This window comes from Tauraco erythrolophus, chromosome 19 (assembly GCF_009769465.1).
Source record: "Tauraco erythrolophus isolate bTauEry1 chromosome 19, bTauEry1.pri, whole genome shotgun sequence".
NCBI lineage: Eukaryota > Metazoa > Chordata > Aves > Musophagiformes > Musophagidae > Tauraco > Tauraco erythrolophus.
In genome coordinates, this window is record NC_141483.1 from 14,232,603 (window position 1) to 14,339,351 (window position 106,749).

General features: G+C 47.7%; 7 protein-coding genes across 17 annotated transcripts in view; 4 read left to right on the plus strand and 3 right to left on the minus strand.

Annotated features, from left to right (window-relative positions):
* The window catches only part of ACAD10 (acyl-CoA dehydrogenase family member 10), a 14,426-nt gene extending 12,526 nt beyond the window's left edge, over positions 1–1,900 (plus strand). Inside the window, exons 13-14 of the mRNA XM_086623301.1 lie at positions 781–849; positions 1,137–1,900. Of these exons, the coding sequence (XP_086479427.1) occupies positions 781–849; positions 1,137–1,214 (147 nt within the window). The 3' untranslated portion in view covers positions 1,215–1,900. The remainder of the gene's footprint in view (positions 1–780; positions 850–1,136) is intronic.
* A 2,406-nt stretch (positions 1,901–4,306) lies between these two features.
* Positions 4,307–13,980, plus strand: ALDH2 (aldehyde dehydrogenase 2 family member). The gene is made up of 13 exons (XM_086623237.1): positions 4,307–4,435; positions 5,578–5,682; positions 7,036–7,176; positions 7,456–7,535; positions 8,068–8,179; positions 8,785–8,913; positions 9,407–9,520; positions 9,899–10,001; positions 10,654–10,838; positions 11,185–11,349; positions 11,677–11,834; positions 12,621–12,735; positions 13,737–13,980. The coding sequence occupies exons 1-13, from the start codon at positions 4,307–4,309 to the stop codon at positions 13,767–13,769; spliced, it is 1,569 nt and encodes a 522-aa protein (XP_086479363.1). The 3' UTR covers positions 13,770–13,980.
* A 1,012-nt stretch (positions 13,981–14,992) lies between these two features.
* Positions 14,993–41,187, plus strand: MAPKAPK5 (MAPK activated protein kinase 5). 10 transcript variants are annotated; one of them, XM_086623784.1, is made up of 14 exons: positions 14,993–15,080; positions 20,078–20,151; positions 21,440–21,515; positions 22,699–22,796; positions 24,290–24,402; positions 27,038–27,123; positions 27,742–27,837; positions 29,107–29,187; positions 32,953–33,140; positions 35,498–35,618; positions 35,951–36,081; positions 36,709–36,830; positions 37,181–37,285; positions 38,014–41,187. In XM_086623784.1, the coding sequence occupies exons 1-14, from the start codon at positions 15,045–15,047 to the stop codon at positions 38,106–38,108; spliced, it is 1,422 nt and encodes a 473-aa protein (XP_086479910.1). In that variant the 5' UTR covers positions 14,993–15,044; the 3' UTR covers positions 38,109–41,187. The 10 variants fall into 10 exon arrangements, with proteins under 10 accessions (XP_086479910.1, XP_086479911.1, XP_086479912.1 ...); XM_086623785.1 differs by having other exon boundaries at positions 36,709–36,824; XM_086623786.1 differs by having other exon boundaries at positions 24,290–24,398; positions 27,034–27,123.
* Positions 41,188–43,598: 2,411 nt separating this feature from the next.
* On the minus strand, positions 43,599–56,537 carry TMEM116 (transmembrane protein 116). The gene is made up of 11 exons (XM_086623596.1): positions 56,490–56,537; positions 56,208–56,254; positions 55,996–56,059; positions 51,944–52,075; positions 47,877–47,981; positions 46,287–46,336; positions 45,550–45,633; positions 45,330–45,468; positions 44,673–44,817; positions 44,485–44,558; positions 43,599–43,807 (listed from the first exon to the last, which is right to left on the minus strand). Exons 1-11 carry the CDS (start codon positions 56,535–56,537, stop codon positions 43,607–43,609), a joined length of 1,089 nt encoding a protein of 362 aa, XP_086479722.1. The 3' UTR covers positions 43,599–43,606.
* An 802-nt stretch (positions 56,538–57,339) lies between these two features.
* ERP29 (endoplasmic reticulum protein 29) lies at positions 57,340–62,377 on the minus strand. 2 transcript variants are annotated; one of them, XM_086623476.1, is made up of 3 exons: positions 62,258–62,377; positions 60,332–60,470; positions 57,340–59,164 (listed from the first exon to the last, which is right to left on the minus strand). In XM_086623476.1, the coding sequence occupies exons 1-3, from the start codon at positions 62,375–62,377 to the stop codon at positions 58,662–58,664; spliced, it is 762 nt and encodes a 253-aa protein (XP_086479602.1). In that variant the 3' UTR covers positions 57,340–58,661. The 2 variants fall into 2 exon arrangements, with proteins under 2 accessions (XP_086479602.1, XP_086479601.1); XM_086623475.1 differs by lacking the exon at positions 62,258–62,377 and adding an exon at positions 60,638–60,785.
* Positions 62,378–63,156: 779 nt separating this feature from the next.
* On the minus strand, positions 63,157–93,840 carry NAA25 (N-alpha-acetyltransferase 25, NatB auxiliary subunit). Its single transcript, XM_086623291.1, has 24 exons — positions 93,779–93,840; positions 90,309–90,394; positions 89,241–89,379; positions 87,649–87,767; positions 85,638–85,712; positions 84,662–84,769; positions 84,131–84,209; positions 83,491–83,602; positions 82,519–82,608; positions 81,788–81,957; positions 80,922–81,034; positions 78,058–78,265; positions 77,345–77,431; positions 76,137–76,317; positions 75,467–75,566; positions 71,048–71,199; positions 70,631–70,756; positions 70,083–70,326; positions 69,741–69,864; positions 69,330–69,395; positions 68,764–68,861; positions 68,437–68,547; positions 67,843–67,989; positions 63,157–66,448 (listed from the first exon to the last, which is right to left on the minus strand). Exons 1-24 carry the CDS (start codon positions 93,834–93,836, stop codon positions 66,326–66,328), a joined length of 2,916 nt encoding a protein of 971 aa, XP_086479417.1. The 5' UTR covers positions 93,837–93,840; the 3' UTR covers positions 63,157–66,325.
* Positions 93,841–94,126: 286 nt separating this feature from the next.
* Positions 94,127–104,196, plus strand: TRAFD1 (TRAF-type zinc finger domain containing 1). Its single transcript, XM_086623224.1, has 11 exons — positions 94,127–94,210; positions 95,673–95,808; positions 95,882–95,935; positions 97,101–97,374; positions 98,838–99,104; positions 99,843–99,916; positions 100,113–100,328; positions 102,135–102,261; positions 102,983–103,289; positions 103,852–103,927; positions 104,119–104,196. Exons 1-11 carry the CDS (start codon positions 94,161–94,163, stop codon positions 104,161–104,163), a joined length of 1,626 nt encoding a protein of 541 aa, XP_086479350.1. The 5' UTR covers positions 94,127–94,160; the 3' UTR covers positions 104,164–104,196.
* Positions 104,197–106,749: the final 2,553 nt, after the last annotated feature.

Genomic DNA, 106,749 nt, shown 5'->3' on the forward strand with positions numbered 1-106,749 from the left:
TGAAAAAGGAGGGGAAGCAGCAGCTCTGGGGAATCTGGAAGTTCTGAGATGAGCAGATCTCCTCACCTTTCTTCCAAACACTCATCTTCAGAGCTGGGAGAGAGTAACCAAGTCTCCAAACATCAGAACTGCCACACTCTCTCTACTCCATGCCTTGGGCTTGTGGTGGAGACACCACTCCTTGCCAGGGGGAGCAGAGAGCCCCTTCATCCCTGCCATCTCCCTGCCTTTTCCCTTGGCATTGTCCCTGCACTGCCAGCCTGGCTGTGGAACTGCGTTGTGAAAGCCAGGGGAGGAGTCTTGCTGCCCGCAGCAGAAAGATAATGCAGTGGAGTGTTAAAGAGCCACACAGTCCTGGCCTGGGACTGGCGCGGCGCTCGTGAGCTGGGCCAAGGGAAAGGGCCAGCCTGCCTCTTCCCAGCTGGCACTGCAGGCATGGAGGTTTGTCCCAGTGAGTCTGGCAGTGAGGTGCCCTTGGCCAAACAGGGCAGCATCTCGGCCGATCCTGCCACATCCCGCACGGGGAGCCAGCAGACTTGGCACACTGGTCCCGAAGGCTGCCCGTCCCCACGGTTCTCCAGGGAGATCCTCTGCAGAGGAGCAGAGCAAAGCTCAGTTTCTCTTTCGGAGTGAGCATAAGGGCATCCGGCCAAAGCACTGGGCACACAGCTGCACTCCCAGCGTTGTGCCTGGGAGGGAGCCAGGACTGGCTATTGGAGGGGCCAGCACCAGGGTAGGGGGATGCAGGAGGATATCATGTGTCTCATCCTCTTCCATCAGGCAGAGAGTGGCAGGACCAAAGCAGAGGCTCTGATGATGACTTTACAGGCCGTGGATCAGGAGAGCCAGGTGAGCAGACACACGCACCTAACGTTTGACCCTTCTCTGACCCAAATAAAGCAAGACAGGGACACCTCCCTCCTGGGGCCTCCTCCATGCCAGGAAGGAGGGATTGCAGTCTGGGGCAATCACAAGGGGTGATTTGTCCTGCCTGTTGTGAGATCCCAGGGGAGGACCTTTCCCCAGCACTGAGTTCTCCGGGGCGTTTGGAAGGGGCTGGGGTGTTTGCTGCTGTCCTTCCCTGGTCTGAAGCCCCTGACTTGCCCTGCGTGGGCTTTGATCTCGCTCTCACACAGGTCTCTGAAGCAGAACATCTCAGCAGTGCAGACCCCAGCCTGGTGCTTCACTCGGACCTGAGATCCCCGTCTGACTGAAGGTCCTGCGTGGTTCACAGGACAGCGCTCTCCAGACCAGGGCCAAGCCACGAGCCGCAGCGCTGGGCAGCCTCGGATGTGAGATTAAACCAGCCAGTCTGGCGTGGGAGAGGTCGTGCGAACGGCAGACTGGGAGCTCCTGAATTTCAGTGGTGTTTGCTGTTACCTGTTTTCTGGGCTCAGTGCCTTTATTGCCAGAATCAGTAGGTACAGAGCAAAATCCATCCCTGGATCATGAGGCTGAAGACAGTCTTGAAGGGGGTCGAGAATGACTGGGCTAGGGATGCTGGATTTGGTTTTGGGAATAAGGAGAATGGAGCAGGGCATTTCTCATCCTTCGGCACAACATCTCCAGTCACCTGCAGACTCTAGAAGGACTCCAGTCAGTGATGGGGGGAACTGAATCAGGTCTTTGAGGACTCTGGCTTCAGGGGAGGCTCCAGAGCTGAGGCAGTGCCTGGCTGCTGGAGCTGGGGTGAACTGGGAGGACTCAATGGTCCTATGACAGCGGTGGATCTCTCTGGGTTTCTTTGGGGACCAGGGAGGATGCAGACTGGATCAATGGGGGCTTTCAGTGCCTCACAGAGACCAGCAGCAAGGGGAGAACTGTGGAACAATCATGGTAATTCCTAAGCTCTTTATGAGTAGTCTAGCATTAATTCAACATTAAAATGATGGGCATGCTTCTTTGAGTTCTTCTCCAGCGTGGGCGCAGCCTCACAGCCCACTTTCACAAGGCCACGTCCATCTGCCCGGGGCCACCACCACATCCCTGCTCTCCGGAGCACAAGGGGTGCTGTGAGGGAGCCCTGGGGCAGCCCTGGCTGCTCAGCCCCAGGACCACAGGGCTGTAGGGAAGCCCCGTAACCTGAGCTTTGGTTTCTCCCAGGCTCCAGGGTGAAATTCCACCTCTCCCCCAGACACTTGGCTGTGCTGTGGAAGGGGGAGGGGGGCTGTATCTGAGCCTGTATCTGCCCAGCCCAGAGAGCTGGGATGATTTCCTAGCAGGCACCTGGCCTTTGCGCCTCCCACCATCTCATCTTTCAGGCAGGCTCGATCCCAGCCAGCTACTGCAGGGCTGAGACTTTGAGGTTGAGGGTTGAAGGTGTTTCCTCCTCTGCATGCAGTTTTAGTGCTGCTGGGTTTGCTGGGACCCCAGGGAAGGGTCCTGCTCGAGTGGAGCAAAAGCCGTGACACAGTGTCATCGGTTGTCTATCCAGGTACCAACAGAAGACACACACAGGACAGCACGTGGGAGCTTGGTGCTGAGCGAGGCTTGGCTGGAGCTGTGAGATGTGCCCTGTGGATACGCAGCCTGGCCTGCTCCCTCTGGGAGATGCACCGTGCACACAGGCACATCTCCACGGGTAAAACAGGTCTTTCTGTCGCCTCCTGGAAGTGGTTTAATGCAGGCAGGTCTGCAATAGGAGGGAGAACATGTTGGAACAAGTGGTCCTCATGAGTGCCACCTCCTAAAGGGCTGCCCGGGACCCGCTGTCTGGGACACAAAAGGGAATCAGTCACCCTTCAGGGGATATGGGCAGCCAAGATCTAGGAAACACACAGCCTAATCCGAATCCTGCTGGATAACCTCCTGCTGGATAACCTTGGGCAGGCGCTTTGCCTCTCTGGGCTTCATGGTTCATCCCCGCAGAACGAGGCTGATATTCCCCTCCAGAGTGAAATGCCTGGAGACCTGAGGGTGCAGGAACTACCACCATGCTACCACCGAGAATTTCAGCGACCTGGGTCTTCCAGGGCAGCGGGTTAAACTATTAATGAATTGACATATTCTACAATTTTTCTGGCCCCTTTGATAAACCAGAGCCATCCTTGCCCAGTTGCCTTTCACGGACCCCGCACGAAAGGAGCCTAAGAGGTGCTGTCAGGTACAGGGTAGAATCATGGAATGGTTTGGGTTGGAAGGGACCTCAAAGATCACCTAGTTCCAATCCCCCTGCCATGGGCAGGGACACCCTCCACTACACCAGGTTGCCCAAAGCCTTATCCAACATGGCCTTGAACACTTCCAGGGATGGGGCAGCCACAACTTCTCTGGGCAACCCGTTCCAGTATCTCACCACACTCTGAGTGAAAAATTTCTTCCTTATATCCAATCTAAATCTCCCCTCTTTCAGTTTAAATCCATTGCCCCTTGACCTATCACTACACACCCTTGTAAAAAGTCCCTCTCCAGCTTTCCTGTAGAGGGACTTGTAAACCTGTGGTAATTACCACAGGTTTACAGCGGAGGTTACAAACTCTTTGTGTTTTCAGTCTGTGGCTTCCTGAGCGATGCCGATGATAACTCGGGAACACCTCTGTTCCCTGCGCGTGAACCTGCACCAGCAGAAAAGGCCTTTAGCTTTTTTTGGGAGCGATTTTACAAAGCCTCTCATTCGCATGCCCCGAGTAGTGTCCCTGTTGTGAGAGCACTTTGCTGACTTTGTTCCACTTCCCCTACACACAGGAGTTTCTTTTTTGATTCCCGTGTGCATGCTCACGGCGGCATGTCCAGGTAACTGGGGGGTCCCCAACCGTTTACCACATCACACCATCTTCCTCGCAAGACCAACCAGCACAGCAGAGATGTTTCTGGTTTTCCTCTGCCTTTCTCCTCCGTGGTGCCTGCACAGAGTTCCCTGGGCACGGACAGGGACAAGGACAGTCAATGCCTGTGCCAGACACTGATGAGGCATCCCCGGTGCGCCATACCAAGCCGTGCCAATGCGATCTGCACCAAGCTGGGCTGAACCAGCCTGAATGGGGCTGAGCTGAGCTGTGCCCAGCTGAGCCATGCCAAGCTGATCCGAACGGGACGTAGCTGAGCCGAGCTGAGCCAAACAGCGCTGCCCGAACCGAGCTGAACCGAGCCGATTCGATCCGAACCGAGCCATGCCAAGCTGCTTCAACTCGGGCCGTGCTGATGCAGAGACATTCGAGCCCAACCATGCCGGACCGAGCCCAGCACGGCCCACCCGCGCCGAGCCGAGCCGTGCCGAGCCGAGGCGGGCGGAGCGGGGGCGGTGCGGGGCCGCCCCAGAGGAGCGGGGGCCGCGCCCGCCGCCCGTCCCGGCGCAGCGCAGCGCAGCATGTTGCGGGCGGCGGTTCTCGCCTCCCGGCTCGGCCGCGGCCCGGCCCGGCTCGGTGCGCCGTTCTCGGCCGCCGCCGCCTCCCCCATCCCGGCGCCCAACCCGCGCCCCGACATCGCTTTCAACAAGGTAGGGCCGCGCCGGGGGCCGGGGCCGGCGGCGTCCCCGCGGCGGGCGGGCAGCCCCGGCGGGCGGCAGCGGGGGCGGCCCCGGGAGCGAAGCGGTGCAGGGGCGGGCGGCCCGGGGTTCCGCCGCGGCCCGGAGGGGTTGCGCGGCCCGCAGGGGTGGCGGTGCGAGCCCGGTGCAGGGCTGGGGACACCCCGGTTTAACGCTGAGCCGGGCAGGTGTCGGAGCAGCTGGACGTTTTGGGCCCAAAGCTTTGCGTTGCGGGAAATCCTCGTGGAAAAAAGGCGGCTCTGGGTGCAGAAGGTGGGGTGAGGCACGAGGCGTGTGTCCTGTCGCGATCGGGCTGTATCGCGACCGCCACGGTTGTTTTGCCTCACCGCTGCCATGGGTGCAAACAATCCAAGGAGAAAACTCTGCGAGAGGCGTGTGAAGGGAGGGGAAGGTGCCGGGTTATCTGCAGAGATTAGACCCGGTGCTTCTCGCTCAGCAGCCCTGGGGGAAACACCGTCGGATGCCCTGTACTGGTGGAGGGCTAGCGTTCCCAGTCGCCAAGCCACTCCTTCCCAGTGGCCGCGACAGGGCCTTGGCAGTTGGCTGAGTGATCAGCAAGTTCTTGGCAAGTGATCTTTGCACTGGCACTCTCTTGCCATGGACCTGAAAAAGCAAATTCACCCTTACTCAGGAAGAAAGAGTTGGTGAAAAGCTGCTGTTGGCACCCAGTTCTCTTTCGGAACGGTACATGGGGAGCCTAAAATGGGTTAATCAGGGAAATGCTGCAAATGCCCTAGTGCTGTTTATGAAATCAACGGTATTGTCCATGCCTGAAGCATTTTCCCACTGTTTAGTCTCCTGAGCACAGCTCCAACCAGGCTTCCAGGCCTTGCAGGGACCTAGTGAAACGGGAACCACTGCCAGTTCACGTGCTGTTTGCTGAGATGTGAATTCTTTTTGTGCACTTGAGGCTGTGTCTTTTGTCATGTACTTTTAAGCTAAAATATCTCCTTCACATCGGTGCGGTTTTGGAGCCTGCACAAGTCCCGTCAATTAAACAGCCTGCTCAGGTGTCATCAAACAGCTAACGTTCGTACCGATTCCACCAGGGTCTGGCTCTACGGCTTAGCGCTGCTTTGCTTTTTTCACTGCAGATTTTCATAAATAACGAGTGGCACGATGCAGTCAGTAAGAAAACCTTCCCTTCTATCAATCCAGCGACAGGAGAAGTTATCTGTCAGGTTGCTGAGGGCGATAAGGTAAGCGCTCTCTGGAGATGGGTTTGTTTTCCGCGTGAGCAGGTACGCAGGGACTGCAGAGGAAGGCACTAACTCATCTCTCACCTCGGCAGCTCCGAGTTTGACCTCAGAGCAGTGTTTGACCTACACAAATATTACATCAAGTGCTGCTTGTATTCTTCCTTGGCTGCTGCTTTCAACAAAACCCTCTGGCTTTGTCTCCTAGCGTTGGCAAGCCAGGACTGTAAAGGGCGGAGAGGAACAGATGTGATGTGCAGTGGAGCCTGGGTTGAGAGGCTGGGGAGCACTGGTGGGTGGAGGTTGCTGGGGCAGGCAGGGGTGAGGTCCTTTGCGGTCCCGTGGGTGCTGTGCTGGTGGTGTGACCCAGAGTCAGAGGAGAAAAAAGGTCAGGATTCACCTGAACAGCCCCTTTCTGCTGTATGCGTGTGGTGGGAGACTGTCCCCAGCCCTAGGAAATCAAAAAAAGAAAAAGAAAGAGCAGTGGTGGGGAATAGAGCCATGTAATCATCCCGTGCCTTGTGCAAGGCCCTCCTAGGAGTCTGTGGCAGAGCTGAGGAGGTGTTTCCCAGCAATTTTGGGTTCTTCCTACAGTCTGGAAGCTTGTTTGTATTCCCCAAGGGAGGGGTGAGTGAGGGAACCCTTTGTTGTCTGCGTGGCCGTGATAGACTGGCTTGTCCTGGCGAGACCAGTACAGCAAGTCAGAACAGAGAACCAGCTACAAACCTGGTAATGCTCTGACGGGACAGAATGATGGATTAGGGATATTTGATCAAGGGAAAAACTCCTTTAGGCTGTGCTGGTGAAATCAAATCCTGAAAAAGTGTCAAAAGCACACTTCTGGAGCTTTTTTCATGCCTTCTAGGATGCAAATATTAACCCAGCAGACGACATAGCGGAAATAACTTGACAATATTTGCACTCAGCATAGCCGAAATAACAGAGTGTGAGTGCAGGCAGAGGTGATGGCTGCACCCCTCTGTTTCACTGCCACTTCTGCTCCCTCTTCCCGAGGCTGCAGACGGGGCGAGAAAGCCACGGCCGGTCCAGCAGCAGCGTTGGTGCCAAGGCTGTGCTGCTGTGCAGCGCGGCCCAGGTCGATGCTGGTGGGGCCAGTGGCCCAGGGGCCACAGCCCACGCGCTCCCCTGCCCTGGGACCGCTGAGCGTCTTGCAGTGAGGCAGCTGTCAAGGCTGCGAGTTCTTGCCTCCCAAAAAGGCTGGCGCTTGCAGCCCCCGTGCCGGCTGGCTGGGGGGTGTTTTCTCTTGGAGACCAGGGAGGGCTTCAGCTGTGTTTTGAGGGAGTGAGCGGGGGCCGGTTCGTCCTTCCTCACCCTCTTGCCTGGACTCCTCCGCAGGCAGATGTGGACAAGGCCGTTAAGGCAGCCAAGGCAGCTTTCCAGCTGGGCTCGCCTTGGAGGAGGATGGATGCTTCTCATCGGGGGAAGCTGCTGAATCGTCTGGCTGACCTGATCGAGAGGGACCGGGCTTACCTGGCGGTGCGTATCGTGCTCTGAGGCTGAGCTCTCTGCTGCGATCCCTAACCGTTTCTGGGGGCAGAAATGGGTGGTTGGTGCCATCAGATGGGATGGAGATGCTAGCCACAGCTAAGACTGTGAGAGAGAGCGACAAAGGGTGGGGAAGTAGTTCTGGGAAGCCGAAAGCGAAAAGGCCAACGGGCAGAACTGATCTGAATTGCAAACTGAGGATCCAGTCTAAATCTACAAGCGGTGACTTTCCCCACCTCACTCTTCAGGCAGTCTCATTGTCTTTTGTAGGCGCTGGAGACTCTGGATAATGGGAAACCGTACTCCATCTCCTACCTGGTGGATTTGGACATGGTAGTCAAATGTCTCAGGTAGGCATGGAGGCTACAGTGGCAGCGCAGTAACTCTTTGTGCTCCACGCTTGTGCTCTGCTGGCCCGGGGTGATTGAACCTCTGCTTGTGCAGAGACCAGATGCCTGTGATTTGAGTGTTGTGGGTGACAGGGCTGGATGGGACCTGTTGGTCTCATTTGGACCATAGCAGGGCATCAGGCACCCTGTTTTCCTCTATTCATATTTTTTGTTAAGAATGACTTAAGAATTCCAAAGAATTTTTGTTACATCTCTCTCTCTCTCGCTGTATGCAGGACTCACACTAGCGGAGGTGATCTGTGTCACAGCACAGGAACGACAGAATTTATGTTATGGAAGGGCGGGGAGACTAATATTTGTATTTACTGTCCATTCTTAAATCACCTGTTTGGGAAATATTTGTATTGGTGTGTGTTCTGTGAAGTGACTGAGGAAAGGAGGAAGGCAAATAGCTGGAGGAAGTCTGTCTTATTTCCTGGGGACAGGAGACTTGTTATTTTACATTCAGTGACCAAAACTGTGTTGTTGCTAGATACTTCGCAGGTTGGTCAGACAAATTCCATGGCAAAACCATCCCGTTAGACGGAGACTTCTTCTGTTATACAAGACATGAGCCTGTGGGAGTTTGTGGACAGATAATCCCGGTAAGTAAATGTATCAGTAGTTCCTGCAGCATTTCAAGAATTCAAGAATTCAGTTAAGAGTTGTCTTAAAATGCCACTTACAGTCTGTTGCTAACCACTGCTTCCTCCAGTGGTGAAGTAAGTTACGCTTGCACCAGCTTTGCTCCGGCCCTGCAGAACCACTTGCTGATTCCATGGGCTCTGAGTAAGAAGTACTTTGTATCTGCTGAAAAAAAAATTAAAAATTAAACCCTTTTATAGGAGTTATCTGGCTCAGAACCATGATGAAGTTTAAACTACTAACATTAAAACCAAAATTCTGCGCACTGCGCTGTCATCACAAACAGGCCTCCAAAGAGCGTTTAACGGGTAAACGGACAGTAAAGATTAATTCCAAAAAAGTTAGAGTTTCCCAGTGGTACTGAGACCTCACCCTTTGGAGTACACTGCTCCTGGACAAGCAGGAGGCAGTGCTTGAAAAAGAGCCAAACGCTGAAGAGCAGCTAGAGAAGGATCAAAGACTGCTTCCGTCGGTTCTGCAGCTGATTTAATGAAGCTCACTGGTTACTTTTTGATTAATCAGAAACTTTCCAGTTCAGATCAGCAAATACCTCCTTGTTTTTCAGTGGAACTTCCCACTGTTGATGCAAGCATGGAAACTTGGCCCTGCCCTGGCTACTGGGAATGTGGTTGTGATGAAAGTGGCGGAGCAAACCCCCCTGAGTGCTCTTTACGTCGCTAATTTGATCAAAGAGGTGAGCGAAAAGGCTGGGTCTCCATCCACTGCCTCGCCGTCGCTGCTGGGGTGCGTTGTGAGCCAAACTGGTGAGCTGTGGGGGGCATGTGACAGGAACAGAGAAGGGCTGTCTGATCCGAAGAAAGGCTGGATTGTCTCAGATGTCTTAGCATTTGATTTAGCAAAAAAAAAACAACCTTGACCTTATAAATGTGTATGCAAAGGACATAAATCGTGATGAGGGAAGGACTCTGAGGTTCAGTTCAGTAACAAACTTCAGGGCAATTAAAAAGTTAACATATACAGCTCCAAACCGTGCTTCCGGTGTGGGGTGGGGAAAGGAGTCGTCCTGGTTATTGCAAACTGAGCATTAAACACGTGGGAAATGAAATGGAAGTGGCAAAGGCTCTGTTCCTCGTGGTGGCCTGCCGAAGCGTTCCTGACCGGCGAGGGTAAGTGAAACCCTTCGTTTGTAAAAGGAATAACGCTGCTCTCTCCTGGATTCCCACCAGGCTGGCTTCCCACCGGGTGTGGTGAACATCATCCCTGGCTATGGGACCACTGCAGGGGCTGCCATCTCTTCCCACATGGATGTAGATAAAGTGGCCTTCACCGGCTCCACGGAGGTAAGGGAGCACCTTGTCCTTTAATCCCTTGGGATAGAGAGAACATCTCATTGCTGTAATACCTTTTCAGTATAAAACGCTGGAGGTGCCTTCCCTTCTACGCTTCTTTTTAAAAATACAGCTGACTTCAGGGTGTGGTGTATATTTTTACTTTACCTAAGACTTGTCAGGTGCCTTCTTTAGCATATTTCCTGTTGTTTCCCGTGAGCTGCTTCTTGCCAGAGATGCAACTCTGGGCAGGCCTCAGTTGTTCCCTTAAAGCCCTGACAATGAGGGGATTATTATTAAACTGCTGCCTGAGATGTAAAGGTAGCCGCCCTGCCAGGTGTTGCTTTATGGAGGAGCTAATCCCTAATTCCCGTTCTTCCCATAATTCAGGTTGGACATCTGATCCAGAAGGCTGCAGCAGAGAGTAACCTAAAGAGGGTGACGCTGGAGCTTGGAGGAAAGAGTCCGAATATAATCATGTCTGATGCAGACAGTAAGCACCTGTTAGCGTAATATTTGACCCGTTCCTTTTACACCAGCCCTTACACCACCTGGTTGGTCTCACCCAGCGGGGTCTCCGTGCCTCCTGCTGTAGCTGCTGTGTTTGTGTATTGGCACTTCTTCACTCCCACTTTTTCCCAGTGCTGTGAAGAAGTTCAGATATTGAGGAAGGAGAATTGTTTCAGTATCTTCCTGCAGTCTTAGTTCCGTTTTTGTTTTAATTTCTTTCTCTTTCTTTTGGTACGTACAGCTCTTTTCTAGTCTTACGAAGTTCTAGTTCCCTCATCTCTTGCATGTGGACTCATTTTTGGTCTTGATGAGCCAACACGTGCTTTTATAGGAAGGAGATTCTTCTAGATCTAGAATAACTTGTCCTTAATACCCGATAATTTCAAATGAGAACTGTAATCAGCCTCAGATTAGATTTTTTTTCTCTAGTATGGGGTGCTTTAATAGACCATGATACTAATTAAACCTGTATGTAACTTCTGCCCTACCAAAGCATGGAACGTGCCTGTCAACTGAACGGACTTTGTCTCACCGGTACTCCCGCAGTCTGCATGATAATCGTTCCAAAGAAGTCACTGACTGACTCTGGTTGGTTTTCTGTGCTTATTTGTTTTCTCTCCTCTCCCCAACCTCAGTGGACTGGGCTGTGGATCAAGCCCATTTTGCCCTCTTCTTCAATCAAGGGCAGTGCTGCTGCGCTGGATCCCGAACATATGTCCAGGAAGACATATATCATGAGTTTGTGGAGAGGAGTGTTGAGAAGGCCAAGGCCAGGGTGGTGGGAAACCCCTTCGACTTTAAAACTGAACAGGGGCCTCAGGTAAGAGCAGGAAATGTCATCAGCTGTTATCTCACGAAATAGTCCCAATCTTGAGTCGTCCTGCATGGTTAGATTAGAACAAAAAGTATCCTTGGGTCTCTCGATTGAGCTCCTTTGAACTGTGCCCGTTATCTCCTTGCCTCTGCAGGAGGGAGAAGTTAATTAACCGTTCTGATTATTCCAAAACCTCCCCTTGACGCTGGCATTTAGGAATTATCATCACCCTTTGAAGCTGGCTCGGCAGTCTGTTGAAACGGGGAATTGGTGGAGCGCGGTCACATGCACAGCGGGTTGTAGTCGAATCCTTTTCACCCCCAGCTGATCTGCCTGTCCTCATGGCTCTTAGGTGGACGAGGAGCAGTTTAAGAAGATCCTCGGGTACATTAGTACTGGGAAGCGTGAAGGAGCCAAGCTGCTGTGCGGTGGCAACCCCGCTGCAGACAGAGGCTATTTCATCCAGCCGACTGTCTTTGGCGACGTGCAGGACACCATGACGATCGCCAGAGAGGAGGTGAGATCTGCAGCACCTTTCTGTCTGTCAGCTTCTTGCTTCTCTGTCGTTTTGCCCGCTCTGATGCAAAAAACCACAGGTCTGAAGGAATGATGCAAAAAACCACAGGTCTGAAGGAACCGGACATTGATGACCTGTGAAACGTGATGCTTCTGAAGTTCCCACATTAAACTTCCCTCCAGATTACATCCTGGGCACTTGGTAATACGGGAAATGATTCTTCGAATTCCATGTCCTGTGTGACTTCTACCACACATACATACAAACTGCAGCCTCCCTCATGATCAGTTTACACAGATTTCCCCATGCTCTTTTTGGATTTTGCAGATATTTGGGCCAGTCATGCAGATTCTGAAGTTCAAAACAATTGAGGAAGTCATTGAGAGAGCAAATGACTCCAAGTACGGCCTAGCAGCAGCAGTCTTCACAAAGGATCTCGACAAAGCAAACTACGTGTCCCAGAGCCTGCGAGCCGGAACAGTGTGGTGAGCCTCAACGCTTCCTTCTCCCCAAACTGCTGGCAGCTTCCCTGTGCTCTGCTGTTTCTCTTTAAGTTTGCTCTTTGATAGTCTCTGCTTTGGATCCAGTTTTACACGTACTTCGCTGAGTGGGATGTCAGACCTTCGATTGTAACGCTAACTGTTGGGAAAACTTAGGTGTATTAAGCTTCCATGCTCCCGCTGTGAATTAATGGATGGGATGGGATGGGATGGGATGGGATGGGATGGGATGGGATGGGATGGGATGGGGGAAAAGAAACCCAGTCCTGCAGCTGGCAACGACAGCGACTGCTGCAGGACTCTGAGTGCCAGCGGTGATTAGATCACCGAGCACGTCTGGGCGGCCTTGGCTGCTGCAGAGGATGTTCCTCTGTATTCCCAGGCTGTGCCAGTCAGTACTTCAGCACCAGTTTACTGATCTAGCATGAGATTTTGGAGGTCCAGGGTTTCACTCTCTTTTTTTTTTTTTTATGGTACTGAGTGAACAAGTAGGTGCTTTGGATATCTGCCTTCTGAAGGAGGTGTGGGTTGCAACCTGGACGCCTGGTCCTGTGATAACGAGAGATGTGAATTGATTTCTGTTTCTTGGTTGATAAGGTTCCAGGATTGATTAATTCTGTCAGCTGAGAGAACTGACAAATGTGGAAATCTTGCCTAGAAATCCAGCTGTCCCTTTGTTGTAGACAGCTGAGGTGCCCACTTGCTGTGAAAAGGCTCTTCCATTAAGCAGTTCTGAACCTGCAGGTGCTTGACTCTTGGTTTCCATTTCAGGATCAACTGCTACGATGTGTTTGGTGCTCAAGCCCCGTTTGGCGGCTACAAAGCTTCTGGGAATGGGCGAGAGCTGGGAGAATATGGTCTGGAGGCATACGTGGAGGTGAAAAATGTGAGTATCCCTGTATCCAGGGTCTTCCCAACCCTCTGCTGTAGCTCCAAATTGTATTTGTGCCTGTTTGTATAGGCTGAACGGAGAGTTGCAAATTCTTCCTTCTAATGCTTGAAACAAATTTGGAGCTGCCCTTCTGAAGTAAGCGCAAACACAACTCCACGTAACTGTTTTAAACAGAAAGCTGGCCTTGCTTTACACCCCTGAGGAAAACAAGGGTATGCCACCTAATAGATTACCCAGTCCCTGCACCACTTGGCACCGTTTAGCTGTTTCTCCCTGTAAAGAATGCAAGTGTGTGGACTTCTCCGTGCATTTATTTTGTGGAGAACAGGAAGAGCATGTGCTGGCGGTGCATGCCTGATGGGTAGAAGCTTCTGCAGGTACGAACTGGCACGTAAACACTGGGTGCTCCTCACTCAAGAGGGGGAATCTGAGCAGTGACCACCAGTACTTAACGCTGCTCTCCTGAGGAAGACCCTGCCTTTGGGTCCACGTGCGAGACCGAGGTGCCGGTGTGAGGCAATCCCGTCACCGCAGGCTGAGCAGTTTCCTGTAAGACAAGGCAGAAGGGCTGTCACACAGGCTGCTTGCAGCTGCAGTGTCTGCAGGGTGACAGAAGTGGTTAGACCGTGGCCCTGGAGATGCAATACAGTGAAGTGCGTAACAGTTGGGAGCCTCCAGCTTGTGACTGGGAGGGGGCTGATTTGGTACCGGAGCTCCAGTGAGAACAAACAAGTGTGCCTGCTCCCACCTCTCAGAGAGCAGTGGCATCCCTGGAGAGGTGCTGTGACCCAGCCTTCGAGCATCCCCTTCTCTTCAAGCCTTCCAGATTGGTCTCCAGACCAAGGTGACCCCAGTCAGTGACCGCTGACTGGGCTATACTGGCCTCTGGTTCCAGTTCTCTTCTGCAGGATGCTGCTGCCACTCAGCCTTCAAGTGAATATAACTGAACACTGTCTCCAGGAAAATAACGTGTGACTTTTGTTTTTTTTTTCTAGGTGACAATCAAAATTCCACAGAAAAACTCCTGAAGGACAGCAGCCTCCTCATGCATTCGGAAACACCGATGCAGCTTCATGAGATACACAGCAAGGAAACCTCTTCTTAATACATACAAAACTTAGGTGGAAATATGTAACTCTGCATTAAGAAATGTTTCTTTAGAAGGTGCCTGGAGGAGCTTTTGTTAAGAAACATTACTCGGCTTTATCTTTTTACCAAATACAGTCAATTGAGTACTAATGCATTGCGTGGGTGTGCTCGTTGCGTCTGTACCTGATGAACATGCGTTTTTCTAAGAAATCGTTTAAATGCTTCAGCCTGCGGTGGGTTTTATAGTAATTCTCGCTGCCTTACGCAGCTGGCTCCATGCTCCTGGTCCTGCACGCCTGACGCGTCCCTCTCCAGAACGGTTTTTAAACACCTCCAGGGATGGCGACTCCACCACCCTCCTGGGCAGCTTGTTCCAACACTTCCCAACCCTCTCTGGAAAAAAAATTTCCCCTGGCGTAACTTGGGGCCGCGGGGGATCATGGTGTGGCCATTAGAGTAAGATTGGGGCTGGCGAGCGGGTGTGTGGGCGGCGGCGTCCACTTCCCTCAGGGCGGCGAGCGACCGTGGCGGACGCGAAATCTCGCGAGACTTCGCCCCGCCCGGCCCCGCTCCGCCCCGCCCCGCGGCGTCCGCCGCGGGGCGGGGCGGAACGGGGCGGGGCGGGGCCGCACTTCGCTCCGTCCCTCTGAGTCTCATTGGCCCCTTTGTCATTACGTCATTAGAACGCGCCCGGCAGCTCGAAGGCCCCGCGGGGGGCTTTGATGTCGATGTCGCGCTTTTAGAGGTGGCGGCGGCCGCCTGCAAACCGTGTCACCGCAGCGGCGGAGGCTCCTAAAATTCCCCGGTGGGAGCGGGGAGGAGGTGGGAGACGCGGCCCGGTGTTTGGCGCGGGGCGCGGCCCGGGTAGTAGCGCCGCGGCGGGGCGCGCAGCCCGGCGGGTGTGCCCGGCGCAGGGTGCCGGCAATGCCTGGCTCCCGGGCGGCGCGGGCGGCGGCGGCGCCTCGGCGGCGGCGTCTCCCGGGCTGAGCGGTGGCTCTGGGCCCGCCCGCGGCGCTCCCCCCGCCTCCGCGCGGGGTCCCGGCCCCCCCCCGGCCCGCTCGGCCGGGGATGAGGCGGTGCGGCGGTGGCACAAAGGCTCCTCCGGGGCTGCCCGTTGCCTAACGCGGCCCAGCGCCCCCGCCGCCGCCGGCCCCCCCCCCTCGCCGCCTCCCTTCTGCTTCGCCGGCCCTCGGCTCCCGCTTCCCCGCGGGAGGATGTCGGAGGATCACGAGATGGACAGGATGATCAAGGTAGGCAGGAGGCAGCGGCGCTCGGGGTCTCCCCGCCACCGGCCCCCGCTCGTCCCCTGCCCTGCGAGGGGAAGCGGGCAGCCCGGGCAGGGCGCAGGGGCCCGGCGGTCCCGGTTCCCTACTTCCCTTACGGCTGCGGCTCTGCCCGGTGCTGCCCTTCCACCGGGGCCCGGCTGCCCTGGGGCCCGTCACCCGCAGCGCCCCGGTGCGCAGCACCGTACGCCGGGCAGGGTGACAGGAGCAGCAGGCAGACGGCTCCCGCGGGGTCCGGCCTTGGGGGCTCCGTGTTGAGACACCGGGGCTGCGGGGGGCAGAACCGGGGCTGCCTGGGGCAGCGGGAGTGGGGGGCTCTGTCGCGCGGCGCTCTACGGGGCGGAGGCGGTGCTGTCGCCTCAGTCCATCCCCGAGTTCCTGTTCGGATGCTGTCATGAAAACAAATCTGGCGTGTGGGATGTTTGTGTTTCGAGTGGTGTAAGCGGAGCTGAACAGATCCAGGGTTGCTTTTTTTTACAGCGAGAATCGGCGCGCGAGCTCAGCGCTTCCTGGTGGATCCTTCTGCGACCCGGCTGGGCAGATGTCCCGAGGAAGCCGGGGAAACCCTTTTGAAATAAAGCCACAATAAAACAATGATTTAAGGATTCTCTGCGGGCTGCCTTGCGCAAAGCATTCGCTGTCACAGGTTCGGGACGCTTTCATAAACACCGAGGCCAGGCTGGATGGGGCTTTGGGCAACCTGGTGTAGTGGAGGGTGTCCCTGCCCACGGCAGGGGGGTTGGAACTGGATGATCTTTGAGGTCCCTTCCAACCCAAACCATTCCATGATGCGATGATTCTGTGCTTGTTTTAATAAGATGAACTCATTCAGTAAGGATGTAGGTTAAAGGTCCCTATATATGGACATTCGCCACCTTTCCTTATTATCCCTGTTTTCCGCCACGGTGGGATTTCTCTTTACAAAGCTCGCTGGGGGCAAAAATCAATGCGAGAGAAGTAGCAACTGAGTCTTGTGTTGTTGAAATCTGCGTTATTTTGAAAATACGTGAGCCTTGCCTTTTGAATGAGAAGTCCAGGGTAGAAGGAAACGTAAGTGCCGCGTGCAGACAGCCCAGATTGGGATGAAACTACAAGATCAAGTGCTGTAGCTAGACATTGCCTCTTCCCGTGCTCCTTGTCGGTCTCGGCATGGTGCGGGTGAGGTGGCTGCCCAGAAGGCTTTTGAAAAGGTTTTTCAAGTATTTCTGTGGTATTTCGTGTGAAGGTGAAGATCTACATCAGAGCTCTTGGGTGTTAAAAACAAAACAAAAAAGCCAAAGTGGTTGTGTAAGTGTGGGGACAATCTTGTAGCTGCCGCCTGCTCCTCTCAGTTTGGAAGGGTTCTGACCAAGAACAGATTTTGGGCAAATCTTTCAGGTTATGGGCATTGTCTGAATCTAAACCGTGATTTAGTGCTTTTATACATTATGCTGATTTTTGTGCTTCTCAAATACTTGGTTACTGTTCAAGTTTGGTTGGTTTTGACCTGTGTCTGCAGGTTTAAAGTCTGTGATTCAAGATAGTGATCGCTGTTTAAGGCAAACTAGCCCGAGCTGAACGGCTGCGTGTCGGAGCAGCGGAGGTGGAGTCGGTCACGCTGGGTGTTGGCATTTCACTTGTTGAATACGTGGAGTTTGTCCAAGCAGCAGCCCGGGTGCTTTCAGTTGGCTGTAGTGAGTATGTGTGATTCTTGAGGTCCCTTATTTCAAACTTTCTCCCATCGGTATTCAGTGGAAACTGGGAAGCACCTGAGCTTCCCCTGCGCAGTCCTGATGCGTGCCTGACCCTGGCTGAAAGCAGCCTGCGGGAGATCAAGCTAGGAGAAATCCAAGATCCCTGCCTTTCCGGGCCGTGAGCATCCCAGACTGCCGACTCTGCGTGGGAGGATGCTCAAACCGTTGCTTTAGGTACCCGGAGCTCGCTGAAAGGGAACGGGGCTGTTGAAGAGAACTCAACTTTTAAAGTTTGTGTGAAACTTTTTTGTGACTGAATACATTTCAAATTAGCGTATTCCCTTCACCCGCTGGAAATTACTGTGAGGAGTGAGCAGAAGTTGCAAGTTCCTTTAACGGTAGGAGCGAAAATGTTTGCTGTAAGAAATTGCAGCAGGTTTTTTTGAAAGCTCCCTCCAGTGCTGCTCTGCCTCCTGCTCCCAGCCGCCCCAGATTAGTTCCAGCTGACCCAGCAGCCGGGCTGCACGCTCCGTGCTGTGCAGCAGTGCTGCTGTACAGGCGTTTTGATCTCCAGATGTGCATCTAAGGACAGGGTGCTGTACCCTCTGCTGCCTGCATCCATCGTACGTTAACCTAAACGAAGAGGCAAGGCATTCAGGCTTACCAGTTGAAGCAGATTTTGATATTTTCAGAGAGCAGCTTGATATCTGTACATTTTAAGTCTTTCAAGCTGTTTGATGTTACGAAGTCGTGTTGATTTGCAGCTGTGTAGTCTTGGTGCTGGATTTGGAGCTCCTGTTATCTGAACTAGGAGATGTAAGCAATTCTGTACGTTAATGGACATCAAAGTTCTCAAATACTGTGTTTTGTATCATTAGGAAAAGGTGAATAGTGTTTCTTGATCACTAGATGATTCATTTTTACTTCTAAGTTGTGAAGCTACTTTGAAATGAAGACTGGAATCCAAATGAAAATGCAGAAAACAAAAATATTGACTTTTTTATTAAAAACAATGGCAAATATGCAGAATATGAAACAGGAGATTTTTTTTTTATTAAAAGTGGACTTATTTGTTGTTGTTGAACTTGTTGTTCAGGGGTTGAGAACTATCAGATCTTTCTCTGACTTTACTTGATTCCTAGATCACAGACTTTCCAATTCCTAATGAGTTTCTCCGTTGCACTTACTCAGCTGAAATGCAGCAAATGGCCTCTGTGCCGTCACGGAGCAGCACGAGGGAGCAGAAACTGTTTGGTCAAGACTGGGCTTGTGTGTGGAGACAGAATCTCTTTTTAAACCAGCCTGCCTAGTTGAAAGGGTTGGGGAAGTTTTGGGGCAGGCAGGCCCTTCGTTGGTTTCGGAACAGGAGCAGCAGACTTTGAAGCTTTATAAAAAATAACGACGAATTGTTATTATTTAATCATGATGTTGCTCCAAAATACTTTGGCATTTGCTTCTTCAGTTCAGTGGTTTGACTTTCTTCAAAACTTAAACACTAAGTGTGATCTTGAGAGCATGCTCTGGAGAGATCCTGTCTAGTTCAGAGAAACCTTTTATCTGCTCGGGAATGCTCTGCTAAAATTGTGTTTTCATTCCACCTGTGAGGCCTTCAATCCTCTGCATGTGAATATCAGGCAAATTAAATTAGCTTTTCCCTAATATGCTGCTAACAAGTGAAATTTACGTTACTTGAATTGACATAAAGTTTCTTTGTGCTTCTACTTGAGAACAACAAATCATACGTGATCTGCTGGGCTTTTCCTCCCCTTTCTTTTAAAACCCTTCATAAAATCTCAAGTTAACTTTAGCTTTTTCCTTTACCCCTTTCACGCTAGTCATTTACAATTTATGTAATGCTCACTCCAGACTGTGTTAAAAGGCAGTTTTTCCTTTCATATCTGTCTTTTGCACTCCCTAATCCCTTCAAATCTTGCCTTAAATATCAGCTTTCCTTTCTTGCTTTGTTTTCAGTCAGCGTGGCTTGAGGTCTGGCTCCAGCCTGGCAGCAGTGTTCGCCCACGAACACTTTCCATGCCTTAGTTGAGAGCACGAGTGTTCTTAGAATCATAGAACGGTTTGGGTTGGAAGGGAACTCAAAGACCATCCAGTTCCAATCCCCCTGCCATGGGCAGGGACACCCTCCACTACACCAGGTTGCTCAAAGCCTCATCCAACCTGGTCTTGACCACTTCCAGGGATGGGGCAGCCACAACTTCTCTGGGCAACCTGGTCCAGTGTTCTCGGTTTTCTCATAGTTTGTAGCACGAGTGAGTCCTGAAATGCTGCCTGTTTGGCGTTGAAGTCAACGGAAGGGGGGAATCCGCTCAGGATAAAGCTGCTTTGCAAGTGGTGGACTCTTCCGTTTGCGTTCAGTGAATTTGGGAAGTGTTTGGGAAGCTTGCTCAACCTTCTCCGGTGCTTTCGTTACCACCTCCTTTTCTAGCGATTCATCAGGAAGTGTGGCTTTTGGAAGGGCGATCCTGACCGTGCGTAGCCATGGCTGGAAAAGAGCAAAGGCAGGATTTTGTGGTGTGTATCAGTGTGACTCGTGTTTGCACACACGTTTCCGCCGCTCAGCCCTGCTCTGTTCGGTCCCCATCTGTGCAGCAGCACACGGCAGCGGCGTTAATCGGAACGCCGCGCGCGGAAGCGGCGTTTCCATCCCGCCTGGTGATGTGTTTGAGCATGATAGCACCCGAGCCGTGTCGTGACACAACCAAACCCTCTTTGTATGGATTTGGACAAAAGGGTTAGAAACACGAGCCTGGGTCGTTACCGGACAAGCTAAAACTAGTCATCCAGGATTTAATTTACAGTATTCCAAAGATTTGAGAACCCTAAGAAAGCAGCAAAATCATTTCCCACTGTACCATGTGGCCAAGAAGTACATAATAATGCTGTAACTGGGTCTTTGTGTTCAGTTGAATTGATCATTTATAGGTAGAAAGCTGGACTTCAGAGTTGGGGGAGTAAAAGTGCCCTCGATACGCTTTCTGTGTTAAAGGCCCAAGATCGCATTCCCTGTTCTCCGTAATCCTGGTTCAAAACGCCGGGGTGAGCAGCCTCAGCTGCACGGAAAGAAGTTTAAACGAAGAGAGGTTGTTATGTGAGTGTTTGTATTGATCTTTAATTTGCCTCAGTGAAGCAAAACTCCAAAGCAGGCTCTTTCTCTGCTCAGGCATCTTGCAAACCAGGTCTGCTGAGCTGGTTTTTTTTTTTTGGAAGGGATGCAGTAATCTTTTATTTTCTTTTTTTACTCTCTTTCCCCTCCCCCTGCTCCTTCTTGAACAGGAAACCTCCATTTTAGAGGAGTACAACATTAACTGGACTCAGAAGCTGGGAGCTGGGATCAGTGGTCCTGTTAGGTAAGACATCACGCCTGCGGATTTGTGCGTAACCTCGGCCCGTTTCGTTAGCTGTGGAGAAGTGAGTATGTGTTTTAATTGCCGTGTGATACCTGGAAGACTCGTTATAAACAAATAAACGTCTCTGCACACCGTGAGGGTTGTAGCTGATGTGTGAGAGAGGTATTGTCTTTTATGGAATACGCCTGAAGCAGAAGCTCCCCTCCCCTCTCTGCCTGGTGCCGTCTCACTGCCGTATTCCCGAAGAGGAGCAGGGACAGGGCTCACAGGAGTCGACTGTGAAACGGCGACAGCAGAAAATCCCGCTCCAGCACCTTTGTCCTTTCGATGCCAGCGTCAGTACGGCGCAGAGGCCGCTGCTCCCGCTGCGGTGTCACCCCCCGGGGGGGCAGCAGCACCGTGTGCCCCTTTGCTATTTTTACCGGCTGTTTTTTTGTTCACATCATCATGTGAGGCCAAAGCGGATGGTGCCACGAGCTCCGCGTCCCGTGCCACACACTCGCCCGCCGGGAATTTCTAACCCCTGCAGGAGCTGGGTGCTTGCTGTAAAGCACAACGTGGGTCCCCTTTTCCACGAGAACTCTCCCTTTTGGGAGCGGGAATTCGCACAAGTGCTGGAAAACACACGTCTGTGCCTCTGCGTTTCCAACAGCGTGATTGTCTTATTGTCTTTTGCCACCATTTATCTTCCTGCCCAGGCCATTGGTTTCTCCTCATTCATCTGCTGCTGCTGTGTTGCCTCTGATCTTTATTAAAATGCCCCTTTGTTTTTTTTATTCTTTTAGCTGCCCCTGAATAGGTGGGCCCTTCCCTCTGACGCAGTTCCATTGTTAATGTTAAATGGGGGAAAGAGAGAAAAAACGTGTGCAGCACAGTTGGCGGCCGTGCTAGAACAAGGGTTTCCTTTCAAAAACACTTTATTTATCGCTGGCTGCACCCTCCGTTGGAGATATTCAGGCTGCTGCTGTGTTGTCTGGGTTTTTTCCTTAAAGCATCTCTTCAGGTTGAATGTCTAGAGTACGTTCTGCCTGCCTGCGGTTTCCCGTTGCTCTGAAGTACTTTTTCTGCGTTTCTCAGAATATAACTTTGTGTGAGGTGTTTCTACATGACCTATTCCATTGTCGTGGAAGGCTGAAAACTGAGGCTTTCAAGCTGGGACGTGGTGCCCAGATTGTGGGCATTCCTGTTAATGCCCACGTGGAAAGCAAACTCCTAACTACAGATCAATTGCTTTAAGTGTCTCTTTAACATTCTTGCTGACTGAGTAATTTTATTGCTGTAATACCAGAGTCTGCGTGAAAAAATCCTCTCAAGAACGCTTTGCACTGAAAATTCTTCTCGATCGTCCAAAAGCTAGAAATGAGGTATAGTTTCTGTTTATACTGTCTCCCTTCTGACACGCCGCAACGTCGCGCCCTTCGGGTGAATTGCTGCAATGGTTTAAAAAAAAATAAATACGAGAGTGTTCTGCAGGTCTTGCTGTGCAAGATTCCTCGGGTTTGATCCTCTAGCCTGGCTGTGCTCGGTTCCTAGAGGATGAGGTGGTGGGTGGAACAGGGTCTTCCTTACTCTGAGTTTGCTCAAGTGTGATTTACAGAGCTGCATTTGAAATCTAACCTTCTCCCTGTGTCCCACATAATGTAACATGGACAGTTTGGAACCGATTTTGTTTCCGTATCTCTCACTCTTGGGTGTCACTGCTCTTAAATATGGCCAAGAACGCTTCAAGGTGCACACTAAATGGTCTGGGTTTATCTGTGCACGAGAAGCTAAAGCAGCTCACTGATACTGTTTGTGACTTACTGTGGCTGGCCAGAGCTGCCAAGGTGAAATGATGAAAATGATGAAAAATGAAATGAAAATGATGGGCAGTCGTTCAAGTTGTCATGAAAGTGAGAGAGGCGTTAATTGTCCTCCAGGTTTAGGCAACTTCCATTTCTTGTTACTGAGCAAATTCTCATTTAAAATTCCCAGGGAAAAGTAATCTGTTTACAAAGAGCGTCAAACCTTGACTTGATTTAGCGGTCCAGGCAGCTTTAAACTGGGGAAAATTCTTTAGGTTCCTGTTTCAGAAGGTCGGAACAGGAGATGAGGTTTGACGTGTTGTGAGTGCGAGATCATCGGGCCATAAAAGAAGCCAGGTTATGGAATTTCAGGTCTTATTAGTGAATTTTCAGTTTCAATTGTATCTCTATTGTTACTTTAAAGCTAGTTCTAGCTTTAAATTTATTAAAAAACCCCAAAGAAATCAAAGATTGGGCTTTTTTTTTGGAAACTCTGCTGAGTTTGATGCCACGGTCTGTAGGTTGGCAATATATGATCTTGTTGTCCTACTTGGTCCTACAGCATAATGACTGTTGGTCCTCATATAAACCCTTGTAGGCACTTCTTATTTTCTGAATAATTTTAAATTGGGTGTGACTGGTGCTGAGCACAGCTGGCGGCGCACGGGCTCGCGTGTGCCGTAGTTTTGGGGGCAGAGGGAGGAGCAGAACTGCTCAAGTACGTGTCACTGTCTACAGTAACACTTCTTCCCTTCTCTTCAAGGTACGTCTGCACATGATGTGTGCAACACATCCAAATATTGTTCAAATTATTGAAGTTTATGCTAACAGTGTGCAGTTCCCACATGAATCCAGCCCAAGGTAAGATTGCATAGGGTGATTCATTCCCACAGCTTGCTTTCCATGTTTAGGCCAAGGTATAGTGGAGTTTGCTTTTATTTTAATCACAGTGTGACCAAAATGAATATTGATAGGGTGTTCCAGTTAGGATATTTATACTTCAGACTGAGCAACGCTTACTTTTTCCCTTGTCAATGGCCAGACCTTTGCATATTTAAATGAATTTGCGTCCTTCACTGCTGGTTTTGAATGCATCTTCATTTCTCAGGTTTTTCATTGATTCAGTCTGTGATACCTGTGTTGTCTGAGGGAGTGTATTAGCTTCTAGCTTCTGTCCTGCTTTGATATTGCTTTCGTAGCTCGAATTGCAACCTTTGAGCCTCCTTCTGCTTGCAAAACACTGTCAAAGCAGGACTGGAGCTGCGACTTTTGTAGCTACCTAGAATCCTAAGTGAGATCCTTTTATGTGGTGGTGATGCCTGTGAGCCACTGGGAAGCTGAGTGCCAGTCTTCATTAAAAAAAAGAAAAAAAAAAAAAAGGAAGAGGGAATTGTTTCTAAAAATACTAGGTTCTGCCCTGTAAACTCAATACATTATCCTGCTGAAAATGAACACAGAAAAACAAGAAGCAGACTTATTTTTCCTACATTAATATCGCTTGGGATAAAAACATTGTCTTCTGATTGGATATTAGTTGAGAAAAAGAAATCAGAGCTGGGAGAATTAAAGAGCTGAGACCTGTCTTAGTCTCTGATGTATCTGGTTTTGCTGTGTGGCGAGAAGAACTAGAAGTTAGTTGCTTGAGGATCCAGCAGTCCTGATCTCCACACTCCCTCTTCATGGTCCTTCGTAGTTGTGTCAATAAAAGTGTAAATTAAAAATAATGAGGTGCAATAGAGTCTCCACACTCAAAAGCATTAAAGATTATTCCTCAACCTTCTGCTTCTAGGTTGCTGGGAACATCTGTAGCGCCTAGGCAGATGGGGCTGTCCGCAGGGATGGGAGCAGACAGGTGTATGCTGTGCTCCAAGCCAGCTCCAGCCTGGAAGCTGTTTGGGCTGTTTAATGCAAGACTCTACCTGCTGTACTGTCCTTTGAGGGCAGAGTTATACATTGATGTGTCCAAATGGCTTTCAGGTCCAAACTGGCTTGCTGGGGGAAGGCACGGGTGGAGCTTGCATGTGTCTGTCTGAGTGCATCCATGTAGACATGTCCATGGTGCTTGTTCCAGCTGGATGTGGGAGCCCATGAGGAGCAAACTGTAGGTTCCTGGCTACAGGGAAGTAGGAATGGCTACACAATCAGTGAGTCAGGTTGTGCTGGGAGCCAGAAAATCCTGCAGCTTACGTGCTTAAAGGCAAAATTACGGAACTAAAATAGCTGAAATAGAAGCAGCGAGTATGTGTCTCTCTTTTGGCCTGCGTCAGTCGATATGAAGTTATGCATTATTGGCTTAGCAATTCTGTTATTTTTTGATTATTCTTAACATAACAAAATGAAATGCTTTTGAACAGGGCTCGGCTCCTAATTGTAATGGAGATGATGGAAGGGGGAGAGCTATTTCACAGAATCAGCCAGCACCGGCACTTTACTGAGAAGCAAGCAAGCCAAGTAACAAAGCAGGCAAGTTAACACCCATGTGTAAGCAAATCCATGAATGATAATGGCGAAAGTATTTAACAATTCCTTGGAGTGGGTGGGGGAGTGGGGAAAAAAGGAAGCTAAAATAATCCTCAGTTCTGATCTGATGATCATTGCCTGCTTTGTTATAACCTGACAATGCCAAAGTTTCAATAGAAGCAAAGAATTGGAAGGTGTGGGCTAGTTCTTCTGGGTTGGGACCCTGGTGTCTCTGCTGTCCTTAGCAATGGTTTTCCTAACCTGGTCTACAGAATGCTTCACCAAAGAGAGCTCTTTTCTTGCACGGTCTTCCTGCTGCATCCCTCACTGTTGTTGTAAAAAGTGTTACATCCAACAGCCCACAGGTTCTCACCAGACCCCGCGTGGCTCCTGAGCCCCAGTTTGAGAATTGCTCTTGGCCAGGACACACACTTGGCGTTTCTCTCACCTCTTGGGCAGGGTAGCAGACAATGTACATGTGTCCTGGGCCAGTGGTTCTCAAGCTGGGTTCTGTATTTAGTTTGATGGAAGATCCTACCTGTCGTGGAAGATAACAAGAGAAATGTACCGCTGCAGTGCATGTTTTCTATGCTGTTTGTTCCGATGTCATTTTTGCCTCTCTGTTTCTCTAGGCAACTCACTCTTGAATGTTGTGTTTTGTAGGCTCCACACTATTTATTACTAGAGGTTTTGGTGTCCATCAGGCTCTTTGTTGCTTAGCTTATATCCTGCTAGAGTAGGCATGATGATGAAGTAGAAGGACCTCTGTGGATTTGGTATGGAGATCTCCAGTGTCAGTTCCTCTCAGTTCTGGGGTGAACGTGTTCCCTTTCACTTCCAAGCTCTTGGATGACTTGTGGTGCCCAGTCCGAGAGCTTGGATGAATGGGGAGGTTGCAGGAAAAAGAATACGACTGCATGTTGTGAGACCCTTTCTAGGGAGCTGCAGCACAGGACCAGCAGGTTCCTGTTAAGGAACCACAACCCAGAAGAATCTTACTGTCAAAAGGGCTGAGCTCTTCTGCGTGGGAGTTGGCACCACAGCATGAAGCCGAGGGCCAGAGGTGCCATCGTTTGCTTCTTGCAGAAGCATATGTTGGCATTCCAAACAAAAGATATACGAGCTGTAGGTGCGAGGCTGCACTGGAGATACTAATCAGTAAATTTCCTGCTCCCACACCAGTGATCTCTGCGGTGAATAAAGAAAACATGAGACAAGATATTGCATCGTTTGTTGTAGATTGATGTGACTTTGTGAATACACCCCTGTCCTGATCACTGGCTTCCCTGAAGCTGGGGAGATAGTGTTTGGTACTGAGGCAAAAAAGAGGGCCAAGTCATTGAATCTTAATTATCTGTCTGGTGCTTTGACTTGTTTCTAATGAAATGGTGATTGTGGTGTTACCTTTTTGTCTTCATACAGCACAGAAATTAGGTGGAAGTATAGAATTATTCTTGACAGTTTGTTTTCATGTCCTTTGGGCTGTTTGATTTTGACAATACAAGGCAGTGTCCAGGATTGAAGTGTTGGGAAAATCTTTTGAAACTGTACCAGAAGACAAGACTTTGAATTTAATTCTCACTTTATGTACGTTTAGGTTATTTGATTCCCAAGTAACCCTTTAATGTTTATACAGATGAACTTTGAAAGGAATGCTAAAGTCTTACTCCTCCATCTGGTGGTTCTTCATCACTGTCTTGACTTACGGGTCTTAGTTCCTCGTACCCAGTAATAGTGAAAACCTCGTCACAAACCTACCTGGTTTTATCTGGGACTGTGTTTGTATTTGTTTCTGAGCTAAGTTAACACTGAAGTTCTCTTGTCACAGTAATTTGCACTCTCCTAAGGACTCGGTGCTTCACTCAGGGTACTGTTTCGGTAGGATTCTACAGAAGCCAACAGGAATACTTCCAAACAAGGGCCGTGTGGTTTTGCCTTAATTTTGTTTAAGTAATGCTGTTTAAGTGTTTATGCTTTGGGTTTTTTTAAATGAATTGCACTTTTGAATGTACAGCCTGAGCTTTCATGGCTGGGTTACAGGTTTCCAAACCACAGCAGGGTAAGAAGGTGTGTTTGAAAGAATCGGCGCGTTTCTGTCTAATATCAGATGAAATGAGTAAACTGGGGACAGTGCTGCCAAGAGTTAAAGAATAAAACTGCCTGAATGTTGACTCTGAAGTCAGTAATAAATGCCATCAAATATTCACTGAAATACTGAAGCCAGGACTCTCTGTTGACTGCTAATCAGGATGTAATCGCTGTGCAAACAAGTTCAGTGACCTTGTGGGCCCAGCACAGCGTGTAAAAGGACACTGTCATGATCTGTTTCACTTCTTTGGGGGTAATAATGCCCTGACTTCATCAAACTGAAATGGCTGGGAAGCCCAGTACAACTTAGCTTTTATTTTCTGTTTGCTTTGAGTGAAATGCAAACCGACCAGCTTGGTGGATTTCCTTTCCCAGTCGTGGCTTTGCTGCGCAGCACGGCTGGGGTTGTCCGGCTCAGAACCGTGCCCAAGTGCATTGAAGATGTTTGGGGATAAGCTACGTTGGCAATGTCCTTTTTAAAGCAAACGTAACTGTCCCGGCTAAAGGATGAGTTCTGTAATTGTCGTTGATTTATTGTGCCCTTTTTCAGATAGCTTTGGCTTTGCAGCATTGCCACTCGCTAAACATTGCACATAGAGACCTCAAGCCTGAGAACCTCCTCTTCAAGGACAACTCTCTGGTAAGATGAAGACTTGGTATTCTTTGTTTACTGCTGAATTCTGTAAGATGGCTCCATGGCGATTTTCAGAAAAGTTGTAAAATGACATTAATGCCATGTTTTAGTGACAAAAACGGATGACCTTTTTTGGTTCCGTGCTTTTCCATACTCTGATCTGCTTGGAGTACAGACTGTCTGTGCTGCTGCTGTTAAATATGGCTCAGGTTGTCCATCTTAACACAGAATCCTGCTTTGAATCCTTTCTGCCCCGTTTCCTCCCCGTGTGTCATCAGGATGTTTTAACACGTACAGGTTCTTTGACTGACATATCCATAGCACTCGCCTGTTTGTTTCTTCTCCTGCTCATAACCACCCTGCATATGCAGTGACCTCCCTACAACACGCTTAGTGCTTTTCAAACCTGAGAGGGGCACTGCTTTTGACCCAGAGCACTCAGGAAAACAAAAATGATTGTTTCAAAGATCAGTTTATGACCTTTTAGCTCCTCTGTGGAATGATAAGGATATAAACATGAAAGGTGAATACATGTGGCAAAGGTAAGATGAGTACAAGGCAAGAAGGATGTATTAGAAAAGCTGGTAAAATGAGATTTTATAATAAAACCTCTTCTTGTTTTAGGATGCACCTGTTAAATTGTGTGACTTTGGATTTGCCAAAGTAGACCAAGGTGACTTGATGACACCACAGTTCACTCCATATTATGTAGCACCTCAGGTAATGAATGATTACGGTTCTAGGCTGAAGGAAATAATAATCTTTATTGCCTGTGCCTCCATAACCATGTCATTTTAAAAGCCTTTGCTCTGCTGTTAAGGGCTTCTGGGTGCAGGAATCTTGAGTAGTTGTATAGTAGCCACCTTTCAAGATTGAGTGCCACAGTGATCTATTGATTACAGCAGGAGATCATGAGGCAAACTTCCCAGACTCTGTTCTTAGCACTGACTTGCTGATGCCTCCTGACTCTCCCAGGCCCAGCTCCCACCAGTGAGACTACTCCAGGATTTTGACAATTGGCCTTTAACTGTATTAAAGTGGTTGGTTTGGAAAAGTTTGTGCTTTGCAATCCTTCTTCCAGCTCAGGCTCATTCAAGATTGCATTAAAAAGGACTGTGCTGAACCAAAAAGGTTCTGTAAAGGCAATTGCTCAGGAGGAGGGCTGTGCCAGAGGGTTACCCCTTCACCTTGGCTTGGCCCCCTTCTTGGTGTGCATTAAGACCTAATCTGTCGTTAGGGACAGGCTGGTTTTTGTAGTGCTGCATTCCCCACTCTTTTGTGCTTTGTGTTGGGGTCCTGAAGAAAATTAAAAGAAAACTGCAGATAGATATTTAATTGCAATACTGGGCTTGTCGGCAGCCTTTAATGACTAAGAAGAGAAATTGCAGAGGTCACATCATGCAGTCACAGTCCCGTGCCCTGGAAATGCCTCCTCAACTGGAGTCTGCTGGGGAAGGGCCGTGGTACAACAGACAGGCGTTTTAAAACAATTGAACTACCAAACCCATAAAAACCTTTTCCAGCTACCAAACCCATAAAAAGTGAGATTTCGTTTTTACAGACCCAGAAACACAAATTGGATCAGTGAGGGACAAATTGGATTTGATTTGTTCGTGGGAGAGGCAGAAGGGGACATCTCTGGAGTTAGGGTTACCCTCCAAACACATGTTAAGTTGTAGTTCTGAAGCATGGAGGTTTTAAAGAGTGTTTCAACAAAAGAGGGGTGAGCAATTTCTTTCATTCAGGCAAAACTGGAATTTTCATCCAAAGTGGCAAAATATTTCAGCTGAAATTTTCCCATGTGGAAAGTTCCAGTCTTTCTTAGGAAGAACAGTCTGAGTTTGACAGAGTCTTCAGTAGCTGGAGTAAGTCCACCTAACGGAAAAGCATCAGGCATCTTTGGCAGAGCCATTGCTGTTTGTGGTGCCTGAACGTGAGATGTCTTTTGCATTTTTTTAATTTTTTTTTTTCCTCCTCTCGTGGCCACAGGTATTGGAGGCACAAAGACGGCATCAGAAAGAAAAATCTGGTATTATCCCCACCTCTCCAACACCTTACACTTACAACAAGGTAAGCTATGAAACTGTCCACAAGTCAGTATATTTAAAGTACAGTGTCTTCCCCCCTTCCCCACCCCCTGGTACATCTGCTGTACGAGTAGTCTATAGGCACAGTTTATCACCTATGGCAATAAACTTTATTGCCCTGAAATTACACACTTATGGCCAGAAGCAGTAAAGTCATTCCGATCTCTGTGACAGGAATATCACAAGTAGCCAAATAACTCACACTGAGCAAAAAGTGGCATCGACAGGAAGCGGAAGGGAAATGTCATGTTTGCTCTTTTGTGTACGTGTATGTTTTCAGCTGTAAGGAAGTAGTATCTTTGGGGTACTGCATGGTTCCTCCAGCTTTCCTAAAAGCTGTGACAACAGCCAGGAATACCGTGGTGTTTCTCCCCTTAAATGTGTTAGGTTCAGACCAGGTTTCTTTCAGTTAACCTGGAAAATTAGAACATGATCATCTGTGCAGGTAGCTGTGTTTCTCAGTTTAGAAGTGATGCCTAAAAGGTGCTGCTGGCTCTTCCTTCTTTCTGATGGAGCGAATAACGATATGCATTCTTGGGCCAAGCCTAATTAATGATCCTCTAATTAAAGGAAAAGTATACAAACATTATTAAAGGCGCACTGAATATTAAAAAGATTTTTGGAGAGAGTAGAATGATTCTGGAGTGTGACGATGTGGGAAGTTCTTTCACCTCCACAAGAGACTGGTTCAAAGGGATCCTCTTTTCTATATCAACTGGAGTTTCTGGGTGTGCAAAGCACTTTTTAGGCCATCTGTTCAGGCAGCTGTGGTGGTACCTTATCTGTATCAGGGATCTTCTGCAAAACAACCAGTAGTGTATTGTGTTGTCTGTAGTGGGACGCCATGGGCAGTAATGATTGCTGCCAGAGTCTTGTAAAGCATCAACAGAAAGTGTCCTGAAAGGTTGTACTCCTTTTTGATCATTCCAAAACGTTTTCCTCCGTATCAGCATCACTCTCTCCTGCCAGCTTAGCAGTGTTTGAACCACTGAGCGTTTTTCTTTGAGGGTCAATTTTGATTGAAGTTAACTGGTTTCTGGTTGCAGTGCAAAGTATCTACACTGATTCCAGCTTGAAGAGTTGTTGTTTAACCCACCACGTGCTACGGGGGGTAGTTTGATAGGTAGTGTTATGTTTTAGTATCCTTCTATAGAGAGCTAAAGCAAAAAGGCACAGATAGCTTTCACTGAATTAGTCTGCATGGGTTTCCTAATCACAAATCTGCCTTCTTTGAGGTTGTGATTATCTCTTCTCCATCCTGGAGAAACTGCTTGATGATTGAAGCCTCATACTTCGTATAAAAAGAGTTCCCAGACAGGTGCCAAGAGTCTTTTCAGTACAGAGTTTCTTCTGCCTTCTCTTATGTGAACACCAGTCACAGGGAAAGTTGTATTTTATGAATTTTGAAAGTCTCACAAAGCTCTAGAACTCCTCTTCTGTAGATTGAAGCAGATTTACTTTCCAGTAACAGCCCTCTCCAAGGGACTTCCCTCTCTTTTAGTCGTAAGATGGTAGATGCAGTTTCAGAGACACCTAGAAGTGGTTGCTCATGCTCAGTGGTTGTTGATGTCGGTAACGATTCGACAGCTGTTTTGCTCTTTTAATGAACCAAAGAGCCCCGAGCGTGGCAACTGAAGCAAAACATGGGCCATGTTCTTGTACAGAACAGAAGAACTTAAGAACTTCGAAAACAGATACCAACTAGAGTTAACTCACATACTGACAAGGTTCAGCTGCCTTGATCTTATGGGATTTACAGTGTGATACAGTGATTCTGTTTTCATGTTTCGTTTAAAGAACTGATGGGTCAGTCTGAACTGCTTTCAGTTGTGGTGGCATTAACTGGGAGGGCTACTGAAAGAAGCAGCCTCATCCTTACCTTGCAGAGTGTGGCTCACTGCAGAACCAGCATCTGGCATACACCTGGTTCTCAAAAATAGACTGGGATAAACTCCCAGGTATGCTGTCCTTCCACAGCAATTCAGAGTCTGAGTGGAAGTGCTTGTGATCCACCTTCATAATCAACAGCTCTATCCCACAGATCTAAATTGGAGAAAAAAACCACATCTTTGATTCCCTGAGTATTTTTATTGAGCTGTGTGTGTATTGGATCAACTATAAGTGTGTATGTCATGGCTGGAGGGGGTTGACTCTTGAGAAACAGATATCCACAAAGAATCTAGACACCTGTTTCCTACTTACATGCCTAAAGTCCCATTGATTTCATTAGAAATTATCTCTGGTCACTGGAGAAATTATGAGCATTTAGGTACCTAAATAGAAATGTAGACTTCTAGAACCATCTGAGATTGACTAAACCATTTGTTGAGAAGCATACGTATGTGGGGCAAATCCTTGGAGTTTCTTTTATCAGCATCCGCATCTTTTGTAGAAGCCAAAAGCCAAGGGTGTGATTTAATGATCAGTATGAACTGATCTAAGGAAATAGTCTCACCTTTGAGGGGCCCCTTCCTGGGTCAGTGTTGATCCAGTCAAAAAACAGCTATCGGGGCCAGGGATTCTCTCTTTGACTTTCTCCATGCAGCTTCGTGAACGCCGGTGCTGTCCCAGAGTAGGTGATGGAATATACAGCCTGGGCAGACAGGGTGGTGCTGAGGTTGCTTCAGTTGGCAGCTGTGCAGACTTCTGTCTGTGTAAACTGATTGCAGAACCTCCCCAGTTCCCCAGATCTGCCCTTGTGTGTCTTTCCACACTCACCTGAACCTGGCTGGAGTTCAGGCTTCTTACGCTTGGCTGTATGTTCCTGTCCATCCTTGTGCTGGCATGGAGTCTCCTGGAGGACTGATAAGGCTGGAAACCAAGCTAGTAAAAAGAAATAATTAGCTGCACAAATGCTAGTGTTGGCACAAAGGAAATATTGGGAATGGATGGTCAGGGTCAGAGCAGGTCCAACCAGCCCTAGCCTGCACCGTGCCATAACCAAGTGATAACAGAGCTGCATCCTTAAGGGTATGATCCAACAGAAGCTTGAATTGAAGTCTAAGCTGTTGTGGTCCTCTTGCCTTCTTCTCCAGTAGTGTCTATGTTGCATGAACGCGCAGTGATCCAGATGGGGAACAGATCTGGCTTTCAGCTTCTTTGCTGAGCTGGTTGTTGGCTGGATCCACCTCCTGGATGGACTGGTTCTGTATCCCAGCAGCAGCAGCAGTAGTGCCGGGGCAGGGAGGGAGCTCCAGGCTGGGCTGGGAGGGCAGGAGGAAGTGCAGCATAAGCAGCTGTGAAATTCTCTTGGCTTTCTGGAGCTTCTTCATCTCCGTGGCTTTCAAGACATGTGTTTTTCGTTACAGACATCTCTCATTAAGCGTCTCTGCTAGCTTGTTTGTTTGATGGTGTTTCTTTTTTTCAGTCTCACGTTCTAAAAAATGACTGTATTCTGATTTACGTTCTGATATTGAGAGGCCAGGATCCCAGCATCCAAGAGATGCAAGAAACGTGCAGCCTCTGACGCGCTGCCTGCTTCCATACGGTTTACCATTGCGGAGAGCTACCGGAGCGCTTGCTGTAAACAAGCTACTTTTGGGTACTGGAAGTAGTTTAGCTTGGCAGCATGGAGTTACCTTGTGCTTACATATTTGCCATATTTATCCGTGAAGGTTCTCAGATGGACCTTTAGGAGGAGGCCGAGCTGTGTTTCTGTTTTCTTAGGGAATCACGTAGAACTTTTAACATAGCTACACCACTGCTTGCTGCAAATTGTGCCCCAAAGTGATCATTTCCTTGCTTTCAGAGCTGTGACTTGTGGTCCCTGGGTGTCATTATTTACGTGATGCTGTGTGGATACCCTCCGTTTTACTCCAAACACCATAGTCGGACAATTCCAAAGGACATGCGGAAAAAGATCATGACAGGAAGTTTTGAATTTCCAGAGGAAGAGTGGAGCCAGATCTCAGAAATGGCGAAAGACATTGTGCGAAAGTGAGTCAGTTGAGGAAAATGTTGTATTGCTCTTTGCTTATATTGAGAAATTGGAAAATCACGTGGAAGTGCATTATCACAAAGGGCTTATTTTTCCAAAGGCGGGAGGGAATTGTCTGCAGCACATACCGCTGAAAAATTTTCTATCATGTTCAGCACAAATGAAGTCTGGTAAATATTTTTCTTTTCCTCTTTTTTCTTTTTTTTTTTTCCCCCCTTCCCAACTGTTGTGTTCCATTTTTGATGTCTCCTGTCTCTGAAGTTGCTCGAGTGCATAGTCTGTAAGGGGAAGGGGTCCACCACTTTACTTCAGAGCGTTATCAACCACCGACTGCCACGTCTGCATGTGCTCTCTAGGCACTTATCTCCTGTGAAAATGTTTAAACTCCTGTTAAAATGAGGGAGCATTTCAGTGGTGTCATAGGATCTGGTAGATCTATCCCTTAAAACCCTGTGCACAAGAATACACAGTCTGAAAGGAGTCGAGAGGCTTGGAAGGGGATGTTAGGATCTGTCACGTTAGGATCTGTCACGAGGTGTCAGCCTATGAGATAAGGTTTTGCATTGACATTTTATTCTAAATGCTCATGGAAACTGTTTTTCACGCAAAGCACATCTCTCAGTTGCAAATGTTTCAAAGACTCTGATCCCATGGTTCTGTTTGAAAGCAAGAATGTGGCACTGATTAGGTCTTGACCTCACTTTTTTTTTTTTTTTTTCCAAAATGTGAGAGGGACTTAGTGCCTTTGCTTGTATCACCAGAGGAACTGGAAGAATAAAAGCAACATAAAGAGAGAAAAAAAATCAATCAGATAATTTGAAACTGTCACCATCTCCTCTGACGTACTGTAGAATCTCCAAGGACTTAGCATGGTTTGGAAGGGGTGCCAGGACCTGTTTATAGCAGTGCAGGAGAGCCCACAACCTTCCCCCAAATAAACTGCAGATTATGTTGCAGTGAAACGTCTGTTTATAGCAAGGTCAACTCCTTATTCTCACTCAGAAGCTCCACAGTCAATAGGTTTCATTGTCTTTTAAATCTCCATTGGCCATGAAACTCAGCTCCCAGAATGTTGTTACTTAGATTCAGTTCCCTTCACTTAATTCTCTCACTAGTGTTATCAGGAGTCCCTTTCCTGCTTGTCTTTTCCAGCCAGTGAGTCTGAACCAGTGTTTATGGTGCAGGAATATATTTAGACTGTATATAATTCTGGATAAGTTTACATTTTACTTCTGTAGACCGCTGTTCACGTGGGGTCTTGCTTCTGGAGGTCATATTTGACATTCAAGCAGCTGCTTCTTTTCAAGCATGTCGAGCTGATTTCTGACCTTAAGCTTTATGAGCTGGAGTGCTTGATAATAGGTTAGGACTTTGAAAACCTGTGGAAAAGGAATGCATGTGTCTTGGGTCTCGTATCAAAACTGAACTTACGACCTGTTTGGCAGCACGGCCTTGCAAGTGAAATTTATGAGCTAGCCTGTGGTCCTGCTGACATTTTGTAAAAGTTATTTCCACTTTCTTGGTACATTAAACAATTCTGCTTTGCAGCCAGGAAACTGTTTTACAGTATTTTCTAAGAAAGCGTGACCGACTCATCAAGTCATTGTATTTCTAATTTAGGCTCTTGGGACAAATTGTCAGCACTCTGTGTGTGATCTTAATTTTTTTTTTTTTATTAAACAGTTGTGGTTATTGTAAGAACATGAGTTTATCTGCAAAGTCTCTTTCCAGGGTTTCTTTCTAGTAAGATTTAATTCCATGGAGTTTTCAGAAATCCCGAAATAAAGTTCCTTCTTATTTTGAGGTGCTGTCGACTGCCAAAATGTCCATTACTTGAGGCTTTTTCAGGGGCAGAAGAGCTAAGATGTTGGATGGTGAAAGCAGTTAATTCAGCAAACAAGTTTCCAACTTTGAAACTTGACCTTACTTCACCGTGCCCAGAGTCCTTGGTAAGGGTGTAGACAATTATGTGGACGAGCTCTAGATGTGCATTTCCAGAGTGTCAGTCTGGATTGTTTCCAGTCCATCTGGAAGATAATTTCCCATCTGGGAGGGTGTGAATGTAGAGTTCAGCAGAACACAAGTATTACTCAAATAGCCTTCAGCACCTTTCTTTGTGCAGAGTTGCTGAGTACAACGGAACGAGCTGTGATTGCCTTAAAATACCACCAGCAAGGGGCAGTGAGGCTGGTAGAAAGTCAGACTGCTTTTGGGTCAGCTTAGTGTTTTATTTGTTTGGAGGAGTTTCTTTTTTGGCCCCTCTAATGCTTAGAGATGAAGTGCTCTGGTCTCAGACAGAGCACTACACTGTAAATCAACAAAGACCTCTTTATGGACTGGTTGATTCCTCTCCCAGGCTGCTGAAGGTCAAACCCGAGGAACGGCTGACCATTGAAGGTGTGCTGGACCATCCCTGGCTCAACTCCACCGAGGCACTTGATAACATCCTACCCTCTGCCCAGCTGATGATGGACAAGGTCTAAACAACATGTTATTTTATCAAGAATGTTGCTTAGGAGAGCTGCATAGCTCTTGAATGGTTTGAGTGTTTTCTTTCACATGGTAGAGATGATCCTTTGTCCTGTTCAGCCCCTGTGAGGTTGGGATGTGTTGTCCCACAGTCAATAACTGCAGTTCTAATCATGTCCTGCATAACACAAACCTGATTTTTTTTTTTTGTTACACGTGTCTGAAATAAGTAGGATTTTGGTGCTTTTTTTTTTTGTCCATGGCTAACATTGTCCGTGTGTTGTTCTTTAATTCACAAAGAAGCTAATTAAAACATCAAGTGCAACTCTTTTCATTTCAGGCAATGGTTGCAGGGATACAGCAGGCTCATGCAGAACAGCTTGCGAACATGAGAATCCAAGACCTCAAAGTCAGTCTCAAACCCCTCCACTCCGTCAACAACCCAATCCTGCGCAAAAGGAAATTACTGGGGTAACTCTCTAAAGCTGTTTCTGAAAGATCAAAGCGTAGGCAGCCGTGATGCCAGGAGGATGACTTTAAGCGTGTTACAAGTTCATTGAATTGTAACCCTGCTCCTGAATTTCTGATTTGATTGACGCGCTCTTCATGCTGAAGTGGGTAGTTGGAAGGCACAACGTGTTATGCAAGCATTACTTGACTCCAGGATACTCCAGTGAGGGCAGGAAGGAGATTGGATAGTGTTATTACAGGTCCGTTCTGGGAAGATGGGTCACGTGTTGAGTAAGGCAGAAAGAATTCTACTAGGAGAAAGAATTCCAATATTTTCTTCTGATCCTGACATTTATTTACTGAAAAAGTCAAGTAATCTCTCTTTGTTCGAGTTACCTATATCTGAAAAATAGGATAATGTGTTTTAGGATTACCCTCACTTGAAATAATTTGAAGGAAGATTTATTTTTCTTCATGTTTTGAAGTGGTCTCATAATGCAGGATGTTGTTACAATTAATGCCAAATCTAGCTCCCAGTCCCAGCTTTCCAGAGAGTAAAACAGAGCGTTATACTGGTGCAGTTACGCAACAAGGAACGGACTTGAGTTGCTTTCAAGTTGTAATTGTTTCGTCCTCGTTCTTTTGCAGCACTAAGCCGAAGGATGGTGTTTACATCCATGACCCCGAGAATGGAAGTAACGATTCCAACGTGGCTCTGGAAAAGCTCAGAGATGTGATTGCTCAGTGCATTCTACCACAGGCTGGTAAAGGTTGCCACTTTTAAGAAAGTTACGTTCCCAAACGCGCAAGACACTGACTTTTTACTGTGCCTCGAGATCAGTCTGTGTCGGTAGTGAGGAAGGATCGACAAAACTCCTGTTGTCGTAGTCAGTCTCAAGAGGAAAGTGTTGTGTGGACCGTAGTTTTGGTGCATGCATTATTTTTGTGGCCACAGTTAAAACACAGAGCTGTTAAAACAACTTCCAAACTGCTCTCAAACCCTCGTCCTGGTTGGCGTGAGGGGAGCAGGAACATCCGCGCGTACGGTTTGCTGAAGCGCGGGATGTCGCTGCGAGGCACAACGACAAACCCCCTTGTTCATCTTTGTTCTCCTAAACAGGAGAGAATGAAGATGAGAAGCTGAATGAAGTGATGCAGGAAGCGTGGAAATATAATCGAGAGTGTAAGTTGCTGCGAGACACTCTGCAGAGCTTCAGCTGGAACGGTGAGGAGCTCTTTGTCTTCCACGGAGAGCGGTGCTAGTGCTGGGTGAGAGAGGGGAAGCCGTGGCCTTCTCTTATGGAAATAAAAACACATTTCTTGAGTTTGTGCCAAACTGATCTCAGTTTTGACGCTGGTTCAGCCCTTCTGCCAGCATGGGTGTTCTAGAGATGAGGTTGAAAGTTCTGCTTTAAAATTTCTAAAAGGGTAGGCTTGTCAAAGGCACCAAGTTGTGTAGGAACATAACAGCACAAGTGGATCATCGTTTTAGAAACTGCTTTAGCTGTTTTGAGCTGGTTATTGCCATCTTTCTGCTGGAGGCTGCTGCCCTCATCCATGTCAGCACATCATCTCTTCTGCTCAGTTTGTGTGGGCAGCAGAATCAAACCAGCTGCCTTGAGGCTATTCAGATGGCTTCTTGACCAAACAGGGTGGCAGAGGTGTCATCCCCCAGCAGCAGCTGCTGGGGGGGGACCAGGGACAGCCAGGTTCACAAGGGCTTGGCTGTACCTCTTCTCTGTTTTTTTGTCTGGTTGGTTTTAATTTAGGTGCTTTAAGTGCTCAATTTTTTCAGAGCAACTCAAGACCGTAACTCGTTTTGGTTCCCTTGCAAATGTTGTCCAAAGGTTCTGCGTGAAGGATGGCTTTGTGCTCGGTCAGTGGATGACTCCAGCCGTGGTTCTTTCCTCCCCGTGCCCAGCACCAGCTGACTACCTGTTCTCTTCCTTTCAGGCAGAGGATTCACAGATAAAGTGGATCGACTAAAACTGGCAGAAATAGTAAAACAAGTTATCGAAGAGCAGACAAACTCCCACGACTCTCAATAGCTGGAGCTTCTGAATCTTATTTTTTTTACCATTTAAGATTTATTCTTTAACTGTAAAAAGTATTTTTATGTAAATTAATAAATCATAATTATTTCATTAAATTTCCATACTGCTTGAAAATGCTGTATAGTTGTAGATACGAAAAATCATTGGTACTGTAATATTTTTTTAAAACTCAGTTCCTTGAGCTATATATGATCACTTACGTACTGTTAATCATGAGACCCCCAGATGGGGCAAATTATGTTGTTAAAGACCATTCTTTTTGTTAAGAACCAGTTGCAGAAGCTGCCTTCCATCTGCTAGACATACAGCCAGCTGCCATGACTCTGTATGTGACCGAGACAGCCACAGTTTCTCAACACCCTGCTCAGTAAGTACTTGAAGCAAACGCTGTGAACCACCAACTTCATAGCTACTCAGTCTTTACGTAGAGGCGACTGCATAGCCCCCCCGTTTCGCTGGATGACCTGAGAGCCACGCTTGCCCTTGCCAAGGGCACCTGAGTCCATGTGCTTGCTGTATTTTTCAGTTCTGGTTGGTAGCCCTCTATTTTTCTTTTTTTTCTTCTTCCCTATCTTCCTCAGACCTTCTTTAAGGCTTAGCCCTCTTTCTTTCTTGTTCCCCATCTTCCTGAGGCCTTTTTTTAAGGCTGAATTGGCCATTCAGCACAAGGCTCCTCTTTTTATCATATTGTTCAACAGCAGAACAAAAGAATGTTCTAGTTACTTATGTACAAGTTATTTTTATTCTCATGGTGGGATCTTCTATGGACAACAGTAAGTGTGGGCTTCGTTTGCTTCATCCCCAGACCAGAAGTTGTGTGTGTTCCACCCCTGTGCCCCATTCTTTCCTTTCTAGAAGATCCAACTCTTGGTTTCAAACTTGTCCTCTTGTTTGAAAGAGATCACCCTGGCAGGGGACATAGTGCTGCTGTGTGAGTCCACCGGTGATCCTTCTCTTGTGTCACCCTCTGGAGTCCAGGCTCCCCATCTCTTTGATGCCTTCGAGCTCCTCCTGAGGGAGCAACAGATGCAGGGCTGCTCCTTGGCACTTGTCCTTAGGCTGCCTGGACCATGAGGCTGCCCAGGGCAGATTCTTACACTAGTCTGGAACATTGGCTCCAAAAGCTGCTTTTTTTTTAATTTTAATTAAACAAACAAATGAAAAGAATCTGTACATAGTTCTAGTTTTCTACCTTCTGACGCTTTTCTTTCTTTTGAGACCGGTCGAAGGCTTTTTATAGAGATATTTTGGTACTAAACCCGTGCAGACGTTGAATGAGTTTGGTCTGCAGACTGAAGTGCCAATTCAGGGCTATTAGTAATGACTCTTGAACATTATTGTTATAGTTCATAGCTCATTAATTTTGGGTTTACATTTACAAACCTGAGCCATGAATCTCCCAATTTTTCTCTTACGGCAGTCCAGCCTTGTTCTTTTTTTGTCTTTTTTCTATACCCGACTTCCGTGCAACCTTTAGCTTGGATGGCAAACCAGTGTCTGACTCTTTCTAAAAAATTTTGTAAACGGTGACTAAGATTTTCTACATGAAGGAGATACTTCCTTTCCCGTTCTTCGTCAGCACCTTGTCACCTTTCTTTTAATCCTGTTGATGGTTTTCCAATGCCGGATTTATTGCAGAGTAAGAACCACAGTCCCTGCTTAACCATCGCGTTCTCCGATGGAAACGGGGAGTTTTTGTGTAAGTCAGAATTGTACCTCTGACACTACGTGGAACCTTTGTGCACTGACATGTATCGATGACAACAGAGATTTAGCAAGAGACAAGAGTATTTGTAATTTCTTGGTGGTTTCAGCAAGTTTGCAGGCCCTATTAGATGCGTTTCTGTCCTTGCCCTAAATTCTAGGTGATGTCAACATCCACACAGTCTTGAAATGTAATAGATAATTTTCTTTTTGACTTGAAATCCATGTGGGTTTTTTTTCTGGGAAATGTCATTGTTTTGGAACTTTTAAGTGTGGCAAACAGGAAATCGCCTTTGTTTGAATGGGAGTGCAAAAAATTCCCCACAAGAGCACTTTGCAACTCTGCCCTCCAAGGAGGAGAATACTCAGGCAGTTTCTTGGGAGCCAGAACTTCTTAGCAGCAAAATGGATCCGATTGTAGCTACTGTCATGGTCAACGCAGAGAACACCACCATGCCGGAGCCTGGTCCGGTCCCAGCACCTCGTGAGCAGCGCGGGGAGGTGGGTACCTGAAGGGTTTCAGTGCCTGGAGGGAAGTCAAATTTCTAAGGGCTTTTGTGATAAGGAACTGCTTTTTATGGATTTACTATCGATTTCATTGTCTGGGATAAATAAGAATGGCCTGCTAAAAAGGAAGGAGGGAGAGACAGATTAAGAAAACACAATTTGAAGATTTAAGGTCAAATGGTTTTATTTCTATGAGAAAGTTGATTTTTTTATTTTTTTTTTTTACTGTTAAAAAAGTTATGGGTTAGATTTCAAAATTAAATATACTTTAATGGATTCATTTACATATTTTATAGTATTTTGCTTTCTTCTCCCTGTGTTTTTTATTCTTCAGTTGGCATAAATGCAAGATACCTTGTCTTAATTATATAAGGTTTTACTGGGTAATAAATCTACTGATCCTTTATAGCAGACTGTGAATATTGTAAATATCTTGAGATGGAAGGGTTGTGTGGGATCAAAGAAAACGTTCTTTGTACAAACACTAAAAGGATATGAGAAAGCTCTGTAGGTGGGTTTTTTTTTAGAATTTTATTTAAGAGAAAAATCTCTGAAATCATTTGACCTTTTCAAAATTTTATGTATATCTGACTTCTCCTGTGACTTGATTATTTTAAGCTATATATATATATATTTAAAAGTTAGAAGAACTTGACTAGGTGAAAGAGTTTTTGATTGGAAATAGCAACATGTCCAAGTTTTGCTGTCATTACTTCAGGTTTTTCTTTTGGAAATCTTGAGTCTGTCCTCATATGCCATGTTTAACTTCTGTGTATTAAAATGTTTTTCATTTCTCCCTTTCAGTGTTACCTGTAATACGTTAGTTTATTTTGGATCAGTATTATATTGTAAATACTATGCATCAGTGTATATAAATGATTTTACTAAACTTATCAGTTACTGGCTGCTCCTTTTTTGGTTTCCCACGTCCCCGCAGCACAGAAGGGAGGAAGGAACAGCTTCTCCTGCAGCCCCAGCCCTGTCCCACCGTGCTCCATCCTCCATCCCACCGGCCCTTTCCTTTATATTTTACAGATGTGCTGGAAGGCTGTGAGATGAAAGAACAACTGACAGGATAGGCTGGGTAAAGCCCTGGAAAATCCCATCCTCTGCCTGGCAACACAACCTGAAATTGCCTTTTTTAAGCACTGCTTTCCTTTAGATGGCAGCAGTACATGCCCAGTGCTACCAGTTAACCCCCTGAGGTCTATAAGATTTTTCTTGCAGCTACACTGGGGCAGTCAGAGTGGTTCTCTGTTCACTGACATTTCCAGCAGGTATAACAGCTCCTGCGTTCTGCCAAGCGTGTTCTTTGGGGCAGGATCTAGGGACCAGGGTTTTTTAGGATGCTGCTCCTCGCTGAAGGTGGCTGAAGCGGGAGCTCTGCAGGGGCTTGTGGCAGGATGGGTGACTCTGGAGCTGGAAGTAGGTAAGAAATGCCCTTTGCCAGGGGGCAGGGGAGTGCTGCTGCTCACCTCCAGGGCAGTCAGCCCTTCTCGACACAGACTGGTGCTGTCAAGTGTGGCACTTGTGCACTCGCCAGCTCTGCAAATAGTTTTGTTATCCTCAAGCCTGGTTTGACCGGCTTGTTGACAGCAGCCATAGACCCTTGTCACATGAACATTTCAGACCAAAAGTGGCACAAGAAGAGGTGGTGGGATGGCTGCGAGTGCCCGTGGGCCCCAGGCCACCTTCTTTGGAAGAGTTAACATCATCTGCGTGAACCTTTGAGGAGTTAATAGCGTGTTGGATGGCGAGTGACTGTCAGAGCATCCATAGCGTTGGGAAGGGGAATAAGAGAACGATTTCCAAGCAGCCTGGGAGTATTTAAGGCAGCCAAATCAGCTGCAAGCGCTCTATAGAAGTGGCACAAGAGAAAACTCCCCTTTACTCATAGTGTAGGATGGGTGGCCCAAATAATACCCCCCCCTTTCCAGCAAGAAAACTCCCCCCAAATATTTAAGACATGTGAGGATACCTGTGAACAGACACCGACGGCTCTCCCCACGGCGGCTGAAGGTTCCATCTGCAACCGAATCCTTGTTTCCCTGGTAATCTAGTGCTTTATGAACACTTAATCCCCTTTCACACCAATTGCTGGAGCAGCGCTGGCTCCTCACGCTGGCAGCACCCCAGCAGGGTGCAGCCATGGGGGGTGCTGAGTGCCCTGCCTGCTTCTGTAGCCAAACACAGAAGGGCAATAGCTGCATTTTGCAGCACAAATTCAGCCACAGAGAGAAGCGAGACTCCTGCAGATGAGGAGCAGAGTATGGACGAAGAAGATGATGAAGATGTTTGAAAAAACATGAAAAGGACTGGGGGCCCTGGGGGTTTGCCCCTGAAGCCGGACTGCCAGTCCCAGGAGATTTTACACAAAGTGGTTTACACAACGTAACTGTGTAAACTGTGTGAAAGTTAATTACACAAAACTTGAGTATTTCCTCCTCTTATGTTACCTGCTATGTAAATAATTTTTGGTTGGGCCCAAAAAGTGAAACTGTTAGAAAATGAAGAGCATAAAAGTTGGAGAATCATTTCCAGTGCAGCTAAAGATCTGTTTTATTTGCTATAGAACGGTGGCACCTTAGTAAATAATTCACTGGAGCATCTAGAAGTGTATCGAGAGACTCATGTGCAGCCCTGCTCACCTGGTTCAGGAGAGATGCTCCACTGAGTCCAAAAGCAGCTTCTTTTTCTGAGTATTGCAGCTGAGCAGGAGTTGGCACGAAGGACAGAAGGGAAATGTGCAAAAAGCCGAGGCACAGAAGCCAGCGCTGATTTTTTACACTGCTTTGTAGTTCTTCATTCCTTGCAGTTGGCTGTTAGGACGGTACGTGTTCTTGTTTTTATAGTGAATGAAAAGTCAGAGATTGAAAAATATTCACCTTGGCTTTACTGTTAATTTGTAATGGCAAACACTTAGAGAAGTAAAACATCCTTTGACCACCTCCCTCAAAGGAGCTGTAACCAGACCTCTGAGCTGTTACGTAGAATTTGCTGCATTTCTAGAGATATTTCCATAAGGAGAAAAGTCTGTACTAAAGATTTACCACGTTTAAAGATTCCATTTACAGTCCGTACAAACCCGTAAAATAAATAACTATCTTCACTGAAAGTGCCTCCGACAGCTCTGCTCGGGCTCCTCCAGCCCTACGCCTCGCTTTGCCGCGGCGGCAGGACAGTTCGCCCCGGGCAGCCCAACACGGAGCCTGGCTGGCGTTGCTGAAACGCGACGAGGTCTCCTTGGGATGCTGCCCGCTCTCCTTCGGCGCGGGGATTCCTCAGAGCAGGGTGGCCGTGGAGCCCTCGGCGTCCGGCGGGCTGGCGGGGAGCGTGCTGGCGTAGAACTTCTTCTGGGAGCGCAGGAGCGGGGTCTGAGTGTCGACGTCCCGGCAGGCGCTGCGTTTGAGGGAGAGGAAGACGTGCTGCGTCCAGCCGTACACGATGCAGTTCAGGAGCCCCTGGGAAGCCGCCGTCAGAGCCTGGGAGAGACCACAGGGGAGGTGAGGGCTCCGTCGTCAGCCAGCTCCACGGCTCCCTGCCAGGCTGCCGAACCCGGCACGGGACACCAAACCTCCCACTTCCAGCACCATTCGATCTATCTGCATGCCAGGTGATACAGGAACCTCACGGTTATTTTCATCATTTTTGCTAAATGCTGCCCCAGGCACGGCAGGCAGCTGGACAAGCGTTGTGGAGGAATTCCATTGGGAGACTTTCATAGAAAGGGACAAAACTAACTCATTTCCAGGGATCCTTTCTAGTCCTATTTTCTACAATTTCCATGGTGCCGTGATTTGTGGATGCTCCATCCCTGGAGATGTTCAAGGCCAGGTTGGACGAGGCCCTGAGCAACCTGATCTAGTTGGAGATATCCCTGTTCCTTGCAGGGGGGTTGGACTGGATGACCTTTGAAGGTCCCTTCCAGCCCTAACCATTCTATGATTCTATGATTTTGGTTACTGAGACCTGGTCAAGCCTGTGAAAAACGTAAAACGACTAACAAAGATCTTTGCCAACCAAAAGCATAAATCAGACTTAATGATCTTTGTGGCTACAAACATGCTTTGCCTAGCAGAGATTAGAAACAGGCAAATACTCAATTTTGTGTTCAAGCAGAGAGGGCAAAATGTAGGAGGTTGCAGATGAAGATCTTTACCTGTAGAATCAGGAGAGCCATGTAGATTTTGCTGTTTGTTGACACTGTGAGCTTCAGTATTCCAAGGAGGACAGCTATGAAAAGGGATGGACAAGAGGGCATTGCTTTAACCCCCGCTCTTTGGAGATTCCTTGCCAGGCACCATGTCCTAGGGGAATATCGGGAGAGTAACTCAGCTCTCTGCTAACCTGGGGCCCAGCAGCAGAAGAACGCGATGGGGTAGAAAACCACTCGTTGTTCCACTATCTTAATCATGGCCCACTGCTGATCTCCCAGGAATCCCGTGGAGTTTACAAACCTTTTGTACAAAACTCGGGCTTGGCAGAGTATAACCTAAAAAAGAACAAGCATAAAGTGGTCTTTGTACTTTGTGAACATGCTCTGATCTGGCTTGTTCATCTAGGACATGGTATCCCACGGCTTTTTTAGCCAAAACCTCATTTCAGTCAAACCTTTTCACGCAACAGCGCGTGCCCCCCGGGGGAGGGCAGTGGCTTTGTACGTGATCTTTTCTGAACTGAAGACTCCGAACTGGTTTGGGCTCCCACTGACCCACGCGGTAGGTGATCTCTGCTGCCGTGCTCGGAGCCGTCTCTACCTGCTAAAGCCTTTTTGGGATGGGCTGACAGAACACAGGGCTCCGGATGGATTTGTAGGGTGGCATGATGGTATTTTCTCTCCCCACCATCCCTTCAAAAAGGAAAGCAGCACCACGTGGTTCTTCCCCTGACATTGCCTGGCCTCTGGTACCATCCAAGCAAAGATGTAAAGATGAAAAGGGGAAAAATCTTCTCACACTGATCATCTGGGTGCAACGGCCAGTGTGCCAGGGCTACGTTTCTTACCAGAATGGCTACGAAGCTGATGAGAAAGGAAATGAGGAAGACCCCAATGCCATAGAAATGCATCGCACGGCAAACGGGGCCGCTCAGGGTCTGCGGCTCGTCGGGGTGCCCGGCTATTTCCATGTGCATCAAGAGACACCTGTGGGGAGAAAGGGAACAGCCTGAGCTCCTGCTGTGACTCCTAAGCAGCGAGGCTGCTGCGGAGACGCGCGAAGCTTACCCGTGCTTCTGGCTGAAGTTCTGGTAGCAACTACTGCTGTTGCCCAGGCAAAACACGGGCACCATGAGAAGGACAGGGATCAGGCTACGGGAGAAAAGACAACGGTGCAGTCATCAGTTACTGCTCCCATCCCCAACCCAACACTACTTGGTTTTTCTCCTGTCACTATAGAGAACTTAAAAATTGTTTTTATTGACACCGCGCTGGAAGAGTATTTCATCAGCTCGGCTAACTCCTGCACTTCAATTCGTGCAGGCAATTCACCAGTGAAGGGAGCACTTTCTGAAAAACTACATATAGTTACAACTAACTTGGTTGGAGAAAGGCCCTTACATCCCAAATCTCTTACTCTGAGTTTGTTAGGTCATGCTGATGAACTCTGCAGGTTCTAGTAACGCTTCCCTCAAAATAAGTAGGAAGCAGAGACCAGCACACTACAGTTTACCAAAGCCACATCATTCTGCCAGAGAGAATTAAATCTTCATAGAATCATAGAATGGTTAGGGTTGGAAGGGACCTCAAAGATCATCTAGTTCCAACCCCCCTGCCATGGGCAGGGACACCCTCCACTACACCAGGTTGCCCAAAGCCCCATCTAACCTGGCCTTGAACACTGCCAGGGATGGGGCAGCCACAGCTTCTCTGGGCAACCTGTTCCAGTACCTCACCACCCTCAATGTAAAGAATTTCTTTCTTATATCTAACCTAAATCTGCCCTCTTTCAGTTTAAATCTTACCTCGACGAGATCGTTGCTATTCGCCCGATGCAACTCGCGTAATCTACAACCTGCAAGACCCAAAGAGCTTAATTAAATGATCGTTTCTATACAGCCACTGGTTCACATGAACCACCTCCCAGGGAGTGCTCCAGGTGCTGAGGGTTCTTCAAAGGCTGCGTAATGCCCAGACTGAGCACAAAGGTTTGTTTCCGCTTTGCACTGAATCAACACCGCCGAGTTCAGCCTGTGCCCACTCGCAACAGAAAGAACCGACGCTTCCACCTGCTCACTGCCTTGTTCTCCTTCGAGTCTAGAGGATTTGAGGAGGGAACTTGGACCTGGACAAGGAGGAGCAAGCACTTGATGAGCTCTCTGGTGTAACTTGGTTTTTTGCACTGCTTATTCACTTAACCTGGCCCTGTTCCTCAGAAACTTCATGTTTGGATGAAGAAACGCAGGGGTGGCCTGGTATCTGCTCACCAGGGAACGCACTTTGGCAGCTGGCATCCGCACACCAGTGACAACAACACGGCGTGGGCACAGCTGTACTGGTGAGGAATCACGGTAGGTGTTGTGTTTTGAATGGGAGTCCAGCAGGAAGGAAACCAGCCCTGCAAGGGGATCCAAACCCTATGGACAAGAGCCCTTGAAATACAGACTGATCTGCCCAGCCTGCTGCTCCCAAACCGACAGAGGGAATATCTGGGATACAAAATTTGCTGTGCACGGCAAACGTCTGGGGAAGAAAAAGGTTATGTATGGAAATGGAGCTGATGATGGGTTCGATGGGAAGAGCTGCATAAGGAATCTGTCGTCTTGCAGCAACACATCAGGAGCAACACACCAGCTACAGCACTGGTGGGGCCTCGCTGTTTAGCCAGCTGTGAGGAATGAAACAGCTGCAAGGAGAGAGTCTGGTCATGCGGTATGTGAAGTGTTTGCTCAGCCTGCAACGCAGAGAGTGTTTTACTACGTCCTTGTTCCTCGGTTCCCAGGGACTGCACCGGTTCCCCAAAGGGTTTTGTAAAGGCCAGCGATGCTGAAGTGAGGACTGGCCGCTGTTCAGAGCCAACTGCTCCTTTATCACTAGCTCACCCCCGTCACACCTCCTACCTCAAACTCTTACAATACCTTACTGACGCTCTCGAATGCTGTATGACACCAGGGGAGGACAGAAACGGTCAGTTCTCAGTTCAGGCTGTCCAGGCACGTCCTGCTTTCCTGTCCCCTCTGCTGTGCACTGGCAGAAGGCAGCGACAGCAACAAACCAGTTACTCAGCTGGTGCAAATTGCTCTTCTTCTAACTGCAGAAGAACTTCACCAACACCCAGCCCTAAGCGTTCCCCGCTCTGAGATGTACGCCAGCATTGGCCTTTACCTGCTTTGGTCTTGCAAGCCTAATCTTTCACTGAGATCCTACAGCAGACCTACCTGGAACTCTGCTGGCCTCAGTGACCAAAATATGTCAATTCATACAGCCATGGGGCAGAAGGGCCTTCAAAGTCCTCGTGGCGAGATATGTTGTCATGTATGCATCTCCTAAACCCCACCACAACCCCAGAGTTAGCCCTTGGTACCCAACAGTTGTTGCATGTCAGTCCTACTCACCTGGGGGGGCATCCTGAAAAGGTTCTGATTGTATTTCATCTTTAGGTCCATGTAGAGATGCCAGGTGTAGTTGGCAGTGTACAGGAAAGAGGCCACGTAGAATATCTGGGAAATACAAACAGACGGCGTTTCAGTCCTATAATAATAGTTCCTGCAGCACTTCCCGTTCATCGCTGCTGAACCCAAAACCCACGGGCCAGAGGCAGGATGCTAAACAGGTGAGGGTCCCTGCACAGCCCCTGTGCTCGTGTCTACAGGGCTGCACTGGGACACCAACTGGGCAGAGCCCAGTAAAGGAGGGGCTCCCAACTCAGACCGCATAAAGGCAGCTTCACTTTGGCCTCAAACAAGGGACAGGAGAACTAATGTTAGCGTTAAAAATGTCTTAAAAATACAAATCCTTGTGACTTAGCTCATTTTTTGGCCCAAATCCTGGAAGCAAAGAGTTCAAAGGCACTTGGACCCTGTCTATGCTACATCCATTAGGAAACACAACGCAGATGTGGCACTTGGATTTGCTTCTCGCATAATGAGCTCACTACAGAGTGACTTCACAGAAACAGAAACCAACGGAAACCAGGACAATAGTATATTTAAAGAGGAAAGCAGGGGCAGAGAATACCTGCACTAAGCCTGAGTTAACATCCCAAGAGCCCTTTTCTCTCCACGGGAAAAAGGAGGAAAGAAAAGATACAGAACACTCCCACAGAATTTCCCAGCCCTTGATTCCAGCTTAAGGTGAGACCAAATATCTAAAATCTCTTGTAAAACCCCCCAAATCTTTCTTGCATTTGTTTCGGAATCCGTGGTTGCTGCCTAATCCTACCAGAGACATGCGTGTGCTGGGTTTGTTACAGGAAACACATGCTCCAGTGGCAAAGGCAAAGAGGAAGGGCTGGACAAGTGGATTTTCCTGTGGATTTGCTATCCTTTGCCAAAGAGGCAAAGAGCACAGGTTTGCCGCCCTGGTGTCATCTAAGCCCGGGAAAGTCGTCACTAAATAAACTTAGTCTCCTTCACTGAGATTGCAAACACTCCTGGCTGACTCAAGAGGCCGAGTCCAAGGGGCTGCGACGCTGCAGCAGGAACATTACAGTGACTTTCCAGCTCATTAGACAAGGTTTAACGAGCGTTTGTTGCCCTTCTTCAATTACTTCCACTGCAGATCATCAAAACAGCCCACAAAGGTCGTTCTCTTGCACTTCAGAACGCCTTAGAGAGGCTCACGGAATGTCGGTGCCGCCTTCTTTTTTGGAAGAGGGAACCAAACGCCACTCGTGAAGTTGCCAGCAGAGAGCGAAGGGAGTTCTGCTCTCCTGAGCCCCAGCTTCGGGGCTGTGGTCACCATCAGGAGACAAAGCAGGGGCTGGGAGACATGAGAGTCCCTCATTGTAACACTTCTCTGGCTCCCCGTTGCGCTCACCAGCGTGAGCGGAGCCTGCCAGGACATTATTAGGCCACTGGAACTGAACTGGAAGAATGTGGAGCAGTTGTGCAATTATAACCACGAACTCTACTCTGGACTTTAGTACTGTAAGGCAAAGGCAAGGCAGGGAGGAGGAGAGAACAACGTCAAGGGACAGCAGAAAGGAGCAGTGTTTACACTTAACAAAGAGTCTGGGGCTGAAACAAGGAAAGTCCAAGAGGAAAAGCAATCTCCTCCTTTACGACCTGGTACGGATGTTAGGGGAATTCCATCTGCTGCACCGTCAGCCCTCGGTGACAAAGTGACAGTAAACAGGCTGAATAAGCCAAAGCATTGTCCTGTGCCTAAGGCAATCCCTTGAGACAACCATATCACACAGACCGTGGTCCGAGTCTCTCCAAGGACTGCCACCTGCAAGCACCAGTGCAGAGCAGTCCTGAGCCTGCCCTCACCCCTCTCGTCCCATGCACTTTACATCTTCCAGGTGTCCGTGTGCCGAGAAGCTGCGGGTGTTTAGGAGACACCCGGGAACGCAGCCCTGGTGAGACTTCTCCACTCAGCATGGGCAGAACGGGGCCAGGAGACATTTACTCATTTCGTTGGGTTACAGATAACTTGTGCTCTGCAGAAGCCGCTGGTCAAACCTGTTACTGGCTCCTACTTACGCACGAGGTGTTCCCACCACGCAAGGGCATTGCTGGGGTGTTCAGTAAGAAGGTGTCCTGCGCCGTGTCACGTGCGCCGTGCGGGCACGGTTGCTATGGCAAGTGCTCCGTTTGTTTTAATTTCTCCCAGAGCAAACAGCAGCGACAGCTCTTGCCGGAGGCGGCTGGCTCTGCCACCCCGGCGGTCCTCCTGCCAGGGGGGGTCTGCTGGTGGCACGCAGGAGAGAAGCCCAGTGACGCTGTGGCTGAGGTCGGGATGTGGCAGGCACCCTGTGCACCCCACCGCAGCACCCTGACTGTCCCCCGTGGGGCTGAGGCCCATGGCCAGCTCTGCCTACCCATGCTGCCTTTCCCAGTGTGAAAGTAAAGCTCCCACCTTGCCCTCATCCCTTGCTGGTGTCCCTGAGAAGCATGGTCACAGGCTGGAAGAGTAAGGGCAGACAAGAGCCAGAAATGTACCGGAGCATAGCATGCCCTCAGCTGTCTCCACTGAGAAATGATGGTGTACTGTCTATACCCAACCCATTTCTCCTCTAGCAACGCAACCTGTCTTCTCCAGGCCATAAAAAGATCACACCAGCATTAAGAAACATCCTCCAGGCAAAGCTGCAAGAGAAACATCTCTGCAACAGCTCAGAAATGCCCTCAGCCCCGCATGTTCCTTCCACCTTCCTGCTCTGAAAAGCATCTCCCAAGCTCTCCTCATTCTCCCCTGGACCATCATCTAAAAACCATCGTTGATGTTGTTCAGTGTCATTCCCAAGCGGCCAAGTTACACGCGCCCCGCTGTTCCCTCTCTCGACGTGAACATACTGCGGCGCTCCCACCGCGGCACAGAGGAGCTACAGAAACCAGAGACAAGCCAGGAGTGGAACAGCTGCTCTCACCATCCTGAATTATGCTTTTACCATATGGTTTTACCATCAGAGTATTATGGTTTTACCCACAAGAACAGCTGTTGAAACAGCCCCGGGCTGCAGGTGCCCATCCCCAGACACACCACAGCATGAACACTTCCATCCCGCACACTCTGCTACTTCCCTGCCCTCTCCGAGAGACGTGGAGAACCTCTCCAGCTTCAGATGCCGCCGCTCAGCGAGGACGTTTCAGTTCCTGCCTGTGGGCACCATCGCGCTCCCTGGGCGCTGCCCAAGCCCACACAACACACATCAAGGCTCCCGGCAGCCACTTGCTCTTCCCAGCCACGTTTCCGTGGGTCCTTCAAAAGGAAACCGTTAAGTTTGTGAACCACCGCTCTTGGCTCAAGCGCGGCCGTACCCTGCAGAGTTTTTTGAAGGCGGTGATTCGCAACGGCCAGTGCTGAAATGGGAACTCGGTGAGACAAAAGCAATCCGTCAGGAAAACGGTGTTTCGCTCACTCCACTCCAATTAGTCTCCAGCACACAAAATCCGCTGGAAAGCAGCCGAATCGCCGGGGCACGGCGCTGAGCTTGCGCTGACAGCGCAGCCCCCGAGCATCCTTGGAAACGTTTGAGAGAGGATGGGGCCAGGCCAGCAGGAGCAGGGCTGTTTATATGAGTAACGTTGTAAGTCTGAGCTCGAGCGAATCGCAGGACGTGTCTGTTCCCGCTCAGGATGGAGGAAGCATGAAGAAGAACAGAATAGCTGCCATGTGAGAGGCGCAGAGATCATTGTTGGCACGGCTCCAGCAGGAAACAGATGAAGACCCATCTACTCTCTTTACACAAGCAACTCGAACACGGCAACCACGAAATCCCATGCTCTCTCTGCCTTCCTCATTGCCTCTCACAAACCAGACGTACCTACACCCAAGCACCCTTATCTCCGTTTCACACGCAAGGCGAAGAGATCTGATAAGTCAAGTTCACACGGCGAGTCTCTGCCAAAGCCTGTCTAGAAGTAGTCCCTCACGGCCACGCTCTGATCACCAGCGCGGCTAATTATGGCGCAGGGCGCACGGGAACAGCGTGAACGGGGATGCCAAGGGTACTCACCTGTCCCAGCGCTTGCAGGTTATAGCAGATGACATCCTGCTGGGAGGTCGGTGTGCTATAGAGGAGCGCCCCAGTGAGCCAGCACATGCCCAGGAACAGGTCAGAGAGGCTCAGGTAGAAAAGTGGACGAACCTGGGAAAAGTGACATTGGTCAGCAGGTCTGAGCGATGGTCACAACACCCCACGACTGCCTACAGCAGTGCTTTTACCCCGGCACCTAAATTTGCCTAAAAACCACGGTGGGTCTTGCTCTCAGGAGATGTTTTAATGCAGATATTCTGCTCTAATCACCCTTTCTGCTGCTAGCACTGCCTCAGGATCCAAGAGCAGCATCAACTCTTACAGAAAATATCTCAAAGGTCCAGAATGTTACTATCAAGGCCAGGTTGGATGAGGCTTTGGGCAACCTGGTGTAGCGGAGGGTGTCCCTGCCCATGGCAGGGGGGCTGGAACTGGATGATCTTTGAGGCCCCTTCCAACCCAAACCATTCCATGATTCTATGATTCTATTTTACAGAAAGGGGACAGGTTGGCAGGGAGAAGCGATGTCATTTTTTAAATCAACTGATAGAGAAATCAAACTTTTGGTAAACACAAACCCTACTTCAAGTCTGAAATAACTTGGAACAGACATTTTTCCTGTGTGTTTTCACGTTGTTTCAGTTGGTGACTAAGGCTGAATCTCTTTTACATGCCAGATTAATTTTCATTATGAGAGCCACTAGTCTCTCTGCTGCACACTGCATCTTGCTGGAACAGAGTCACCTCTCTAATGGCAGTTTCCAGCCCATTTCCAGTTTGCATGCACTGGCCAAAAGGACTGTAAACACTGTAGGAAAACATTTATACAAAATTCTGGCCAACATTTCCATTGTTAGTGGGAGAGCAGACACTCTGGAAAAGCAGCCTAATTATCCAGATTCTTAGTTGTAGCCTTCAGTACCTAATTTTCAGCATCCTGGAGAGAAAATGAGGGCTTTTTTTTTTTTTTTTCCCCCTACAGGAAATTAGAACGCTAAACACAGCACAGAAACATTTCAGGAGGCCTCGATTTTAAGATTTTTTTCATGGAACTGAGCTTTTGGTGAGATTTGCCTTAATATTGTCCTTTAAGTAAACGCTTGCCACCCATCGCGTTGCGTGATACTTGTCTTGCTCCCGTGAGCAACGAGAAAGAGCTTAGTAAGATCAGTAAGCAGTAAGGTACGTTTGATTGAACCAGATGTGTCCTAACAACACAGTTTGAGGGAGATCTGCCCAGTGTCTTCCTGGGCCCCCCACCACTGTACAGCAGCATTGTGCAGAAATCCTTCTGCAGGATTTCTCTTCCTCCAACATCCTTCTCCCTCCAGTTCCATATTTGTACCATCCAACCCAGGAACATGGTAAAGCAAACTGCTGTTGCTAGCTAAATAGCTGGAGCCAGTTTGTGCATCATTGTGTTTACAGACACCTTTTTTAACCAGGCTTTTCCTTGTTGGGGCAGAACTGAAGCCCTGGCAGGCTGTCATAGGCATGACAGGCTGGGGACATTGTCCAGTTTGAGAGCACAGCAGGTTAAAATAAGCTCCAAAATAAGCAAAGAAGCAACTTTTGCAATCGAACAGGTGACCCCTTTCCCTAGGAACAAGTGTCCTTGGAGCGAGGCACCGCTCTTTGGTTGAGGAGCTATTTTGGCACAGACCTAAATAAAGAAGTAGGTGACATAATGGTAAGTGACAGGCAGCATGGCTCTTCCTTGCAAAACGGAAAAGAAAAAAACACAACAAATGGTATTTATAAAATAGAGGAAAGGAATGTAAAGACATAAAGATTCAGATGAGCTGCCAGGCTGGAGCATACGTGTTGAATTAGCTCTGCCTGGCCGTTGCCCAGGGACATCTGCCTGCACACAACCCGTTGACATGACAGAGGAAAGTCTTTGTTTGTTGCTTGCCATCATCTCTTCTGAATGACTTAGCTCAGCCTGAAGAGTTTTATTGATGCCGTAGAGACAGAAAACAAGCTTCAAGAATGCAATATTTGATTTCCTAGGCTGGGGGCAGGAGGGGAAGTGTTTATAACATTGTTCTCCTCCCAGCCTCCAGAGCTGTTTATTTTTAAACATTTTATTCTGGAGCCTTATGACTCAGGGAATAAGCTGTTTGTGGCAAGTTTTGATATGGATCTCTTCCAGCCCATTTGTTTACAAATTTTCACTTCAGACCAGAAACATGGGGACAAGGCAATGGGGAAGTTACTGAAGATTTTGCTGCTTTTGAAACACCAGCAATGGATCGCCCCTGGCAGCAGAAGAGCCTGGCAGCCTGATGCAGATGAATCACTCCAGCTGGTATCCATCTCTCCTGTCTGGATTTGCAGAAATAATCTGAGCAGAAACATCTGGACTCTCTCGAGCAGGAAGGGTCCATCTGTGACCTGGAGCCACGCGTGGCTCACAAACAGCTGGAGTGCAGCTCCCAAGCCACAGCCACATCATATGACTAATAGCACAAAGGCTCCTGAGTAATGTGGACTTCTAGCCATGGAAATCAACGGGCCCAGGCTGCTGAGTCATTAGGACACTTGCCAAACTGAGCTTCGTATCACACCAGAGCAGAGGACCCCAGGAGAGAACCATGTCTGGAACTCTCCAGGTGCAGGAGATGTGGTAGAGGGAGCCTTTGATAGGCACCCCGTGCAGCACAAGCTCAGGCAGGTCTTCCATCCCAGCACTGAGGTGAAGTCCCAGCCTTCATTTCCCCCTGGGAATGCACAGAGATCTCTGCAGCTCATTCTCGATGTGCTGGGCAGAGCGTTTCCAGGAGGCTGGCTGCCTGGGAGCGAGGCTGCCCTGCGTGTTGTGAGGGATGCAAATTTGCCCTGCAAACCTGGATTCACGTTCTCCTCCTCTCCCTGCCTCATCCAACGACCTGTCAGTTGTTAGTTTGACTGCATGCCTTCCTTCTCTGGGGATAACTCCCTGCATTCCCTGGAAGTGCTGTTCTCTGGGCTGCAGACCAAACCCATGATGTACAAGAACATCGAAGATGAGGGAAGTACAAATACAGCTTTGTTACAACACAGCTGCCAGCTCTGCTGTCCTACTGCTCTCAGCAGTAACCTGTCATCTGCGTGGTCCACAGCCTGGGCTACCAAACATCTGCAAATCCCGGACAACAAACGCCTGCTTCCCACTGATCAGCTCTGGGCACTGCCTCCGGTAAGTCCTGGACGGACGGAGGGACCACATGGGGACAGCAAAAGCCTGGCAGCCTTGGGATGGGGGTCTATGGTTACTGCGCATGTGCCAGCCACCTGCTCAGCAAATCTGATCTATCCCAGAGACACGGGGTTCCCAGCGCACGTGAGGCACTCCAGACGTGCCAGGCACTGCATTCACATCAGATCTGCAGTGCACGTGTGGACAGTCCCATCCTGAGGGAACTTTGCACCCGAGTCCCACTGCTTCAGTGTCAGAAACGTCTGCGGCTCCTGAGTGTGGCCAGGGTGAATCTTCCAAAGCCCCACCACGGAGCTCAGCACAATAAACTGCTTTTCAGTCCTGTCTCTTTTTGTCTGCACTTTGCAGCACCTCTGAGTTGTATCAGTTTTAGTAGTGCGCCTGCCTGGAAAAACTACTCAGAAATACCCGAAGACGGACACCTGTAAATACATTTCCTACAAGGGCATCTCCAATTTGCACTTCAGCAGCTTTGCACAGAGCTCCTCAGCTCTTCAGGCGTTTCACCCCACAAGGGAGGACATGCTAACAACCCCCTGTTCCCAGGATGTGTCTGAACGACGGGAGGACTTTCCCGGAGCGGCAGAAAGCGCAGGGCTAAGGAGCCTGCTTCTCCCTGCGTGGGTGCAGTTCAAGGTGAGTCCCTTCTACTCATATCGCAGACAAAAGGCCAAACTCTTGGCCAGCCCTTTGACTCCCAGTTGTTAAACAAGGTGTAACCACATAAGCCTGAGACCGGCGGTTGCTCCCACACGGGTCTTTGCTACACACACAGCCCATTTGTAAGCTCCCAACACCTTTTCCTGGGAAAAGGAGGCGCAGACCTTACCTCGGGGGACCGCACTGCATTTTGAAAGACGGCGTAGGCAATAATTGAGCTGGAACCTATAACGCTGAGAAAACAAAGCACAGGTTGGAACTGGAGCACATCCGCCTTGCTGGGATAAGCGATTTCTCTTTTTTTTTGACGGAGAAAATCGTCGTTGCAGTAGTAACTCCAGCCCGGCATCCCGGGGCCGCGGGTTTAGCAGCGCGTCGTACCTGAGCACGGCCATGGTGAACTGAATCCACTGGAGAGCCGAGTAGACCTGGGGGGAAGGACGGGTGGGAGCTCAGCACGACACGGCCCCACGGACACGCGAGCGGCTCCGCGGGCACGCACGGACCGGGGAGTGCCGGGGGCAGGAGAGGAGCGGGCAGGGCTGCTGGTGCCGCCGGGCTGGGAGCGCCGGGGGCGAAGGGGCGCGCACAGAGACGGGCAGGGTCCCGGGAGAGGGGAGAGCCGCTGCCCCCGGGGTCCCGGTACCGGCGGGACTCGCTCACCTCCTGCCAGCCCCCGTCCAGCCGCGCCGCCTCAGCCGGGAGGGCCATGGGTACCCGCCGCCGCCGCCGCACCGCTCCCGGGGCTGCGGGCACCGCCTGCGCTCCGCCCCGGGGCCACCCCGCGCCCGGCCCGCCCCGCGCCCAGCCCTCGCCGTCGGGGCCAGCTGCGGGGAGCGCCCGGTCACGGAGAGGGAGCCCAGGGGGAACAGCGGAGCCGGCGTCCCCGGAGCCGAGGACCCGCCGCTCCGCCGCCGTGCACCCCCTCCGGGACACAGAGCCCGACCCAGCCCCGGCGGGAGGGCTCGACGGGGAGCCCTGGGCCAAACACCCCGGAGTACGGCATCCCCAGCCACCCCTCCAGGAGCCGACCCGAAGCGACCCTGCTTAGCTTCCCGCACGCTGCCCCCCGCACAGTGAGTTGGCACCGGGACTCCCCATCAATCCCCCACGGCACCGCCCCTCGGTGACGTCACGAGCGGGCGGGGCGGGAAGCGGCCTTGAGCGCGCGGGGGGCGGTTGGCGGCGCCTCTGAGGGGGCGTCGGGTCCGCGGCGCCTCGGGGCCGCCGTGGGGCAGCGGCTGCCTCCTCAGGAGCCGGACGGGCAGCGTCTGTCGCCCCTGGGAGCCCGTCCTGCTTGGGATCCTTCCTCCTCCCCAGGGGGAGAGGGCACCAGGCCCGAGGGACGCCTCCCACCGCCTCCTTCGTGTAAACTCGTCTCCAGGAATTCCTTTCGCTTCCAGGTGGCATCATCTGGTGATCAGCCTCCGCCTTCCCCTCTCACTGCAAAATCAGGAGCGGTTTCTCTAGAAAGCAGTCGAAGCAGCAGCTACTAATTGGAACCATTTTTTTTTTTAATTATAGCATTATTAATACATTTTATCTTGCAGCAGTATCTGTACCCACCCCAGGATTCAAAAGGCAGCAAAGCTCCCGCAGAAACCAGTTTTGCTCAGCTTGAAGTGTAGTCGTAAAGTAAAACGCTCCTCAACCCTCCGTAACCCTGACCAGGAGCACAGCATCTTCCATCTGAATTCCACACCGCGTGAACAGCACATGCACCATCAAGTTTTTAGGACTGACCCGATCTCTGGGTCAGGCGTCTCCATGAAAACAGTATAGCCAGGGCTTTTAAGGGCACAATTACTTCTGCTTCCTGTTTCAAGACCTCATTTTCAAATATTTATCAAATGCTAATGAAGCTTCAGTTTGACGCTGTCAATTGCTTCTGAAGACAAGGCTGGGAAAAAATATTTTGTTCCTGTTAACTATGGCTTGAGATTTTCAGATGTCCTTATTAGTCTCACCCCCTCTTATTTTGAACCTGGGAAATGAAGCTCGGATGGGAAGGACAGGTCAAACGCGCAGGCATTGCATGTGCTCTTCAGCCCAAAAGAAAACTCACCCAAATTCACCTCTGAAAAAGACACGTTTTTGCACAAACTGGCAAGTCTAAGTGTAATAGCACCTCAAGGAGACTCTGCCCTTGCTCAGAGTACCACAAAGGATTTCAGATGTTTGCTGAGACGGCTGCTCCGGCCAGAAGATGAGGGGCAAGTCCTGATACGTGGAGTTCCTGTCTTTACTACACCTGCCAGCATTTGTCCGATACCCAAGCCAAACAGAGACAGGAGCCACTGAAGGAGAAGGCAGAAAAAGGAAACTCCGGGTCTCTTAGCCAACAAGTAAGGAGAACAAGACTTGGAGAAGGAGCCCTATTGGGAAAACAAAAGGTAGGAGGAGGGGTAGATTAAAAAGCATAAAACTCAAGGATGCTAAGAATAGGGAAAGGTGGGGATGCAAGGGGCACCCAATCTGTACCTTTCATAACATGTAAGATGGAATGTGAGACTGAATTTTGTTGTTTGTTTGCCAGGGAACAGCTGTAAAAACCACCAGGAATGTGCTTCAGGCCAATTTAGTGCTTTTTTGGGGGTCTACTTTAACACTGTTATTGAATAGTATTACACAATACTGGCGTCTTGCTTTAAGGTGATTTTTGCAACATTTAGAATACTGTGTTTTGAAGGAATGTCTTCCTCTTGATCTTCTAAACTGAGATACCAGAAGGAAATCTGCTGCTCTCTTGAAGTCAGCGGGAAGTTTGCTTGCATAAGGAGAACTCGTTAGGACTCTTGACAGTGTTTCACAGCTTGTACAAAGTTCTCCAACATATTAGAGCTCATCTTTTTCGTTGTTCTTCTTCAGGAAAGAAGCAAGGATATTGAGGCTTTTCTGGAGCTCCTCCTTTTTTCCATCACTCATTTTGTTCTTCTCGATCAGTTTTGTGATTCGGACCACTTCATTAGCGGCGAACTCTTCTCCCTGCTCCAGTATCTTGCTCATAATTTTCAAGTATTGCTCAGCTGACTTCTTCTCAGTTTCTTTTGTTTTTTCTAAACTTTCTTGCCCCTTTTTCAGGAGGGACTGGCGTTCCGATTTCTCAGTGGTGCTCACAAACTTGCTGGCCAGCACGTCATACTCTTTCAGGCAGCCTGGCATCCCCAGATAGATGCCGTTGCTCTTCAGCCAGCGCTGAATAGCCCCGGCCTTGATATGGCCGCTGTAAGGTAAGGGATTGTCAAAGTCACCATCCTGGAACAAGTGAAAAATCGGGAACTTCTCCTTATCCAGCTTGTACTTTTCTCCCAGCTCAGTGTTCAATTTATCACCATAATCTGTCAGGAGAAAATGAAACACAGAAAAGCACAGTACATCAATCAAAAGAAAAAAAACGAAATTAGGATTCTCTCCTACACAAAGTGATAAATAATTTGTCTCCAGAGTTTCAACACGTCCTAGTAACATCTTTGCCAGGAAAAAACACTGGAAAAAATACACTGGAACAAAAACACCCCAGAAAATCACTTCTGCAAGGCAAACCATCACTAGGTTTTCCAAAGAAAAATACAAGATTCTAACGGTGCTTTGCTGTGACTGTGACAGCAAAAGACATTGGCAGGACCTCTACGTACAAACCCTGTCTTCCTATGGGAAATGGGTAGCCATTTTTTGCCTTGTTTTGCCTTATCCATTGATTTTATTTGATTTTAAATGGATTTTTTCCCAATCTATGTGCAGAGAGTGTATACTTACACGTTTTAGTTCTGACAGCATGCCAACCTATGAGATGTTTTCTCATCTTACATAAATTGTATTTATACTTGAGAACAGAAAACATAAAGAGATTTCAACTATGCCACTTAGCTAAATCCATGAGTGTTTAGAGATGTCAGTGTGGGTGAAACTTCCCAGTTAGACAATTCCTGTAAGCTTAAATCCTTAATTCTACCTACAAAGCAAGAGCAAGTAGAAGTGACAGTGACCCATTCCTCACTGCTTTTCTCTTAAAACCAATTACAGGAACATCAAGTTCCACCAGCCATGGTGCAATGACCACTTTCTGTGCTTCACCAGCAATAAACGGAACGTTTGCTATAACGAATTAATGATCCTACACATGCTTTGTTTGACTAGGCTTGTGCCTAAAGCATGATTATTGTAAGGTCTCTTCCCTGGAAATGAACGAAAAGGTTTCTCTGGCAAAGAACGAGGAGAAAAACCCACAAACAAAAAGTGCCATGAATGAGGAGGGTGACATCCAGCTTAGCAGTGTGGGCTGAGCTGCTTCATTAAGCAGTCAGGAGGAGATAAGCGGCACTCCTACGCTCCCGGTGGCAGAGCTCAGCGGCCAGCCAGAGCAGGTGCTTTGGTCTGACAGGGCTGGGCTGATCTCATTTCTCAGGATCAGAATGACCTCAGAGCCTGTTTTCATCAGAAATTGCAGTGAATTTTATTTCCTCACCACCACCCCATACCGTACCAATCCACCCAGAGCTCCTCACCTGATATTCCCACTTCAGCCACCAGAAGATCGTCACTGGAGCCTGAGCTCTCTGCCAGCTTTTTAAACTCATCTTGTTTCTCACCGTACGGATATTGTGTGTCAAATTTCACAAGAACAAACTTATGCTTCGGAACTACCTAAAAGAAGAAAAAACAAAAAAAAAGGCAAAACTTTAGCATTTCAGGTTTGAGTAATGAGTAAGTCACCTAAGGTCGCTTTAGCTTGTTCTTCTTTTCATGTGCAATGAGTAGATGCGGAGGGAGAATGGAAATTTTATAATTACGGCCTTTTGAAAATGACTCACTGCAGCGTGAAGGAAAGACCGAGCTTGGGGTGTACGTATTCCTCCACCAGATGATGAAGATGGTAGGTGGCAGGTTCGGGGGAAGCTGATAACGCCTTTAATTATACATGACTTGCTTGTTGTAAATCTGATTAGCATCTTGGAAGGAAGTCAGCTACACAGTTTCCAGGGGGACGTTAAGAGGATAGAGGTCAAATCTCAGGTCATTCTGAAGCGTCCCAGCATGAGAACCGCAGCTCTTGGCTAAGAGAGGAGGAGCGGTGATGCTGGAGGTGCTGTACTGGTTCAGCAAATGGAGAATCCGTGTTTTAACTGATTCCTCTTCGCTCGGGCCATTGCTCTTGGTTCCGATGATGTCCTTTCAAATGAGCTCAGAGATGGAATCCATCACCTGGCTTGGGATTTTTTTTCTCCCTCCAGAAGACCTTGCAAAATCTTTTTTTTCTAGCAAATGGGGTCAGATTGCAACACAGGTCTCCACCTACACGGTGCACTGCAAGCACCGTTCCCACGCTGACATAACAGCTGGCTGCAGCAGCGAACAAGCGTCTTCACATCTGGGCCTGCTGATCGCTTTTTTTTACTGTCCTGCTAAGCCGCGAGCACGGCAGGTGTTACAGCTTCGTGCTGCTCTTTCAAAAGTCCCTCTTTTCAGCATTCTGCCAATTACTTAAAACTCTTTTTGCTGCAGAAGAGCTGGACGCTCCGGAAGGGTCGTGGCGTTTAAACGCCAAAAACGGTTTGTTGCAGCAGAAAAACCGAGCAGGGGGCTGGCACGTGGCGAGAAGTGTTCGCCCATGCCCGAGCGCTGTGTTTAGGGCACGTACTTTTCCAACAGCTCAGCTGGTTGCTGTCTCCAGCTCACGCTGCTCCAGCACAGGCTTTAATCCTGCCGTAGGACGATTCCCCTTCCACAGGCGTCTGCCATCTGCCTCCGGCTGGGCCTGCGACACCTGGCACAGCACTAGCTGCTACTGAGGCACAAACCTGCCGCGCTGCAGGAAGGCACCTTCCCTTCCAAGTGCTGCAGTGGAGAAACAAGCGACTCTGCGAGACCTGGCTCTGGCAGAAGCCTGTTGCTGTTTCACGGACGGAAAAGAAGTGAAACCGGCCCGAAAGCCGCGAGCGCTCACCGCCCCGACTCGCTCCCCTGCACGGTCCTGCCCTCGGTCACCGGCACGGGCAGAGCCGGGGCCGGCCGGCAGCGGCTCTCCTGCCCCTTGCCCGGGGCCGCGGGGCCCGATCCGCACCTCGCCCCGCCGCGGCGCTGCGCGGGCGGGCCCCGGCGGCGCGGCTCCACTTGGACCGCACCGATTGGCTGGCCGCCGCCGCTGCCACTCTCCTATTGGCTGCGGCGCGGCGGGCGCGCCGCCTCGGCCCTTCCGCGAGCCCCGAGCGCTCCCCGCGCCGGTGGCGGCAGGTGGGGGGGGGTGGGGGGCGGCCCCCGCGCCCGCGGCCCGCTGCGCACCCCCGGCTTCCCCCTACCCCCCGCCGCCGCGGCCACCCGCCTGTTGCTATGGCAGCCGCGCCGGTGCACATGGCCGCCGCGCTCCCGGAGCGGCGGCCCGCCCCCACCCCGAGTGCTCCCGGCAGAGCCGGCGGCGCCCGCCGGGGCCGTACCTTGTAGAAGGTGACGGTGTCGAGGGGCACGGAGCCCTTGGTGTGCAGCGCGCTGCCGCCGGGCAGCGCCAGGCCCAGCAGGCACAGGAGCACGGAGCCGGCAGCGGCCGCCGCAGCCATGGCGGAGCGCGGAGGGAGCGCGGTTGCCGGGGCCACGTGACCGCGCGGAGCGCCGGCCGCCGCCGGGGGCTCGCCCCGCCCCGCCGGCCCGGGGCCAACCGGGGGCGCGCGGCGGCGCTGCCGGGGCCGGGCCCGGGCGGCGCGGTGGGGCGGGCAGGGTCCGCGGGGCGCGGGCGCTGCTCTAACGCGGTCCCGCGTGGAACGGGCAGGGCACACCGGCAGCCCCGGCCCGCGGGGTCCCGCTGCCGGGAACATAACGAGAGCAGCGGCCGGCCGGAAAAGGGCGGAGTGCGGGGTCCGGCCCTACGGGACAGGCTCGCGGAGACGAGCAGGGACAGCCGGAGAGCAGCCGGGGGTGCACGTGTGCCCAGCGGCAGGCCGGGCAGGGTGGCCACTGGCCCAGCATGGCCACAGGCCTCTCCAGCACTTCAGCTTTTTTGGTGCTACCACAGGAGGCGGCTCACGCACTGCCAGCACTTTCCTTATCCCGGAAAGCCGGGATGGAATACAAGCGAGCGCTGTGAAAGCCTCGACAGCAGAGCGACAGGTGATCACGGCAAAGAACAGACACAGCCGAGCTCCCTCCCCGCAGCAGGCATCATTCTGAACCCAGGCCGCAGGGGAAAAGCAAAAAGCGTTTTTCCTCCCCCTCCTCCCTCTTGGCTGGTAATTTGATTTTCACCTTGCCCTGCACCAGGAAAATCTGGCTCCGCAGCACAGATGAGCAACTCAGTCACTTGCGGACCATCCAGACGGAAAAACGAAAGAGGCAGCGATACTGATTTGTAACGAAACTGACTTTTATATAAATTATAAACCCATCCAGTTTAAAGCAGATCCTTTGCAGTTGTGTCACTTAAGTCCGTAGAAGGCTGAGGCATACATTTCTTCTACAGTCATAAATTAACAATGAATAATCAAGGAAGAGAAAGTTCAGATAAGGCTGCAGATACAACAACAACAAAAAAAACCCTCTAAGATTACTAGCGGTTAAAATAAAGTCATGATTATCAATGATTGCAAAATATAAATGCAATTTTTGAACAGTTAAAAGTACAAAAATGATGGGCAACACAAACAGGCATTGTACATTTTGTCCTGTATGTAGACAAAGCAGGGTAGGACTTCTGACCTTTATCTACATCAGACACTGTTTTTAAGCAAAGAGTTGAGGAAATCTGTAAAAGGATCATGGGTCATGATGCCAGTAGTATAAAAGCAGTGTTTTTTTCAGTCTGTAAACAGTAGTCTTGGTAGCTTCTTCTAGGTATGTTTTTCAATTCATCACAAATAAAAATAAAATTCAAAACAAACAAACAAACAAATCCCAAGAGTGGAAGAGGGGGGGAACAGCAGCAATGGGTTATAGCTTGAATTTCTTATCAGGTCCCTGTGGGACATATTCTGGAGGGGAAATGCTCTTTTGTAAGAAATATATAATATATTTAACTGTACACAATTTATAGGGGAAGAGAAATTCTCCCTCTCCCTCAACCAAAACCCCAGTCAGTACATAGTCATTTTTGTACACCGTCTCCTATAGAGAAACTACAGCTTGTGAAGAGATGGCATCTGGTTTTATAAAACACTGAGTGATCCAAAAATTGTATTTGTTTTACAAACTTGCCATTCACCAGTGGCTGAACTGGAAACGAGACAGCAGCTAACAGTGAGAAGCAGTCAGTATTCCCCCTGTGCTGGCACAGGGACGGTCTGAGGGACCAGCCAACGCCGGGCCTGCGCCGTGCCAAATGCTGCGACGGGAAGCGAGAGCGAGCCATGGTTCCACCTCTTCTCAGACTTTGCTTCAGATGACACATGTCCTCCCCAGCAGTTTCGATTCTGCTTTTAAAAACCTTTTTTTAAAGCAAGTTCTGCTTTCAGGCACGTGGGAGATTTTAAAAGCTTGGTTCTGTTAACCTTACACTCCACTGACGTTTTTCACCATTGCTTATTGATACGACTGGTTGAGTTCAACCTGTTGTAGCAGCAGTGAAAGGGAACTCCAGCATAAATCAGCCCCTGGACTGTCCCCTCTGGACAAGGGTGCTGTGCCAACCCTGCATGCAATGCTGGTGTCTGTGCAAAGCCCCCTCTAGTTGGCACTGCCACGGGGGAGCGCGGGGACAGAACATCAGCAATGGCATTTGCCTCCTTGGAGACAGGCAGCGCAGGTTTCTGGCTCAGTGCTTCTCAAGGAATTGCACCATCTCAGCAACGGGACTGTTGTCACTTACCCTACACATTTCCAAGCATCAACTTCGGTCAGCAGTCTTGCTTTAAGTTAAGGAGCACACCCTTCTTTCCAAAAAGATATTTCTATCAACATATAAGAGTTCAGCTGGTTCTTTTTTTTTTTTTCTTCTAGGAAAAATATTACTATAAAACAGACTTAACAGATTTGGGTATTCCTCCAGCCCAGAGCACTTACCAGACATTGCAATTAAACCATCGGGACAACCACTACAATTTAGACAACCTGCAGACGTTCTTCTTTCCCTTTCAGGATGGGGCAAAGCAAAACTAAATCCAGCAAGAGCAGCAATGGGATTTTTTTTTTTTTTTTTTTCAACCACAGGGGATTTATTTTAAAAAAATACTCTCATCAACATTCTAGCATTACTAACAAAACATACTGAGAAGAGATGACAAAGGCAGGATTGTCAGCTCTCTTAAAACTTTAAATATAGACTTCAGATACTAGCTGCTTTAAATCAGAAGATGAGGAATCTGTAAAGTCTGACTTCTCCCTTGTACTGCAGGTACATGTCCTTTTTTTGCCTACCAATTTTAGGCTGCATTACGCCTTTAAAATGAAAAAACCTAGCAGAAATGCCGATTCAGTGGGAGCAGATGACGCGATTGCACTTTCTAACAGAATGCCTAACGAGCTAGTACTTGAATAATCAAAGATCAACTGCAAAAAGCAAGCATACAGTTACAAAAAGTATTCTCAGCCTCATACCACAGCGGAAGCAAAAGTTACCTCTGCCAACGTAAAACCAAAGCCAATAGGATTTAATTTCTATTAAAATATTTAAGTCTTAAAGTTTCAGTAATCTAAATACACTTTTTAAAAGTCTTGATGATTGCTCTTTGACATTAAACTGACATGAGATCAGACCGCAGTGTCAGACTTCACTGCAGCTGTTATATACAAGGTCTCTGGTTTTGTCGTTTTTGCTGAAACACCGATTCCCATCTTTCTCTCTAAAGCTGAACGGCCGCGTTTGCTCCTCGTCGGCTTTGTGATTTTTCCCCAACGTGAGCACGGACACCACCTCTTCCCTCACGCCATTCCCTGCTTCGAGGAACCTACCTGCCCGGAGGCTTGGTGTGCTCCCACCCTGCCACGGAGGGCTGGGCTCTGCTGAAGGCTGCGTGCAGAGGCTGCTCCTCCAGCGCAGCCTCACCAGTCTGTGCTGGACCAACACACTGAATTAATTCAGCAGGACCAGGTGGCTGGCAGACCAAACAGGCAGCTCCAAAGCGGGCTCGTTTCGTCGGAGGCGGCTGAATGCGGGCATCTACAATTTCTGCGTTTCTAAGGCAAGGACCATACAAAAATTATAAACACTGTATGGTGATGAAAATACAACTCCTTTGAGATATATGCTTTACACTGGATTTCTATTGCTGCTTCTAAAGACCATCTCCAGTTGTTTCGAGAGATCAAAAGGGAAGAAAGTTCATTTTCTCCTGTTGCAATATGCTTATGAACATGTATAAAAAGTGGTCAAACCCCGATAAGGGTCCCTGCTTCTCCTTTATGTACAATAATTTAAATCAGCTCCATACATCTGTAATACCTAAAAAATTGTTTTATGATTTTAAGTCCTTCATGCATTATGAGGAAGTTCTGGATTGAAGTGATGGTATATTGGATGTTGCGCTTCTGCCTGGGACTCTGGTGTCACTCCCCTGTGGAGTCTGTCAAGGATGCGTTTCTCAAATCTTTAGTTTTTTAATGGTGTCGAGTCTCTTTTTCAGCAGTTCTCCAATTTCCTGAACTGAGTGATGGTAACTGCTCTGGACCTTTCCTTGCACAGCCTTTGTAAACTTTTTTTCTTCCTGCAAAACGCAAAAGAGAAATCATTCACTCCACAGCAGCTGTTTAAATCCTCCTGTTAAACTTCCTCCACCATCTCAAACGCTGATAAGAAATTCAGGAGGCCACAGTGTAAGTTCCCAAAGGGAACATCATCAGCACAGAATAAGCAGCACCTGCTCAGCAGCAATAATTCCTGCAGATACCAGTATTGCTCAGACAGGGCTGGTATAACACATTAACATTTCTTCCAAACTTCTGGAAACACCCTTGTGCAAAGCCTTGGTGGCTAACATTTTATTTTAGTCAGCGTTTCCTAAAGTAGAGGATCTCTCATACAGGAAAGTGAAGTCAAACAGCAAATGAACACTGACCAGTGAAGAGACTTACACCAACCTCCAAAGCACAGAGCGCTGCAGGGTCTGGGACAGGTTCAGATGTCACTAAGTCAGCAACCCTGGTACCTGGAGTTCCCAGAGGGATTATATTCCTTTCAGCATGCAGTGTTCTAAAATGCCCACGCTAAAAGGCTTTTAGGAGGACCACCCTCGTGCAACATGGCTGGTACTGCTCCTTGCAGAGCGAGGTCAGCGCTGCCCTATCATGAAAGATGCTGTATTTCTGCAGAAATGCAGAAAGACCAAATCTCTTTAGTATCCAAAGCCACAGCCAGTGGTTACACTGTTCTGTCCAGAGGTGACTTGCCACCAGGATGCCTTCTGCAGACACTCGTACACAGCAGCAAAGAGGAAACTGATCCCATGTGGGAAAATCTCCCACCAGTGGCAACGTTCAGCTGGCGCACTGCCGGTATCGCTCCGCTCACACCAGAATTTTCACTAACACCTGAGCACGAGGACTTTTTCAAAAGCACCTTTTAGCTCTAAGCACAGAGCTGCAAACACAGCTCCGGGCCCGAGCAGAGCGACACAGTCCGTGTTTATCAGGATTTACTGCAGCAATGTCAAACTACAAACGGAACAGCAAACACTGCGAACACACAGGAAAAGCTGCAGACTCCCACAGATGCTTCTGCTCAAATCCACGTGAATCTAATGGCTGGGTTTTGCAGATCTGCCTTGTGCAGGAATTTGATGCCTTGCATCAAAGGGAAGATGGAGGGATTTGCTGACTCAGCAAGGAACCAGAAAAATTGCAAAATTACTATCACTATAAACAAAACCTCACTCACCACTCTAAAACTAAGCTCTCTAGCAGCCTGGTCCCTAATCTCTGGTTAAAAGCAATTAAGTCAATCATAACAGGTGGCTTTGTTTGTTTGTTTTTGGTTTTCCTTCCAGTAGAATGTTTTGGGGAAAAGCAGTTCAACAAAGGCATCCCGTAGGTACGAACACACAGGTTGTTATCAGTCACACACAAACGTATGCAGCACACAAATAATGATGCAAGTTCTTACCTGTAAAAGCAGAGTGTCTTTGAGGGACAGCTCTTCAAGTTTTAGTGCAGACAGAATTATTTCAAGCCCTTTGATGTGATCTATTACATTGGAAGTTAATGTCTGTAGTTCAGCAACATAATCCAGATAATGTGTAAATACAGGAGGCTATAAAACCAAATATATTTATAAACAACGTATTAATGCCTAATCAAATGACTGTTTTATATGACAACTCACTTTGTAACGTCTATCATTCTATCTCTCCCTTCCCAATGCGAAGCTATTATTGACCTACCCAGATAAACACTACCAGTTAACTAGTCCACTGTAGTGCATTGAAGGCAGAAAGGCCTGTGATACTTTAAACTGTGTTTCCTGTTAAAAAGCCTTCACATGATGTCAGAGACGTGGCACATCATTTGATTTTTAAATAGAAAAAGAGTTTTAAAAATTAGCACTGAATAATCTCTAACCTATGTCAGCCTCTACAAAGCAAAGTTTATGAAAAGCAGTTTATTAACACGTCACCTCTCCTGATTTTTCTTTCAGTATAAATACGCTGTTGGATTGGGGGTGGGGGAAGAAAAGAGAAAAGAAAAGAATATTGTCTACCATAGCTACAGTGCTTTCTTTTTTTTTCTTCTTCTTTTTTTGCAGGTTGGATTTAAAAGGTCGGAGGACACTGTCACAGTAACTTGATACCCACAGGGCAATGGAGATCGTCTGGAAAAAGGTACAAGTACGTTACAAGTTGCATTTACAGGAGGCTCCTAAACTTGTTTTAGTGTTCCTACTAAATAACACTCACAGTAGTTAGACTATGCAACAAAAAACTGCTTTCATGAGACTGAGACCAAAGAACTTTCACTGTGTTTTAGTCCCAACATTTCTACCCTAAAGGACACCAAAATTTCTAGTTTGCAAAGAAAAAAAAAATACCTCAACAAAGAAGACTAGGTTTTCTAACAGGTTTGGATGAGTTTTCAAGGTGCCATCTCTGACTTCAATCAAATCACCTTTACATTTATTGAACAAGTCTGAAAAGACAAAAGAAGAGCCTTATTTAGGACATGTAGGGAAACTTCAATGCATATTTTCTGTACTGTATGTATCTCAGTGCAGCATGCAAAGCTGTCAAGAGGACTGACCACTAAGCAGCTAATGACAAATTTGGCCAAAGCCTCTCGAGAAGGTCCAGCTCTGAATTTTATTTCATGACAAAGTATCTCCACTCCATTTATTAGCACACCTGGACCAAGTACCAGGGAGACAACAGCTGCTAAGACTAGGCTGCAAGGTAGCGAAACGAGGGGTCGTAACGACATTCTGCGGCATGCGACAGCCTCGTCATCAGATGAGCCAAGGGGAATCTCAGCCTTGTTCTTAAGCATCTTTCCAAGGGTCTGCAGATGCATTAACACACTTCCCCGTAATTGCAGCACATCCTCAGAGCACCAGGAAGCACCACCTTAGCTACCAGAGCTTGTTCTTCAGTTACCACTTACCTGTTAGTCGTTCTACTACAGACTTGAAACTATTCCCTATCCTCTCCTGGATTTCTGCTGAATCTTCTAAAAGGAAAAAAGAAAAACTGTTATAAACTACAAGTTTGTGTATTTTCTGCTTCCAGAAAACTAAGAGGCATTTAAGTGTAATTTAGTGTTTGCAGTCAAAAGCAAATACAACTGCTTTCAAAGAGGATCCCGTATTACATTAACATATACTGTACAAAAATGAAGATTTGCATAAAACATTAAATTAAGGCGTCATCTCCCAGATAACAGTGTAATTCAAAAAATTAATGCACAAGTAGCAGTTTGGGTCCACATCAGGCAACACCTAGTAGTTTTCAAACTAAAGAGAGACACGTGTCGCTCCCTCCCACCACACATGGTTAAACTCTGCCCAACACTCACCTAAGCCATTGGTATCTAGCTCATAAACATCACTAACGAGATAAAACAAGCTAGTCTGGCACTGACAGCTGCCGTTACTGAAGAAGCCAGCCATTCGGGTAGGAGGAGGGCCAAGGACAGGATACTAGGCAAGAAGCAAAGAAAAAGATAAAGGTGTTGCAGCTTCTCCTTATCCAGAACACCGTGTTTGTCTCTGGCACATCCCAGTCAGATTCACACACTACAAACTCAGGGTCAGTTAAGTGCATTCTGCAGCCTGCTGGGCATTACAAGACGCATTCGATTTCTCTGCTGGCATTCACATTCGTTATGTTTGGGGATAGCTTTTTCCTTAACGGGTACCTGAATTTTTTGTTCTAGAAACTTCTTCCCCGAATCCACTGCCGCTTCCAGCTGCTGAAGCAGGGATCGAATTGTATCGATCTTCGACGAGACGCCGTTCTCTGCAGTCTTTTCAGAGTTCTTTGGTTGAATGGTGTGGCTAAGAGTTGGGAGCCCACTCACTAGCCTTAAGGTTAAAGACCGGATTCGCAACCACATGGTTTCTTCCTCCAGTGAGAGTTTCTTGTGTTCTTCAGAAATGTCCCTAGAGAAAAGCACCACGTTTTCAGGCAAATGCTTCAATCTTGCAAAGTAGCAAGCTTCACTCAGGCACGAAAGCCTATCCAAAGTTATCAAATACAGTATGAAGGGGAAGGAGTGGCCAGAAATTCAGAAAGCTGTATCAATATGTAAGGTGGCAGCACTGCTAGAAATAACGAACGATGCTTGTTCAGTTTGCAGTTAGCCAGCCTGGAGAACATTTCCATATGGCAGGTACCCTGAAAGGATTTTCATCACGTGTGCTGTAAGAGAAAGGTGTGACTACAGCTGAGCATATTCCTACTCACCTGTCTTTTGGATCCCAGTTAAACAAGACTGTCAGGTCTCTGTTGTCACGCAGATCTTTCCATGGAATGTCATCCTCCTCTGGGCTCAGACTCATGGACTTTATACTTTCTTCTAAACTGGTTGATCTGTACGTAAGAATAAGCAACGTTAAACCAAACATTTGATCACTGGAAACAGAAAACAGCTCGCTAAGAAACCACATTAACTCTTCTGATGTCAGAAATGTTACACACGCATGGTACTGACACGGATGGTGAGGAGTAGAGCAAATCAGAAGCAAAGAGAAGCAGCTCACACATTTTTGGCAAAGAGCTGCAAGTGCTGCTCACTAAGGCCTTGCTTGGCCAGTGTTCTGTCAATGCATAAACACCCCCTTTTTGTGTGCAAGGTGCTGCACTTATCAATGCTGTACTTACATATTTGCTTCAAGTAAGAGGTCTAACAACATCCGTTCCGTGCGAACTTGCGCAAAGTGAAGGGAAGAGTTCAGCCTATTTCTAAATGCAATGAATTCTGGGATCTTCTCAAATGCACCGTACTTGTAGGCTTGAATGATATATTCTGAGGTCTGGAAGGAAACACACACCACCTCTGTGTTAGTTACTTCCATAAATTCAGCACAACCAGCACTTAGCAAGGTCACTGCCAAGAGACTGCATTTCCGTGGTTTCTATCAACGCAGAGGTACAGAACCCAGCAGACACTCCATCCTTGGGAGAAGCCTGCACTTCTGCTTGTCCAACTCACCCCAGCAGTTGTGCTACTTTAATTTGAGAATGCCCAGATGCTCCACTGGGCGGTGTGATTTAACCAAACCAACACTAAGAAACATCACGTTGCTGTCACCACTGAGACTAAAAAATACTTAAAGGAGGGGAGAGATGATTTTTGGAAGGTTTGGGTTCTTTTTTTGAGTTGCATTATTCAAATCAGCGCTTCATTGTGAGAAGTACTTTCAGGCAAAATAAATCTATCTCAGATTTTATGGAACTGACTTGGATGTGCATCACGTATTCCCACAACATAGATTAAAAAAAAATTACTCACACATTTTTTTTTTTATTTCTCTTTTTTATTAGATTTTTGAATACAGCATCACAAGATAATACCACGCAGTGTGTACACGTTACAATACAATCTAAACACCAAAGGAAACAGTCAGGGTCCATGGGTTAGTCTGCTTCCCCTCTGATGAAATGCAGCAACACAGGGCACACAACTAGTATTTCATATCAGTCCAAGTAATCTCCAGAAGGAGATTTATATGACGAAGGAGCTCCTAACAACTGCATTTTAATGAGAATTTCTAATGGTAGAGACAGAGTGAACAATTTATGCTCCCAGTCAAGACAGATGGCTGTATTTTTTATGTCAGAATTGCTCCACAAGTGAGAAATTCTGGCAAGTCAGGTATTTTCTTCTGAACAAGATTACGAAACGCACTGAAGATGAGCGGCACCAAAAAGGCCCCTGGTTAACTGCCCCTTCTGTGGTACTAACAGACTCAACCTGTCTGGAAAGCTCTGAGAGACTAGAAGCCAGTACAAACAGATGGAAGCCACCTTTTTTTTCTCCCTTTAAGAAAGCTCCTCTAGGTAGCTTTGTCTTTTTTCCCCCTAAGAAATTTGGTTATTTGCACCGTAGGAAAAAAATATGCCAAATATTCAACAACATACCCTCTGATAAACAGCCTCGCAGAGTTCATTGTCAGGCTGCGGGACTGCGCTATGGGTGCTAATTCAACTGCAGCGACGTGGTTTTTAAATCCCCAGAGGATACGTTGGTGTTCTGTTTGCCTGCAGTATCTGGAGAAATTAAAGACGGACGGACACAAGAAAATTAGAGAGATTACTTGTGATTCTGCATATTTAAAGGAGGACTATCTCGGTAAGGATAAAGTTGCCTTTTTAGTTTTGGCCAAATATAGCAATACTCCCTTCTATTCTCCTCTCTGTCCTCGGCATCCTCTCCCAGAGCAGACATATTTTGTCAGGACTGCACAGCATCCTAGATGGCTGTTACTCATGGGACCCACTCTTAAACAGGACTCACTTTGGGCTGTGAAGTTCAGCAAGTCAGAAGGAAAACGTATTTATCCAAAGCAACCAGTTTGAACCAGTAGCTGTAATTTTATGCCAGACCACTTTGTTTATATCCTACACTTCCTGTTCTAGGCAGAGTCCCACGCATGACGTGCCGCAGGACACGTTCTCCATGCTGCAGCAGACATTCCAGCTATCTTAAACATCAGCCTAGAGAGGAGCAGGCAGCAGGTGAAATCACGTAAAAAGGTAACTTTTGAAGGATAGTCCTCCTTTAACGTTGCAGTTAGATGCTGTTAAGGGTCTCGAATGGGAAGCTGGTATCAGGACCCCAAGTACAAAGGGGTGACCCCAGCAGAACCACAGCAGCACAGAAACTGGTAGGAGAATCTGACCTTGTGATATTTGGGACATGTCTCATGGTAAGGAATCCCTTTTTTCGTCTCTGCTCTTGTCACACTCCATCCCAGGTGAGCAGTACCCTGAACTGAGCCTTCACCTCCTGCCATTTGCACCGTACGACCGGTTCAAAGGACACTTGCTATCTGCAAATCAGTACAGCTTTTGATGCGTGTCCCAACTAAAAGCGTCTTAAGGTGATAACCAGCAGAAGCGTCCAGAACACACGAGAGACGTGGCTACTCAAGATCAACAATGGTTCACGGTCCTTTGGCCGCAATATTCTATCTCCAAGAAGAGTCACGATGCGAGCGGGTTCGAGAGTCACATCCTTATCTTGTAGCACGAAGAATTATATAGTGCTGATTGCACCACTTTCGCCCCTCTTGCAATTTCAACCCGTTAAGGTGTGGTAGTGAGGCAGGTTGAACCGTCCAGACACTGCCTTTTCAGGATTTCTGGAACATGAGTTGAGTAGCATTTTCCTGGCAACAGCACCTGGAACATGGCTGTCTTTGTCTGCGTACAGATGTTGAGCTACTGGAGACAATCAGCTCTTCTTTGCTGCAAAGCACCTTTATCATTCATGCCAAAGAGAATGACCTTCTTCCCAGGTAACCACACCTGAAGTCACTTCAGATTGTTTTCCAGGAAAAGATGATGTCTTGATGCTTTACAACGCAGTGCTCCCAAGCCAACAAACCAAACCCGGTAGTTTTTTCAGTTCACTTTTTTCACCTGGTGCCCAGCAGCCAAACGTCCTATTCAGACAGTTGATTCCAGCTTTTCATTAACATCCACTGAGTGACTTTTAAACAAGACTGAACCAGTTACTCCTCATTTAAAAAAAAAGCCACCGCTACCAACAACAGACACATAGCAGAAAGCTGTCTGGATCCAGGGCTTCACTCCAGCACTGAAGGAACTCAAAGACTGTTAGTAAGTAAAATCAGTGCTTAACATTAACGAGCAAATGGAGGAAGCAGACAAGAGTGAGCTCCCATCACACCATCCACACGCACCTCCGTGCATCCCGCTCCCTACAGCGAAATTCCTGTGTCAGACACAGGTCACCCACCTTCCGGGCACAGGTATCTCGTACGTAGGAATAACCTGGGATGCCAACAGAGCAAGGGTACTTTTTCTGAGGGATTACTGTGTGAGCATCTGTAGTATCTTTACTGTTCAGTACAGACAAGTCCTGTGTTTTCATCTATTGCTGGGATAGCGGGAAAGCAAGTTGTACGACTGCGGAGCCTTTGGAGTCAACTCAGCCAGTGGCTGACTCGAAGTGTTACAAGTGGATCGCACCTTTTTTTCTTGCAAAGTAAAATAAAATAAAATTTCTTCACCTACCTCTCGACAGTGATCAAACTGCAAAAATATAAATATACAGGATATATTCCCACTCCTCAGAATGGGACTGCCTTGCAAGTTTTAGGGAGATGGACTGACATACCTATACTTCCCTACCACAATTTTGGACTATTTTTGTTCTTATTTGCCCAAAATATTTCCATCAAGACTTAAAATATGTCGTGTTCCACTGTTCTCCTACCTAGTGCGTTTTTCATGATTCCACAGGAATTCTGAAACAGAACTGGTGTTTTCCTTATGAATGGATCAGAATGTGTATCAGAGTGTACCTTCCAAGGAAGATCATTGACACTAACTAATCAGGAAGCTATAAGCACACTGGATGCCTAGGGCATGGCATGCATTTTAGGAAGCACCTGATCTCTTTGGAGGAATTCAGCTACTCTCCCTCACTACCTCCTCCATTCCAGTTCCAAGACTCTCACTCAAGACAACTTTCTTTTCATTTATATTGCTTTTAGGGGTGAACAGAATAAACCAGGTAGTTTCCATTAGGAAAAGATGAGGTTTTGCAATTTGATCTTATTGCTTTGAAATAACGTGGTTAGTCATGGGCTCTCTGCTCTGCCTTCGGTGAAGCTGAGATGTCAAGAGTCAGTTTTTCCTCACTGAAATCCTTCCACCTTGCTCCTTTCTGCTTTCCCTACCTTTTAAACGAGGTGCATTCCCCACCATCCCCATGTGCCTAAGACAGCCATCTCTAAAACACGCTGCCTCAGTGACTGCAATATAAAGGATGTGTTAGTATGCCATCACCATCTTGACCCACCATCCCTGGCTGCTGTAAGACTTTCCAAAATAGCAGAAGTTATATGACACCAGGACTTACTTGCCACATGACGTTTCACTTAAATTATGTCATAAAAATCACAATCCATTCATTCAAAAGTAATCATACTTGGGTTTTTTTTAGAAGCATTAAAACTGGCTTTTATAAATAGAAAGCTAAAGCAAAACTCCATATAACAGTGAGTTACAAATTCTGTTACAAGGACGCAGAGGTTTCTCTGAACTTACATCTTTCTGGTTGGAGTGGAAAAACCTGAGTGCAAAATTGTAGGATTGGGATGCAGCAGCGTAATGGCCCAGCGCCTCGGCGTAGCGCGTCAGAAGATAGCTGCAACACAACACAGCACGAGTCAAACGTCGGCACGCAATCCCGGGAATCCCCAATTTCACACACAGCTCTGAACAGAGAACTGCAGCACCGTCCAGCTTTAATGAAAAGTCTGGAGATGTAACAGAGGGCATTCACAACACTCATTAAAATTTTAACAGCAATGGAAGGAATTCTTAATTTATTTTTTTTTAAAGCATGTGGGGGCTTACCACCTTGTTAACTGTGCAAGAACTTTATTTATCTAGATAAACTAACCAACAAGGCCATTTGGTATGTTTGTTTTAACCAGCACTCCTAAGCTCTTCCGAGTAATGACACAAGCTGGAACACCAAGCTATGACTGGCGTTTTAGTTCATACTCTGAAAACCCAAGCCTGACCAAAACCACGCAGGAAAGACACTCCACGAGTGGAGCTTACTACAGTAAGTAGATGTACCTCACACAATTCCAAAACACTTTTATACAACACAGTATAAAAATCCAATAATCTAACTTTCAGCAGCAAAGGAAACTGAAGATCTCCGGAGGGTCACCATGCCCGATTATTCTCAGTATATACTACCCACCCGATGGTGTCGTGCTGTATGTGTTTTGCATCGAGGCTGGAGTACAGCTCTGCAACAGGTTCGAACGCACCAAGCCTGCAGTAGATTCGAATGAGCAGCAATTTAAACTGAGCATTAGAAGGACTATGAGATAACCCTTCTTCTAAGAGAGTGAGGCACTGCCACACAGCCGTCTCTTCACCTGGTGACAAAGAGAAAACACACAGATGGGCGTGATCAGAGAGGCGCACTCGACACCGACACCGGCAGCACCATTGGCATGGAGGCTTCCTCAGGTTACACACCTCTCGAAACGGTCCGATGCATTTAAACATGCAGATGGCACCCACCAGCCACGCTGCTGCCCTTAAAACGCAACAGCCACCCCTGCGCTCCAGCTGCTCTCCGAGGGAAAGCAGGATGAACAATTCTTCACAGGGAATATCGAGCTCCGTTTGCACAGAGCACGGCGCTGCAGCAGTGACCTGCCCCGATGAGTCCTGGACCGATCAGGATTTCTAGCTTATAGGCACAGAGCACTCCCAAGCGTTATGCAAGAATGCAGCACAGGGCCAGGAATTCAAGAGCCCACGCTCCACCTTCCAGGAACCTAATGATGGGTTTACTCAGATTAAAGACTATATCTTCCTCAGGAAAGACAAAGGCGTAACTGGCAACTACACTGAAGGGCAGGAATATAAACAGTTCCCAAGGACAGCCACCCTTGGAGACTGACTCTGTGGGATTAAGAGACTAAAAGAGAGAGCAGATGTGGAGTACCAGAAGGCAAGACAAGGCAACAGGTCTCAACAGAAGGTCTAGAAGCAGAGGATCTAAAAGACAAAGTATGTCAAGGAAAGAAACACTCTCAAAACACTTCCGATATCAGAAGAGAATTGTCAGCAGAACTCATGAAAAGGGACAGAAAACATTACCTACATGGGAAGCTCGAAACAGGCTTCTGAAGACACCTAGCACTGAGCTGCAAGAGCCATCAGCAAAGCTCTGGCAGGACTTAACAGGAATTAATCAGAAAAATTAAATCCCTTTAGAGGTCAGTGCGGTTCATATCGAATACCAACTGAATAGAGAGACTCCTGAAATGCCTCATAGCAAGAAAAAACCCAAAACAAACACCTAACAATCCATGTACACACTGGCCACAGGGACACAGTCTCCCTACCACAACCTCCAGGGTGGGATTAAACAAGGCAATTTTAGGAACGTACCTTCTAGCCACAGATCGAGCAGCAGGTGAACCGCAAGCAGGCAGTAATAATCTGAAAACTGCAATTCAGTTTTCAAACAAGATTTCCCTAAAATGACAAAAAGTTACGCATGAATTACTACAGCGCTGTCAGCTGCTTCTCACACTGTCAGCATTATCAAATGACACAGCTATCTGGCAGAGGATAATCACAGCTTAATTTATAAAATCCAGAGTTGTCCTAAAAACTGAAACAACTGCACACATGCTGCATTTGTCCACCACGGAAATGGGGCTTTGGGCCACTTCGTATATTGACATCTGCTGGAAGAAGAAAAGACTCTGCTACAACTGCAATATCTACAAATTAATATTATTGCCCATGTATTTGTCCTACGTAAACCAGTGATAAAGCCTGGCTTTGCTTAATGGCACAAACAATTTTGCAAAGATACAAATGTACCATCTGAACTACCCAGGAATGTCTCATTTATCTTTAAAGACATACAATTGAAGAGAAATCAAATTAAAAGGAAATGGATAATTCAGGTACGCCTCAGGATATAATCGTAAAGGAGGAAGGAAAAGCATTATCTGGCAGCACGATGGGTGCTGTGCACCAACAGTGATATTTGCCATCAGCGCTTGTGTTCCGCTTCCCTGAAAAAGCTCTGAACTTTTCCTCTTAAAAAGCTGCGAGTGAACTGCAACATGTGGTTTCAAGATTTTCCTCACCAAACTCCAGCCCATGGCGGTATCTTAGCATCAACTCCCGGACCACAATCAGCTTTTGCTTCTTATCCATGGCGTGGTAGATCCCAAGCAACCTCGAGAGCTGCACCACACACAAGTGCTGTTGCAGGGCTTTGATATCGGCGGGCAGCGCGATGGCACACTCTGCTGTCGCTGACAGAGGGATCACTTCCAGCAGCTGACTGATGAACTAAAAGAGAAACACTGCTGTTAAATTCTGCAGGGCAGCTGGGACTGCATGAACAGAAAGCATCGTTTCCTCCCTCAAATGAAGCAAAAAAAGCAAGGTGGAAAAGTCAGTATCAACCCTGACATCATGCTGAAATCAGTGGTTAAACAGCTGGCTTCAATTTATTCTATTTTTTTTTAAAGGTGATGAGCACACAGCTCTGGTTGCTCCACAGCTTTCAGTAAGTTTCATCAAACACATGGAAGAAAAAAATAAATCATCAGCAAGTTTCCAATACATTGACACACAAGGGAGTTCAAGCACTCGTTAACGCTCACAGTAATAACATGTACAATGAAAATAATTAGTTACTGAAAGGCTTCACAGCACACTTCCAGGAAACAGTGGGTTTGTACAAGCTATGACATTTTCTCTCAACTCTGAAGTAATGCACTGTGCTCAGTGTGGTCAACATCTTTGATTAATGACTTATTTTTTGAATTGAGTTGTAAGAAAATCAGCCTCTCATTACAATTTTAATAGGAGACAGCAGACTTCTCATGACACACAGGCAGGGCTGGACAGTGTTTTTTTCCTGCCCTAAAATCCAGGGGTGTTTAACAAACTTACAACTGAGTTAGAGCAAATTAATTCAGCTTTACTACATGTGGTCTTGACACATAAGACCTGCATCAAACGCATGCCTGAGGAAAAAAGCATGACAGCTAGATGGGAGGAACACACAGCACCACGCACACAAATTCCAGTTTTCCCACAGACTTTGATGAAGATTGTCTTGATAAATCTTCTCAGTGTGAGATTTTGCCAAGCTGGGCAAGGTCAACCAAATCACTAGGCTGCATCGCCCAATTTACACCTCTTGGAAGTCAAGACTGATGTTGTGAGGATTATTTCTGCAATATCTTGTTTGTCTAGCGAGGTGGCCACATTCTCAGCTACTGAACCGTAACACTCTTCAGAACTCTTAAAAAAAAAAAATAAGACCCCTCCCCACTGCATATAGCCTCAGCGTGACCCTGCTACTTTACCCAGGATGTGACAGCCTTCAGCATCTTTTGCTGTGAAACAAGAATAAACCTAAGACAATGTATAAATACTTTAAGTAACTTAAAACTTTCAGATTTCAAATGCTCATCAGCACTTCAGCACCACTAACCCTCCTCAGCTACACGTCTCCTTGACCGAGTTAAGCTGCTGCAGGCGGATGCTGCAGATGTAACAGCCACAAACTGGAAAGACCTTCTAACATTTCAGTATGACACAATGATACATGCACTAAATTGGGAGCAGTTTTAAGGCCACTCAGAAAATTCTCCAGAATTTACTAGAAGTCATTGTCTTACAAGCACTGTGATAAAACTGTAGCCTAAACTATTATTTTTTTAATACTATTCCCTTCTATTCTGGGTTTAGATTTTGTTTCCTGGAAAGTCAGGATTAAAGCTGTTCAGGACTTCAGGGTTACCTTGCAATGGTATCACCATTTCCAGAACTATGAGGGAAATATCCTGCTGGCTACGTCTCTTGCCAGTGGAGTAAAAACTTGCCTTTCAACATAAAACATCTACAGCAGCCCATACATGCCAGGACCACCACCCTCCTTATCAGTGAGGCTGTAGGAAGAGCTTGCATTAGCCGCCAACAAATATTTTAATAAACTAAGAAAACACCACCACTATCTACGCTTTGTTTACAAACATTTTACCAACAGCCTCCGGCCAAGCCAGGATTCTCTGCCTAGCCCTCCCCAGCTCTGATAATTTTACACAATGGCTTCGAAAAACAATGGGGTGAGTGACAGGATTCCCAGCTGCTGAAGTCATGCCATGAGCTGCTCATGACTCCGCACAAACAGTCTTTTCAGCTAGAGAGCCTGCTGCAGAAAGAGATTCTGGAAAAGCTGCCGTAGGTCTCCCAGTCGCCCCTTGATCAGTATGGATGTGTCCACTCTCCAGCACCGCAGCAGAGACAAGCAAACAGCCACGTGACACCCTACCTGCAGCGAGCCAAGGAGCAGATTTCTCCCACTAAACGTATAAATTTAGTGGGAAAAACAAGTGACAAGTGGGAAGGGAGGGAGGAGGATGTCTTTTTAAAACAAAAGTTACAGTACACAGCCGTGAGAACTAAAAATAAACGAACAGGGTGGTCTTCACAGTTTTCACACTACTCCTTTTCGTAAGCTGTGATCTATAAGCAAAAGTGACGAGAGCTCATTTTTAAATGGGCTAATCAGGTAGTTCCTCAATTGAACTGCAATTCCTGGGGAGCTCTTCATTACAGGATAAGAGCTCGTACCTTCTAATTTTTATCAGCACCACGAGCTTTTCATTTTCGATACGAGAATGCAACCAAGCCCACCCCAAAGCACACTGATACCTTGAAATGGTAATAAAAAAAGCCAAACAAATCCTACGTCTGGGTCTGAGACTTTGCAGGATCAAACTTAGTTTTCAGTCTCCAGTAAAAACTGAAAGAAATTGCTCGTTGTATTCAGACATTCATTATGTTTTCTACAGTACAAAGAGGTTTCGGAATTTCAAACAGAAGGTAAAAATCTCATGTTTCCAGTCTTTTCATAAGACCCACAGGTATTTTAAGATAGAGTGCAAACAAGCGCTGCAGTTCCTGACACCACCACTTCATCCTTCCTTACCTTTGTGTATTGGCTGCATGGGAGGAGATCCACAAATACTTTGAGATCAGTAAAACAGCAGGGTTTGTCCCCAAATTTTTTGAAGTATTGGAACATGAGTTCTTCCGGATCACCTAGGAAAAAGTTCAGTTCATCTTTTTAATATGCTCCATGAAAAGTTGAATCTGTAAAATCCCTATGAGAAATCTTTGTTAATGCTCCCCCCTACACCCCCCTTTGAGGTTACATAGTGATTTAGGAAACGGATAGCTGCCCTTCTGCGGATTTTACCAGAGGCTCAATGTCTTTGGTAACCAAGGGCACATTGAAAAAAAAAAACCAAGAGCTTCATTCAAGTTGCTTTGGCAGATAAGAGCTCAGCATAACAGGTATGCCTCCAGTTATCTAACAGTAACTTATTTTTGGATGGAAATACAAAAGGAACTAGGAAGTAGCACAGATGTTGCTCTAATCACATTCTCTCCTTCACTGATTCCCTAAATGCAATTTTTACATGCAAGTTTTTAAAAAACAAAAACTAGTACTGCTGCCAAAAAACTGAAATGAAAAACCACACAGAGTGTAACAGCAGGACTTTCTACAAAAGCAGCGCGTTAGGAACACGCTTCCCGTTACAATGTCAGCAACTGCATGCTCCCAGATCCCACAGGTCCTTTGGCAAGTTTCCCTGCTTGCTTCTGCAAGCCTTGGAGCAGTCTGGAACTACCTTCCTTTCTTCAAGGCTCATCTTCAAACGCTTTCAAAATGCTTTACGTACTGACAACAGCAAGGACGTTTTTGTAACAGGCATCGTATTTAGCAAAGAGCTTGTTCCAAGTTATGTGCTCTCTGACAGATTAATTTATCATCCCGTCAGTGGCTCTTACCTAGTTTATATTCATCATTACAACCTCTGCATCGCAAACGTCTAATCAGCTCCAGTTTAGCTAAATATGGTCCCCGAAGCGGCCGAGAGCTCTTAGATTCTTCTGTTATCCTCTCTTCTATAAATTTCACAGCTTGCTCTATAGAATAGTGCACCTCTCCTTCCAAAGAGCTGTGCAATTAAAGAGACAAAAGGTTATCATAGAATCACAGAAGGGTTTGGGCTAGAAGGGACCTCAAAGATCATCCAGTTCCAGCCCCACTGCCATGGGTGGGGACACCCTCCACTACACCAGGTTGCTCAAAGCCCCATCCAGCCTGGCCTGGAACTCTTCCAGGGATGGGGCAGTCACAACTGCTCTGGGCAACCTGTTCCAGTGCCTCACCACCCTCAGAAGGAAAAATTTCTTCCTTATATCTAATCTAAATCTGCCCCCTTTCGGTTTAAAGCCATTGCCCCTTGTCGTATCAAGGTTGATTTTTTCCCATTGTTAGGGCACTGATAACACATGCTCAGCATACTGTTAAGGAAATCTAGCATGATGGATTCTCTAACTCAATCACCATGAAAAATATGAACTGGAAGAGCTCTGTGGTGTACAAACCACTACTTATACAGCTGTTTCCAATAAACTATTGCCAGCCTCCAAAACCAAGTAGGGAGAACGCATCATTTGGGGTCTGACATCAAGAAGTCACCCAAAGCAAACCCACAGCAAAACTGTTAACTTACTGCTCTTCTTCTGGAGGAGGTGTCCAGGATTGATCAATGAGTTGAAACACTGAATCAAAGTAAGTTATATAAAACTGCCAATCATCTGAGCTGAAACAAAAATCAGGCACAGAACAAAGTTTAGGGAATTGTCAAAACAGTAACTCACTTCTAAAACTGCATTCCTTGCAAAAGCTGAACTCAAGGAATAGCACATATTCATATTACAGAAAAACAATTGTAATAAGAATAATCTCTCCTTGAAAAGGCCTCACATCTTAAGAATGCCATCATCTGAATTTCTTGAAATGTATTAAAGGAAACAATTTCAACAAACACTTGAGGCAAGCTACAAACTCTCCTCTTAACATCTGCATTCCAAACAGAGCTCATTAACATCCCCACAAAATGCTAAGGCAGAAGTTTCTCCTCCGTATTTAACTTATATTTAAGATTATTATATTTAAGATTAGGGCACAGCTGAATGCCAGCAACAAATCTCCCTCGACAGTTCCAAGAGACAGAGTTGATCACACTAGTATGCTCCCTCCTGATGCATCTGTTCAAAGCATTACACACATTTCCCCGTATGAAGTCTGGCCAAGTGACAGAAAAGAAGTTCCAGAAAATTAAACGTAAGTGTCGTCATCCTCCTCTCCCACCATGAAAGTCAGAGGTGGACAATCAGCACAGCTTTTAGAAATAAGGAGGTAAACAAAATTTTATTGCATTAATAAAGTCATCCTTCAAAAAGAAGCAACTACGGTCCCCACACTGACTTTCCCTGTGACCTTCACCACGTCCCTTTAACATCCCATCCTGCTGCCCTTTTCCTCAGGCTTTGGAGCACAAACGTTTGGAAATGCTTTGAGATCCTCTGATGTTCTGCTACTTTAACCACCATTTACAAAACCCAAGTGAAAAAGGCAATTCACAACCAGCTAGGGATTTTTCTTCAGTATTTTTAGTAGGACTGCAGAAACATCATCTCACTTTTTCACCAGCAGCCTTCTCGACAGCGCGTTGCACTCTGGCCACCTACACAGCTTCTTGTACATTGCCATACACTTGTTCTCGCGGCTTTGGAGCTCACTCGTCAGCTTCTCTAAATTAAAAACAGAAGGGCAAGTTTATTTAATCAGTGCATTTCCTTCTCTACTTTCTGCACAAAGTTTCTTATTATAGCCAAAGATGCAAAACAGTAAGTGTAAGAGAACAGGAGAGGCCCTTGAAGGATGGAAAGAACAGATTTGCTATGGAAACCTTCATACCCCAATTCCTTAAAACTGCAAGTGCATTTTAATCACCAGAAAGAGTCCACAAAAACATAGGACATTAGGAACAACCTTTTTTTCCAAGATGGCAGCTACAACAAACTAACATGCTATCAATTTCCTGCTGCTAAGCATACTGCTGCAAAGTGCATCACTGAATAACACTGAAATACCATAAACAGCTGAGTAAAACCAGCTGGCACAAGAGCACCTCCAGAGTTTGCATCAATGTTTGAAACTGGTGATGAGAGTCCAGTTTCTTACAGCCTTTTTTTCTGTAACCAGTGGACGAGTCTGACGCAAAGCAGAACTGCTGTTCTTCCACACAACTCTAGTTATTAATCAACAGAATAAGTTACCTCCTAGTTTTCCTCTCACGACATCCAGGGCTTCCTTATACTTCTCCAAACGTTCCAGAATCATGTAGTACAGTTCGACCTTAAAAGAAAGATCAGACTGCAGTGAAATTTGCTAGTAAAACAACATACAGGTGTGCCAAAAAATAAAGTGGCTGTGTTACTGTCATTAGAAATAGGAGATAGCCAGGCCTGCAAAGCTATCTTTAGCATCCCAGAGGGTGGAGCATTCAGGAATTTAGGTCTTTTTTCCATTCTCAGTCCTGAACTTTCTCTTGGGGCCTCCCAGGGAGCAAAACCAAGTACTTCATAAGTCAAATCAAAAGCCAAAACGTTTCCTTGGCCACATGACTCCAAATCCCTCTCAAAACTCTGCTCTTGGTTTTCCTTCTGTCTCCCACTACATTCACATTTACTTCCAGAATACTACTGATCATTATCTTGGAAAACTGTTAAAATAATCAACTTCCTTTAACAGCGCATTCCTTGTCTCAATAATGTTCAAACCAAGCTGAAAGTATCTGCAAGCCTTACTTCAGCCTCAGCTTCAATCTTATCCTCTTTCACCATTTTTTCCACCATTCTCTCAGCTAGTGGCAAAAACATCGTCTTTGAGAGGTTTTCATCCTGTGCTGAAATAGACTGAGAAAGAGAAGAATTACTGTAATAGCTCATCAGCGTTTTGTGGTGTCCCACCCACTGCTTTTTTCACATTACTAGAAGAAAAAAAAAAACAACCCAGGTGCTTCAACTCCTTCCCCCCACCAAACCACACATCCAGAGCTGCCATCTGCCACGCGCAGAGAGCGACTGCTCTGTTAAAAGCAGCAATAAAACCAGTGATAGATGGAAAAGCTCACTCTTGAACACATTGTCCAGAGACTCACGCATCCAGGCACATCATAGCCACGGCAAACAACGCGTAGCAAGAACTCATTTGTGTTTTCCACGGCACAGGATTTCAAGGAACGTGATTAATGTTCCCATGCTTATTTTTTGTTTGGCCGACACGCGGGTCAGGTTGTCTGATTAGTGCCTGAATCTGCTCCCAGCTAACAGCAGCACAGCTGGTCTCTCTGTTCCTGCAGACCTTCTGCAGTCTTAAAGACGTGCTAGGTCCAGAGCTCTCCTCTATTTCCTCCTAGAGCCTTTATAACCCAGTTACAGAGAGGAACAGTCCCAACGAAGCTGCTGCAGATATTTCAGTTTCGTTCATTAGCTCTCTAGCTAAAAAGACAGTAGGGTACTAGCCCAGATGAGAGAATAACTCGAGTTGTAAGTGTGGTAAGGCAGGCCAGTTAAGCTGCATTACAAAAACACTACAGCGTTCGTTCTGGACCACATCAACAGTGCTGCTTAAGGAGGGCTCAGTCCTCCTCCCAGCATCACACAGAAACAGTCCAAACACACACTGCACTTAAAACAATCTCTCACATTTCCAGTCAGAACATTTCTATATTTGCACTATACCTGTGGCCAAAGTCAAACTCACGTGCAACACTGTACACACCTGCATTATCAGGCTCATCACTGACCAAAAATAGTAAGGATTTTTGGGGACAATCTTATAAAGTGCCATTCCAGCCTGAAAAATACAAGACAAAGTTTCATCATTCCTGAAACGTATCTGTTTATAAACTGTCATGACAGGCGACACAAGCTAAACAGCAATGATGGCAGAATCCAACACAGAATTAGCAACTACACGGGAAGACATTTATCAACCCATGAGCCCTGCCATCCTAACAAACTGCTGAGGAAGAGGAAAACAGAGGGTGAAAATGTTTCAGAGACCGAGTACTTCGTGCAGGCCTGACAAGAAACACCAATAAGCACGTGCATATATGATTGCCTGAACAGATGACAACTTTAATGAGAAGTGGTAAAAACATCAGGAAGCAGAAGACTCATTCTTTAGGAGTGAAGGGGCCATTTCCAGCGCTGATTTTCACTAGTATGCTCAGTCAGTGCCGAAAGGCACATCAAACCACACGCCTCCCTCATGGAAGCAACTGCCTTTCAACACTTATTTCATACATACACATACTGGGATACCTGAAACATGAGGTCACCTACACGTGCAAAGCGGCGGTTACGCAAAGGTCGAGCTGAAAGCTTGGCTGCATCAAAGCACAGCCAAAGCATTCAAGATTTTCCAGCCTAACATAGAAAGAGTTATTCACACATTTCTCTCTCAGATTTCCAGTGCCTGTATATAACGAAGGACAATGCTTCTACCCATACAAAACCCGTAATTAATTTTAAGAAACTACATAAAACACAGTCTCCTACCAGAGACGGACTTCTGTGCCCATTTCCTGATTGCTGTCTCAGTTTGCATTTTCCAGTACTTTCAGCTGAAACACCCCAGAGCACAGGAGGCAGAGGTTTATTTTTGCTCTCCAATCAGTTGGCATGCACACGCTCTCTGCATCTCTAAGTCCTTTGCTCAAACACACAGGCCAATCTGGAACATCCTAATCTCTGACGGTATCTGGATAACTTGCTAGATACACGTTTGTGTGACATTTTAAGCATGAAAAAGGTCACAAAAGTGTTAAATATCGACAGCTGTGTAATACTGGCATCTTTTCCATTCATGGTTGTAGACAGGAGTACAGTTAACATACAGTCCCATCTCTGAAGCTCAGATTGTCATGAGGCTTGTGACTTCACGTGCATTAATAACTCAGCCCGTACCTACAGCTCGAACTCAAACAGCAGATAAGCTGGGCTACAGTGGAGAATAACACTTCTGCTCAATACGTTCTTCTAGTCATTTGAACCAAACTTCAAGCTGCCTTAACGCAGTGGGAACGAGAGGCAGTTCAGGACTCATTTACTCGGCGCTCTGCTTTTTTTGTACAGAAGAGTGAGCGCACATGCTTTGAAAAGAATCTTCCATTTATAGGCATTCTCCAGGCACCTAATTTGGATGGGATGAAAACAAAACTAACCAGCATGACAGGGTTCTGCCAACTGAGAACTAAGATGTACTTAAAGGAAGTGCTGCTTAGTTTTTCTTTACTGAATTGCAACCAGTACAAGCCCAGTTATGTGTTAGATTCCAGAGGTAAGAGCACAGGTAAGATTACCCTTTCCAAAAATAACGGCTAACTAAGGAATAAATCAAATCTGAAAACACGGATCAGATGATCTTGCTAGATCCTTTTCTAGCCATTTCAGAATTCCTTTATAACACACTGCCTCATATGTAACCACTGTGCTGTTCAAGATAGATGGATACAAACTTGCCAAAATAACCAACATATTCTATCAGACCAGATACGCACATAAAAGACACAGTTGTCCTATCCCATGTAAGGAAAAGAAAGTTATTTGCCTTCAGATAACCCACTCCCTAAATAAGGATAAAGGATAAAAACTCACAAAGAGTATAACTTCTGCATTAACCCAGCTTAGCTTTCTGGAAGATTACTTATCATATAAAAAGGCATTAACAGTAAGAGACACAGAAAAAGGCACCTTAAAACGACCAGAACACAAATTGTTGATTGTACCTGTTGCATCTTCTTGTATTCTCCAACCCTGGCATAGGCCATGAAGAGATGAGAGTGATACTCTTCACTGTTGGGAACCTTCTTTACAGCTGCCTCATAAAGTTTAGTTACCAGTTCCGCTAAACCAAAACCAGATGCTTGAGTTAAGACAAATTTGGGAACAATTTTAAAGCACAGCTACCTAAAGATAGCATCAGTGATACTCTGAACAGTAATCTAATTACACTGATCAACCACAGAAACGCTACTCTCTCCCCCAAGACCCCAAGCACTACAAACATTGGGCAAAGGGGGAAAGTGCTTACAAAATCCAAACCAACCACCCTCAAAATAGAGTTAACAGCAACGACTGAACTGCTCAGAAGCACTTAAGTCTTTTTCTTAAGGTGACTTCATCTATTTTTGAGCATTAAACTGAACGAAGATTTCTACTCTTGGCAGAATGACTGCTCCACACAAATTAGGTACCAAAACACAGAACGTTTTCAGAGCTTAATATCAAATTAGTTACTCTTATTGCAGGTTTACTTATGTTAGTCATATCCTGTTCTTTCCCAGTTGCCTATTTTACTACTCTTAACAAGTAAAGTACTTCACACTATACTTTTCAGTACTAGGTCTATCATGACTAAACACTTATGATATTATAATATGCAAAACTTTCTTACATTTTCACCCTTCCAGATTTTTTTCCTTACACATACAATCATATCCCAGTGTAGTATTAAAAAACTAAACGTAATTTGTCTTTCACATAGCTTACATATCCTCAGCACATGTACATAAAACATCTAATTATGTACATAAAACACCTAATTGCAATTTTCTCCCAGGACCAAAAGTGGAAGTGCCCAACACCCACTATTTCCTTTCTGAGTTATAAATCCAAAAGTTAGAAACCTGAGCTTAATGCTTATGCAAGTTGTTGGACACTTTAATGCTTAATGGTTATCCAAAGCCTTTGGACATTTTCAGGGGTTTGTTTATGTTGAAGTCACACACACACATTTAAGAAATGATGCTTTAACTCCACATATACATACACACACATAAAAAAATAAACTGGGAGCTATTGTTATATTGCAGATCGATACCAGATATCTATTTCTACAAAAGTTGTTTCACCCCATTGTCGTTGCTCCAGCAATTCAACAGTAAACGTTGCTACCACCACCAGGTGCCACAAGAAGCTGCCAGAAACAACAACTGTTTAGAGCTGTAGATAAGCAGCATGTAAGGTCTGGCTTTTTTCAGCAAAGTGTCCGCAATTTTACTCCATCACTCAAACATTCACGACTTGGGATTTTTAAAATACCGTGTCACCGCAAGGAACTGTACTGAAAAGGCTGATGTGGTCGAAGTGAGAGGCCAGGATTTCCTTTCTGTTTGTCACACAGCTTCTTGGGGCCTGAAGCTCCTGGCTACAGCCTCATGGCATTAAGCACACCCCAAACCACAGACCATGCAAGGAGCCATCTCTGCCACACACACCGACAATAAATTCCACATTTCCCATGAAACTGGGTCACATAAAAATCATAATTCTTTATATTCTTCCAGAAGTGTAAGAGAGGCAAAGGAAAAAAGCTTACGTCTATGCATTTCCCGGTAAAGTATAGTTAGTGCTTGCAAGGAATTATCATCCGTGGGTTCAAGTGCTGCTACTTCTTGTGCCAGAGCGTACGCTTCATCTTGCTTGCCCGTTCTCTGCAAGCCAATTGCCTTTAGAACCTGTTGACGCAACACAGAGGCAACTGTTTGTTAGAAACACAGTCGGCAGTTACCAGTGAAAATCCTCTCATTCCTGGTGACGAGAAGGTTTGCCCAACCACCTCATTACTTCTACAGAACTCAGGTTTTATTAAGCTTCTAATCCGTATGGCAGTAGAGGAAAATTTCCCAATGCAAGTTGCGCCAAATAGCGTGGCTTTGCGTTTCTTAACAAATACGCAGGACACTCAGACATCTGCTCCCACTCAGCTGTCCCTACCTGCAGGCAGAAAACTGACCAGTCCTGCCAATTTTCACTTTTTTCTTTCAGTAAGTGGCCAGAGAGAAATGCCATAAATGAGATTCAGGTCAATAACACACTCTTCAGCTTGGGAAGCTTTCAAAACACAGAAGTGGTATGAACTGTAGAGTAAAATCCATGGGGAAAAGAGAAAAATAGACAGTAATATGTTCAGAAACAGAACTCCCTTCCCTCGCACAGGGGCACAGCAAGGAGGGCAGCAAACAAGAGGCAGAAGAGAAAACGCCTCCAAAATCACCTTGTTACGTTTGACTAAGGACTACACTGCCCAAATAAGTGTTTTGGTCCAAACTACAACAGATAGATTTCTCAACCTGAGGTCTAAAAAGAGGCACGTTTAAGGCACAGCCCATGTGCCCAGGTGGCTTGCAGTGGTTCCGACACAGCCCACCACCATTAGCTCAGGTGTAACCAGTTACACTTGAGTCATCAGAAGCACCTCACCAAGAGGATCTGTGCAAGTTTTCAGGCAAACACGGTACCACACGAATTAGAACAGGCCAAGATGTTCCAGAGGGGTCAAAACCATGGCAGCCTCTGGAGGATCACGGACACTGCTGGAAGGGCACAGCAAATCGCTCCGAGGCACGCTCACCAAACGAGGTCGGCGCACCGCGGTCACGCTTACCTTTGCACAGTGAAGATCCTTGTGTTTTTTGAGCAGCTTATCCGCTTGCTGGATTGCCATTTTGTTATTGCCATTATCGAGATAATCTGCACAAGAACAACGTATATAAGATTAAACCAGAACACAAGACCATTCCGGAAAGCTACCTCGAATTTTACTGTGGTGTATGTGCTGTTAGGCCAGTAGTGGAAACCGCATTTTCCTTGTACAATTACCACTAAGCCACACGTTCAGGAAACGTGTCATTTTGTAGATGAAGTATTCACCTCGCTGTACGAGTTTTAGTCATTCAAACAAACAAGCTTTTGTAATTACTCCACACAGATCATTACGGCAACAAAGGAGACAAATAATAGAGCGGGTTCTGCAGCAACAGCTCTTTCCTAGCAATGGAGCTTAGGCTCTTTGCTTCACTACAAGCAGAAATTAATTTGGTGTGCCTCTGGGAGACTCCCAGTGACTTTCAACAGGCAGCAGGTTAGAAACCAAGCACTTACAATCTATCCAAGCATTAAGTCAGAACACCTACTTGTCCACACGATCCATACTTCAGGCAGAGCAAATTGGTTCCTAACAGAGTAGAGTATCACTATGCTCTCACCAGCCTGGTTTGAAAGACAAAAAATCCTAGGGGGATATCCCACTATCTAGTAAAACTCCCGCTGTAGAAAAGCCCTGTCACAAGACCATTCTGTGCTTTTTTTTCAGCTTGGTATTACAATTTCCAGCTTCACTTACAGCGCATCACCATGTTACTAGACAACTAGAAACGAATAATTAATTTAGATTAGAACACAACCTCTGTATGTTTCTCCTCCCTCAAAAATTAACATTTACTAACTAAAACCTGGCAGAAAAGCTTAGCTGCACCCAACGTGCCAATGGGGATGGGGCTGCTCACGCCGCCCTGGCCTCCGCACTACCAAACTGCGACCAGAGCTAATGTCAGTTAATTGAAATTACATTACACATCTTTTTCTCGTCAGGACTGCAGTTCTCATTACGAGAGAGAACCCTCTTACCAAGTAGAAGCGACCTTTAGCAATTCCTTGGTATATAGTACAAAGCGTGCATCTATACTAACGAGATTTATATTCGGCAGCTTTAACATTTGCTTCCCTGGCCAAGTAAGTGCTTTAGATTTAAAGCAGAGCTAATTGGGCTCCTGAGACCATACAGAGAAAACCTCCTATAAGGCAGCCTGCCCACACTAACCAAAACAAAACGCTGCTGCGTAAAATCTCATTTGAAACCGTAACACATTGTCTCTAGGTGGGTTAGATGGCCATTTTCACTTAGGAGAACCAGTGCATCACCTTTAACATTAAAACTTGAGCGGGGATTTCTCAGTGAAGAGGTTTGAAAACAGTGGAACAGAACATCCCAGTGCATACACCAGCAGAGACTTCTTGATTTAAGGATCTGTGTTGTACAGTTCACTAACACACAAATTATCCGCCATGCTGCACTGCTTGTCTTGGATGGTTTAACAACTGTGCCGATAAGATCTCCACTTCAGGTCTCCTAAAGTAAATCAAATAAACCACAAACCTCTCTAAACTGCAGCAGAATAAAAAGAGTGTATTTTGCTAACAACAAGTAAGTTTGCTGGAAGCCAAAGTAGCTGGCAACTTCGAAAGGAATTCAAGCTAAAGGAAAATAAACTTAAGCCTACACGAGTTGCAAGTCTGTAGGTGGAGATGTTCAGTGGCTGGAAATGCAACCTGTGAACCTTCAGGTGAAGGGAGAACAAATCAAGATGAAAGATAAATGTAGCTGTCAAGGAATCCTGAATAACCCAGGCGCAAGGTGCAAACTGAAAAGCACTCTTTTAAGTCAAGAATCAGACCTTCAACCTTGTGCTGCACATCTCCTGTTTATGACTTTTGTGAGGTTGGGTATTCACCTCTTTAAGGATGTACGCTTTACATCGGGTCCTGCAGCACCAAAGCCGGAATTCAAATCTTACACTGCAGATAATTCTTGCTGGAACTAGCAGAAAGCATTTTTAAAGCTCTCTCCCCAACAGACATACTCTCTGAAATGAATACAGTGAAATGTATCTCAACATCATCTGCTTTAATATCAGCTGAAATTACCAAGCTTTTTCTTTTAAGAACGCTTAAGGTGTTACACAGGTTATAACACAAATAATTGCACATTAATAAAAACAGCAAGCACAGTATGTTCAGAAAACTACAGAAAAAACCCTTAAAACCTGTCATATAAAGACAAACTGCCCAGCTGCGTTCATAACTATGCAACGAGCTTTAAGACAGCTGTGTGTTCACACTTTGAATCAAACGAAACGGTCTTCCTCGTTCACTGGAACCCACCACGAAAGCAAGTCTACACCGCGCCGTCCTCGCCGCCCCAGCGGCAAAGGACGATCCCAAAGCACGTTCATCCCCAAAGCACGTTCATCCCCAAAGCACGTTCATCCCCAAAGGAGGGCAACTCTCCGTATGTCCGCGGGGAGAGATGATCTTCTCGTTTTGAAAAAGTTGAGAACGTTTTCCAAAAATCTCTATCTAATCTTCAACTTTAGGAAGGAAACGATACCGTAGCCTGGGGAAGTGTTTTTCTTTTTCTCGATATTTGCATAAACAGAGACAAGCTTGTCTACCATCTCTTAAGCAATCCCAACTGCACGTAATTGGAAATATTCGGGGACGGCTTAATACGGGAGGTTTCTTCACAAGAACATCTCCTCCTAATAACTGCACTCCCGTCTCCCAATTAATTTTCCTAACGCCGTAATTGGTCTGTGCCACACCACCTCAACACATAACGTTACGGTTTCCGCGACTGCTCTCGTTCCTTTCATGAATTCACCAATTTTTACCTTCTCCGCAGCAGCAAACAAACGCCGGCCAAAGCGACCTCGACCGAGAGAAGGAGGTACAGACCCCCCCCCCCCCACCCCGGAGCGCGGTACGGCCGCAGCGGGCAGCGGCTCCACGCCGGCTCCGGGACGCGGGCGAGGGGCTGCGGAGCGCGGCGACCCCCGGGCCGGCGGCGGGGGGAGCTGGGGGGAAAGCGCCGCGGCGGGAGCGCAGCCCGGGGCCCCTTCGGCGCCGCCAAACTCCCGCTGCCAGCCCCGGGCGGGCGGCGCGGGGGAAACCGCGGCCGGACTCCGCCGGGCTCCGCGCAGAAACACACACCGCGGGCTCACCGGCGCCCGCCGGAGGCCGAGAGTTTCCCCCGGGGTGGGGGGGGGGGGGGGCGGCCGAGGCAGGGGCCGCGTTCCCCCTCGCCCCCGGAGCGCGCTGCCCCGGTGCTCGCCCGCCGCGCGGGGCTCCGGCGCCGCCGGGGATGAGGCGGGAGAGGCGGGCGGGCGCTTTGCCGGGCCGGGCCGCCCGGCGGGCCCCTCCGCGCCGTCCCCAGGCGCCGCCGGGCGGGTCGGGGCAATACCGCGAGGCCGTGGCGGCGGGGCGGCCCGCGGGGCCGGGGGAACGCGAGGTCCGTACCGTAGATGGGCCGCAGGCGCCGGTCGTTGGGGTCCTGCACATGGCCCCGCGCCGCCATGATGAGAGCGCAGAACCGCAGTGCGCAGCCGCCGACCGCGCCGCCCCGGGGGCGGGGGTGAAGGCGCCGGTAGCGGGCGCGGGGCGGGGCCGGCGCCGCCGTCGGGCTCCAGAGCCGCCGGGGCGCGGGGCCGGGGTCTGTCGTGCTCGGCGCCGAGTGGAACCCCCCGCCCGCAGCGCCGAGGGGTCTCGTCCGCCCCCTCCTTCCGCCCCCCGCGCTCTCCCCGCGCTGAGGGGACGGGGCGGCCGCCGGCGCGGCCCCGGGCCCCCGCGGTGAGGGGCTGCGGGAAAGGGAGGGTCTGTCTTTCAGCGCCCCGGCGAAAACATGGCCATAGCCGCCGTTCCCGAGGCGGAATCCCGGTTCTGCGGCAACTGGTAAGAAACGAAACTGGGTGGCGGGCAGGGGGCGGGGCGGGCGGTGGGGCGGGCAGGGCCGGCGGCTGAGTCAGCGGTGTACAGCCCTGGAAACGCGGGGGTTAATAACCGACGTGCCCTGTTCGGAAGCGTTGGGGTTTTACCCCGTCCAGTGTTAACGTCTTACGAAGTAATTTTTCCAGTTTTGGCTCAGGTTTGTGACTGAACAGGCGGCTGGGCAGAAACCACCGTAATTCAGATAGAAATAAAGGCTGGGTTTTCCGCGAGCTGCGCGGGAAGTGCGTGATCCCAAGTTTTTCCTTAGCAGCCATGTGGCTCAGAGGTGTGAAAACGGACTCGGTAGGCACGTGTTGTGTGTGGCGGCGGTTCCTCGTGCTCAGAAGCTCCGGTGCTGGTAACACATTCATAGTGCCCCATCCCTGGAGGTGTCTCAGGCCAGGCTGGATGGGGCTTTGGGCAACCTGGTGTAGTGGAGGGTGTCCCTGCCCATGGCAGGGGGGTTGGAGTGATGATCTTTGAGGTCCCTTCCAACCCTAACCAGTCTATGGTCTATGATGTAATCACAGAAGTTGCATCTTGAATACAAGCAACTAAAGAAATTAACTTTTTTGCTTCTCAAAGAGCCACTGAAATCCAAACAGTTTCTTGCAACATCAGTCTAGTTTGTTGGCACACAGTGGGTACGGGCAGTTTAGAGGCTGCTGTTGGGCTTCGTTGCTTTGCCAGGCTGTTGGCTGCTTGGGATCCGGCAAGGGGGGAAACGGAGCGGCTGTAGTGTTTTTCCTTTGCGACATGGAAGGCACTAAGCAACAGGTTATAAAGTTAATTTTGGTGGTTTGAAGGCTGATTTCTTGTGTGCAGAGGAGGAAGGATGCATCGGTCTAGAAATGGTGCCACCTGCCTGGGGCAGGAATGAGGACTAAGCTCTGTGTGCCCAAGTTCTTTCTGCACCTTTGGGGTGTGTAAGCCTTGCGTCCTCCTCGAGATAGGAAAATGGGTGGTTTAGAAATGAGGTGAGTTGGGCAATTTTGGCTATGGAGTAGTATGGTTACTGCTATCATTTCTGAACAGATCTGGCCTAACAGGATCTGTTGTGTATTTTTGACCTCTCATAGCCAAATTTATTTTCAGGAAGAAACGTTTATCCCCTCAGATTAGTTTGTTAATGTGAACCTGGTGATAACTTGTTTATGCTGCAAAATTTGTCTTTCACTTAAGGACATAAATCCACCTTGATTTTATCTTAAGGCAGAGTGAAAACTGTGACCTCTGCATGCCATGTATGTGAATATTCCAACTATAAAGGAACATGCAGGCCTGGTGGACTTGCCTTTCTCTTTAGTTACTCAGTTCTCTAAACCCTAAATTCATGGAAAGCTTTCTTAGGAATTTTTTTTAATGAAAAACTACTTGAAATTGTCAGTGTATTTTCTTGGAAGTAACCTCTGTGACTTTCTCCTAGCAAAAAGGATATTCCTGTTGCTAATTTCGTCGTGCACGAAATCCACTGTAGCAGAAACATTGAAGTATGCCGCTTCTGCAGTGAATTAATCGCAAAGTCTGAAATGAAGACCCATATGGAGTCTGAACACCTGCAGGTTAGAAACAAACTTCTCCTCTAAAATTGCTGGCTTCTGTGGCAATCAGTCTAACAAGATCTGTTTATCGTAGGTTACCTGCAAGTGTAGGATGAAGATAGAAAAACGTCTCTTGAAGGATCATGAGGTTGGTGGAAAATACGTTATGAGACATTTGGAAGATTCTCTGTGGTATTTCTAGAGCCCTTTTGTCAGCAAAGACCTGGATTGCAGCCTGTGGTTGATGCATCCTTTTTATTGAACCACGCGCTCCCTCCGACAGAATGTGGTTGGAAACTGCCTTTTCCAGTGGAGTGGAGTGGAGTGTGCTCAGGCCTTCCTATAAAAGGGATATCCGTGATAATCGGTGATTTTGTCCTTGTTAGGGATCAAGATGAAAAATGGTACTCTGTTTCACAAGTTCAGAATATGGTTAACTCGACGTTTCTCGTTCGTTTGACATTATGCATTTGTGACTCTGCTGCAGGCATTGTGTGAGTCGTAATAACTCATTGTGTCCAAACAGACTTTTAAAATAAAAAAACTTAAATGGGACACAGTGGGATTTTCTGAGTTTCTGAATCCAGTTGGCTGCTGTCACAGGCAATCTTGTTATAAATGCCAGTACCTTCCCTTCCTATGGGCTCATTTAGAGACAGCTCTGGAAGTGCCACACAAGCCTGCTTATCGGTGAGGAAAAAAGGATTTTCTTTGAAGATGCGTCCAGTTCAAAACCCTGGAAGTAGTTTATCCTGCATGTTTTTGTGTGGTGCTTTTAGTTTTGTTTATAAAGCAAAATGATAATCTATTATTTTAGTATCTGCAGTTATAACATATATTTCATCTATGTTTAACCCCTTTTGAAGGGCAGCTTGCCTGTCATTCCGTGTAGGGTAGAGGGCACACACAAGCAATTCTTGTTGAGTAGGAAAAGTGCTGTAGGTCTGTTCCCCAGTATAGCACACACTAACATGTGCTGTTGCAGTACTCGGTGAGATGTGATTAGTCCAGGATGTCGAGACCGTATCTAAAAGGTAACTTCAAAAAGCGCTACGTCCGAGAGCTACGGGTTTGAAAATAATGTTCTGAGTATTCGGAGTGCTTCAGCTGGCATGTTTATGACTACACCACTTATACAACGTATTGTTCTTATATTTCTCATGTAGTATCTTGTTTCAGGCTGTTCTTTAGTGTAGCTTTGGATCTGGCCAAAGAAACAATGGACTGCTGAACTCTTGAGCAAACTGAGAACCTCCCTCCGCCTTCACCTCAGTCTTCCATACGTGAAGAATAATCCCTCTTTCTTTTTACAGGCATCAGCATGCCCTCTGCGTCCTGCCCTCTGCCAGTTCTGTGACATCCAGCTCGCTTTTGACAAGCTCCAGGACCATGAAATTTACTGCGGAGCGAGGACTGAGAGATGTGGTGGGTGCGGTCGTAACGTCATGATGAAAGATCTCAAAGAGCACCCTCGAGTCTGTGGGCAAGAAGTGAAACAAGTAAGAGGAAGCAGGACAGTGCCTCGCTTTGAGGATGAGGATGCAGATTTCCACACCCTTCAGGACATCAGAAGCCGACTAAGATCAGGTAACTGTGCTGGGCCTTTGTGGAGAAGGCCCAGGGTGCTCAAAAAGCAGATTTATAGCAGCTGCGTAGGAGACAAAACACTTTAGGACCTTAGCAGAAGAAATGTTCCGGCAGCACAAAGAAATCAAAAGTGAGGTTAGGTGTAGAGAAGCGTGATAATTGGCTTCTAATTCGACATTCGGCAGCTGATCCAAGTATAAGGTTTTGTCATTGGTGTCTGTGAGAATACTGAATAGTGAAAGCTCCAGAGGCACTGCGAGTGGGACACGGAATAGAACTGCAAAGTTGTAAGCCAGCTAAATGAGGGCTGCTGAGGTTCCTGGTGTGCAAACCCAGTCCCCTGCCTGTTGTTTTGTCTCAAAAATGGAATTGGAGTTGTTTGCTCATGGCGAATTCTGTCTGGTTTTGTTTAGCAGCTGCGCTCCTCTCAACTGAAGTAGAAGGGTGGGTAAGATCTGGATGGGAGTTCTGCTACGTCGTGCTGCACGTTTCTGCAGTAACGTCCTGTTTGAGCAGAGCTGAGACTGTTCTAAATGCCTCTGCTCTTTCCAAAGCCTCTAATCTCATACCTCCACGTGCAGAGGTTGTGTCACACTTCAGACATACCCTTTCTAGGAGCTCTTGGCTGAATTTGGGCTCTACTTTATGCTGTGGGACACTCAGGATTTAGCACTGCAAAAATACTGAATGACAGTCTTTGCTGTAGAAGACTGCCCGGTTTGTGGAAGTAACGTCCAGGCTTAGTTAATAAAACTCTCAGATCTGGAGAGCTGTAACTTCTGCTAAGTTCCAAAGAGCGTTCACAAGTAGTATTTTTACACACACGTAATCTTTGTTTAAAATTTTCGTGTGATCAGTACAAATGAAACACCAGAGGGGTTTGAAATAGGCTGTCTCGGGGAAGGAGCACTCAGCCTTTCTTTAGGCATCATCAGTTCAGTCTTGGACCCTGTTTGGGAGCTGTAGTTTTCTTTCCAGTGTAGTTTTCCTACCAGAAAATGGTGTTCTGCTGTACATGTACAATTCCCACTGCTGTCAAACATAATATCATTAAAAGGAATTTGTTTTCCCATCGATATACTGGAGAAACCAGGCTGAGGCATTTCAGCCTTGTAAAGGGATGAGACTACAGTGTATTAATGGGCCCTTGTTCACAGTGTAGGTCACAGAAGGTTCCTCAGTGACTTCGTAAAGCTCCCCCGAGGCTGAAGTTCAAGCTTGTGGAGTAAGAGGAACAACTTTCTTCTTTTTCTCCTTTTTTACTTGTTACAAACGAAAATAGGATGACTGTTTTCCTTCTTCCTCCTGAATTTGATCGAGGTGGCCTTCTAGGCTTTGGAACGCTGGCCTCCATGAGTGGCCACCTGTGTGCAACTCATGGTCGAGTGAGTCTAATGCACAGCAGTGAACTGCTCCTTGCAGGTTTAACATTCCCTCCAATTTCTGATATTTCTCTTTTGAAGAGGGTGAACTGGAGCAGTTGGAGAGAAATGAAAATGCTCGTTCTTCACTTTCTGAAGAGTGGAACGCTGATTTAGACTACGTGTTGGCTCTTAGCCTACAGAATGAGAATAATCCTCACAATAACGCTGCAGCTGGAATTCCCGGTGACTTCTGGGAAAACTACTACACCAAAGAGTCTGTGCCATCTGTCTATCTGAATGAAGCAGACAAGTCAAATGTCTTCCGTGACTCTTTAGTGCCTTTTAGCATGTCAAACCACATAAAAAGTAAGTATGAACCCTGCTGTGGTGGGGTATTTTCCTTAAAGTTTGAGGGAGGGGAGAAGGAAAGAGGATTCTTGGATTGGGAATGTCAAAGATTATCTAGGAGTTTTAAAATGTCAAAATGAGTCTCTGTGAGACTCCTTCTAAATCATTTTTAGGTAATTAATGCATAGGAGATTAGACAATCCAGGAGTACCATTCTTCCTTCCTTTCTTAAATTTTATCTTCAGCTCCCTTGAAACTTTGCAATATTAGTGTTTCAAATAGTTTATTTCCAAGAGGTATTACTAAAGCAAGACAGCAAGGGGAGAAGAAATAAAAGCTACAATGAATCTCTGACCTTGGTGTGCGGTGAGAGCTTCGTAACAACTGAGCAGGTGACACCTTTCTTTTTGAAGTAAACATGATAGGAAGGGAGGATCTGGGGGAGACCCGAAGTGCCACCTTGTTTTGAAAGGAGAAGTGGTACTAAAGGATTTATTGAAGGCAGGAATAGGCTTTTTTGCCAGACCATGTGGTGTATCTGTGACCTCAAAACATTGTTCTCGCTCTGGGTGACATGAATTTGCTTATGTGAAATGCAGCAAGTGGGACTAGGGTAACTATTTCCTCAGCATTTGCTCTGGTTGCTGTCCTGGGGCACAGAACAGGAGCCTGTTGCTTAGGAATTTTGAAGATAAATTGATCCCACTGCATCAGACTTCCCTATGGTGGAGGCTATGACTGTTCCTTCCTTTGCAGAAGATGAGATCATCATGCTGCCATGTGAATTTTGTGAGGAGCTGTACCCTGCCGAAGATCTGATCCTTCACCAGGTGTAGTACTTTCTTGTGTTGTGTCTAGGGGTTTGCAGGAAAGACTTTTTTTCTGTCACCGTGACCAAACAAGGGTGCAGTCTTCACGCAGTGATACTGTGAGAACTCGAGCCATTTGGTCTTTGCAAAGCATGTTTTTAAAGTCCATCTCATGCTCAACAGGAGAGCTGATTTTTCTGTGTTTCTCGCACAACAGACAGGTTGTAACCCAGCAAGTGCTTTTGCCTCGTTCAGTAAGAGAAGTTCTTCCCCAAATCCACGAGAATACGGCGGTCTGCGTGCTGTTGGGTCCAGAAACTGCAGGTCTCTCTCTTCGTCCCAGCCCCAAGCTGTCCAGGCAGGAGGAAACATCGTGATTCCGTGTGAATTTTGTGGCATCCAACTGGAAGAGGAGATCGTCTTTCATCATCAGGTACTAAACAGAACTTGATCTGTTGTATCACGTCCAGTTGCTCAAAATCTTTGCCAAGTCCTGCGGCCTCTTGTTGTGGCACGTTTTAGGAATTCAGGTCACTGTCCCTTGTGTCAGACCTTGCTAAACAAAGCCTCTCGTGTCCCCGCCAAAACGCTGTGGTAGGCTAAGGCTCTTCCTGAAAGACAACAATTATTTGAAAGCTCTTCTCACGAAAACTGAACAAACGCCCTGAAATTGCGCAATATTAATGTTTGACTTGAACATAAAAGTCGTGTTGAAAGCAGGACGTGTGAATCACAGCCAGGGTGGGAGAGGAGCACAGGTAGGACCTGTGTAGGTAGGGAAGGGAGTAGACAACTCGGACTGCAAATCTGGGAGATGGAGGAATGTCTCAGAGGGCAGATGTGAAGACAGAGAGAAAGAGTAAGACTGTGACTATATCGGAAGCTCGGCCTGAGAGAGAAGTGGTGGGTTTGTGAAGTGGTGGGTGCTGTGGAGCTTCCTGGGGTGTTCTGGTTCTTCTGACCATCGCTGCCTGGTGCTTCTGATGAGGAAGGAACACCAGGTCTCGGCACTGCCGAAACCGTCGCTGCTTTTCAAGAGTGCTGCACAGATACCAGCCAGAGTGCTGGGTGCTGCAGTGCTGCTGTGCTCCCAAAGAGCAGATCTGGGGAGTGTTGTGCCCGTGGAAGAGACAATCCTCTGGAAATTATTAAGACAAGTTATGAAAATGTGGAGCTTGCTCGTTTTGTCTCAAGGCTGAAGGAATTGGGAAGTGAACAGTTCTTACAGTCCTACCAAACAAACTGGTGAAGCTGTGTTTTGTTTGTTTGCCTGGGCCTTTCCTCTCCTTGGCAATAGGAAATTCAGAATTAATAGATCTGATAAAATTTCACAGTGTGTCTTTTGCTAAATAGTCATGCTTGACACTAAGAAGTCCCATCCACATCCTATCACAGTTGGCTGTTGGAAGCCTTTTTTTTTTCTCCCTTATCTACCTATTTTGGAAGTGCAGAATGGGAAGCCTGCTTTACCTACCAGCTTCTGCCGTTCTCGGTGAGGTTCGTGTACGATAATCAAGGCTCGTTAAGAATTAGTGATGGGAGCAGAGTTGCCACAGTAGTTTGTTTGCAAACCATGAGAAGGACACTGTGTGTTTAAAGTTTCGCGTTCTAAGTAGTATTCCCGGTGTCTAACAAAGGTAACAGATGTTTTCCTTTCTAGTTCGTGTTTTTTTTTGTGTGTCCTATGGATTTCTGCCTTGTTTTGATGTTCCTTGATGTAATTAACCTGCAGAAAACCCGCTTTAGGAGCAGGATAGCTAACAGGGGCACTTCCGTGGGCAGCATGACTTGGAAATCACTTTTAACTGGATTTGGGTTTTATGACAGCACCGATACCAGATGGATATGAGGAACTGGATCAGAATTCCAGTGACAGTGCTTCAGGGCTGCTTTCCCCGTGCTTGGGACTGGCTTTGCAAGGTCGTTTTTAGGCGTGAGAGGCAGAAGGCTGAATGAGAGAGTGTCTGGTTGTTGGCTGCCCGGCAGGAGGCCCCAGCACGGGTGGGTCTGTCCAGCAGGACTGGCTCATGCTGCCAGTTCCATTTTTGCTCAGGTCCTGTGACAGGTAGGGATTATTCCTAAGCTCTGCGTGAAAGAAAACGGGTGTGTCGATGAGCCAGTGTCCGCCTCGCCCTAAGCACCATTCTCTACTAAGCTGAATCATTCCAAGGGGTGATGCTCTGTGGTGTTTTTACAGGAATAAGTCTGAATAAACACTCAAACGCATGTTTTGCTTCAGCACCACTGTGACCTGCGCCCCGCCAGCCCAGCAGCCAGCTTTCCACCGCAGCAGCTGCTGCCTCCTCAAGCCAACAGAGGGAGAAGAGAAGCACCAGAGCTGGCGCGGAGCCGAGCCGGGCACCGAGGTGTGGGCAGAACACCGACCCGCGCACGCTGCCTTCCGTTTGCAGGAACACCGTGCGTGTTCCAAGCTGAATAGATGTTGCTACCCTGTTCTGTCTCCAAAATCTTAAAATCTTTGATCCTCTCCCATTGCTGTAGTTTTCTGCAAAAAAGATTAAAAGTCAGTGAAACTAGGGATCCTCAAAGATCTGCTATGAAGACAGGCTGAGAGAGTTGCGGGGGGTTCAGCCTGGAGAAGAGAAGGCTCCAGGGTGATCTTATAGCAGCCTTCCAGTACCTAATGGGGCTACAGGAAAGCTGGAGAGGGGCTTTGGACAAGGGCGTGGAGTGACAGGACAAGGGGCAATGGCTTTAGACTGAAAGAGGGGAGATTTCGATGGGATATAAGGAAGAAACTTTTCCCTCTGAGGGTGATGAAACACTGGACCAGGTTGCCCAGAGAAGCTGTGGCTGCCCCATCCCTGGAAGTGTTCAAGGCCAGGCTGGATGGGGCTTTGAGCAACCTGGTGTAGTGGAGGGTGTCCCTGCCCATGGCAGGGGGGTTGGAACTGGATGATCTTTGAGGTCCCTTCCAGCCCGAACCATTCCATGATTCTGTGATCTTAGTTATGAAGCCCTGTGCTACTGGAATGGAAATTAGGTCTGGTTTTGTTATCCGAATAGTCACCAATGCCTCACGCTGCGTTTACTGTCCCTGTTAAGTTCTGTGTTCTGCCCTCGCAGGAGATGTTTCTCCTCAGTGCGCAGAACACTTTGGGCAGCAGAGGCTCAGCCACCCTGCACGAGGGACCAAGCCCCTGAGCAACATGGCAAACGCCAGGAACGCATCGTCGTCCTTGTCAGCGAGAGCCCGGGATGCTCCTGACTCCAGAGGGAAGCCCAGGAAGGTGGCTGGTGGTGAGGGAGGACCAAAGAACAGAGGTGCAAGTGAATCTGCAGGTGGGATGACACCACGTGTGCGACCTGCTCAGAACTTCCGTTCAGAAGCCATCACGTCCAGCTTCTGGAGACCTTCTCCAGCCCGAGGAGGGTAACGCCTTTCTCTTCCATTTCAAGCAGCCAACGGGGTCCTGCCCTGAAGGGTGAGGGGTTGGTGGTGCTGTAGGAGCAGGTTTTGCTCTGCCAAAAGTGGGGGTGCAGCCTTGGGCCTGGCGCCTTCTCATCTCCAGGTGGCAGCAGCCCAACGGCAGCAGCAGTGAGAAATCCACTCCAGCCCTCTGCCTCCTTTCCTCGTGGTGCGGATCCGGATTCCCTCGTGGTTGCCTGGGGCTGAAGGGGTTTCACCCAATTTAATTTGGCTGCTGCTTATCTGAGTTTCCAACAGCAAACGTGGGCGTTTGTATCCGAGTGGCCAAAACAGTCACTGGGAGACAGCGTAGGATAACGCCTCGGTACCCGTCCAGGGCAGCGCTCCCAGCTTAGCTTTTCCCGTTGCTTTTTGAATAGGATCCGGTTCTGCCGCAACAGGAACTGGGTCAGGGTTCAGGAGGAGGATGAAGGGATTCTTCCCAGACTTCCGATGGCTCCCTGGTGGGAAGGAGCCGTGCTTGTTGCCTGCTGCCTCTGAGTGTCTCCCTGTTCTCCTCCTACAGCACCAGCAGCGGAGGAGGAGGAAGGAGCCTCGGGATGGCGGATGCTCCCGTCGGCGTCAGGCGCAGGAACACGCAGGTGAGGCCGCCCGTGCAGCGCAGGCGAGCGGCTGTGGACGGGGACCAGATGCCCGTTCCGCAGCGGGCAGTGCCCAGCTGCCGCCCCTCGCGTTCTGTCGTGGTTTTGCCAGGATGATGAGCTGCTTTGCAGCTGGTCAGCAGGGGCTCTCTGAAAACAGCGGGTTTACTTTTCCTTTTTTTCCCCTTTAGGCAAAAGCCCGGAGCCCAGCATCTGATTGTCCCGAGGAGAAGTGATCCACCGCTCCGTGTGTAGAGTGCAAAACGTGTTTTTTTCTGTCATTATGCACTCAAATATTTATCTGAGCATGAGGAAGTTCCTATATTGCCGTGTCATTGAAGACTTTCTATGAATTTAAATTTTTATAGGCAGTAATAATTTTATATATATATATGTATTTTTAATTTGTGAGTCCGTACTACAGGTTTTTACGTCTGTGATCTCTACTAGCAGCAGCCCGAGACAGCAAATACGCTTCTGCCGTGGGCACCACCCGGGCGACATTTCCACACTTGGTCTTCGTGACACCCGGTGGAAGAATTTTTGACAGCCTGAGCTTCAAGCGCGCGTCCTGCTGCTCTCGCACCGCTTCGTTACTCTGACCACACCAACAGTAGGTGCAAACCAAAATCAAGCTGCCAGCCAGGACTCCACAGGGAAGAGGGGGGCACAGGGGCACAGCCGAGCCCTTTGGATGACAGGCTCCTCAGGTGGCACGCTGGAGATCTGGGCAGCTCAGGGCAGGATCAGGGCTGGCAGCGATGGATTTGGCTCAGCAGTGAGAGCTGAAGGGGGGGAAACGGGGTGGCACGGTGGGTCCTGCAGCCTTTCTGCTGCGGCTGAGCTGGTGGAGGGGTCTGCACCTCGAGTGGCACAGCCGCGGTTGGCATCAGAAATGCCCAGGGCATAGAAAAGGGGAGTGGTGTCACCAGGGGATAAGCTCTAAGCTTTTTAATGCTGTATTAGTCCACACTTTTTAAATTACTTGCAATAAACTTTATGTAATGATTAATGCAGTAAAATCTATTCCATGAAGCGACGTGGGACCACAGACACCATCTGGGGGTCAGTCTGTCACCCCACACCTGGCGATGGCCAGTTCAGAATCGGGGCTTTGCTCACTGGTGTTCCTGCGTTACTGCCTGCACTGGGGCTTTGTTAATTTGCTTAATGAAAGCGGTTCCACCCCTTGTGCTTTGGCAGCACACTAGGGAATTGGCAGCACAAAGGCTGGAGCAGGTCTTGGATACTGACCATGGGCATCAGCCTAAGGAGCTGGGCACAGCAGATGGCATTAACAGGGTAATTAGCCAGTCCCCATTCCAGGGCAGGGCTGTTCCTGGAGGCCTCATCTCCACTGCCAGCGCTGCCACACGACTCGTGACGGCTGAAGTGATCTTGATTCTAAAATAAAGATGTTTTACAGACACTTCCACCACATATAAGCATTTATTTATACAGGAAAAGCAGAATAAAGGTATTAAAAACAGGTGGCAACCACCCTGGCGCTGGCATTTTTGGGGAAAACTGCTCTGGCAGGATAAGGGAATTGGAGCTGGGGCTTCTGGTTTGGGAAGGGTAACGGGATGCGTTGTTCAGAAACCGTTAATATGAAAAATAACCAGCTACAGAGCTGACAGCGCAGCTTCGTCTGCCTTATTCCTCAGGCATGAGACAGGCTGCGTCAAGAGAAACATGGGCAATGCTCCTGCTTGCTTTCCCTTCTGCACAAAATCCTTACCTTTCTCTTCCCAGCAAACACAAATTACAGCGTGTTGACCCCCAGAAGCGGGATGTAAAAGCAGATATAACCTGCACCGTCACTTCCAGCAGTTCTACCCCTCTGCCTCAGCGCCGCTCCGGCAGTGCCGGGACGTTGTGCCGGTGCTTCCACCCCAAAGAAGGACACGGTACGGCTCAGGGGATGTTCAGAATCTCCTTTATGCGAGTGTACACCGTATGGCCAAGAGCACTTAACAGGTTAATGCTGTGTACGGTACCGAGATGGACACACACCAAGCTAGAACTAATACCCAGCTCCAGAGTTTTTCCATTGTTTAGTATAATTTTACATTCTGAATGAATATATATTAAAAAATAATAATAATTAATCACAAACCAATCTTTGCTTTGACAAACAAGCCTATTACAGACAATGTCAATTCGTTTAAAGCACAAGGAAGTAATGGTGATTAGAAAAGCTTTAATTAAAAGGCCATTTGAGCTGCAGTTGAACCGCTGCAGCACGTCCTTCCCAGTAACTTAAAAAAAAAAAAGGCAACTCCCCCCAACTCCTTCTCGTGGAGGCTCATCCCGTTCTTCAGAAAAACCAAGGTCAATGAAGGTTATTTATCCGTGTGACGTTTTTCCTGTAGAAGCAGCTTCATTTACACAACAAGGTGTAAACAGCGTTGACTAAAAGTCTGTTGTCATCATAAATAATTAATTGTAATAAATACGTATCAAGGAACTTTACAGCACACTTCGCAGGGCCGGGACGCGGATATGCTCCACTCCGACGTGCTCTCTGGAAGGAGAAGCCCAACACGAGCAGCAGGTTCTTACTCACAGCTGTGATGGGAGCCTTGGGAAGCACTGGCACCCCGAGTTCTCCAGCCCCTCCCAGTGAGGCGTTGGACCGCGCTGCAGGTCCCCCCGGAGCACCGGGGGCTCGGAACGGGCGATCCAAACCCAGCACGGACCCACGACCCGGTCACCAGGAGGAAACCCCAAACATGTCTGCCGGCAGCAGCAGTTCTGCTGTGGAATTCAACCACCAGTCTTCACCTTTCCCCACGGCACGCGCTTGGAAATGCACCTCC

What these genes read in the sequence shown, in the direction of transcription:
- TRAFD1 (XM_086623224.1), top strand. Translation starts at nt 94,161, where the DNA reads ATGGCCATAGCCGCCGTTCCCGAGGCGGAATCCCGGTTCTGCGGCAAC. An exon ending in AAGATCTGATCCTTCACCAG is followed by an intron (nt 99,917 to 100,112) that starts GTGTAGTACTTT and finishes CTCGCACAACAG; the next exon opens with ACAGGTTGTAACCCAGCAAG. An exon ending in AGATCGTCTTTCATCATCAG is followed by an intron (nt 100,329 to 102,134) that starts GTACTAAACAGA and finishes GTTTTGCTTCAG; the next exon opens with CACCACTGTGACCTGCGCCC.
- ERP29 (XM_086623475.1), bottom strand. Translation starts at nt 60,775, where the DNA reads ATGCTAATCAGATTTACAACAAGCAAGTCATGTATAATTAAAGGCGTT. An exon ending in GGTCTTTCCTTCACGCTGCA is followed by an intron (nt 60,471 to 60,637) that starts GTGAGTCATTTT and finishes TTCTTCTTTTAG; the next exon opens with GTAGTTCCGAAGCATAAGTT. An exon ending in GGCTGAAGTGGGAATATCAG is followed by an intron (nt 59,165 to 60,331) that starts GTGAGGAGCTCT and finishes TTCTCCTGACAG; the next exon opens with ATTATGGTGATAAATTGAAC.
- NAA25 (XM_086623291.1), bottom strand. Translation starts at nt 93,836, where the DNA reads ATGGCGGCGCGGGGCCATGTGCAGGACCCCAACGACCGGCGCCTGCGG. An exon ending in AGGATCTTCACTGTGCAAAG is followed by an intron (nt 89,380 to 90,308) that starts GTAAGCGTGACC and finishes TTGCGTCAACAG; the next exon opens with GTTCTAAAGGCAATTGGCTT. An exon ending in AATACAAGAAGATGCAACAG is followed by an intron (nt 85,713 to 87,648) that starts GTACAATCAACA and finishes TGTATTTTTCAG; the next exon opens with GCTGGAATGGCACTTTATAA.
- TMEM116 (XM_086623596.1), bottom strand. Translation starts at nt 56,537, where the DNA reads ATGGCCCTCCCGGCTGAGGCGGCGCGGCTGGACGGGGGCTGGCAGGAG. An exon ending in ATGCAGTGCGGTCCCCCGAG is followed by an intron (nt 52,076 to 55,995) that starts GTAAGGTCTGCG and finishes CACTTTTCCCAG; the next exon opens with GTTCGTCCACTTTTCTACCT. An exon ending in TTTTCAGGATGCCCCCCCAG is followed by an intron (nt 46,337 to 47,876) that starts GTGAGTAGGACT and finishes TGGGTCTTGCAG; the next exon opens with GTTGTAGATTACGCGAGTTG.
- ALDH2 (XM_086623237.1), top strand. Translation starts at nt 4,307, where the DNA reads ATGTTGCGGGCGGCGGTTCTCGCCTCCCGGCTCGGCCGCGGCCCGGCC. An exon ending in AAACTGAACAGGGGCCTCAG is followed by an intron (nt 10,839 to 11,184) that starts GTAAGAGCAGGA and finishes CATGGCTCTTAG; the next exon opens with GTGGACGAGGAGCAGTTTAA. An exon ending in CATACGTGGAGGTGAAAAAT is followed by an intron (nt 12,736 to 13,736) that starts GTGAGTATCCCT and finishes TTTTTTTTCTAG; the next exon opens with GTGACAATCAAAATTCCACA.
- MAPKAPK5 (XM_086623784.1), top strand. Translation starts at nt 15,045, where the DNA reads ATGTCGGAGGATCACGAGATGGACAGGATGATCAAG. An exon ending in CCAAGTAACAAAGCAGGCAA is followed by an intron (nt 24,403 to 27,037) that starts GTTAACACCCAT and finishes TTTTTCAGATAG; the next exon opens with CTTTGGCTTTGCAGCATTGC. An exon ending in CACCTTACACTTACAACAAG is followed by an intron (nt 29,188 to 32,952) that starts GTAAGCTATGAA and finishes CCTTGCTTTCAG; the next exon opens with AGCTGTGACTTGTGGTCCCT.